The following is a 114,498-nucleotide window of genomic DNA, read 5'->3' as shown; positions in this document are numbered from 1 at the left end:
TTGCTTCTTCTCCCTTCAAAAGTGTGAGCTGGACTCAGTAACCGGTTTCTAACAAATTGAATATGGTGGAGGTGATAGAGTGTGACTTTTGACACTAGGTCATAAAAAGCATTGTGGCTTTCTTCTTGCTCTCTCTTGGATCACTTGCTCTGGGGAAGGTAGCTGTCATGTGAAGACACTTGAATGGCCATAGGAAGAGGTTAGTATGATAAGGAACTGAGGCCTCTTGCCAGTGAGTAACGGAGGCTTCTAGCCAACAGCTGTGTTCAGTGTGCCATTATGGAAGCAGATCTGTCGGCCCCAGTCCAGCCTTCAGATGACTGCAGCCAGCCCTAGCTGACATCTTCATTGCAGCCCTGTGGGAGACTTTGAACCAGAACCACCCAACTAAGCTGCTCCCAGATCCCGATCCTCAGAAATAGTGGGAGATAATGTTGTTTTAGGTTGCTAAGTTTTGGAGTAACTTGTTATGCAGAAATAGATAATCAATACACTTGGTATTGACACTTCTTGTTGATGTATAACTAATACATACAGAAATGTATATAGGTGATTGGATTTTCACAAGTTCAACACTTCCGTGTAACCAGCACCCAGATCAAGAAATGAGATATCACCACCCTTAAGAAGATTCCTCCAAATGCTGCTCCCCCACCCCAAGGGTAGCCACTATCTTGACTTCTAACAATATAAATGTACTTTATATAAATGGAATCATATGTATTTTTTGTGTCTAGTTTCTTTTATTCAATATTTTGTTTGAGATTCATGCATATTTTTGTTCTTACACTTTGTTCATTCTATTTAGTTGTCTAAATATACATTTATCCACTGAATAACAAACTTCCATATGTTGTATTTATCATACGTATTTCTTCCCAACATTGTGCCACGTTTGCTTTATCATTATGTCCATCTGTCCCTCTCTCTCCCTTCCTCCCTCTCTCTACACACACACACACACCATACATTCACATACTCATTTATTTATTTACTTTTCCAAATCATTTGATATACTTTGCAGAGAACATGACCCTTCATCTCTGAAATCTTCAGGATGTATATCCTAAAATAAGGATATCCTCTTATAGAAACAAAGTGAAATTCAGGAAGTTTGATCTTGATACAATCTTTTATGTAATATACAATCCATATTAAAATTTTACCGGTTGTCCCAATAATGACCTTTATAGGAACTTTTTTTCTCCCACCCAGATCCAAGATCATCCCTTGCATTTACTGTCATTTCTCTTTGGTCTCCTTTTCTTTTTTAATATTTTTTTTCTTAAGTTTATTTATTTATGTTTGAGAGAGACAGAGACAGCATGAGCAGTGGAGGAGTAGAGAGAGAGGGAGAGAGAATTCTAAGTAGGTTCCGTACTAGCCAGCACGGAGCCCGATGCAGGGCTTGAACTCACGAAACTCTGAGATTATGGCCTGAGCTGAAACCAAGAGTCAGACACTTAAACGACTGAGCCACCCAGGCACCCCACTTTCGTCTCCTTTTCAATCTTGAATAGTTCCTCAGATTTTCATTATCTTTTATGAAATAGACATTTTGAAGGGGAGTCCACTCACTTTTCATACTTAAAAAGAAAATGAGATTTCTTTTAACCTTATTCCATTTCTGCAGAGTCACATTTTTTTTCAAGCATGCACTAATACATATAACTGGATTTTTGATGAAAATATTTAGCTGAGGGGCGCCTGGGTGGCTCAGTCAGTTGAGCGTCTGACTTCAGCTCAGGTCATTATCTCATGGCTCGTGGGTTCAAGCCCCACATTGGGCTCTGGGCTGACAGCTCAGCGCCTGGAGTCTGCTTCAGATTCTGTGTCTCCCTCTCTCTCTGCCCCTACCCTGCCCTGTGTCTCTCTCCCTCAAATATAAATAAACATTAAAAAAATTTTTTTAAAGATTTTAAAAGGAAAATATTTAGCTGAGTCTAAATAGTTTGGTCAAAACTGTTTTGGAAACATGATACTTTGATACAATCACGAAGATCAAGCTGGTTGGGCACTCTTACTTTAAACTCAGAAAAGCTTTTAGCTCCAAAACCAACAAATACGAAACTCCAAATCTAGATCATTTTCACTGCCTTTAGCCTAGTAGAGGAACAAAGAGCTCACAAGTCTATGTGCGGGTTATGTTAGCTTAGCTACCATCCACTCTAAAACAATAACAAACAAAGGCAAGATATTTACTGTCAATAGGTATGTACCACACAAAAATCTATTTACATTGGCTGCTTCAAAAGTTCAAACACTGGTTTAGTATAGTTTGACATATGTTTACTGAACATCTACTATGTGCCAGGCACTGTGTTAGGCTCTGGGAATATTCAGATGATTAACACATAGTCCCTGCCTTCCAGAATAAGCAGTATAGTGGAGGTTATACATACACACATATACCTGTATCTCCCCCCCCCCCCATATCATACTTGTATAGAGAGAATGAAGATTCCACGTGATACATGGAAAAACAGAAGGACACTGAGGGAACACCAGGAGAGCAGGTCTGACGTGGGGGGCAAGTGATGTGAGACATCAAGGGAGTCTTTGTAGATGGAGAGTGCCCTAAAGTACATGTTCAAAGACAAGTGAAGTGTTTGCCAAACAGAAGGATGGGGTGTGTGTGTGTGTGTGTGTGCAAAGCAAGGGTGGGGGAGGACAAGCTGTGTGGGGTTTGGTGCTGTAGTGTAAAAAGTAAGACAGGGCACTCCCAGTGTTGGCTCACTGAAATAAATTCCCTTCTAGTTTCACCACCAAAAAAAAAAAAAAAAAAGGCAAGACAGGGCAGGGACAGATCTCAGAGGCTTTTAAGCCATATCAGGGAGCTTGAATGAAAGTTTGTAGGAGAGCCTTTGATCAATATTAAATGGCAGAAAGGCTTACCAAACTTGCATTTTAAAATAATCTAGCCATATTTCGGGGCACAAATTTCAGTGGGGGACAGGAGTGTGGGCAGGGAAACTGTCACAGTGTGCCAGATGAGTGATGAGAGAGATGTGGATCAGGGCGGTGATATAAGTGACAGAATCAAGAAGTAATTAGGCCATCAAAATAGCAACTGGTGACTGGGTGTGGGATGAGGCGGATAGTAGGGCTTCATGGTTGGTGATGGCAGCAAGCAGGATGGAAAATATAGAAAAAGCCCATCTATTTAGGGGAGGTGGGGGTGGAGGGCAGAGCGGAAAGAGGGTGTGTTGAGTTGTCAGTATGCTGAGCAGTAAGTACCTAAGAGAGGTTCAGGTGGAGATGCCTCGTTGGAAGTTCTGGGCAAGGAGTCGCGTTAAGATGAAGAAGTCATCAGCACGTGAGTAGAAACTAAATGGGTAAACATGTGAAATTGCGCTGGCAGTGGGAAGAAAGATGAACCAGTGACAGACTTGACGATCACCAACATTTAAGGGAGCAGGAAGGAGTCCCAAGGAAACTTCAGTCAGACGTTAAAAGAAAAGCAACATGGTGGTATATTATTGTCCTTCCACGATGGAATGGACAGTTCTTGATCTGTTAATCCTTGATCTCTGTACTTTTAAAGATCATTTAAATCTACTCCATTTTGCAATATCCTTTGACCAGAAAAACAAATTCTGCCAAGCCCTATTATTGATCAAATTCTTGTCAAAGATTTAATTTCTGCCCTCTGAAGTCCTACAGATAACCCTTCAAAGTTTGAAGGCAGCTAATGTGACTCAGCTCAGCTCTCTCTTTTCTTGGGACAACATTCTCTGTTCCCTCACCGGTTCCCCAGATGACGATTTTCAGCCTTCATCTCTGGTGATCCTCTACTGGGCACACTGCACTGTGTCAGCTTGTCTATGAGCGTAGGAAGCCATCCCCTGTCAGTATTCTAACTTGTGCACAGCACACTACAGGTATTATCTTCCTTCCTTGGGAAACTCTATTTCTAGCAATGCAGCCTAAAATTAAGTTTATGACCAGACACCTTACACTGTCAGCTGTTTGAATGTATAGTTGACTAAACAGCACTGCCCTTCCTCCAACATAAATGTAATTGACTCTTGTTGCCCCAGCCTGTACTACTACTGGTGACTTTTGTTTAGCCTAAATTGTAGGTTTCACATCTCTGCCCGTTTTTCTTTCACTCATAGGAAAAGCTTTCTTCTTGTCCCTTTCATCATGGGCAGGAAATAGCCAGGACACCTGATAATGAAAAAAATTGTAGACAGACATGTAGCAACCATCAGACCAAGGTGAATGTCAAGAATTGACCCTCATGAACTTCAAATCTATGGCGAATGTTTTGATACAAGGCTTTTGGCTCTATCTTCAGACTGTAAGTGTAAGAAGGAAATGGGGGTGTCTGGGTGGCTCAGTCAGTTAAGCATCTGACTCTTAATTTCAGCTCAGATCATGATCCCGGGGTCATGGGACCAAGCCCTGCATCCGGCTCAGCACTGGACACAGTGCCTACTTGAGATTCTCTCTCCCTTTCTCTGCCCCTCCCTCCTCTCAAAATAAGTAAACATAAAATTCAGTTAAAAAAAAAAAATGGATTCAAGGTGACGCATATAGCAGCTATTGTCTTTCTGATCGGTTAATTCTATTTTTCTTGAATCTCCCGTTTGTTGATTAGAACTCTATTTTTTCCCTTCTGAGACCGCCAGATGATTAGAAGTGCATGGTCCTTTGGAGGGAGAGGACAGGGCCTCAATCAACCCTAAAGGATGGTCTCTCAGGAAAAGATGAAATAAGTGGAGGAAAATATTCTCACGTGCTTAGGAGAGACATGGCATGTGAGTCAACCCCCCAAAATCAGGCAGCCTTACAGTACAGTATGCTTCCAGCTGAAGGCAGAGAACGTGAACTCCTCAAAGAGGCCATCTGCTCAATTCAGGGCTTTCTCTAATGTTGTTCTTCCCCCTAAAGAGCAAGGATTCTGGAGTCCACTCTACGAAGCTATTAGATTGGTTCTCTATAGTTCCTACATCCTCCAACACCTCCCCATTTGTGCCCTTTTAATGAACAGGGGCTTCCTATTCCAGGGCGTTCGCTGGAGCCAAACTGCTTAAGTTTGGATCCAGACTCCATCATTTACTAGGACTGTGGTCTTCAGGAAAGTTAGCCCACCTGTAAAATGGAGTTGCTATGTGTCTCAGGATTAGGAGGGGAAACGAGTTAATAAATATAATAAACCGCTTGGAAGAGTGCCAAGCACATATTCTGCTTTTGATTCGTGCTATTTCTTCAGTGTTCCTTGGACTCAAAGCAGTTTTGATACGGGTATAGGTCTTGTTTGGGTCCCCAGTATAAACAAGTCACGGTTGAGTGAGCTAGTTGTGAATATGCGGACGGGACAGGACTTGCGGGGACACTGAGGTTGTAGGCAACATGGCAGAAAACGATCGTTCTGGTCCTCGATTTGTACTGACTAGGAAGACGAGGCAGTTTCCTCCTGCGAACACTTTATTCACACATGCTAAATCTCACTGTACAGATCACTCTGTCAGGGAAGATGACTAAGGGCAAGTTAGGGCTGTTGGGGTAATCCTTGCTTCTGGCCTTGTTTTGCACCAAGGTAAATAAATAGCCAGGAACAAGTCTGAGGGCACAAGGGTGAGGGGTGAGGGGTGAGGAAGGAACAGAGCAGTGTGGGAGGCAGCTCACAGCGAGGCAGGCAGGCAGCAGCAGTTCTAGCCAATCAACACTTTATTTTTCCACTCAACACCTGCACAGATGTTACTGTCCACTTCCTGACCCTAGTAGGGGGTCCCACCACACCGGGACCATTCACGGCCCAGAGAGCGGTCGCCTTATTCCTTCCTAGAGTAAGAGGACCCTTCATCCCAACAAGACGGAGCTCCTGCTCACTAATGCAGTGCTGGTGCACATGCTGTGGGATTCCCGCTCTCCCTCATCACGAAAGGCTGGGATGATCTAGGGCAAGGGCGCGGTGCAGGTTATGTGGGCTATAGTGACGTTAAGTGCATAACCACCGGCCTGACCCACCACCCCAGGTTTAGTCTGTACCACCCAGACAGGAGCCTCCCTAAAGCTTAGCCACCACCTGCTGGGAAGGAGCCGGCAAAGAGCGGGGATGGAGCTGCTAAGGACAGGACACAGGCAGGATATAAAGCAGAGAGGAACACGGGACAGGAAAGACAAATGGTCAAGTGCCCAAACTAAACAACCAGTGGGACACGAGGACAGAGCAGCACAGGTCCCTGAGGATAGGAGGAAAAAGAAAGGGAACGACCACCAGGGCTGGAGGCATAGTGGAATGAGAGTAGAGATGAGGCAGGGAGGCAAGTGCAGGCTGTGGGAAGGACTTCCCTAGCCCTGTTCACATCCACTAACCCAAGTGTAAAATTATTTACAAACTTAAAACCAATCCCAGGCACGGGCACTGTTCCAGGCCTGGGACAGCAGGCAGGCAGGCAGGCAGGCAGGCAGAGGGTGGACTGGCTACCATCTGACAGCCAGCTTCCCCATGTACGACCCCTCCCTAGAGTAGGGAAAAGAGGAAACGGTGACGTCCCTGGCCAGGAAACCCTACTGTGCCTGCAACTCCTTCCCCCGTGGCTCATGGCTCTGCCACGGCCTGAGCCTCTTGGTCTGACTGTACCAGAGAGAGGGTGTCGGGCCCTAGGGATGGAGGGGGTGGAGCATCAGGGAGCTCTGAGGGTGTCTCTGGCCCCAATCCCAGCTCAGCATTCAGCTGTTCCAGCTCCCCCTGATCCAGCAATTCGAAGTCCTCAGTGGTGAGTGCCTCTTCTTCCTCAGGGACAGACAGGGGCTGGGGCAAGTCCTGGGGAGGAGGTGGGAGCACTGAGGGGGAGGGGACCGGGTCACTTTCGGCCAGGCAAAGTAGGGGTGACAGGGTGTTCGGTGGAGTGGGGAGGTCACCACTCACTGCCTCCGGGCTCAGTGTCTCCGCTGGTCCTCCAGGGGAGAGCTTCCCTCCATGTGTGGGAGAGCCTGCCCCGTTGAAGTGCGTGTTCACAAAGTGAAGAGGGGACGAGAGCCGAAGCAAGGTTTCCTTGGCTACCACATCTTCCTCCTCTTCTTCCGAGTCCAGGTCTTGCCTTGAGAGGGCCTGAGGAGGGCCCAGCAGGTCTTCAGGAGGGACTGGCTCCGTCTCCTCTCCCTCCCCCAGCTCCCGGCTCAGGGCTTCCTCTGGCTCACTTGGCAGGCTCTGCTGGTCCAAATCTATGCAGAAAACAAAGAGTCAGGAATGGGTGGATGGGCCTGCTGTTCTGAACTCTCACAAACAGGCAGTCAATTCAAGGATGAGAACTCAGGACATGGAATACTGGACCAGGCCTTAGGCGTTAAGGTCTTTCAGAGCTTGAAGTCGAATTACAGGATCAGTTCCCAGAAAAAACATTTCTGGGGGTGACAGTCAGAGAACATGGCCAGCATCCACAACTGGGAACAGGAAGACTGGGAGGACAAAGGGCTTCTCATACCCTCTGAGACATCAGTTAGCTGTGGAGTTGTGGCCCGGGATACAGAGAAGCCACCACTCTCCAAGATAGAAGCCTCCTCGTCTGACAGCTCTGAGTCTGTTATGGCCAAGGCCAATGCGGTTTTCTTCACATCCACCTGCAGGAGAACCCAGATAACAGAACAGATGAGAAAATAAGAGAACCGATTTTTCAAAAGCACCCCCGCCCACTGCCTCCCACCCTCTTGAGAAGTAGCTGCTCTGAAGCAGATTCTCCTCCAGCCTCTACTTGGCATCCCATCTCCCTTGGACCTCACCACCGGGGAGAAGCCAGCCAGTTCTGCTTCGCTTTCACTCTCTGTCTCCGCCAGTGGCTCATCACCTCCAGGGGGTGCATTCTTCCCCTGCCGCTCTAGAGAAATAACAGCAGGGCAGTGACCAAGCAGAGACGGTGGTGGGGGGACAAACGTGGTCAAGAGACTACAGAGTATCTAAGTTCCAGGGCACTTCATGAGCCATAAACCGATGCCTTCCCCCACATCCCCCTCCTGGGCATGGGAGCCCCTTACTCTTCTTGTCGTGTTTGTGATGCAAGGCATCAGCTTCTGCCTTCATGCTGTAGTCCAGCTGCATGAGCAGGGGCTCGAGGCGAGTATACATCCTCTGGATCAGTTCATGATAAACCACCAGGGGCCACAACAGGATGCTCAGCACTGGAGGTTAGAGAGTCCACTCAGGGCTTCCTATGCCTATTTCCTGAGGGCCCTCATGCAACTGGTCCTTAAACAGAAATTGCTGAAGGCTTTCTGGAGGCTGGACAAACCTTCTCCCTCCACATCTACCACTCTCCTGCCCAGATGACTCTTCCACCATCACTAACACTCCAGCATCCCCTGGAGATCTCCGTAAACAGATCATCAAAAAAAAAAAAAAAAAAAAAAAAAGAGAGTGCACCATCCTCCCTTAGGGCTAGCCAGTCCCTTTGACCCAGTCCAAGGAAAGAGAAGGAACCAGCTTGGGGAAAGGCAGGGGTTAAAGTCTACTCACAGACAATGTAAGAAATCATAATCCCCGGAACGTAGTGTCCCAGCACAGCCAGTACAGCACAGCCAGAACAAACTCGAGCACAGAACTGCAGAGAAGAGAACAGGGTCTGAGAGGTATATGCCCCACTCATCTGGGCAAGAAATTGCTGTTCAGCTGGTGGAAGCAGGGGTATGCCTTTTGGGGATGCAGTGATCTAGTCTAGTCAAGAGAATGCCCAAGACAACCAATTCAGTAAGCTTACAATAGACATCATCAAACGCCTACAGCTCAGACTGATATCCCTTAACAGGAAACAGTGTCAAAACATCACAAACGTACTCTCTGAAATGAGACTACTCCTGTACCAGGCTACTCGCTGCATGTGTTCCCTCAAAAAGGCACCCAACCCTCTTCCTTCAGTGTCCAGCCAGGGATTTCACGTTACTCCTCCCCATTCCCCTACCTCTATTTCCCCACAGTGCGGGAAACTGTTATATGACATGAAAGAGGTTACCTGAGCTGGATTCTGCCTCTTGTACTGCAGCAGCTCCTGCAGGTGAATCTGGAAGGTGAGCCAGCTCTCAGCCAGGTATCTGCACAACTCGGGCACACTCAGCAGGTGCGGCCGGGCGCCTGACCCCGCACCCTCACTGGGGAGACATGACATGACCCCTGGAGGCCTCAGACACCAGCTTCCTAGGCACTCAAATCCCTCTGAGAATGCCAATGAGATCTTCAGTCTAAAAAACTGGACAACCCCACCTCCCAAAGGGAGGCTGTCCTCATCTTGGGAAGCAAAGCCCAGAGTTCCCAACCCTCTGCCCCCAAAGCATCAGGCACCCAAACACCTAAATAGGAACCCAGGACCGAACTTGTTGCCAGTCCATTTGCTATGCTGGGGTCTCTGCAGACCCTGCAGTGTCGCCCTGCACTGTGGGGACACTGGCACCAAAGCAAAACAGGGTTTGGGCATTTGTCTTCAAGAGCTGGCCTGCACTCACCTGTCAGAGTGGGGCTCCTCTGGGGATGATGCTATAGAGAGAGGTGGAGAACAAGTTATTGAGTGGTAGGGCTCTGGGAGACACTTCTCAGGGCAGAAACAGTTGCCCCTCCTCTGCATTCCCAGAGCACCTTCAGACACCAACGTAGGAAAAGTTACATTGTCATAATTGTTGCTATTTACACAACTGTCTCCCTCTTTAATCACTTTCTTTTAAAGATTTCTTTATTATTTCTAAGTAACCTCTACACTCAACCTGAAGCTTGAACTTACAACCCCGATATCAAGAATGCTCTGAGCCAGCCAGGTACCCCACACTTTAATTTTTTTTAATTAATTTATTTATTTTGAGAGAGAGAGAGCACACAAGATGCGTGCATGGGGGAGGGGCAGCAAAAGAGAGGGAGAGAGAGAGTCTCCCGTAGCCTGACTTGGGGCTCCATCTCACTGCCCTCGGGATCATGACCCGAGCAGAAATCAAGAGTCAGACACTTAGCTGACTGAGACCCCCCAGGTGCCCCTAAACTTCACTCTTTTCAAACACACCTTATTCGTGTTTACATCCCAAGCAGCTCACACACAGGTGACATCTAATTGCTCCAAAATACCCATTCAGTAAATACAGGCATAACAACAAAAACAGAACCTAATATTCCCATGATTCCTGTGCTATCTGAACCTCTACCACGAGCACAGAACAGGTATTAATTCATTTAGTCTTCAGTTGCTTACCGACTAAATTCTATCATTCTTGTTTTATAGAAGAGAAAACCGAGGGAAATAGAAATTGAGTGGCTCTTACAAGGTCACACGCACAGCAAACGGCAGAGCAAGCAATGCAACCCAGGCAATGTGGCTGTAGAGTCTGCACTCTTAACTACTACGCTCACAGTAACACTAATTTTAAGGTGGTGCCTGGGACCCGGGGGCCTGCTGTACATTTGCCCTCACCATTCAACCCACCCAGCGGGCTCAGGCACAAAGCAAGTGCACAACGGGGCTTACTGAATGAATACTCACCTGCGATGTCAGGGAAGAAGCGAGGCTGCCAGAGATCCAGCAGAAAATAGGCCAAAAGTGAGACGCTGAGTAGGAAGAAGGGCCGGAGGGACGACGAAGAGAGCAACCTTAGGGAGAGACAGGCACCTCAGCGATGAGTGGGTGAGAGGCCCCCGCACCCATCGCGAAAGGCGGAAAAGCGCCCACCGATAGGGGAACCGGAACCTCCAGGCCTACCATGAGACCCGAGACAGAGGTATGGGACAACCCCGACCGACAACAGACGGGAGAAGGGGGTCACTCCCCCGAGGCAAGTGTCAACCCCAGGAACGGGAAAGGTGCTCCCGGCCCCTCCCGCCCCCGCCCGCCCGCGCAGCCCGGCCCCGCCCCCTCCTTCTCCGTGGCCGTTACCAGAAGAGGCCGTTGAGTGCGGCCGCCGTGACCAGGCTGTGCAGCGGTTTCTCCCACACCAGCAGCCGCTGCGCTGCCGCCAGCACTGCCTCCCAGCCGCGGAGCCGCAGCCACAGCGTCGTGGCCAGGCGTCCCACCGCCTCGGCCGTGGCCGCCTCCTCCTCCGCCTCGCCGGTGGCCTCCCCCATGCCTAGGCTCAGACCTAGGCCCAGGCCGAGGCTCAGGCCTGCCCCCGGGCCCCCACCCGCGCCGGTGTTACCACCGCCGCCGCCGCTCGCCATAGCCCCGTCGCAGCCGCCGCCCGAGCCCGCGAGGAGCCAGGGCTGCGCGGCCGCCGCCGGGGGCGCGTCAGGCGGAAGGGGGCGCACGCCGCGGAGAGCGCAGCCGAGGCCGCCCAGGGGCCGTCACGTGACGGAGGAAAGACGAGCCCGTCACGTGACGCACCCTAACCGCCGGGATAGGGCGGCCCGCGCCTGCGCACAGGCGGCTGTCAGCCCTCCTATGCTGCGCAGGTTCGTATTGTGGTTGCTGGAGTCGTGATCTCGGGTCGTGACTGTGCGCTGTCCGGCTCCACGGGACCGAAGGACTGTGTATCCGTGTCTTCGCACTCCAGCCGTCTTCCTCTGCCTATGTAGGCAGGGCGGCTAGGGAGTCCCGTGCTGGCCCGGTTTTCCCGGTGTGATGCGGGCCGAAGGGGCAGGAAGTGGGCTGCCAAATGCCCAGTGTCCGGAGTAGGATCTGCTTCAGCACGGGAAGGGCGGCGGCTGTCCCATTAGTCAGTCCTTGACTTACTGGTCCTCCCAGTTCCCTCCTCTCGGCGGATAAACAAACACCAGCGCGTGACTCGACTGACTCGAAAACAGCTTCACCTACTCAGTAAAGTTGTTTCCTCCCCAAACGTAAACTTTACTGCCGGCACGTATCGGAGCTTTTTCCATTCCCTTGCTCAAACGGGAGATTGGGGTCGCGGGTTTAAAAATAGAATCCTGCTTAGCTGTTGTTGACTCTTGGGGGGGGGCATTAATTCCATTTACTGAGGCTTACAGCGTACTAGGCGCTTTGTATTTCTTTGTGACCATTTAATTTCTGCAGTGACCCCACAAAATACGTAATTAGGTTTAGAGTTCAAGCTACCGAAAGTAAGGTAAACAGCAAAAAGTAAGTTTCCCTGCCACGTTTCCACAGTGTACCCACTGTTGTTTCTTCTGTGTTTTTTCCGACGCATTTTATACATGTATATTGTTGTATGTGCGTATCTTTTAAAAACATATTTGGGAGCGACTCGTCCTGCATCTTTGTTCTACTCATATTAACATCCACATTGATACGAAAAGGTCAGCCGGGCTTGATCATCTTCAGTGTGGCGTGGTCCCCCGGGAATTGTCCTCATTACCCACCCAGACAAGGGCACGCTGGGGCTTAGTTCTGGGACTCGCCCGGGCTCAGGGCGACCAGGATTGCGAGCTTGGCTCCTCCGTGGCGGTCGGGGCTGGCGGCTGGGCCCCGCGGGCGGCAGGAAGTGCCGCGCGCTGACTCGCCGGCGACACCCCCGCGGCTACTAAACGCGGGACAGAGGCACAACACGCGCTTCGCAGCCGGGTCTCCTCTCCACTGGGTGAGGTGAGCGCCCTGGCCTCCGAGGCCCACACCCGGAGCCCGGATCGCGGAGCCCGGAGCCCCGAGCCCCGCCCGGGGCGGAACAGGAAGAGGCGCCCGCCAACCCGGCCCCGCCTGCTGCCGCCGGCGCGAGGACAGGGGGCTGCGCTGGCGAAGGCGGCCGTCCGCGCGGGGGAGGACGGCGCCCAGGCGAGGGCTCCGCGGCTCCCTTACCATTCGTTCCCTTCCACTTTCTCAGGGCGGCAGGTGGCGGCGCGATGGACTTGGCCGGGCTCCTGCTGGACGAAGAAGGCACCTTCTCCCTCACGGGCTTCCAGGACTTCTCGGTGAGAGCGCGGCCCGCCCCCTCCCTGGCCTTCCTGTGCTTGAGCTCGGGATCCCCGGCGCTCCTCTCGCGGCCCGGGCGGCGCCGCGAACTCGCCTGACGGCTTGGTGCGGAAGCCGGGCGGCAGCTACTCGAGCTTTCACTACTCGAGGCCCCGGCTCCTTGGGCCCTGAGGGAGAGTCGCGGGGACTCTGGTAGGGGACTGGAGGTAGGGGTGGCCGCCGGGGACCTTCTCCGAGAACCTCTGCTGGAGAGTAGTCAGTGGTGGAGGATATCTCCCCGCCTCGCCCCCACGCTCAGTGTAGATAAACTACCATTGGCAAATAATCTAGAGAACGGGGCTGGGTGGGGCATGGGTCCCACCAGCAGTGAGGTGAACCCGCCGCGCCGCACCCCATTCCCAGCCTGGAGCCAGGATCTCCATCGTAGCCTTCCCTGCCTTTCACCCTCCACCACCTGCCATTTCAGTTCCTCCCTGGACACCAGAAGCTCAGCGCTCGGATCCGAAGGAGACTCTACTATGGCTGGGACTGGGAAGCTGACTGCAGCTTGGAGGAACTCTCCAGCCCCGTGGCAGGTTAGTGTTTTGTACCTGGGCAAGTAAGAAGCATGAAAATGGGGTTGTCAGCAGCCACCAAAATAACTCAGTGTACCCCATGAGCTATACCGTCTTTTCATAGCTAACTTATCGATGTCTGGTGTAAGGACTGGGTTTCCATTCCACATTTTTTTAGCCTGAGTGAGTAAAAAAACATTGCTATCTTACAAATCTGTGCCACTCTTTTTTTTTTTAAGTTATTTATTTTGAGAGGGTGTGTTAGAGTGCGTGTGTGTAGGGCGGGGGGTAAGACAGCGACAGAGAGAGAGAAAGAGAGAGAGAGAGAGAGAGAGAATTCCAAGCAGGCTCCTCGCTGTCAGCTCAGAACCTGACAGTGGGCTCGACCTCACTAACTGTGAGATCATGAGCCTGAGCTAAACTCAAGAGTCTGGATGCTTAACTGAGCCACCCAGGCGCCCCCACTGTTGATTTGTATACGAGAAACACATCCTATGTATCCCAAATTCACAAGGCACGTTTATTTTCTCAAATGAGCAAGGTGAAAGACAAATCTAGATAATTTTGGGTGACAGGGAAATAAGCCTTCCTGTTGGAAGGAGCTGAAATCCAAATGTAGAATGGGTTTTTTTTGTCTCAACGTGGGGGAATTTGATACATTTTGTTACTGTGGTTCTGTCCCCAAGGCTTCAGATAATACAGATCTGGGTCTTCTGCTGATAGCACTGGGGATGGGGGTGCGTGGGGGAGTTGGGGGGGGTGGTGGCAAGGGAGGAGTTGTTTGCTTACTCTGCCTTCCCTTTGCCTTCTGCAGACATTGCTGTGGAACTGCTCCAGAAGGCAGCCCCCAGCCCTATTCGCCGGCTCCAGAAGAAATACGTAGCTCATGTGTCCCGGTGAGCTTGGAATTGAGGGGGATAGGGCGGTAGTATTTGGGCCCTAGAGAAAGGGGAAAATGGTTGTCTCTAAAGAGAAGGTATAAAGACACAGGGATGAGCATCATAAGAGTTATAAGTGTTGAAAGACCCTTGTGGTTAATTACTGATCCTTCCTGCCCCCCAGGGAGGCGTGCATCTCCCCGTGTGCTATGATGCTTGCTCTGGTGTACATTGAACGGCTCCGCCATCGAAACCCAGACTACCTACAGCACGTGTCGTCCTCTGACTTGTTCCTGATCTCCATGGTAAGACGCCCCCTCTCCTTCTGGGTCCTGGTGACCCAGGAGCCGGGTGTGAGCGCTTCTGATACCACCTCTGGCTGCCCTGCAGATGGTGGCCAGTAAGTACCTCTATGATGAAGGGGAGGAGGAGGAGGTCTTCAATGATGAATGGGGAGCTGCAGGGGGTGTGGCCGTGCCCACTCTCAATGCCCTGGAGAGGGGCTTCCTGAATGCCATGGTGAGTAGCTGTTCTATTTCTCACTTTGTTTCTTTGACCGCTCCTCATGTTCCCTTCATCCTTTGCTTTTCTCAGTCAGCGTTCTGTAGTTTGTTTCTTTTTGCCTCTTCTCCTTGTGTCTTTCCTTATTAGTGTCTTCCCTTCCCAGCCTTTCTGGACCAACCACAGCCTTTGGAGGTTCCTGGCATGGTGAGGCCAGAAATGGAACCCCCCCCCCCCCCACTCCCGGCCCCACACCATTCCCTAATTCCTTCAGGCCCAACATGTTACACTCTGAGTCAGAGCTTATCTCACTGGGTTCTGATTATTTGCTTCCAGAGTTTCTCTGCCTCATGACTGTGAGCTCCCTATGAGTGTGGACCGTTCTTAGGATTATTTTCTTTCTTTGCCCTTAACTGAGGGTATAATGTGAAACCAGATAATGTGGTATCAAATGAGTTAATATATAAAAGCTCCTGGAACAGTATCTGGCACGTAGTAAGTGCCAAGAAAAGCGTCTGCCGTAGTGGCGGTTGTAGCTGCTGCCGTGGTCTTGGTTGGTTATTAAATGGCTGTGGCTCCTATCTGAACTTGGCCTGGTGCCCTTCTCTTCTTACCCATAGGATTGGCGTCTTTACACTGACCCTCGGGAGATCTTTGAGGTGCTGAGCTGGCTGGAGAGCTGGTAGGTTCTAGGAGTTGGGAAGAGGGGCTTACGGCATTTGGGGGCTTAGATCTAAACCGTTAGGGTTAGGGTGTAACTGGGGGGAGGGAGGAGACAACAAGGCGAATCTCCCAAGGTAATTGTTCCTAAACCTATCTGCCCTCTTTGTAATCTTCTTTGGAAGGGTGGTAGAACCTTATTTAAAACACAGATCTTAGGCTCGCTCTCCATTTCTGGACCAACAGGTAGTTTAGGAACCTGTGTGTATAACAGGTTCCCCAGTGTGGGTCCCCAGGGGAGTGAGGGTGCCACTGGGCCAGCAGCAGGAGTGTTGAAGGTGTCCTCTGTCTCTCTCCCCTTCCAACAGTGTGGCTGAGCAGCAGGGACGGCGGCGGGGCTGGTACACCTACACAGACCTGTGTGTGCTGCTGGAGCAGCCGGCCTGGCAGTTGGCCCTGGGCTCCCTCTGCCAGCGGCTGGCAAAGGTGAGGAGGATTGGGAAAGATAGGGGCCTTAACTGGGCTGGTGTGTAAGGTGGGGTGAGCAAATGCTGAAAGTCTCAGGAAATGGGGTTTGAGAGTAGATGGCGACAGAGAGCTCTGACTTGAGCACAAGTTTCCAGACAAGGGATGGATGTGTTGAAGGCAGTCAGAAGCAGGTTTTGGGGGAAGGGTATTTGGGCACTGACTTTTCTTATCTTCGCTCCCGCAGCTGTCTTGCCTGTTAGCTATGGCATATGTGAGCAGTGTGGCCTTGGCTGTGGCGTCACTGGCTGTAATTCACCAGTCCTTGGGGCTGCCCTGCAGCCCCTCGCCCGGCCCCCCGGACCTTGGACTGGCCTCCAGGTGCCTCTTGGAACCCTGCATACCTTCTCCCGTGCCACAGTGCCTGCCATGTCCTGTTAACGTCTCCAGCTGCCTGGATGGTGACACAGGGCTGCGTTCACTCTGGGGCAGTCTTCTGGCTTCACTGACTCCTCCTCCATTGCCTCCCCCAGACCCTCCTGCCCCTCCCACTCTTTTCCATAACTGTCCCCTTTGCCAGAAGCTCCAGAGAGACTCCCCAAGCTGCCACGCCTGCCACCACTCCAACCATACTGTCTCCACTGGGTCTCCCAGCCCTGGGTACCACTCCCGTGGCCTGGCTCCACCCTGGCTCTGGAGTCCAATGCCCCCCCTGCTCCCCCCGCCCCAGCAGTGTTCCCTTTTCAGTGTCATGGAGCTAGCCCGTCTCAAGTCTTTCATTTTCCCGGGCTAGGCAGGCATTCAACAAATGCATTAAGAGGATTTGGGAATCCCTGAGAACCTAGAGGGCGAAAGCTTGATTTAGATCCTCTCTACCTCTCTGGGTCCTTGGCTGGTCCCCGTCCTCCTAGGTAATGGAGCTTAAGGGGTTGTGGGGTAGAAGGACTGAAGGTCACTCACTCTCCTAGACCTCAGTGGCTGGCTGCTTGGCCAGAGCAGCGATGGTACCAGGGAAAGCTCCAGCTTGGTGACCAGGGCCACATCACAGCCAGACAGAGGAGAAGCCCCTGTCTCTCCACCTCCCTGGGTTCTAGACTTTTGCTTTTGAGTTCCCTATGATGGAAGGGGAAAAGTGGGGTGAGGGAGGGAGGAAATGTTGATTGGGGGCCTGAGTGATGTCCCTGAAGCAGGAGAGCGAGGGACTGATAGGGCCAAGGTGGGATCTGCCGAGGGAAGGCGGGGTCAGGTGGGAAACCCTCTCCACACCCCATCCCTTGGGTGTAGCCTAAAGGAGCCAGGGACTGCTGCCGCCTTCAGCCCTGCCCTTTTGTCTTCCAGCCTCTTCTTAGTACCCTGCTCCTGGGCTTCCCTCTCTTCCAGTTCTTCTCCTGGGTGTTCTCTTCACAGGCCTCTCTGGCCACTGCTTTGTATTTGGGTTTTTCACGCTTTTGTAGAACTGAGGTTTCAATAAACAGTTTCAGTTGCGTGGCTGGGATTCTTTCCTCCGCGGCAGCCCTGGAAGAATTTCCTCCCCGTATCTAGATTCTAAGCTTTTCTACTTCCTGAGTCCGTCATCTTGCAACTCATTTGCTCTGAGCCCCATTTTAGAACTTCCCTGTTGTTTGATGGTTACAGGATTCCATCTCAAACTTACACTCATCCCTGCTCCCAACACTCAGGGGCCTGTAGCACTGCTTTGACTTGGGTGCTCTGGGTCACAGATGGTGACTCTATCATGCCTGAGGTTGGCCCTGTCACAAGTTCTGGGTGGCCTCCATCCTTGTGGATCCTGAGAAGCCAGGGCGAGTGTCCCGAATTCCAGTCTGGTCTGACACATGGTGGTAGTTGGTGTTAAGTCTAAAGCTGGGTTATCACTGGAAGAAAGTAAACTGTTCTGGCACCTGGACTGAGAGTATTTGGGTGGGACTTCTTAAGATGATCCACCACACAGGTAGTACTGTCCCCTAGGGGGCAGTCTGGAAACTTACGGGGCATTTTTTGATTGCAGCGAAAAATTGAAGGGATGATACTGGCATTTAGCTGGTATGGTCCAGATGCTAGGCATCCTGGAATGCTTGAGACCCCTCCCTTATGAAGAGTTCCCAAGATAACTTTCGAATGCCCTGCTGGACATCATGTATACGAAAAGCCTGTTTATCTGAGCATAGAACTATTTTTAACATGTAAACACGAAATCGTTTTTCTACATTTTGGAAAAGACTCAAAGTTTGCCAGGAATGTACCTACGTGTAAATTAAAACTGGACTTTGCTTTGTTCTGCACTTGGCCAAGAACTTGTTCACTACTTTGGAACATCAGGTCACCAATGGCAACACTGCTTGTGATACATGAGTCGCCAGGAAAGCACTAGTATCCGTTGATGTTGTAGTTATCACATCCATGGTTATTCTCTATATGGGGTAGGCAGTGGATGACATTGTCTTCTCCTTTAGTTGGGCCCAAGTTTCACATATGAAATACTTTTTATATTTATTTATTTATTTATTTATTTATTTATTTATTTATTTATTTATGTTTATTCATTTTTGAAAGATCGAGACAGAGCACAAGCAGGGGTGGGACAGAGAGAAAGGGGGACACACAATCTGAAGCAGGCTCCAGGCTCCGAGCTCTCAGCACCAGAGCCTGATGCGGGGCTCAAACTCACGAACCACGAGATCATGACCTGAGCCGAAGTCGGACACTCAGCTGACTGAGCCACCCAGGCACCCCACAAAATACTTTATATTATCACTTACCTTTATTTCTTCTTTCTGTTGTTACAGTGAGAAAATTATATAGAGTTGTGGTCACTTTTGCCATGCATGATGTAGGAACGTTACCCATGCATTTCCTTCCCAGGTAGTCCTGGGGGCTTGACCCTGAAAGGGTTGAGAACTGGTGTAACCATGATCGTTTCAAATGCTGGTGGTGAGGAGGGAACACTAAAACCTCCCCAGGATATTTGATAAGTCTCCTCCCCACCTCTCCTATTCTACTTTCCAAAGCATGAAACAGGGGATCTACATGGGAGATTCTTGCGGGGGAGGGGTCCAGAACGTGGCTCCCCAGTTAATGGGTGATGGAATTTGCACAAGAGCTGGGCAAAGGTGAAAGGGCCTGTCCTGCCCCAAATCCCTCATCCCTTCGCTCCGCTTCACTGATGCCTCCACCCCCTCCCCACTCCAGGCAGCTAACTTCCTCCAAACTCCGACCTCTTACTCTCTCTACTTAACTCTGGCCCAGGGCAGCCAAGACAAGAAGAAAGGCAGTCAGCATGAGCCGATCACACCCCCATCCCGTCCAACTCCAGTCTATGGGCCCCCAGGATGCCCTGGCCACACTGCCGCCACCACCACTCCCACCGCAGCCTGCTGTCCAAAATCCCTCCTCTCACCCTTGGGCCTCTCAGTGTGGGCCTCCTCCCTGGGGCCTCAGCTGTCTTCTGGCTCTGCAGGTAGGAGGCAGAGGTGTAGGAGTTAGTCCTAGCTGAAGGGGTGATGGCGGGGGGCGGGGGGGGGGGTGGGTGGGTGGGGGGGGAGGGGAGAGTAGGCGTGGCATGAGAAACCCTCAGGAAATAGGCATTTCCACCTGTTTCTGCAGACTCTCCTTCCCATTTCTTCTCCTGCAGCATATCTTGGTGCTGGCTTCTCTGCTCTGTGTCTCCCACTTGCTCCTGCTTCAAAATCTCCCCCAAGGAGAGCTCTCATATTCCCCTGCCCAACTCCTGGCCTCCAGCCTCTTTTCGTGTGGTGTGTCTACCACCCTGCAAATTTGGATAGGCAGCAGGTGAGGGGAACTCCCTGGAGAGAATGGGGCGGGTTCCTGCAAGCGTGTGTGTGTGTGTGTGTGTGTGTGTGTGTGTGTGTGTGTGTGTGTGTGTGTGTGTAGGAGTGGCCTGAGGAGTCCTTTTGGCTGCCACTTGTCTCTAGTAGCCAGGGCTGCTATTCCTACAGGCTGCCTCTTGTCCAGGCTCCGTCCTTAGAGTTCCTTGTCCCTGCTCTGGTGCTGACCAGCCAGAAGCTACCTCTGGCCATCCGGACACCTGGAAACTGTGAGCACAGAGCAAGGGCACAGGGTGAGGGGGGAGTGGAGTGCCAGTCTGAGCCTCCAGACCTGGGTGGGCACAGGATTGAGAGTGGGCAGTGGTGGGAACTGCTAGGCTATGGGGTCTTGGAGCTGTGCCCCGGACCAGCAAGGACTGTAGAACAATGGGGCTCTGTCCCACTTACCTCTCTCCTCTCCACGCCCCCAACTTTCCCCAGCCTCCCTTGTGCTGCGCCTGTGTGGGGGGCCTGGCTGCCATGGCCTGGCGCTCCGGAACACTTCTCTCCGAGAGGTGAGTGCCTGGGGATGGCGAGCAGGAGGGCTGAAGGTGGTGCCAGGATGGAGGAGGTTCCTGTTTCCATTTGCTGGGGCCTGAGATGATCTGGGGGAAGGAGTTGGGACAGAGACCCGCCCCCTGGGATTAGTTGAGAAGTCCACGCTGAGGTCAACTTGATGGAGCAGAATGCACCCTCTTTGTCTTTTTCTCGGCTTCTACAGGTGTCCGGGGCTGTGGTGGTATCTGGGGTGCTGCAGGGAACGCTGGGGCTGCTGGGGAGTCCTGGCCATTTGTTCTCCCACTGTGGGCCCCTGGTGCTGGCCCCCAGCCTGGTGGTGGCAGGGTTCTCTGCCCACAGGGAGGTGTCCCTTTTCTGCTCTACTCACTGGGGCCTGGCCTTGCTGTACGTAAGTCCTGAGGGGCATGGGGTGGTGACCAGTGGGCTGTGCGGGACTGGGGGAGGGCAGAGCAGCTGGCCCTACCCGATTCAGCAGCCATCTGAGCAGGGACAATGCTTTGTGGATTTGGAATCCAGGACTTTCGCTGGGTTCATGTGGTCTCCCTGGCTTTCACACCGTGCCCTGCTGCCCCTCCAAGGTGTCCTCCTCCTTCTCTTCTCTGGGATCCCTGTTAGGGAATTCTGCCCCTCCTCTACCTCCCTTACCCCCCTCAGGATGCCTGCTTCCTTTTGCTCCTAAAGCTCTTTCTCTCCCCTAGGCTTATCCTGGTCATGGTGATCTGTTCTCAGCACCTGGGCTCCTGCCAGTTACCTCGGTGCCCCTGGAGGCCAGCTGCAGCCTCCTCGCCTCACACTCACATTCCTGTCTTCCGGCTCTTCTCGGTATGTTGGGGTCTGGGCAGGGCGAGTTGAGGTGAGAAGGGCTGGCATGGAACGCTTGATTGGCCCGCTACCTTTGTGGTTTCTGTCTACCCCTCGAAGGCTGGCTTGGAAGGTTCTGGTCTCAATCTCGCCCCTCAGGTGCTGATACCAGTGGCCTGTGTGTGGATCATCTCTGCCCTTCTGGGGCTGAGCGTCATCCCCCCGGAGCTGTCTGCCTCCCCCAAGGCACCATGGGTTTGGCTGCCTCACCCAGGTAGGTCTGCTCTTCGTCCTTCAGCCTCTTAACTCAAATCAGAGGTCTATTTCTTTGAACTCAAGATTTAGCGAATTTCATTTCTGAGTTAAATCCTGTGCTTTCTCAAAACACCCAGGGGAGAGAAATTGCCAGTCCGAAGGGCAATACCAGCCCCTCACCACAGGTGTTTTATTTAGTGTTAAGAGACATCTGCAAGCCCATCACTCCCTGTTAATAATCCTCATCCGATTTACACACTTATGCTACCTACCCTCACAAGCATTGGAGTTGGTGGCCCTACATATGAAGTTTGCTTTTGAGGCATTGTGTACAAAAGTTGTTCATTCGTCAACTTAATAGAGGTCTGTTGAGTGCTGATTATGTGCTGGGCATGTAGGGGACGTGGTGTTAAATATGACAGACGCAGTACCTATACTCAGGAAGGTTATATCTGCTAGGGAATGCAGATACTAATTAAACAGTCACCCAAGTAAATTGAAAATTACATGTGGTAAGTGTAACAATGGGGAGATGCATTGTGTAATGGCAGCTTATAACGGAGAATCTGACTTTACCAGAGAGATCAGGAAAACTGTTCTTGAGAAAGCGATCTTTGAGCTGAGATGTGAGAAGTGAGGAGGTGCTAACAAGGTGAAGGCAAGGGAGAAGAGCATTCTAGGTGGGGAGAGCAGCATGTGCAAAGGCCCTGTGGTAGCCAGCAACACAGCAAGGACAAGGGCCTGAAACAAGGCCAGTGTTATCTGGAGTGAAGAGAGTAGGGCAGAGTGTGGTGGAAGATGAAGCCTTGTAGACCATGATAAAGGGATGAGTCCTTATCCTGAGTTTGTTGGTTCTGCCAGAAGACATTATCTTCAAAGACAATGGGGTCTCGAGGATTCTTGTGGTGCAGGCCTTTGGAAGCAGGGGGATGCTCCAGACTTGAGTCTGGCCCCAAGGTGGCTTTTTCTCCCTCCCCAGGTGAGTGGGACTGGCCCTTGCTGACACCCAGGGCTGTGGCTGCAGGCATCTCCATGGCTTTGGCAGCCTCCACCAGCTCCCTGGGCTGCTATGCCCTGTGTGGCCGGCTCCTGCAATTGCCTTCCCCACCTCCACATGCCTGCAATCGAGGGCTGAGCCTGGAGGGTCTGGGCAGTGTGCTGGCCGGGCTGTTGGGGAGCCCTCTGGGCACTGCATCCAGCTTCCCCAACGTGGGCACAGTGAGTCTTATCCAGGTATGTGGACAGGGGTGGGGCAGGGGAGTGGAAGTACACGAGAGGGAAGGGAACTCACGCTGACCGGTTGCCATCTGTGTCCAGCATTCTGCCAGGCACGCCTCCTCTATGATCTCATTTAGGGAGGTGCCTAGAAGTGGTAACGGCTAGGACCGTGAGGAAGACACTAAGTCACTACTCAACTCCCATACCTCCGGCACGGTACCCTTGCTGGGGCGTCTGGTGAGATCAAGTCATACAAAGTCCTTGCTCTCTTGGGCACTTCAGAGAGGGAGAGGCAGACAATTAAAAAAAAAAAAGTAAGATAGGTACAGAGCGTTAAGTGCTATCAAGAAAACAAAGCAGGTAAAAATTGAAAATAAACTCTTAAAAAAAAAGAAAAAGAAAATGAAGCAGGGTAGTAGGGGAATAGTGGTTGAGAAAAGGAATGTCCTTTAGGTAGAGTGCTTCTCGGAAGGATCACATTTGAGTTGAGATCCAAATGATGAGAAGGGGCCAGCCAGGCAAAACTCTTGAAGAGGCAATCAAGGAGGTGGCTGTGTTTTCTAGCATCTCTGCTTCGCATAGGCTGGATCTCGGCGAGTGGCCCATCTGGTGGGACTGCTCTGCGTGGGGCTTGGGCTCTCCCCGAGGCTGGCCCAGCTCCTCACCACCATCCCGCTGCCTGTACTTGGTGAGTGGATGTATCAGCAGGACTGGTATTGAACCAGTACCCCCACCCCCACCCCAGGATGACCAACTGGTTGCTTGTGGCTGGCCCCCTCTCTTTCTGAACAGCACCCCTGACCTACGGGGTGTCAGCTGTGGGTCAGCTGCCCTCATTTTCTCAGCCCAACATCTTGGCCTCTTGACTGGGCTTCCGACATAATGGGAAAATGAGCCTTTGGTTGTCTCTCTCCATCACAACCTGCCCCACCCTGCAATACTCTCTCCTTGCCAGCCCTTCCCAACCCCTTTGATTACTTCCCTACGAGACAGGTGGGGTGCTTGGGGTGACCCAGGCCGTGGTTCTGTCTACTGGATTCTCCAGCTTCCACCTGGCTGACATTGACTCTGGGCGGAACGTCTTCATTGTTGGCTTCTCCGTCTTCATGGCCCTGCTGCTTCCGAGATGGCTTCAGGAAGCCCCTGTGCTGAGCACAGGTGGGGGTGGGGATGGGAAGAGGAGTTGGACAGTACTGGGAAAGCAAGGGCTGGAGGCTGGAGGCTCTCTAGACTCCAGGTCCCACACCCTTTTCTGTGATTTGGTGTAAATAGTTCACCCATTCGTTTAGCAAATATTTATTGAGCACCAGGCTAGCCCCTTTGGATATAAAGGGGCCTCCAGATGTTACGGTCTAACAAAAGAGATGACATGTGTAGGAACGTAACAGGAAAGGCTTAGATAAGGAGCTGGCTGGGGTGCTTGGCAGTGAGAAATGGTTTCTGCTTAAGATGATCCAAGTAAGTTTTACAGAACAAGTTAACACTGAGCTGGTTTAAAGGATGGTAAGATTTGAACATATTTAGTGAGAGGAAGGTCATTTCTGGCGGGGGAACCGTCATAAACAAGGACATAGAAATAGGGTCATAGGGTATGTCTGAGGAGTAGCAAATGCATTAGTTAGTGGAGCTTAGCAACTAGCAGTGGTACTCAACTGAGGATGATTTTGCCCCACAGGGAATATTTGACAATATCCAGAGATATTTTTGGCCATTACAAACGGAAGAGGGGATTGTTATTGGCATTTAGTGGATAGAGGGATGATGCTAAATATTCTACAATGCACAGGACAGCCCCCCTCCATCAAAGAATTATCTGGCCCAAAATGTCAGTAGTACTGAGGCTGAGACAACCAGGCTACAGCATAGAATATAGGAAGTGGGAAGTAAGGTTGGGACTTTAATACCAAGCTTTCCAGAGCCTGGAACTACCAAAGCATATTCAGAGGGCGTGTGGATGCTCAGAAGACAGGATGATAGGCAGGGACCTTGTGCGAAGGGCCTGGGTGGGGGAACTAGAGAGTAGGGGTAAAAGGTGGGGGAGATGGGAAAAGATCTGTCCTTAGCCCAAGACTTAGATTTAGGTCTAGAAGTATGACCCATTGGCCTTGCATAGGATCAGAGTTCCCCTCCTGCCTGGCCCCAACTTTCTGTAGGCTGGAGCCCCTTGGATGTATTACTGCGCTCGCTGCTCACAGAGCCCATCTTCCTGGCAGGACTCTTGGGTTTCCTCCTAGAGAACACCATTCCTGGTAAGCTGAGGCCAAGCCCCAGCACTGGGGAGCAGCCCGGATGTTATCACTCCCTGGGTAGGGCAATAGCCTGACCAACCTTTCTTTTGCAGGCACAAGGCTTGAGCGAGGCCTAGGTCAAGGGCTGCCATCTCCTTTCTCTACCCAAGAGGCTCGGGTGCCTCAGAAATCCAGGGAGAAGGCTGCTAAAGAGTACCAACTTCCTTTCCCCACCCCAAATTGGTCTCCCTGTATCCCCCAGCCCCTCCGTTGCCTCTGCCCTCTGCCTGAAGACCCTAGGAATGAGGAAGGAGGGGCCTGTGAGCCAGGAGAGACAGCAGACTTGTTGCTTGGCTTTGGGGAGCAGTGTCCTGAGTCTAGCAGAGAACTTAGGTCCCAGTGATTACCAGGACTCCTACCCCTGTCCTGGTTAGTTTAGCCCTATCTCCCAGCTTGCTGTGTGAGTCAGCTCCCAGGCTCTAATTTCTCCTAGGAAGAAGGTGTGTGTGTGTGTGTGTGTGAGAGAGAGAGAGAGAGAGAGAGAGAGAAATGGACCCACCTAAAGGTCTCACTTCCCAATAGGTGTGTTGCCTTTCCTTCTCTTAATTAGGCCTAACTGTTCCAGGCAGGGGCCATGGTTTAGTGGACCATGAATGAATGAATGAATGAGATTTTGTATGTGAACTATCTATAGTCGAACCCCAGCATGCACTTAACAAATATTTATTGAGGGCCTCCCATGTGCAAGGTCTTGGAACTACAGATATGGAGAACACAGGGTCCCTGCCTTCTTAAGGTACCTACCATTTAAAAAGCCTTCTGTAGGGGCACCTGGGTGGCTCAGTCGGGTAAGTGTCCAACTCTTGACTTTGGCTCAGGCACCGTGTAGGGCTCCGTGCTGAGCGTGGAGCCTGCTTGGGATTCTCTCTCTCTGCCTCTCCCCCTGCTTGTGTGCTCTCTCTAAATAAATAAACATTAAAAAAAAAAGACCTATGTAATTATTAATTAAAATCCAAGCCAGAAGGCAGTCTGTATTAAAGATTAAAACAATGCTATGGGAGCAAAAGAGAAGAAACAGTTAATTCTGATTGTGGATCGTGGCAAAGGCCTTATGGAAGAAGCAGCACTGAGGCTGGCCTTGACGAGAGGACTCTGGTTGTGGAAAGCGGATGGGGAGAATATGTCAGGCTCAGGCATGCAGCTGAAGCAAAACCGTAAACTGTACAAAGTACAAGATGAGTTGAGGGATTTTAAGTTTCTCCGTGGTGATGGAGCAGAAGCATGGGGGTAAAAATGGAAGGAGAAATGAGACAGGAGAGGTAAAGGATGAGGTCAGACCATGGGATTTATGCATGGAAGAATCATCTCTGAAACAACTTGAGCGCTAGTGAGGATCAGAAAATTAGTGAAGTTCAATTTCCTCATTTTATTACAAAAAAAAAGGGGGGGGGCTGGAAAGGTAGGGGAGGGAAGTGACCTGAGTTTATTGAAGGGTCCAAATCCTGGGACCCCTCTCCCGCACCTCATCTGCCACTCTTCCTACTCGGCCAGCGCGATTCCGAGGGGCGCCACTACTACTCCACTTTCCCAGCAGCGGGTCCAGCGGCCCTTTTCCCGCTCTCCCCGAGCGGCGGCCCCCCAGCTCGCTTTCTTCTGCCGCGAGGACCCAGATGCCCCGCCCACGTCGGGCCTCGGCCCCGCCCCTAGGTCCCGAAAGGCCTCTACTCTAGGCCTTTCGGTTTGCGCGGTCTGCTGAGAGGACGGTGGGAGCTCTCGCGGCCCCTCACGGTAGGTGGTGTCGGGTTCCAATCAGGGCCGAGGCCTCAGCTGGAGCCAGGCGGCGAGGGGCCCCCCGGGGTTCCGCCGGCGTGCCGGGAGCCGCGCGCGGCCCGGGTGCTGCGGCAGGCCTCCGTGGGTGGGCGAGGCGCGTGCGCAGCGCGTGCGCAGCCCGCCTTCCGGTGGCGAGGCGGGTTTGTGTGGCTACTGGTTGGCGGGCTCCTCGGAGCTGCAAAGCGACCGGTGGTCGGTTTTGTTACCCCCGAGGGGTCCCGAGCCGCGCCTCGGTGCAGCCACAGCTGTCAAAGTGGAGAGGCAGACGGCGAAGTCCCTCGCGGCGAGGGCGGATGGAAACTACGTCAGGCGACTCCTGGGGTGGGGCTGTGGTAAAGGGAGCCAGGGTTGGTCCCCACGGAGGGACGAGGCGTGGCCCAACCCGGACGGTGGCTGGGGCCTTGCTGCCCTCTGCAGGATGGTGGGGGAGCTGCTCCGAGAGAGGGGCTGGGCCGAGGGGCGGGACTCGGTGCGGACCCGGATTCTCAGACTACCGCATCTGACTGTCGGCGCTCCTAAGCGTCATTCAAGAATAATAAATGGATGAATCTTGTTAACGTGAAGGTTAAAGACGGCCTTGAAGCCGGGGGGGGGGGGGGGGGGGGGAGGGGAGGTGGGGAAAGATAAGATTCAGAGGCCTTGAACTCAATAGGACGCGCGTGGTGGGAGCATTGCCAATCCCAGGTCTGGTGCTGAATGTCTCAGACCTTCCTATGGGGCCTCTTGATCCTGAGCACGTTTTTTTTTTAATTAAAAAAAAATGTTTATTTATTTTTGAGAGAGAGGGAGAAAGTGACAGAGCGCGAGCAGGGGAGGTGCAGAGAGAGAGGGAGACAGAGAATCCGAAGCAGGCTCAGGCTCTGAGCTGAGCTCTCAGCGTAGACCCCAATATGGGGCTGGAACCTATGAACTGTGAGATCCTGACCTGAGCGAAGTCTGTGGCTTTAACCAACTGAGCCACCCGTGTGCCCCATACCCTGAGCGCATTTTAGACTCCTCTCCCACCCCCAAACAAGACAGAAAACAACTATACAGTTTGAGGGTTTTGAGCTTCCAGGCTTTCTGAAGTGTTAGGCGAGGAGAATCAACCCAATTTTGGCACTCTTAGAGGGTGCACTGAAGGGCTTGGCGACTTGTTCACTTGACTTTGTGACCTTTGGCAATGTGGAACTCTGGTCTAGTGAGGGCTAGCTTAATCATTCCAAGATCTCCTCCCTGTGGGAGCAGCAGATGGGAAGTGACTGCAGTCCCATCCTCCAAACACAAGGCTGCTGCAAATAAAAATCACAAAATATATTTACTTTTCACCTAACTATTGACTGTACAAATTAAGTTTTATTACAAGACCCCTCTTCAAAAGCGAGGTTATGGTTTTAAGAATAACGGCTTAGACTGTGATGGAAATGACAGGAGGAATAGAGCCATGTTAATCATGTTAATGAAATCCAAGGAATTTCATTATTTCCTTTATATTCTAAGACGACTCCCTCACTTCACTTTGTATTTATAGACTGAAATAATGAAGGAAATTGTATCACTTTTTTTTTTTTTTTTTTTTTTTTACCCACAGGAAAAATGACCAGACTTCCTGTAAAGTAACCATAGTTACAGAACATCTAAGTTAAGACTACAAATTTAGTTGTTGAACTAGAAAAGTTGGTTTCCAGGAGTTCCAGGATATACAGCAGGCCATGACAGTACCTTGGGTTGGGGATCTGGGGGGATGAGTGAAATGGAAGTTAATGAATTGTCTCTATCTCTGCGAAATGCTGTGCCTTGTGTTTATGACTTCTTAGTCACCCACATTCTTCTCGAAATGGGATTTGGGGCTTTTTTGTTTGCTTCTGGACAAACAAAAGAGTTTATTAGGTCTGTATATGTGTGTCATTGATCCCTTTGAGAATTTGACGTAGCTGTGGACTTCTTCCTCCCAAATGGCTATACGCATGTTTGCATAGATTATGCATATAATTTCAGAGGATTCACAAGCACAGACACTAGATTAAGAATCCCTGTGTTGAGGAATGTTTGTTTGTGTATATAAATGCGTATGTATGTATATGTATATGCTTATATGTATGTATATATGTATTTAGAGAATATAAATATATATTTGAAATTCTGAGAGTTTCTAGAGTTTTATTTCTAGATAATGATCAAATAAGTTGAACTTCCTGCTCATGACACTTATGACTTATGATGTTTTATAAGACAAGAACTACTTCTAGAAGTTCTGGGACAGGGTAGCATTGATGTTTTTATTAGGAATGTGATAAAGATGCAACAAGAGGGGCGCCCGGGTGGCTCATTCGGTTGGGCGTCCGACTTCGGCTCAGGTCACGATCTCACGGTCCGTGAGTTCAAGCCCCGTGTCGGGCTCTGTGCTGACAGCTCAGAGCCTAGAGCCTGCTTCGGATTCTGTGTCTCTCTCCCTCTCTGCCCCTCCCCTGCTCAAGCTCTGTCTCTGTCTCTCTTAAAAATAAATAAACATTAAAAAAAGAAAAAAGATGTAACAAGAATGGTTCAGGTTTCCACATTAAGTTATATTGTTAGCAAGCAGAAATACTCATACCAATATGCCAAGGCTTGAACACTATGGAAGAAAGATATTTTATGCCCTTTAGGAACTTAATTAAAAAAAATTCTAAATAGATCTGTAGTGGCCAGGAGGTAGTAAAGTTGTCCAGCTGGTTACATGTGGGGCAGGGGATGGGAGTGGGGGGTTGTGTGTGTGCGGGGAAGGGGGAGGATTTAAGTCCGTGCCTTCTGTCTTATGAGGGAGGAGTCTTTCACAAGGCTTATTTGATATAGAGCTGTTTGAGTGGTGCCCCCACCCCCAGGCCTGCAGTACCCCGGGGCACTTTCCTAAATTAAGACTTTCCTGCAGATGGAGGAACTGGAGCAAGGTCTGTTGATGCAGCCATGGGCGTGGCTGCCACTCGCCGAGAACTCCCTCTTGGTCAAGGCTTATATCACCAAGCAGGGCTATGCCTTGCTGGTTTCAGATCTGCAACAGGTGTGGCACGAACAGGTGGACGCTAGTGTGGTCAGCCAGAGAGCCAAGGTAAGTGTGACAAGAAGTCTGGCGGTGGGGCGGTTGTGGGTATGATTTCTGTCTCAGTGGAGGTCAGGGTACATTCACACCAACCAGCGTACTGGCCTGTAGGTTGCCAAGGGAGGTCAGATCAGGTTGAGACAGTTCCAATGAGTGTCCTGCACTTCTACCCAAAGCCCTGGGATCTTTCCATTTGGTTGTACGTGTGTTCGTTTCTGCACGGCATGCAGTACACGCACGATTGTGAAGGAGGCCAGTTGCTCTCTCTTTTTGTTTTCTTCTTTCCTGTTCCTGTGTCTTTTTTCCCTCCCTTCTCATGCCCACTGTCTTCATGTTAACGAGCTTTCCTTTGCTGTTACGGAGTGGGGAGTCAGTTTCCTTTTAGTAGTCTCACTCTGTATGACCCCTGCTGTCTTTTTAGGAGCTGAACAAGCGCCTGACTGCCCCTCCTGCAGCTTTTCTCTGTCATTTGGATCATCTGCTTCGCCCATTGTTGAAGGACACTGCTTGCCCTGGCAAAGCTACCTTTTCCTGTGATCGTGTGGACGAGGCAATGATACTACGGGTGCAGAGTGAGCTCTCTGGTCTCCCTTTTTATTGGAATTTCCACTGCATCCTAGCTAACCCTTCCCTGGTGAGTGCAATTCAGATATGGGGTGGGAAAGGGGAATGCCAGCTGCTTTGAAATGAATCTTTAGGTGCTTTTATTTTTTTTGTGGACTGCATTTGAAATTCTTCTCCAGTTGGAAAATTTTCCTTGACTAGACAGAAGGCAAAATGGATTCTTGACTGGTGTATCGTATCCTTTACTTGCAGAGTTTGGGTTTACCTGCTTTATTGTGTGTCTTTATTCATTGCTTTATTCATTCAACCTTTATTATGTGTTTACTATGGGCTAATTGTTGGGTGTTTAGATCTAACACAATATAGCCTATTCCTGGAGTTCATAATCTAGTGAGAAGACAGACGGAAAACGGGATAAAGTATGGCAAATTCTCTGATTGAGGTAAGCTCAGGATGATCAAAGGTCTGAAAAACCTTTTTTGGAGAGATGGTTTCTGAGCTGATTTTGAAGGTGAGCAGGAAGTAATTGGGAGAAGATCAGGAGGTCATTCTAGGCCAGAGTGTATTTTGAGAAACAGGGAGATATAGAAGTGTGGGCAAGTGGGGGAACTTCATGACTGCCAGGAGTTGTGGGAAATGAGGTGGGCAGTGACCAGATTTTGAAGGATTCTAATGAGTTTGGATTTTATCCTAAATGCAACAGGGATACACTGAAAAACTTTAAGCAGGGGTTTAACGTGATCCAATTTGTAATTTATCAAGATCAGCCTGGCAACAGGGCAGAGTATGTAGTGTCATGTACCTTTCTGAACCCTTCTTGTCACTTAATCCTCACCGCTGCCCTGCAAGGTAAGTATTCTTATCCCTGTTTTCAGAGTAGGAAGCTGAGATCGAAGGCAGTCCAGAGTCATCCAGCTTATAAATGAATGAGCTGGAATTTTACTCCCAGGTAGGTCTGATTCAAGAGCCCATTTTCAGCCACTAGGAAGATAATGTTCTTTGCTCACTTGTAGCTTTCTAGGCCCCAAGAGCTTTTATTAGGAATTAGCTTGAGAGTAAACACTAAACTTGTTTGCAGGAATTACTGCCACTGGTCCCTTCTACCCTTTTATATAAACGGCTTGTTTCAGTCAGTAGCATTAGAGGCTTACGTCTTCTAAGGGAGGTCTCAGGGTGTAGGTTTATCAGCAGAAGGACCTGAAGACAAGTGGGCATCATTTCCTATAGCCCCTTTTTAGTTTTCCAGAGATGATGTGATGCTTTGGCATCAACAGAGTGGATGTGAGTGACAAAGTGCTTTTTGAGAAGCTCTTCTCTCATGTGTTTAAAAAAATTTGTTTTAAATGTTTATTTTTGAGAGAGAGAGAGAGAGAGAGAGAGAGAGAGAGAGAGAGAGAACGTGATCAGGGGAGGGGAGAGAGATGGAGACACAGAATCCGAAGCAGGCTCCAGGCTCTGAGCTGACAGCACAGAGCCCAAGACGGAGCTCCAACTCACAAACCGCAAGTAGATCATGACGTGAGCCAAAGTCAGATGCTTAACTGTGTGAGCCACCCAGGCGCCCCATTGATCTAGAATCCAGTAAAGCTGGGCTTGGGTGCTGCGGAGAACTACTTCTCATTCACCTCAGACTTTCTTAAACATTTTTTTATGTTTATTTATTTTTGAGAGAGAGAGACAGAGTGCGAGTCGGGGGAGGGGCAGAGAGAGGGGGAGACACAGAATCTGAAGCAGGTTCCAGGCTCTGAGCTGTCAGCCCAGAGCCCGACGACGGGCTTGAACTCATGAACTGTGAGATCATGACCTGATCTGAAGTCACTCGCTTAACCGACTGAGCCACTCAGGCGCCTCTCATCTCAGACTTTCTAAGGTCCATCAGCAGTGCTTAGCAGATAGCAGTCATTGATATCTGTTGTTTTTAATTGAAATTTTTGATGAAAATTTCCATCCTTCTTTGGACGTCGCTCTTTTGTTCAAAACCCTGTTAACTTTTTCTAAGTAACACCAGGGGGCACTGTTCCCTTGATAATGCCTGTTCCGGGACCAAAACATTAAGGCTGCCTTTGGGAAGCGCCAGCTATAGCTAGTCTCATTTTGCATCACACAGCCCTAGAAATTCAGAATAGTGAGATTTCGGAGGCAGGTCTCCTAGGAGGCTGGTGGGCTCAAATGTTTTTGTTTTTAGTTTTTTCTCCCTGAAAGAATAAAGAGCACTTATATAATGATATTAGAATGGAAAATACTATGTAAAGGGAAAACTAGCTGTTGTAGGCAAATTTCTCTAATTGGGCAGCTGCAATAAGGAAAGAAGCATTAGTGTTTGGAGTGGAATCAGTCCTGACTGGCCACAGGGAGATGTGAGTATGGATCAGTTGGTGAACAATAGTGCTTTAAGGTAAAATAATATATTTATTATTAAAAAAAGAAGAAGCATGCCATCCCAGGGAAACCCCTGAACCTGAGGAGGCTTTACAGGGAAAAAGTTAGAGCCAGTGGACACTGTCAAGGGTGTAGGCAGATACTATTTCAGGCTCGTGTGTGTGTCTGTGAGGTCACACAGTCATAATTTTTGTTTGTTACTCATTGTTGTGATAGTTTTTATTTCATTTTTTTTCAATGAGTAATTCATGCAAAAGACAAACATTTCAAATAGCATTTAAAGGTCTAGTGTGAAAAAATAGGTCTTTCTACTCCTTTTTCTAGTCGCTCCTTTTCCTTCTTTAAAGCAACTACGGATGCCATCTTGTGAATTCTTAAAGCTATACGTAGGTTTGCATATACGTAAGTATGTACATACTCAGTCAAATACGTATCTGGGTGTGCGTGTGTGCATTTTCACAAATGGCAGCGTGCTATCCACATAATCCATCACTTAATTCTAGAACTTAGAAATCATTCATAGCAATATATTGAGAAGATCTGCCTTAATATTCTTTAATGGTAATAGAGTTTTATTTAATGAATATATCAACATGTATTTAATTGATATGCTACTAGTAGACTCTTAAGTTGTTTCCATTCTTTTGTTGTTATGCCTGGTGACTGTCCTTGTATTTACTTTTCCTATGTGTAAATGTATGAGTAAACTAGCAGTGGAATAGCTAAATCGAGGAATATTTGTAATTTTACTCTTGCTCACATAATGCCAAATTGTCTTCCAGAGAGATTACACAGCTTAACTCCTACTAGTCATGCAGGAGAACAGGAGGGTACAACACAGGATGTTCACACTAATGACTTACTAGTTCTCAAGGCTCTGCGGGATATCATGGAATATGTAGAGCTTTGGGTCACCGCTTCCTAGCCCATTTCTGCTTCCAGCCAACTCCCTTTGTCCCTTCTTCCTTCGTTCTTCCTAGTATCTGATGTAACTTTTTAATTTTAATTTTTATTTATTTTGAGAGAGAGACAGAGAGAGCAAGCAGGGGAAGGGCAAAGAGAGAGAGGGGGAGAGGGAGAGAGAATATCTCAAGCAGACTCTGCCCTGACAGAGCCTGCACTCCAACTCATGAACCCTGAGATCACGACCTGAGCTGAAATCAAGAGTCAGACGCTTAATTGACTGGGCCACCCAGTTGCCCCAATAATTGAATTTTTATGAGACTTGGTTTCTTCATCTCTAAAGGGGAGATGCCAGTCACAGCCTTACTATGGAATCGTGAAGAGTAAATCGAGAACATATGTAGTATTACTGAACTTTTAGCATTATAGCGGACCTGTGAGAGCAAATACTCTGACTCTGTAATTTTCCCTTGAAAAAGATAAGGACCTTGAAGGTGCTTGGGATTAAGCCATTTTCACATCTAGGTGCTCTCAGAACCAGAGCTGGAATCTAGATGTCATTCCCAGTCTGTTGCACTCTTCACTATATCCAAACCTGATAGAATTCATCTCGGGATTGATAACTGCCATTCTGCTCTCCTGCCTCTGACTTGTAAATATTTCAATGGGAAATATGAAGACATCAGGGGAAGTTATAAGTAGCTTTTCCTCTGGAAAAGATCGGCAGCTCCTGCCTCTATATCCACCACACTTCCTGACCTGCTTAACTGTTGTGAGCTCTTTGAGGGCAGAAGCCTCAAAGGGTCAGAATATGTATGAGGCACACAGTAGTTATTTGTTGAATTGACTTATTGAACTCCTTCTCTTCATATATTGTTGTCTGTAAATGAAGGGGTGGGGTGTTCCTGACCTCCTGAAGTACTTCAAGATTTTTCCTTGTAGTATCTGTGGATTTGCTCTGAAATCTGTTACTTCAGCCACATGCCTTGTCATATTTATCTATATTAGTGTTCATCTAACTTTGAAATGAGTTATACCCTGATAATCCGGAGTGGTGTAACCCAATCTTATGAAATTGTTGGAGAAATTGAAATTTTTACTGATAAAAAGCTTAATTTTTTTTTTAATTTTTTTTTGCTATGTAGACATTAGAGTCTGATAGATCATTTCAGGTGCTTGGTATGGTATTACCATATTTAATTAGAACATGGCATTGGTTAAAAACAGTTTCTCATTGTGTTTCATGTTGTTATATTTACTACCACTCAAAGAAATTGCTATTAAGGTGGATTCCCAGAGAGAGGCTGGTTACTACGTTAGGAGTTTCTGTTATTTATTTATTTATTTTTTAATTAATTAATTAATTAATTAAAATTTTTTAATTTAATTTTTTTAATGTTTATTTATTTTTGAGAGAGAGAAACAGAGACAGAACATGAGTAGAGGAGGAGCAGAGAGAGAGGGAGACACAGAATCTGAAGCAGGTTCCAGACTCTGAGCTGTCAGCACAGAGCCCGACACGGGACTCAAACCCGGGAACCATGAGATCATGACCTGAGCCGAAGTCAGATACTTAACTGACTGAGCCACCCAGGCACCCCAGGAGTTTCTGTTATTTGAAGGCTGTTACCAGATGGACGGTGACACTGTTTGGTTACCAGTTGTAATTACTTTCACTTCAACCCCTGCAAACATTGACTTACTTTCATACAAGTATTCACCTATTTTTCCTCCTAATCTACCTTGAACAGGACCAAACCTAAGAAAATAATTCTTAGGAAAGAGGGTTGGGTCTAGAGCAGATTAATTTTCCCGAGGCAGAACTTCTGCCACATTTTGAACAGTACTTCCTGGAGGCTTAAGTTTATCCGAAGGACCTGACCTGAGAAACAGGACCAGGTTGGGATGTACTGTGTGATGGAAAGAAGTGACTGGTATTTACAGCTAGACTTGATTTCTGGCTTTCCACTCTGTGTCAGTACCCTGCACTTCTTGGGTCCTGGTGCTGGTACAAAAGCTGCTGCCACTAACCCTTGTTACCTATGCCTCCCCCCCCCCCATCTCTTCTCCTAATTTGTCCTTAGAGAAACGTGGGGGTTGGTGTACTACAGCCAGTGAGCCACCTCTGGCTTGCTGCCTATTTTTCAGAAGTTACATTGGAACCCCAGCACCCTGATGTAGTACACGTTGTCTGTGGGTGCTTTCCTGCTACAATAGCAGAATTGACTATTGTGACAGGGACTGTATGAGCCACAGAGCTGAAAATACTGACTACCTGGCTCATACAGAAAATGTTGCTGACCTCTGATCTAGGGCATTTCTTCTTAGTGCCTCCTTTAGCTCATCTGCTTGGGGGTAGGGAGAGGAACTCTGATAGCATGCACTAGCCACAGAGAGATGATTGATTTTAGCTTTTTTCTTTGGCTATGGCTTTCTCCTTTCTAAAGCTACTGAATACCTTGCGTAGGTGAATTAAATGATTTTCCTATATAGCTGTGTATTATCATGTGAGAATACCATCTTAGCTGCTCGGTGGCGTGGCTATGCTCACGTCCTTCTTATCTCTTGTTAAGAGCAAGGTGTGCTAGTCGGTTTATTCCTTCCCAGGCTGGCCTCTTGGTGACTGGCTGGCTTCTGTTACTATGACCTGAGACTTTGGTGCATTTGTGGGAGCAAATTGAAACTCTGGGCTCATTCTGGGCTATTGGCAGCCCTGAAATGGCTCGTAATCAATGTCTGGGTTTAATTTGAGACTGACCCAAGGCTCTCTACTCTCTGTTGGTTTTTGTCTTCTGTTATACGCCAGCTAGCTCACTCTGTTTAAGCCACACCTACTTTCCTGAAGGTTACTTGGGTTTCCGCTTTTGTCCCTCAGTCTCTGAGGAGAATTGAGGCAACACCTTCCTCTTATCAACTCTGTCACATCCTTCTCTTTATTTTCTTCTTTTTTAAACAAATTTTAAGTTTATTTCTTTATTTTGAGAGAGAGAAAGAGAGAGAGACAAAAAGAGAGAGAGCATGAGTGGGGGAGGGACAGATAGGGAGAGAAAGAGAATCCTAAGCAGGCTCAGTGCTGTAAGCATGGAGCCCAATGTGGGGCTTGAACTCACAAACCATGAGGTCATGAACTAAGCTGAAATCAAGAGATGATGCTTAACTGACTGAGCCACCCAGGCACCCCACGTCCTTCTCTTTAAATTGCCACTCCAGGTTATCTGTCCCTGTGTTCTCCTCTATTCTTCCCATCCTTTTATCCGTGTTGCGAAGAAAACCCTTGAACTTCTTTCACATACCTATTTAATTATTTTATTACTGTATTTGTGTAGATGGATTGCTTGCCTATGAAACTGTAAGTCCCTGTGAAAACATTTATTTTTCAATATTTTTTCTAGTTCCTAATATAGTGTTAGGGAGTACTCTGTAAGTATCTGTTGGCTGATGGACGTCTCTTCTATGAAAGGTCTCCCAGCATTTGATTCGTCCTCTCATGGGCATGAGCCTGGCCTTGCAGTGCCAAGGGAGGGAGCTAGCAACCTTGCTTCGAATGAAAGATCTAGAGATCCAGGACTACCAGGAGAGTGGGGCTGTGCTGAGCCGAGGTGAGAGGGTATTCTTTGGGGGTGTTGCGAGGGGAATGGTTTAGATGGTCAAAGGGCCTCAGAAAAGGGGAGAGTCGTTTGCATTAGAGATGGGTTTCCCTGGGGAGATGCTGACCAGATGCTGGGTGACACTTCTCTCTGCCTTGAGGACTTGGCTGGTGTCCAGTAGCCATAGAAGCTGTAACTGAGTCCAGTCATGGCCTAGGTTATGGCAAGGGGGGACTTTGGAAAAGGGCCAACAGCTCTATACAAAATTGTACGAGGGCGACACAGACTTGGGACCTTAGGAAGTGCTAGAGTTTCAGCTTCAGAATAAAAACTCAGTTTGACCTTTGTCTTCGTGGCAGGAAAAACTCCTAAGAGCACATGCTGCCACCGAACATGTCCTGTGTGGCTAATCACCCTTTCCTCCTGCTGTTTGCTCACACACTCTCATCCCTTCTCCTGCTGGACTCTGGGTGTTGCATGTTTATGCTCGTTCCCAAGAAATCTTGGGCTCTGTTTCTTTTCCTTCTCACAGTCAAGAAGCTCATCCTAAGACTAATATTTCTTTTCTGTATCCCTTCTTATTACAGATCGGCTGAAGACAGAGCCATTTGAAGAAAATTCCTTCTTGGAACAATTTATGGTAGAGGTAGTGTATGCAACAATAAGAACTTTCTTTTTCCTTGCGCAACTTTGCTTTATTTTCTCACGCGTTTTGGGTGTTAGCTCGCTTGCATGGTTGGGAAGTCCTTTCTCTGAAAAAGGTGCCTAGAGAAAATCTGATAAAACTTGAGACGCATATTGGGGAAGATAGGGTGAAATAGGGGGCAAGAATATAAAAGGCGAAAGTGGGCTGGTTAACATTTGTAAAACATCTCTGTTAACGTAGGGATTTCATTTGGAATTCTCTAACCTTGGAAAGTTTGGTTGACCAGTTGATAAATTTTTGCTTGTTGAGATCAGATCGCAGGTCTGGATTATAGGGTGGGGGGCTAGTTATTATTACTTGTCCAGGCCCCTTCAACATCCCGCAGCAGAGGAAGGTGAAAAGCACAGGGCTACCATTTGGGAACTGTCTTGTGGGCACAGTAGGCTGTGGAAAATCACAGTGTTTATACAAGGGGACTGGCAAAGGAATGAATGGGGAGTAGATAATTGTGGCCTGTCAGAAGCTCCTGCCTAGGTTTCCCTTCTAAGGATTGAGCTTGGCCAAAAGAAACATCTATTAAATGCCAAACAGGGGGAGTATTAATAATAGTGACCTTTGATAATAACAGTCAATATTGATCTTCTCCTTCTCTAACTCTTTTGGGACTGGTTAGTTGTACAGTGAGTACCTTAGTATTATTGCCCTGTTTTCTAATTATATGTGTTACCCAAGTTGGTACTTTACTATGTAAGCAAATGATGCTATTATAATATTGCGTTCTGTATAGATTATTCATATTTTTGTCTTGTCATCTAGGCTAATTTGTAAACTCTTTGTGGACAGGGACGGTGACTCATATTTCTTTTGAACATGAAATTAATGTTTTTCACAGGGCTAGGCCTAAAGCAGGTGTTCTTGACTTGGAACCTTCTGTTCTGCCTCTGTGCATTGGCCAAGCCAAGACGCCATGATGCTTGGGGTCTTAACACTAAGAGCAAAAAATGCGAGTTGAGTGCTCAGTCCACCTACTGAAGCAATTTAACTCTGGAGAAGAAGGAAAGCATGTACTGTTGAGTCCTGAAGCAGAGGAGATTTCAAGTCTTTATGGGGAAAGAGAGACCATTACACTTGCCACAGAGAGATTTCCTAGGCCATTTTTCTGCCAGATAGCGTCCTCTGTCCATAAGTGTAGGTATTAAGGAGGTTAACACAGGCCGGGGGTGACATGCTAATTCCCTGCTTCAGCCCCTTAGTTAAACAATACAAAGCTTCGTCTTAGCCCAGCAGAGAGGTCCCTTCCTGATCTAGTGCCCACATACTTACCAACTTGATTTCTTAACATTTTTCTTTATGAACTTTATACTTCAGTGACAGACAATGACTTTGAATTGCCAAAGTGCCTTTCTTCAGCCTTTATGTCTTGGCATACATTGTTCCCTTAAATCTATAATGCCCAACGCCCTGGCCTTATCTACCTTGTAAACTTCTATTAATCTTTGAAGTGTCAGCTTTGGCTTCTTTGGGAGACCTTTCCAGACTCTCCTTGTAAAGATAGTCCTTCTTCCCGCCACCATAGTACCTTGGTTCCTACCTCTGTTTTACCACTTACAGCTTTGTGATATTACCGTTTATATGTCTGCAAGACTATGCCTTTCTCCTCCATTGATCTGTGGACAGTTTGAGGACAAGGACTGTGTTGAATGCTTTTCTGTATCCCCAGCACTGAACAGAGTGCCTAGGAGTCGTAGGTTCTCACTAAGTTTGTGGATGAAGATGTTGGTAAATCCGTGCTAGGGGAATTTCATGAAAAGTGTGGCGGTGTGGCCTGTGCATACAGTGCTGCTTGTGAGACCTATATTTGGGGTATTCAGTTATTCTCTTGGTTTATTTTGCAGCTTCGGATAAATCAGTACTCAGAGCCTCCATTTACTCATTTGTAAAATTGGAAGCTCCTCTCTTCCATGCTTTGGGGTGGGGGCAATCCTGCAGAATCGAATGAGAAAGCATGGAGAGTCCTGGTGCCAACCCAGGAAGAATATTGGTGTTTTGGAACCAATTACTTCAGGAATACTGGTCTTCTAAGTACTGGGTGGATCACACCCAAACCACATAGACTTACGGAATTTTATATATCTGCAAAGGAGCTGAGAGACAAGTGGCTGTAGCTTTCCATTTCATAGATTAAGAAATTGGGCCCCAGAGAGGTTAAATGACTTGCCTAAGGTCATGTAGCTGTAGCTGTATGTTTAGGACTGCCTACATTTCTTATCTGGGATCATCCCTATTTTGTTTTGCCACGCTAACTGGCTGTATACACCAATTAGAGGAGAGTTAAGGGCTAGGACAATGTGGAATTCTTGTGACCTCTGGGATCACTGCAGTGTCCTCTGGGATCACTGAATGTCTTGCATAGCCGCTAGAACCCGTTTCCTAACGGGACTGCAGAATTTCTTAGGGCCACTGTACCTTTTCAGTTACTCTTCTTGCCTGGGGTCCTACAAACAGGACACAGAAGGGTCATGGGGTCACCCAAGACAGCTGAAAGGATGTGCCATCAAAATAAGCAACATAGGAAGATAAACAAACCGGGGACAGAGAGCTCGGGATGAAGGTAGAGGGGGGCCACGGCTGATGTCAGAGGGCCATGCGGTCAGTGCCTAGGGTCTGTTTTTCCTAGTTCTAGGCTAGAGGCCATAGAGATAGAGCACAGAGGGCAGTAGGGCAGGGAAGTTTCTAGGAGACTAAGGCCAGGAAAAATATTTAAGGGTTGAACAGGGGTTACATCTTCATATTTAGTTCTTTTGTTTTTCCTCTCCTGCCAAGAGCCTTCGATTTCGCATTTCCAGGGAGCCCCAGGGGGCCAACCGATGGTGGCCTGATCTGGGGGGAGTACTGGCACTGTTCCTCAAGTTGGCTGGATGGAGTGGCTGCTGGTATGATCTTCATAGAGGGAAGATCCCCATAAAGAGCATTTCCTAGGACTGGGAGATGGTGCTGGGAGGCACCATCAGGAATGGAAGATGAGTCCAGGAATGGGGGACTATTACCACATGGCAGTAGGAACTGTGTTAAAGAAGTTTAGGAGGATGGGGCTGGCATGGCCCTCTCTCACTCTAGTCCACTGGAGGGAGTTCCTTCCCCTGGCCCTGTCCATGCCTCCCTCTCTCCATCTGGTTGCCATCAGGCTGTGCGGCTGCTGGCGGGCTCTTTATTTATTTATCCCAGTGTAATGGGGTGAGGAGGGAGCTGGCCTGAGGCTGGCATTCCGAGGCCGTGCCACTGAGCCACAGGCGGTTTGCATGGGTGTGTGAGTCACTGGGGCTGCATGCTGCTCAAACCAGACGCGGCCAGGCTCAGGGACAGCAGGCAGCCCAAAATAGAGCCCCGCCCTCTGCAGCTGGCAACCCCTGGCGGGGAATCAGCCCTTAACACCAAAACCTGAGCGGTTGCGTGAAGTTGGCTTCCTTAGGGAGGGGGCCTTAATGGATTCTCTCCTTCCCTATCTTCAGAGGAGAGTATTCAGCATAGCCAGTCATTCCCGTTGCTGCAGGCTGCATGCCTTGTAAGATTTAAATTAATCTGTTCGGTATAGTGCCTTCACCAATGTCTATTATGTGGTTATAGTTATGTACCTATAGGTAGCATTGATTTGACTCAGCGTCCTAAATGTAGCCTTGTGTCCTGTCTAGTTTTAAGTTACTGTGTTCATTCTCTGTCTGGTTGCAGCCCGATGCTAGAGCAGATGCTTCAAGTTGTGAAGATACTCACTGCTGCTCTTAGAAAGCTAGAGGTTATATCAGTGATCCCTGGGGAAGATGATCTTTTAACCTGGAATCTGCTGTCCTGTTGAGTTCATTCACAGATAGCCTCTGCTTGGTTTCCTTGGCCAGTGTTCCATTCTTTACCTGCCCCTTAAATGTTAGTGTTACTCAAGATCCTGTCCTTATCCACTCACCCTTCCCTCTCTGGGGCATCTCATCCAGACCCCAGTTTCAACTGTCGCAAGTACACCAGTGAGTGCCAATCTTATGTCTCTACTATGCTGCAGCCCATATTTTTTTCTGCACATTTGACATGTCCACCTGGATGCCCCACATGCAATGCCCTAAACTTGTCCAAAAGAAACCATCTACTCCCCTAAACCCATTTCTCTTCCTATATTCCTTATCTTGGGGAATCGTACCAGTATCCGTTCAGCTTTCTAAGCTAGAAACTTGACAGTTACCCATTTTTGTCTTTGTCCTTACTTTCAAAGCCTAACTTGTCAACTGTCTTTTGAATCTGCTCTTCTCTATTCCGGCGTTCATTGCCTTAGATTAGCACCCCCACCCCCGTCCCCCTTTTATTGGTTTGACCTTCCAGTAGCGTCCTAGCTTGTCACTCAGTCAGTCCTTATTCCCCTCCAGTTGAATTTGCGTTCTGTCAGAGTGGTCTCTTTGAGACAGAAACAGAAAACCAGATTGCTTAGAGTCATTTAGGGGTTCCCGGTTGCCTACAGGATAAAGTTCAAACTCCTTGCATGGCACACAAGGTCATTCACACAAGGTCATGGCATATGATTTGGTCCTCTTGACCTCTGCAGTCTGATCCTCTGTCACTCTCCCACACTGAAGTCTTTATTTTATTTTTTTATTTAGAAAAATTTAAAAATATTTATTTAGTTTTGGAAGAGTGCAAGCAGGGGAGGGGCAGAGAAAGGGGGACAGGATCCAAAGCGGGCTCTGCACTGACAAGCTGACAGCAGCCAGCCCAGTGTGGGGCTTGAACTTACGAACAGTGAGATCATGACCTGAGCCGAAGCCGAAGTCAGACACTCAACGGACGAAGCCACTCAGGGGCCCCTACCACACTGAAGTCTTAATGCCCATACATCTCTTGACCAACTTGCCTGGTATTCTTTTCTGTCTCGTCCTCGTGGCAGATTCCTATTTAGCTTTCCTGACTCTGCACAGACATCATCTCTTTTGTGTTTTCCGTGACAGTTTTTCCTTTCCGCAGTCTGCTCTCCTTTCAGGCACAGGGACACTATCCTGCTATTCCCACAGCCTCTTGTACATATCTCTGCCATGGCATTTGGCATAAGGGAGGATATGGAAATGAAAAAGAAGGATGGGGGGCAGGGAAAATTGAGTTCGCTGATCTTTTCTCATTTAGGCTTTTCCTTTATAATGCTTGTTAATCCTGCGGCACCTGGGTGGCTCAGTTGGTTACGTGTCCAACTTTGGCTCAGGTCATAAATCTCGTGGTTCATGGGGATGAGCCCCACGTCAGGCTCTGTGCTGACAGCTCAGAGCCTGGAGCCTTCGCATTCTGTGTCTCCCTCTCTCTCTGCCCCTCCCCCAATTACGCATTCTTTCTCTCTCTCTCTCTCTCTCTCAAAACTAAATAGACATTAAAAATTTTTAAATATAATGCTGGTTAATTCCTTCTCAAGATTTTCTTCACATGGCTTCCGTAGTATGATACTGTCCTGTCCTTCATCCTACTTCATTGGTTGCTCCATCTCCAAACCGCTTGCTGGTTCTTCTCCCTTATTACCTCTTCATGTTGGAGTGCCCAGCATTCAGTCCTTGGTGCTCTTATATTTTTTCACTCACTCCTTTAGTGATCTCATGTAGTCTGTGGCTTTGACTACCTTGTTGATGAATCCCGAATTTAATTTTTATTCTTAGACTTTCCCCCCAGACTCTGGGCTGCCTGCTCAACATATCCGCGTGGAAGTCCTCCAGAGTGTCAAACTCAATGTGTCCAAAACTGAACTCCTAATCTTACCCTCAAATTTGCTTTTCCAACAGCCTCCTCACATCTTAGTTGATGGAAACATCATTCTTTCACTTGCTAGGGCCATAAACTTTGGAGTCATCCTTGACTTCTTTCTCTCACATCCTGCCTCTAGTCCATCAGGATCTCCTGTTGGCTCTTCCTTCAAAACACATGCGTACTTTCACCTCTGCTGCTACCCTTCTGGTCTGAGCCATGTTTGTCTCTTTCTTGCATTATTGCAGTAACCTCCTTACTGCTATCCCTGCTGCTACCTATGCCTCCTTCTGGCCCATTACCAACAAAGCGATCTTATTAAAACACAGATCACATCATGATACTGCCCTGCTCAAAGTCCTTCATATTGGCTTCACATTACACTTATAGAGCAAAATCCTACATGATCTGGACCTTGTTACCTTTCTTTTTTTTTTTTTTTTAATGTTTATTTATTTTTGAGAGAGAGAGACAGAGCATGAGCAAGGGAGGGGCAGAGAGAGGAGACACAGAATTGGAAGCAGGCTCCAGGCTCTGAGCTGTCAGCACAGAGCCCGACGTGGGGCTCGAACTCACGAACCACAAGATCATGACCTGAGCCGAAGTTGGATGCTTAACCGACTGAGCCACCCAGGTGCCCCATGGACTTTGCTTGTTACCTTTCTGACCTCATCTCCTACCACTTTCTCCTTCTTTTACTCCACTGCATCCACACTGGCCTTGTGCTGTTTTTCTAACTCTCTCTGACTACCACCTGCTTTTAGTCCTCTTTGCAGCCTGTTTCCTCTGCCTGGAATGCTCTTTCTTCAGATATTTGTGTGGCCAACTCCCTCACTTCCTTTTTGTCTATATTAATTATCTACTGGGGCGCCTGGGTGGCCCAGTTGGTTAGGCGACCGACTTCGGCTCAGGTCATGATCTCACGGTTCATGGGTTTGAGCCCTGCGTTGGGCTCTGTGTTGACGGCTCAGAGCCTGGAGCCTGCTTCGGATTCTGTGTCTCCCTTTCTCGCTGCCCCTCCTCCGCTTGTACTCTGTCTCTCTCTGTCTCTCAAAAATAAATAAACGTAAAAAAAAAATTTAGTTATCTACTTCTTTATAACACATTACTCCAAAATGTCATAGTTTAAAACAACAAACAGTGTTGAGGGTCAGGGATTTGGAAGCAGCTTAAGCTGAGTGATTTCTGGCTCAGGGTCTCCCATGAAGTGGCAGTCAAGGTGTTGGCTGGGAATGCCATTATCATAAGGGGCTGGAGATTTCACTTCCAAGCTCTCTCATGTGGCTGTTGGCAGGAGGTGCCATTGCCTTGTCATATGGCCTCTCCATAGGGCTGCTCACATTACATGGTCCTGGCTTCCTCCAGAGCAAGTGATCCAAGAGACAGACTAAGACCAAAATGGAAGCTGCAGTCTTTTTACAACCTAATCTCAGAAGTGACAGCCCATCACTATCTTACTGTAATCCCTTCATTAGAAGTGAGTCACTAAGTTCAGGCCACACTCAATGGGAGGGTAATTAAGTTACACCTCTTAAGGGGAGGTGTCTCAAAAATATAATACATGGTTTTGTTCAAATGTCACCTTCACAATGGAGTTTACCCTGAGTATCCTATTTAAAATTGCAAGCCACATCCTTGCCCCTCTGTACATGGCACTCCCATTTCATTTTTACCAAGCTCTACTTTTAATTTTTTCCATAGCACTCACTTTCAACATATTATAAAATTTCCTTATTTCATTATATTCATCATTTATGGTGTCTTCCCCCTGTTAGAATGTGTAAGCTCAGCAAAGACAAGTATATATGTTTTGTGCACTGGTTTATCCAAAGTGCATAGAACAGTGCCTCTACACACAGTAGGCATGAAATAAATATTTGTTGAATGGATGAATGAATCTTATCTTCCCACTCCTCTTTATTTTCCCTACCTTATGAATAGGCCGTGAAATGATCACCTGTTGGTAGCCCGAGATCTAGATAGCCCTACTATAAATAGATGAGGAGCCTAAGGAAAGAATTGCTGTCTGATTGCCATTCTCTCACCTGCCTGTTTATTGGGAGATAGTCCCAACTTTGGGATGAACTATCAACCTTGAATCTTTTCTTACTGAGTGACCCCAGAACCTCTTTTTTAGACCAGTTAAGAAATTAAATATCACAAAACCCAAAAGAATAAGAACCTACCAAAATCCTGGAAAGAACATTAGTCATACAGCCAAAAGTAAGTTCTTAAGTTTCCTTTTTCCTCAAATTTTCCTCTCTCTGGGCTCTCCCTCCACAGTTAGAAGGGCTGCCCTGCTACCATATGCCTGGTATTCAGTATGTAGAGGAAGGCACAGGACCCAGTATGCCTTCATGGGCATCGTAAAGAAGGATAAGTCTAGATGCAGGCGACTGTCCTCCCTACCAGCATGCATGTCAGTTCTCTGATTGAGAGAACCCTGTGGTTAATTCATTCTCCCAGTATTCTCCGTGATGTATATGCACCATGCCAGGTACTGTGAGCAGACAAGGTATGAGAATATTATCGTCAAAGAGCTTTTGCTCTGCTTAATGAATGGTGATAGGGGCCACGGTAGTGGAGTGATCGAAGAAGCTTCCTGCAAAAGGCAGGACTTGATCTGGACTTCCATGTTTGTTTTCGGTTTCGGTTTTGCTAGGGAACTCAGTGGAAGACATTTTAGCTGGGAAGCACATGGGTGAAGGCTGTAAAATAATGAGTGGGAGAGGATTAGTAGAAAAAAAGGTTAACAAGATAATAACCTCAGGCTAGGTTGTTGGGGGGCCTTAAATGCTGCTCTGGAAGATTGGTACTTCATTCTGAAGGTAAATGTGTTTCAGCTTTTTTTTTTTTTTTTCTGCCGGCATTCCATTTATTTGCCGGTTTGTGTTCAGTTATTAACATCTATCATTACAGGCAGTGATTCTCAAACCGGCACATCTCCTAGGAAGGAGATGAGCACTTCCTTCTTGTAGTTACTCATTTCTGTCGTAGATAGTGGGAAGCTGTGGAAAGTTTTGGCTGGAGAATTGACATAGGAAAGTGATCTTTGGGAAGATTAGTCTGTCCGTGGTATGCCTATGTGAGCTCAAGAATAGTGGTACTGTTGACAGACTAGGAAAATCATGGGTGGGGCTCAATTAAATCTAATCTTGGGCATACAAAGGAATGGTTTTCCTTATTTAAAACACAAATCCACCAGTATTTGAGCTCTGGAATGAAAATCTCCAGAGAGGAAGGAATGGCTGCATATGTTTCTCAGCTACATTTCTTCGGAATTTTGCCTCCTCTGGGGTTTTCCCAATGTGGTTCCTGTAGTCACTCTTGAGCCCTGCTGCCACCGGCCACCCCCTCTTTTCTTCTGGGCCCAAGGATGTATTAAAAGGCCTGTTTCTTTATTTTCCTTTTACAAAGCATTGTACAGGGGTTGATACTTTCCAAAGAAAATTTATCAAAAACCTGAGGGAAAGCAAAAAGGAAATCAACATAACAAATACAAGTGGAATAAAATCACTCATTTCCAAGAGAAGATTTCTGATTGTGGCAATCCTAATAGTGAAGGACTTCATCAGCCTCTAAATTCTCATATCCAAAAGCCTTGAAATCAAGTGTTACTAACTCAGATGACTACAGGGGACCGGTGTGCAACATAAATATGCATATCAGGCTGGATAGAAGACAACAGAGATTTGTAGGGGTCTGTGGAAAACTGAATTGCGCATGCCCCCTGTGTCTAGACCCAGATAAGCTAGCACAGTTGAACAGACACTGCTCTGGGGGATTGTGTATCGTACTTCATTCAGAGGAAGTTACCAACTCTTCTAAAATGAAAACTGTTTTTGTTTGTTTGTTTGTTTAGCTCCACTGAATCCACCATTAGTCTCTTACTTGGTTTCATTCTTATTTCCAGTCTGAGAAATCCACTTAGTTGAGAATTGAGTTGTGAGGCAGTGATGATGGATATCTTATTTCTGGCAAACATCTAGCCTTCTTAGGCCTAAACTCTAAGCTTCTCATACCTCTGGGACATTTGGCAATGATTCACACAGTTGAGTCTCTCTCCTCTTTCCCCAGTAGAGGAAAGGTTTCATCAAAGTCCATTCATTACATTATGGCCATTAAACAGTGCTTTAGTGTATAAAAAATGATGACTTATATATGATCAGAGTTAATGAAAAAATATAAGATGAAAGTCTTTTTCACATACGTGTTGGATTTAAATTGATTGTAGGACCTATAAGTGGTAATGCTCAGGAAAGCACTGACAAAGTGGGTTTGAAGCTTAGGTTGAAAAGACCTATAGAAATAGATCTGGGAGTCTGCTGCAGAGGAGAGATACCTGAAGTCATGAGAGTGGATGCCTGTTTTGCTGGGAAGAGCATGAAGAAAAGAACAAAAGTCCAATGATTGAGATTTGGAGAAGAGTCATAGTTGGAAGGAGTGGTAGGAGCCAGTGAAGGAAGTGCGAGCAGATAGGAGGAGAATCTGAACGCAGTAGTTAATTAACCCAGAAAGGGGAACAGACAGTTATCAAGTACATACGTACATGTGCCAAACACAGTGCCAGGTGGTTTATCTAACTTACAATCCTTAAACAAACCTATGAGGTTGGTGATATTATTTTCATTTGAAAGATAAAGAAGCAGAGGCTCAAGGGCTAAGGAATTTGTTTCAAGTCAACTCACCTGATTTTCTCATATTTGTCTTTACTCAAATCCCGTGCTCTTCTCGTCACCGCAGAGGGTGATCCAGAGCGCCGTCTGCGGGAGAGAGACCAAAGTGAACGAGTGCCTGCCTGCCTGCCTGCCTGCCCGCCAGAGGAAAGTCCATTAGGCAATTTGTGATCTTGGGCAATATCAGCAGATTGCAGGCAGCTAAAGAAGGATCAGTTGATAAGGCAATGGACACAATGGGTATAGAACTCTCATTATTTCATTTCACAATGAAAAGGAATTGAGAGCTGGCTGCTGAGTTAGCTGTGGCTTAGCAGAACCCCTTCTGAAGGTGAGAAGATGCACGTGTGTTTGAAAGCAAAGGAGGAGCCACTGGAACAGCAGCAACGTAAGCTGATAAAGGGAAAATGATAGAGGGAAGCAAGGACCTGTGGAGTTGAGCAGAGTGGGAGAATTAGTCCTTCCTCTGAGATTTGCGGATGGCCTGAAGGTGCAGGTGATGTTTTGAGCAGATGACTTGATCTCGGCCTATTTCCATCCTCTTTCCCCAGGAGATGTTGCCTGTTCATTCAGGAATTTTAAATTCCTTCCCAAGGACTTTTAGCATCAGATGGTTCCATGACTTTTCTGTTAATGACCAAAATAGTGAAACAGACAGCAGTGAAAGTATCAGCTGTATTCTTTCCCTCTTCTGAACTCCTGTGTCACTTTGTGTCTTTTCTGTGTCACTTATCACCGTAGTGCCTTGTATATAGGAGGCACACAGTGATGAGTGGTTATAGCTTAAAGGCCGTGGCATTGGAAGATCCTCTCACGTGGGTAAATGTTGTCTCCGGTTATAGAAATGCGGAGGAAAAACAAAAGAATCAAATGACTTACCTTTAAGCTTTCCTGATGTGTTGGCTTCCTAAGTTTAATTAAAAAAAATTTTTTTTTTGTTTCTGAGAGAGAGAGAGAGAGAGAGAGATAGCACACGAGCAGGGGAGGGGTAGAGAGAGAGGGAGACACAGAATCCGAAGCAGGCTCCAGGCTCTGAGCTGTCACTACACGCTGCTTGGACCCACGAACCATAAGATCGTGACCTGAGCCGAAGTCGGATGCTTAACCGATTGAGCCACCCAGGCACCCTGGCTTCCTACCTTTAGCCTTATGCCTAAAGTGTTCTCTTATTATAGCCTTACTCATGGTGATATTTCTTTTGGATAGTGAGCCACATTGAAAAGTGAGAGACTGAGTCCTGTAGGTTAGCAGTTGAGCAGTCCAGTGTGTAGGGAGCAAGATGTTAGGATTCATGGGTATCCTTGCTTTCTCCCATAAAGGAATTGTCAAGGGAGAGATTGCCATTAAAAATCTCAAGAAACAGTTTTTTCATTTTGTATGGGAAATCTTTAGTCTATTTTTTAAAATTTTATTTGAGAGAGAAAGTGTGTGTGTGAGTGGGGCAGAGGGAAAGAGAGAGAACCTCAAGTAGGCTCCACACTCAGTGCAGAGCCCAGTGAGGGGTTCGATCCCATGACCCCGGGATCATGACCTGAGCTGAAATCAAGAGTCAGACACTCAACCAACTGAGCGACTCAGGTGCCCCTAGTCTATTTGTTTTTATATTTAGAGGTTTAAACTCTATGTAGATGGTACATTTTAAGCACCATTGGAAATATGAAACATTGTGGAATCATGCAGAAAAGTGAAAACGTGGTTTCTGCCCTTGAAAGGTGGACTTTTGAGGGAGATCAGACCACTGGAATTTGCATATATACAAAGGATATTCTAAATACTTAAAATATATGTCACCTCAGAGACAGAAGAAACAGATTCATTTGCATAGCAAACTAGTTTGGAAGAGGTATTTCCGGAGAGGTAAATCTTTTATTTATTTATTTATTTATTTATTTATTTATTTATTTATTTATTTATTTATTTTTCAATATATGAAATTTATTGTGGGGCGCCTGGGTGGCTCAGTCGGTTAAGCGTCCGACTTCAGCTCAGGTCACGATCTCGCGGTCCATGAGTTTGAGCCCCGCGTCGGGCTCTGGGCTGATGGCTCAGAGCCTGGAGCCTGCTTCCAATTCTGTGTCTCCCTCTCTCTCTGCCCCTCCCCCGTTCATGCTCTGTCTCTCTCTGTCTCAAAAATAAATAAAAAACATTAAAAAAAATTTAAAGAGAAAACCTCTTAAAAAAAAAAAAAGAAATTTATTGTCAAATTGGTTTGCATACAACACCCAGTGCTCATCCCAAAAGGTGCCCTCCTCAATACCCCTCACCCACCCTCCCTTCCCTCCCACCCCCCATCAACCCTCAGTTTGTTCTCAGTTTTTAAGTCTCTTATGCTTTGGCTCTCTCCCACTCTAACCTCTTTCGGAGAGGTAAATCTTGAGCTAAGAGAATGTAGGGATTTCGTGCGGTGAATGGCTACTGAAGGAAAGACACAACTAGGTATTTTATTCAGTTACACAATCTGAGAGGCTCTCCCTAGGTGTGGTGGTTTGAGGGAATCCTTCAAAAACACTTTGGCTTCTGTTACTCTTATCCTTGAAGCTTGAGCACCTCTGAAACTGTACACTGTCCTCTTAGGATCTTTTACTCCACAGAACCCCTTCCAATTTGGTGTGAGTGAAGCTAGGAATGGGGAGGATCTTTGAGATATGAAATGGGTGAGATTAGCTATCTACAGAAATGATTTACCCTACTGTTTGTAAATATATTGCCTATGAGACTAGGTTACAAGTCTCAGCAAGGGCGCAGGCTAGTAACTTAACAAAGGAAATCATGGCGTTTCTAGTATGTGCAGAGAAGATTAGAGCCATAGAATTTGGGGGGCTGGAAGGGTCTTTATTGATTTAAGAATATATCAAATCTCTTTGTTTTACTTTTGGGGAAATTAGGGCCTGCAAAGATAAAAGTACTTTATCTTTACCCCTGTAGACCAACAGGGGTAGGTTTTGGCACCAGGATCCATGGCTCTGAACTTCAGGTCCGGTATTATTCCATCATATTCTGTTGCCTTGCCACGTGTTACACAGCGACACTTGGAACTTTATGTGGGCAGTAGGCAGGACTGAGACCCATTTGTGAGCATTATGGAGACCTAGCCTACGTAAGAGATGGGAAAGTGGTCCGTGGCTGGAGTGCTCTGCCTGAGTACTCCTCTCTTCCTCCACATCTTTCTTGTAACCCTTGGTCTTGCACACCTCTGGGCTCTCATAAGCAATTAGAGAAAAACTTACATAATTTATTCATGAGGTCCGAGAAGATGTTCTAGCAGAGGAGCAGAGTTGTATAGAATTTGAAAAAAGAGGAACTAAGGAGTAACAATTTATTAATTTATCTACCACAGTGCCAAAGCAGTGAAATAGAATGGGGACAAATGTCTAGTTTTTTTCCACAGTGTATATGAAGTCTCCCATAAAGTCATTTGCTGTCTTCTGCCTTTTTTTCTGTGTTTGACAAATAGCACTCGGTGTTTATTTGGCTTCCCAGGAAAAATCAGCTGAAGATAGTTCAGTCACTGGAATGGTATAGCTCCCACCTTATAAACTAATACACTGGCATTTTAATTTCTAAAGTAGTGTTCTGTGATTTTAGTTAGCACTTGTCAGTCCTCTGGAATCTAATCATCCCTAAATGAACTAATGAAAACCAAGTTGGGGACTCTGGACTTTTGGTGACCCCTACAAAGTATAGACTTCCCATGGGATGCTGCTTCAACAGCTTCTCAGGGTCTCTCAATCTGTATATCTGGCTGTTTACCTCCCCTGACATTTCTTACTGCAAACGCTGAATCCTGGGGCTCCTCTAACCATCTTAGAGGATCGCGCTGGGTTTAAAAGCACCCAGCTAAGTCCTCAGGTAGTGCTTATTGGACGCTGACCCTGTTGGTCATTGCAGTAGGTGGGCCCGGCCATGCCGCCCCTTTCATCAAACCCAGCGTGTACTTCCAGAAAACGTGCCATCCATTTTGGGGCTTTGCCCAGCTAGAGAAGCCCTTTGGGTGGTGAGTGAAAGTGTGGAAGTTCTGCCTTGGAGGGGGACTCTCTCAGAGCTCTCTAATTGAAACTTTCTCTGACTTCATCTGCCCGTGGTGCAGAGGAAGATTGGCTCTTTTGCTCTCTTTGTTTTCTCACAGCCGTTTTGAGGAAATTTAGTGTCAGAGGACTTCCCAGAGTTTTGTTCCCCGGGTCTAGAGAGCCCTAATTCTTCGCAGTCCAAGGGTTGGTTCTAGTGGCCCTGAACTGGTCAGACCCTCTTGGATCAACCAGCAGTGATATTCAGACCAGTAACCTGTCTCACCTGAAACTGCTTCTCAGGCCTCCAAAGCCTGAATCAAGTGACCATTGTACCAATCTTGTATCGGGGCTCAGAATGTCAGTTTGCCGCTTGTCCTCGTATATAAATATAGGTCTCTCTAGATATAAAAAGTGAGAGAGTCTGTAAGTTGCTTTTTTTTTTTCTATACCCCCTTTCATGGGGCAAGCTAATGAGATGCATATCATTAAAGACCCGATGTTTTGTGGGACGGAGTCTTTTAAACTGGATGTGCCTGGCTTAGTCATGGCAAATATTTACCAAAAAAAAAAAAAAAAAAAAAAAAGAAAAGAAAAAAAAAGGGACATACCATATAAAATTAGAGTTCTGAAAATAGTACTCAGAGAGGGAGAAAGAAAAAAAAAAAAAAAAACCAGGACAGAAAATACAGGCCAGTCTGTTTGGGGAAAAGGGAAAAAGAGATAAAATGAGAGAAACCTCGGCAGTAAAAACAGCATCTTGGTAAACAGACTATAAAAAAAAATTGTGACCTGCTTTCTGGCAGCCCTGGCGGCTGTCGAGCGGGTGAAGGTGGCAGAGCTGGCGTCTGTGTGGACACACGGTGCCCGGGGCGCACGGCTCCCCTGGCCGCGCAGGGCGTTAAATTTAGCCACATAATGATGGGCCTGAGGACAGCCTCTTGTTGACCACACCATAATTACTGCTTCGCTTTATGAATTTTATTTTGCTTATTCTGTTTCCTCCTTCTCTGGCATGAAGGGGGCCTGGAGTGGGGGGAGTCCCGCCCCCACACCCCTCCCCTTTCTGGACAAATGAGTCTTCATAGAAACCTGGGCTCTTGGGCCATTAGGGTAAAGACTAAGCTCTCTTGATTAATCGGAAAGGGAGGAAGGTTTCTGGTCGCGAAGGCTCTTGATTTAACATAGTAAAGTCAGAAGTGGAACTCACTAGCCCTGCTTCTCAGAGCTCTCAGAGAAAATACCCTGAAGTCTTTAGTCTTAGAAGGCACTTTCGTGTGAATCTGAGAGGTTGACACTCTTACTCTGTTTATAAAACCCCAAGAGCTGGCTCCCAAGTGTTGTTGGATTTTTTGGTCTTTGGTCCTAAGCTCCCTAGCTAGCTACTTAGACATTTACTTTTGACAACATTCTGCCTCACAAAGAGGTACATTGTTTTATATATATCTTAGTCTTGGTGATAACTGGGTTCTTGAAGCCAAGGATCTAACATAACTCAACTCTGTTCAGGTAACATATTCTGTTTAGAATGTGTTTAGAATATTCTGTTCAAACCTCAAATATTGTTCTTTTGGGGCACTTGAGTTGATGCTGATCTTCTCAGTTTTGGAGTTAAGACAGCACAGTTCGTTAGAGCACACCCTGGCCTGTGTGAGAACAGTGCCCTTCCTAGCTTTATCTGTTAACTCTAGGGAAGGGGCCAGGAGCCTGTGGTCTCAGACCAAAAGCACCATACTGGGGAGAGAAAGTAAGCTGTGGAAAGAGCATCGGAAGACTTGCATGGCGTAGATACTGGGTCATTGGGGGTGAAGTTCTTGAATGGTGACCTAGGCTGGCAGCTACCTATGGCCCCACAGTGGCCCTCCAACTGAGGAAGTGGTGGAAAAGGAAAAGCAAACAGGGGTTGTGGTCAGGGTACTGGCTTGTCTGTCATTGGCCAGGACTGTCCTGTTTGTGTGTGAGGGGTGGTTGGGCTCCTCCCGAAGCCAGGCAAGAACGTGTCAAGGAGAGGCTTCTTGCGGCTCTTGTTTTCCCCAAACAAAGGAAACTCCTTGCATTGCTGGAAGTCGCGTGCTTGGATGCTGAGTTTGTTATTGCCTGATAACCTGGCCACCAACTCCTGCCCTCCTCTTCACCCCATGCAGCCAGTGGCTTAGTGGGAGCAGCTTCCTGTTCCTCATCCCAGGCAGCAGATTCACTCCCTTTTGTACCCAGAAAGGGTTTGAGAAAAGGAAGAGTTAGCCCTCCTGTCCCCAGACCTGTCCTCTTCTCTTCCCATGGAACCTTCTAGAACAGTGCTTTTCAAAGTGATCTGACCCATGGTCTTACTGTGCGTAGCTAATATGCAGCATGTGTCCCATGTGATAAGTTCAACAGTACTCAAACCATTTTATACCCTGTTCATTGAGATGAGTCCTCTGAACTAGTGTGTGGCTATCATGGCAATGTCAGATGGCTATGAAAATTTTTAAATGCTTATACTTGATTTCCATACTTACCCCATCATGGGCTGGTTACAAGGAGTTCATGGGCCAGCACCAGTTTGCTGATCACACTTTGAATAGCATTGTCCTAAAACTGTAAGACCTAGTGAGTTTGAGCTATTTCCTATTGGTCATAGAGGTCCTACCCTTATGTTCAGTAGGGGTTCAGTAGGGGATGGATAGAAAAAGACATTCTTAAGGAAATTTCAGGCAGTAAGAAGCAATCTGATCTCAGTTGCCGGGTCATGCCAAAGAGTTCTGGTACTGAGCTGGAAGCTTGAACTTAGCTGATTAAAGGTTTCTTTTCCCGGTGCCAAGGTTCTGTGATTCTAATGCTAAATGATAAGGCCAAGAGGTAAAGTTAATGGTCTTGATGAATCTTAAAAGAGTAGCTTTCGATGACTTACCAAAGTAAAGAAAGAAAAGGAGGGGAATGTTTTTCATAGGGTTCATTTACTAGTCTGTCATTTTCATCTAGATATGAGGTCTTTCTTATACAGATCGATCATGTGTTTGGTCAGCATTATCTTTGTCTTCTGTTAGGAGGCCACCAAATTGTTTCCAGAGGTTGAGAGATCTAGGATTGAGGAGAAAAGTAAATATTGGCAGAGTTGGTGGAATTCAAGTAAGAGATAAGAACTGGGCCTTGGATTAGAACTGTGGCTTACTGGCAGGGTTACTTAACATCCCTAGTTGGAGGGTGGGGGTTCACAGCCCAGGTCTGCAGGACGGCTGGGTAGAGGGGACTGGCCACACAGTGAAAGGTTTGTCTTTGCCAGAGAAAGAGGAATAGGGCACTGAGAGAGAAGACTGGAAAGTAAGCCAGGAGTTTAAAGGACTGGAGAGTTCCATGAGGGAGGGAGTGGGAACCTGCTGGGTTCCACCCTTGTTAAGGGAAGAAGGAAGAGAGAAGTCGGCCCAGACTCACCTCTGTGTCTTTTCTCTTTTTAACACCCCACTAACCCTAGGGATCTGCAATCAGGAAGAGAAACCAGATGGAAGCTCCTGATTAAATCTGGTCACATGTCCCTGCTTAAAACTCCTCAGTGTCTCCCTATTGACCTTAGGATAAAGTCCAAACTCCTTAATAAAACCATTAAGGCCCTTTATGATCTGGCCTCTGTTTACCTCCCCAGCTTCTTCTCCCACTCTCCTGCTAGGCCACACTTACACTCCCCACCCACACTTCTACCTTCCATCCCAAATCTACACTTCAGGCACAGTGACCTGCTGTCAGCTCCCAGAGCCCATTATTTTCTCTCTTATCTCTTAGACTTTGGCACGCGTTGTTCTCCCTGGAAAATCCCTGCCACCACAGACCTTTTCACCTGGATAACTCCTGTTCATTGTGTGGATTTCAGTGAAGATGTCACTTCCTTGAGGGAATTTTCCTTGGCCCTCTGAGTTCAGTTTAGTTGCCTTTCTTTAGAAAGCCTGTATCATAGGCCCTATCACACTGCATTGTAATTGCTATTTTTTTCTGGCTCCCTGCCCCCGATGGTAAGTTCCCCAAGGGCAGGGGTATGATCTGCCTTGTTTAACTTGTCTGATCCATTGTAGGTACTCAGAGAAATTTTGCCTTTATTATTTAATTTGATTCACTTATTTTTCTTTTTAAGTCATGTTTTTATTTATCTTTGAGAGAGAAAGTGTGAGTGTGGGAGGGGCAGAGAGAGCAAGGGATAGAGGATCTGAAGCAGGCTCTGCACTGACAGCAGAGAGCCCAATGCGAGGCCTGGACTCACAGACCGTGAGATCATGACCTGAGCCAAAGTTGGAGGCTCAACTGACTGAGCCACCCAGGTGCCCCTAATTTGATTCACTTGTAACTAGCAGGTGAAATGAGCAGGCTTTGCTGAATAAAATTCAACACAAATCTATTGATCACCTACTCACATAAAAAGAAGAAACAAATGCACATACATTTTTTTAACCCCACAAGGGCCACTTCAGGATGAGGAGATACGATGGCTTCATTTGGAGAAATTATGTGGCTCTGAGTCCCACAGGTAATTGCAGTTGAAACCAGAACCTCGTCCTGCAACTTTCTAGCACAGAGCTTCCCACCCCCTGTCCCCTTCTCCCCTGGTTTCTCACCCTGTCTCAGGGGCTCTGTTCTAAGGAAATATATTTGAGAAGGGATACCCAGAGAATAAAAAAAGCGTTCCTGTAACTCTTCTTAAATCTTCCCATTGAAACGTAGGTCTGAAATTCTAGAAAAATGGCCGAGCACCAAATTAGATTATCATCACATAGGAGGTCGAGGAAAAATGTCAACACCATGAGACATGAAAATGAGCTGAGACACACACAGTTGGAGGGGAATCCTCAATCTTGGAGAAGGATCTGAGAAACACTGACCTTTTCGGCTGCCAGCGTGTTTTCTTTGGGGCTGCCCTGAGAACAGGACAGCCAAGTGGGATGAGGACAGAACTGAGGGGCTCGGGGGGACACTTGCTGGCCCTCTTCCATCTCCACCAGTTTCTCAGCCACTGAACAAGTAAAGTAGATGAGCTAGAACGTTTAAGGCTGCCTCTCAGCCCTTTTTATTCTTCAGCTCTTGGGAGCTGGAAGGAATTGGTATCACCCAGATCAATGGAAACCTAGTCTGTAGGCAGAGCTGGCCACAAGGCCAGATTCAAAGTTACTCCTGAGCCCTGGCCTTCGGGCAGGGAAGAGCGTGGCCTGGCTTCTCTCACCAGCAGGGATCAGTAAAATCGAGCCACGCGGGACCCAGACGTTCTTTGTCCGTCAGTGTTTTCCCAGTGTCTCCTGGGGAGTGATTCAGGGCCAAGGTGACAGTGGGTTTGGAGCCCAGATGAAAGGATCGCAGGGACCACAAGACAAGATCCCTTGTGTGGTGGCCGGCTGGAAAGAGGAGGGAGTGAGTGTGTGTGGAGGTCAGTGACGCAACTCCCCTGGCTTGCAGGGATGGAGGAGGAGAAGGCTCGCCGTGTGTCTCCTTATAAAGAGGCCCTTACCACATGAAGCAGGGGGTGAAGGTGATCCCGCAGTGAGTCACCCAGGAAGGGACGCCGTGTGCCCAGAGCCCAGAAGAGAGGACTTGTGGATTTCCCACTCTTTCCTTCTATGATTTTAGGCGTAATACGAGTTGCTTTAGTCACTCAGACTGCCGCGCTGCTTCTCCTTCTGTCTTCTAACCCATTTTTTCTCCTCGATCTTCACTATCCCTGACGTGCATGGATTTTAATCTATCAATTTGTTCTAGATTTCTGTAGTTGGTTTTTTTTTTTTAATCTAAAGCTTGAAATCTTGTGAGTTCAAGAAACTCTAACCGTACTTCTAATTGTATTTGCCTTTGAGAAGATGGCCTGGTGGCTCTTTGCCAAGCATGGTTGTTCTTAGATTGTGTCTGCTTTCTTCTTATCTTCAAGGCAGGTATCATATCCTGGACTGGAATCTGAAGAGATTCTAGGGGGCCCCTGGATCCAGTTGTCCCCTCAGTTTGAACGCAGCTCTAGTCTGGCCTTTATTGAGGTCTGGGACTGCAGAGAGCTCTGGGGAGTGTCCCTGTAATCAGCCAGCCACCAGCCCCACACTGCCTTGTAATAAAGCAGCTCTATATTTGTTCTGTTTATAGTCTCCTCTGTAATAATGCCACAGCCCTCATTGCTCTCTCTCTTTGGGGAGAATTTTCTGGGTAATAGAAAATTTTGAAATGTTAAAGAGGGTTGTAGACTCAGAAAATGTTTTTATCTAGGATGTGTCTGAGGTTGGGAAGATACCCAGGAAATCCAGGCAGCCAGTGAGCGCCCTCGGGGAAGAGCGTGTTGTGGTGAGCGTGTTGTGTGTGTGTGTGTGTGACACTGTGGCTGCAGGGCCCATGCGTGCGGAGGGAAGGTGTGGGAAGCTGCGGGTACGCGCTGTGTGGTCACGTTAGGTGTGGCGTGAACTTCTCTCGTGGTGGTGGCAAGTGGAGAGCATGGTTGGAAGTGGGGTGAAAGGTGTGCGGAAGGGGCTAGCGCAATGATGGAAAACCCTGTTTTGGCAAATTTCAAAACTCTCAGGTATGTAGGATGGTGAGATGGAGAAGTTTAGCCTCAGAATGGAACCTTGTAGCGCTCACGTGCCATTCATTCTTTCAACTGTGTCCCCTTTGCTCTGGTCCCCAGCCTTTCCAGACCTAGGCGCCACACAGTTCTGCCTTCCTTGTCCTGCCTTCTTTTCTCCCCAGCTCTTCATTTCTTTCTTTGTCAAGCGGGAAGAAGTCAGAGACAGACTGTTACGGAGAGGGGGTGAGCAGTCAGCCACCTTGATCTAGGTTGGTGAGCGCGAGCCTGATGTCCCAGGCTGACTGCTTTGAAGTTTACCTGTGTGATAAGTCCTGGGAGTTATCTTCGCCAGGGCTCCTGCTAACAATTCTGATTCCTCCTTTTCCCTCCCGGTCTCTACCTCTGCCTACCCCCACCCCCCGGATTCTATAAATACTTTATTATATGGCACTAGTAAAACTTCAAGTATTTCTTTTTATTAGAGCTACATAATATGGTAATTGTGTGACAGAACACAGCTCCCGTGAGCGGCCCCCACCCTCTTCCTAGGTGTGGCCTCTCACCGCCACGGCTCGGGCTAGGCCCACAGGCCTCTCTGTTCCTCTTGAGTGTATGCAGAGGGGGCTGGGGACAGCTTTTCAGACAGAAGTAAGGGGTCAAGGCCTTTGGGTAGGATTGGGCCAGAGGAGTAAAGAGGTGCTTTTCTAGTTTTCAGCTGTATCTTGGTGTGTGAGTTCAGCAGGGGTCTTATCATTAGCATTGATTCCAGTTGCCGCACGAGGCCGCTCAGCCTGCCTTTCCTTTTATTTATTTATTTATTTATTTATTTATTTATTTATTTATTATTTTTTTTATTAAAACATTTTTTTAAATGTTTATTTTTGAGAGATAGAGACAGAGCATGAGCAGGCAAGGGGCAGAGAGAGAGGGAGACACAGAATCCAAAGCAGGCTCCAGGCTTCAAGCTGTCAGCACAGAGCCCGATGCAGGGCTCGAACTCATGAACCACGAGATCATGACCTGAGCCGAAGTCGGATGCTCAACTGACTGAGCCACCCAGGCGCTCCATCCTTTTATTTTTAATTTAATTTAATTTTTATTACATAGGCTCCATGCCCAGCATGGAGACCAGTGTAGGGTTTGAACCCACAACCCTAAGATCAAGACCTGAGCTGAGATCAAGAGCTGGACACTTAACTGACTGAGCCACCCAGGCACCTCAACTTGCCTTTCCTTTTAATAGTGTTGTCATGTGCCCATCCATAGAAGTAGGTTTTGAACTGAGACTCAGGGCCAAGGGTGCATGGGTTTCTTTGGTCGGCTCTGGTTCACAGTACTTTTTTTTATTTACATTTTTTTTTTAAGTTTATTAGTTTGAGAGAGACAATGCAAGTGGGGGAGGGGCAGAGAGAGAGAGAGAGAGAGAGAGAGAGAGAGAGACAGAGAATCCTAAGCAGGCTCTGAGCTGACAGCTGCAGAGCCTGATGCAGGGCTCCAACCCATAAACTGAGATCATGACCTGAGCTGAAACCAAGAGTTGGATGCTTAAGTGACTGAGCCACCCAGGTGCCCTTATTTACTTTTTTTTTTTTTAATATTTATTTATTTTTGAGAGAGCATGAGAGGGAGACACAGAATCTGAAGCAGGCTCCAGGCTCTGAGCTGTCAGCACAGAGCCCAATACAGGGCTCGAACCCATGACATCACCCATGATGTGAGCCGAAGTCAGACGCTTAACCAACTGAGCCGCCCAGGCGCCCCATATTTACTTTTCATAACACCCATCATTCTTTCTGATGTCTCTTGGTTCCAGAATCTGTAAGTGCTAAAAGAACCTGATCCCTCCCATCTCTTGCTGCTTCAACCTTAGGACACCTCTCCTCTTAAACCCGAGTCACTGGTCTCTGTGTCTGCTAGCCTCATGGGAGGTGTGGGGCTGGAAACGCTACACTCTGTAGTTCTTTCATTACTGTCAACATGTGATCTGTTAACTGTGTATTTTATTGTCTGATTGAGTCTTATTATTTGATTCTGGATTTTGTCCACTGAGAACTGATTTTGAACCTCCCTTAGCCCCCTGTAGGATGTAGTTTCGGCATCCTTTCTTCTGCAAAGCTTGAGAAGTGGGGATTTCTGCCCAGGTAGCAGCTACAAGAGCCCTTGGTGCCAGGGACAGGGGGCACAATGTTTAGTCCTTTCTTCACTGCCTCTGTGCCCAGTGTTTGCCTAGGGGCCAACCCCCAAACTAGGCTCTGCCATGCACTCTTTACTCCCCATGGAGACCTATGGGTATATGCTCTTCCCACATTTTGGGCCTAGCCAAGGTTAATATTAGGCCTTCTAGCCGGGCTGCTGTTCCCGAAAGCCACAGGGTGTTGTTAATATTCATGTGACCGCAGAGGCTCATTAATATTCATGAGGTACCTACAGTCTTCCTTTAGGCCCTTAGCTCGGAGAAAACAGGAATAATTAGAGTTTCTAGAACTTTAAAACTAACCCTATTTCCTGAAGTCTCTTGAGGAGGAGACAAACCTTAAGAGTAAATGTCTGGGCCAAGAGAAAAAGGAGTTTTCATGCCAATATCCTAAACTGGTCTGACAACTTAGTGGAGTTGGGCTGGATGGCTGTTAATGTTATCATCCTTATCCAGTGTTTATTGAATACCACTGGGTTTGGGTTCTTGTATGAGGCACTGTGGGGAGTAGGAAGTTTTCAGTGATACCTGACATGATTCCTGCCCCAAGAAGCATATGGAAGGGAAGGGGACACAGGTGTGTATATACCTCTAATCCCAGGTGAGAATGCCATGCTAAATAGAGATGTACACCAGGTACTTAGGTGGGGACGGATGAGGAAGTCCTTCTCTGTGGGGAAGGCAGTGAAGGATTCCCAGGGAGCTCTTGAAAGAGGGCAAATCTAAGGGAAGTAAAGGAGAATTTTCTGTGACTCTTAATAACCTTCAGTAAGGCACAAAGCTACTTTACATGCCCCTCCGGGGCTTCCTGCTTACCAACCTCGCCTTTGTATCCTTTTATCAGATGCTTTAGCTATTCTGATATCTTATTTAATAGAACTTCTTTCCCATAAAGTATCCTTCTACTTCCTAAATGGACATTTTAACCTTTTTTCTTTTTTTTTTCTTCTGAAAAATGTAACTAGTAAGAGCTCCCAACTGTGATATAGTCTTTGGCAAGTTTGGCTATTTTAAAAGATGAACATAATTCCAGATTGTATAATTAAAAGAAGAGCATGAGAGGCCACATCACCCTCCTGTTGTATTTAGCGGTAGTTGGCTTCTTAGGATTTTTGTGTCATGTTTGAAAGATACATGGGGCCTTGGTGCCATAGGAAAATCAGGACAATAACAAAGGGGGTATAACAGAATTTTTTTAAAAAGTATCCAAGGAAAATGGGATTATTTAATTCAGAAAGTAGGTTGGTAGCTCATTCGTTTAAATATGAATATTGGTACATGTACGATGGTAAAGAACTTTTCCACATTTCATTTAAGATACTGCAAGAAAGGATGAACTTGAATTATAGTGATAAGGATATAGTTGAAGTAGAGAGAGAGAAAAATATATATATATATATTTTTTTTTACTTGACTGGAATGTTACCAGGGAAACTTGGAAACTCCCTTCCTAGAATTCTTTGCGTCTTTCCTTCACAACAGGTGTAGTATATTAACAGTTCTTTTTCAGGGTCCCTGGGTGGCTTGGTCAGTTGAGCATCTGACTATTAATTTCGGCTCAGGGTCGTGATATCGAGCCCCACATTGGGCTTTGTGCTGTCAGTGTGGAGCCCACTTAGGATTCTCTCTCTATCTCTCTTTCTGCCCCTCCCCCATGCGCGCTCTCTCTCTCTCTCTCTCTCTCCCTCTCTCAAATAAATAAAATGAAAAAAATTAAATTAAAAAAACCTGTTATTTTCCACACTCAGTTGTTACTTCCTCTGTACATCTTTCCTCTTCTGTCCTCTTACATTTCTTCCTTCTGTTTCTTTACAAAGCCTGTTCATGTTTTTTTGTCTTGATCATTGCTGTTCACACAGGTATTCTTTAAGATGGGTGAGAAATTGCTAGACTACCTTCACGAATCAGGCAGATGATGCTGGGGTGGAGGCTGTGTGAGAATAGGAACCTTGTCTTATTCACCCTCTACCTCCAATTTGCTCCTGGTTCATGGGAGGTGCTACAGAAATATTTGTTAAATGGATGAACAAATGTTTATATTTGTGAGATGAGCTGACTTCTCAGTGAGCATTTTGCTTATTAGAATGTTTGCCCAGACCATATTAAGGACCACAGGAATGGGAGAGCAGTGTAAAATGTCTAAGTCCTTGCTGTTGGGTGACAGTGTTTTCATTCTACTGCTTGATGACAAAGGATCATGTCATTTTGGTGCAAAATTAGAATTTCTACCTAAAACCAAGAAAAACCAAAACAGGGTGATATAGAAATAATTTTTTTAAGTTTGTTTGTTTGTTTGTTTTTAATATTTATTTTTGAGAGAGAGAGAGAGAGAGACAGCCATAGCAGGGAAGGGGCAGAGTGAGAGGGAGACACAGAATCCAAAGCGGGCTCTAGGCTCTGAGCTGTCAGCACAGAGCCCAATGTGGGGCTTGAACTCATGAGCTGTGAGATCATGACCTGAGCCAAAGTCCGATGGTCAACCAACTGAGCCATGCAGGTACCCCAATATAGAAATAATTTTAAAATATAGGGGGAAAATATAGGGAATCTATTAAATAGATAAGAGCTTTCTTAAGTATTCACGGCTCTCAAGCCAGCAAGATGCTTGGAGAATGAACTTCACAGACTAATGACTGTTAAGACTGGAACCAGAAACCAGGGACAGGGGTTTGGCTAATTGGATTCTCAAGACATCAGTCCCAGGAAGCCTGGGAAGGGTGGAACACTGGATCTGTCCATTGTGCTACATTGGAATAGTCCCTTTGGTGGGAGTTATGGTTTCTCTTCTCTTGGGTTCCATTCCTTTCAGGCTTATGATGAATTAAAGGTAAATTTGAAGTTCATCTGGTTTTAGGATCTATTCTACTCATCTGTCAGGAAAGGACAGCAGGTGGCGCCAAAACATTGTCATACTTGTGCTGGCTTGGGAAAAGACTCCAGGTGGAGAGGATTCTCTTTTGAACTAGGGACAGAGAGGGAGACTGGCTATCTTGGCCCTGTTGCTCAGGTAAGAGATCTTTGTGGGCTCGGTGCCTGCCAGTTCCTTATCATCCAGGATCTGTACCTACAGTGTTCTTCTTTGGCAAGAAGATTGTTTGGGGTGGGGGTGGGGAGGTCCCAGCAGATCAGAGTGGAAGAAGAGCCCGTTGACTTTCTGTCTCTGTCACTGTGTCTCCTTTGGGGCCTGATTCTGCCAGGTGCAATGGTTTCTGAGGCTCTTGCCTCATACTGTCAGCCACTTTTTCCTCTCTGTGAATTTGTTTCTAAATTTTGACAGTTGTCTATCTTGAGATACTTTTCTTGTTTCAGGACACTCTCCTTATGGGTAGATTTCTTTTTCTCACGTCCCCCCCGTCCCAAGTTTCTCTGTGGGGGGTGGTGCTGGAAGTGGGGATCAGGGAGTAGGGAATGGAGAACACTGGCCCCTAGATGAATTTAAACTAGAGGTGCTGGCCGGGAGAGCGGAGGAGGACAGGGCAAGCCAGTCCATTAGAGGCTCTCTGGTTCTGAGAAGGAAGCAGAGCACTGTCCAGACTGCAGGACACCGAAGCAGTGTGTTAAAAGTCATGTCAGGATGGACTAGAACTCAGAGGCTCTTTTGCAGCCGCGCTGGGCAGGCATGGCTCCCTCAACCCTGACTGATTCCCACCACCGCGGAGCCATTAGCTCTCTTCCAGTATTGTCCCTGACGCCCCCAATTTCCCCACTCCCTTCGTAAACCCGCCGGGCTGTCTCCAACCTTCATTCCTTGAGCTTGTTCCTTGGGCCTCCCCCCTTCCCTAGGGCGGGTTTAAGGGCTGGGCGGAGCTGTCCGCCTGAATCCCCTGTGGCCCCTTTGGTTCCTGGTTCTATATATATCCCTGTCCTTCTCTGCACAGGGTTTGATACGGCTTTATGGGCATTTCCATCCGCTTCACAGGCACAGCCATCACAGAGGCGTGTTTCACCCGAGAAACCTCAGCGGAGCCTGGCCTGTGGCGGACTCAGTCTGGCCCCTGAATCAAGGCTCTCTTCTCTTCCTGCCCTCCCCCGTCCCTCCCCCTCCATCTCCCACTAGCTACCCCCAAGTGAATAACAGAGCTCTGGGGAGCACTCAGCCTCGTTGGCAGAGCATTTTGGAACTCCAGAGACTCGTGGAGAATTCTTTAGTGTCCGTTTCTCCACTAAGCTAGGCGGGGAAGGTATGAACCCTGACTTCTGGCTGTCAGAGGGCATGCAGGCATTTCTCAAAAAGAATGGAACCCAGTGGGTGCTGGCAGGTTCTCTTGAGGCAAATGAAGAGAAAGAAGAACCTTTATAAACTGAGGCTGGAGGAGCCAATGGGGGCCTAATGAGGAGGGTCAGGAGCAGAACTGGATTGAATGGTGGAAAGTGGCGAGGGGACAAGTGTACCTAAGACAGTGGGTAGGAAAGAATACTTGCCCCCCTGCCCCCGGGACTCCTTTTGGTTCATTCTCTGGCCAGGAGAGAAAAAGGTGAAATCTGGTCTAGAAAGGGAAAGTTTGCATAGAATAAAGGAGAAACCTGTTAAGTGGGCTAAAATTTGCATAGGGAAGCAATAGACAGCACCCCCCCCCCCACCAATTTGGGGATGTCTAATATCCCAAGTAATCAATAGCAGCAATAACTTTTTAATACCTATTGAGTGCCAGCCCAGGCCCTCCAGCTGTAAATCTTGTTCTTATTGTTCACAACATTTTTAGGAGTTGGTATTTTCCCCTGGGATGGAGAGCAAGCCTGAGATCCAGAGGATGTAAGTTGCCCAGAGTCATGGAGCTAATCAGCAAACGATGAAGCCAGGCTTCAAAGCCATTGAGCTAAACCCACAGCCCCTGCTCTTTCCACGACACCGTGCTACCTCCCTAAAGAGCCCATAAGGAGGTGACAAAGCTGATTCTGACTTAATTTGTGGTCTGAATAATGTTTAGTCTCTTTCCGTTATTTAAAACGTTCACATTTCCACATGGTCTCTAAACCTGACACCTGTGTTTACTTGTGAGTCTCCCTGACGTTTTGGCTGCTTCTTTGAGCCTGGGAATTCCCAGGGCACCGGATGCTTGGCTGTGCCCCATAAAGGACTGGCACATCTGTGCGGCGTGCGTCTCTTTGTTATTACCCAGCGGAGCTCGGGCAAGAAGGCAGCTCCCTGTTGTTGCCTAGACGCCTTCATCCCTGGCTCAGAGACCTCAGTCCGTTTGTGACTCTGCTGTCCAGAGTGGCCTGGCTAGGTATTTTCTTTTCCCTACGATGTTTACTGTTCTTTCGTGGGATTTCAGATTTCCATGATGGCGGAAGGCTTGTAAAATGCAGGGGTGGGGAAGGGTTACTGTGGCAGGAGCCCGGGCCAGGCCAGGTCGAGCCAGCAGCACAGACAGCTTTTATAATGGTATGCAGGGCTAGGAGGCTTGTAAAGGCGATGCAGGCAGATAGGGGGATAAATCATGCAAGCAGTGGGCAGGGTGGTGAGCCGAGGTTAGGAATTAACTTTGTGTTGGATGGAGCCCAGGTTGTGGGATGGGAAAGGAGGCCTCCTCTCTTTTCCTCTCCTCTCAGCTCTCTTCTTTGCCTCTCCTTTCTGTTGGCCCTATTCACTGCAGGCTGTGACATGTTTGCCCTGGCCCTTCCTGTCCCTCCTCCAAGTTGCCTGAACTAAATCAACAAGGGAGAGGGTACCCCAGAGCAAGGGAAGAAAGTCCTTCATGTATCTACCAATCAGACTCCTTTGTTTTATTGCAAATAGGGACTGGAACTAGCTGACCCGTTCCTTCCTCTAGCCAGGTGTAAGGGTGCCCATCCTTAGTGCCTTTCTGCTTGTCCTCAGGGAGTATGGCCTTTACCTGGAAAATGGACCAGAATCCTCTGGGATCATGAAGAAAGCAGAAAAGGCCCTTCCAACTATTCTGAGATTCCCCATCTTGGTGTAGGGTCTCAGTCTATCCACGCCAGGGGGTAGACCTTGACTGGCTTCTTTTGAGGGCTGAGGCAAATCCAGATAGCTTCATTTGGGGATTATTCTTGATGATGGCTCCTTTTTCTCTAGGGCTTCTGTGTGTCCCATATGGAGATGCGGAAGGAGCTGGGAGAAATGCAGAGAGAGGCCACATGGGTGGTCACACTGGACGTTGTATATAAAAAGAAGCCGAGGTTAGATTCTCTCTGAAGATGTGTGCAATGTGTATATAGCAGCTGAGTGTTAAGAGGTGGGTACTTAGTGCAGGGACAGTGTTTATAAGCCTCTTCAGGTCTGTTAGGATCTCTGTTTCTCCTTTCAGCCCTTCACGCAATGCTTTGCACATTGTGGGGGATCAGTAGATGTTTCAGACTCTGCTTTGGCTTGTGACAGGCACGCTGAACCAGCCCTAGGCCCTCTTCTCCTATTCCCTACTCCCCTCCAGCATCTCTCACCATAAATTGTTCCCCTAATCATCACAGCTTTCAAGTGGACGGCTCAGCCCAAACTAAAGTCATTGACTGCATTTCTTCCTCCCCAGATCTGTAATAACAGCACTGCCACTTTCCTTTCTAATTAGGCCCTAATTGAAAACTGGTTGCATTTGGACTTTTCTTCTTCTGTTCTGCTTTTTAGTTCCAGTGGTGGAAAAATATGCAGCTGAGTTTTGGGTTTTTCCTTTCTCCCCCCACCAACCCCTTTCTTTCTCTTCCTCCTCCTCCTCCTCCTCCTCCTCCTCCTCCTCCTCCTTCTTCCTTCTCCTCCTCCTCCCCCTCCTCCTCCCCCTCCTCCTCCTCCTCCTCTTCCTCCTCCTCCTCCTCCCCCTCCTCCTCCCCCTCCTCCCCCTCCTCCTCCTCCTCCTTCCTTCTCCTCCTCCTTCTTCTTCCTCCTCCTCCTCCTCTTCCTCTTCTTCTTCTTCTTCTTCTTCTTCTTCTTCTTCTTCTCTTCCTCCCCTCCTCCTCCTCCTCCTCCTCCTCCTCCTCCTCCCTCTTCTTTTTTTTTTTTTTTAATATGGTGGGATTCTTTTGGAAAAACTGTCCCCAGCCTGTTGGAGCCCCACTCACAAACCCCAGCCTTCTCCTAGAAGACCGGGTCTTTTCAAGTGGTTTGCGTTGAACACGTTGGAGGCCCCCAATGCCTGTGACAGTTTCTGTTAATTATAGAGGCTCTTTCCCCCTCTCACATTAGTCAAAGGAGTTTTGTGTGTTTTAACAGCGTTTTCCCTTGGCTTGAATAAGACTCTGTTCAGACATTTCCTAGGGCTGGTGAGTCGGCAGCAGTCACTGGTACCCAGTAGCAATGTTTCCTTATTGGCTTCTCTCTGGGCTTTAAAGATTACGGTGGAGGGATGCTTCCTTGTGTGCTTGAAGTTTAGTTGTTTCTGGATTATGGACATAGTTCCTACACCATCAAAAGCTTCTGCAGTGTCTGGGCTGCAGATATAAGATAGGCATGCACTTGTGTGTGGAGATGTTCCCCAGGTCTCTCTGCTGCACTCTGTTCCCTGCCTTAGCCAGTCCCCGTGGAAGAGTCCCCTTCTTGTCCTTGCTGTCCTTGTTGGGACATCAGAGCATTTCTGGGGACCCTGGCTTCCATTCACTGTTTCTCAGGCCTTATAAGCATTACCTCTTTTAGGCCTTAGGAGCACTTATGTTGCTGTTGTCCAAAATATTAAGGTGCCCTTTCTGTCTTGAAGCCCCCAGGAATGACATGTCACTTGCTTGGGCCCAGGCATTCTAAACAGAAATGAGCCCTGTCATATGATCTGCTTAGGGACTTCTCTGAGAGACCAATCTACCAGTTAGGCAAAAAGAGAGCAGGAGATTGCTGAAACAAGCAGTATTCCACTAGAAATCCTATGTGGGGCTGCATTTTACTGCATTTTGTTGAACTTAGGCAGCTTGGATTTTGTCTGGGAGGGTATCAGCAGGGTCTCATAGATAGAGCTGTGGGTAGGGGGTCAAGAGAGCCTTCATAGGCAAAGCATCCTTGGAAGCATGACTTCTAATTGCTGGGTGATAATTGCTTGTCCTGCTGTGGGCTTTATTGTTTGGTTTTTGTTTTGTTTTGTTTTGTTTTTCAGAGATCTACTGAACCCTGTGTGTTTTTCCTTAAGAATATTTTGCCTTTTTTTTTTTTAAAGATTTTATTTTTAAGTAATCTCTATACCCAACGTGGGGCCCAAACTCACAACCCCAAGACCAAGAGTTGTGTGCTCTACCAACTGAACCAGCCAGCCACCCCAAGAAAGTTTTGCTTTTGAAGGGGATTGTTTTCAGCTCCTGCGCTATTTTCCTAGCCTAGAAACCTCCCTGTCTGAGGCATTGATTTTATTTGGATAGGAACATGATGGGAGGAAGATCTTGAGGAGTGATTTACTCACTGGTCCTATTCGGGGCTACTCCTGTGAGCTTGGGTGTTTAGAGGGAGAGAATGAACTTTTTTGTTTTTATTTTATTTTATTTATTTTTTTTTCAACGTTTATTTATTTTTGGGACAGAGAGAGACAGAGCATGAACGGGCGAGGGGCAGAGAGAGAGGGAGACACAGAATCGGAAACAGGCTCCAGGCTCTGAGCCATCAGCCCAGAGCCCGATGCGGGGCTCGAACTCACGGACCGTGAGATCGTGACCTGGTTGAAGTCGGACGCTTAACCGACTGCGCCACCCAGGCGCCCCAGAATGAACTTTTTTGGAGTATTAAACGGGTGACAGTCTTAATTATGGTAGTTCTCATTTCCCTTTTTCTAGAAGTATGGAATACTTGAAAATACTATCAGCTCTGGCTACAACTTAACAGGTTTGGCAGGGAATCTTAGGCTCATCCAGGGAAGGTCAGCTAGCTCAGGTTCTCTGTTGTTTAAAAAAGATGGAACTAAGACCTAGGGAGGGGAGTCCCTTGCTCTTGGGGAAGATGGGGGTGGAGTGAGGAGCAGACTGTTATTCATGTTAGAAAAACAAAACCCTCAGGAGCCCTGAGTGGCAGAACCTGGAGGCACGGCACTTCCCTGTAGGAGGACAAAGCCATAGAAAGAGAGTTCTAGAAATTCAATGATTACTTTTTAAAAATAAATTCTTGGATCGGAATTCAAGGAAACTGGTTCCCCACATGGAGTATAATTTCCCCATTTTCTTCCCCTTTTCTTTCCTGTCTGTCTCCCCCTCCCCAATTTGTTTGGAGTCTATGCTTCAGCACATATTTGGTGCACCAAATGCAAAACATCTCCCTGCCTTGTGACCGCAGAGACTGCAGCGTTGGGAATTCTTCCTGAATTGCTGACATGGTTGTGCTGTACGTTGCTTATATTTTATGGCACACGTTTAACAATATAAACTGTAATATATTAAGGTAAAACATTGAACAAGCGAAACAGAGTCAAAAGACACTAGCGACGTGTGTTTGGTTAGCAGTGAGGAGGTAGAGGACTTTAACTTCATCACTGCCTGTTTCTTGTGCTGTAAGTGACGCTGGTCTGTACTTTTAAGGTATAGAGTGTAAGCCATGTATCACGTAAAGGCACAGGAGCTTTCCATGCACCCGGGCGAATCATTTTGGCAAAATCTTTTCATACATTTTTTTTGAAGTGTTTTTATTTGAAATACTTTTAGATTATGATTCCTGGTGGCACAACTACAGAGGTGCCTTTCTATATAGAGACTGGATCCAGATTGTTTTATACTTATTATTATTAATTGTGGAAGTCGTGAGTATAGGGAAAATGCAAAAAGAGAGTGAAGTCATCAGAGGTTTGGAACAGAACTGAGTTGCCCAGCATCTGTGATGTTTGTTCCTAAAAAACATGGGTTGCCAGAGATCAGCTTTCAGGGAAATAGTATTGATGAGTCCCTTCTCTCCCGTGGTATCTGGACCTTTGAAGCTGGCGGTATGGCTTTGGGGGCCTATTTCAGCAAACTAGACTCCCTGTTATCCTTCCGCCAGGGAAGGATTTAGTTGTATGCCTGCAGGAGGCTTTTAGCAAGTTCGGGGGAAGCTCAAGTTCCCCTTCTGACCCCTGGCTTTGCTCTCAGAGAGACTGAAGTTTATTGGCCAGTTTGGAGTGTAAAGGTGTACAGTTAGCTGGGATAGGATTAGTAAAAATAATGATCTGTATCTGTGTGGCGTTTATGGTCGGCAAATCGCTTTTGCTTACATTGTCTCCTTTTGGTTCTGTCTTTGCGAATTCAAGCAGTGTTTTTGTGTCATTGTCCTTATTTTATAAATGAGAAAACTGGGGTCCTGAGTTTCCCAAGGTTACACAGCAAGTAGGCAGCAGAGCCAAGGCTCAAACCAGGTCAGTTTAGACTGTTCCATTAGGTTAAGTTGGTCACCTGGTCTTCTACCTTATGACTCTTGGTTTGACCAAGGGCCAGGGTTCAAAAGGGTAAGCTCCCCAGTGTTCCCTCCATTCTGTTTTAATCTCTGTCGTATTTCTCACTATTTTTAGCAATTCTTTTTCTTTCTGACACTTCCTTTTTCCTCTCTCTCCCTACTTCCCTGAACCCCCGCCCCCCTTTCAGAGACTGCCTTATTTGCTTTCTTAGAAATTCCTCTTGTAAGGCTTTTGGGAACTTTGACCTACCTGTAGTAACTGCATTTCAGAGAGTGTTTAAAATGTCTCCTTCCCCTCTCCTTCATTCCCCCACCCCCAAAGCATGGCCTCGCCCCATCCTGCCATCATGCTGGCCAAGCGCGTGGGGCAGCTGTGGTCAGTCCCATTTATAAAACTGGTAAATATGGGACCGGTTTCTGTCCCCTCCAAAGGTCAATATTTGTGCAGAGTTTAATTTTAACTTAACAAGCAGCTGTTTTCTGCAGCTGCCCTGGTGTGTTGTGTTGTGTGTGCTTTCCTTCCCTCCTTCCCACTGGCTGTGTGCGTCTGTGTGTGTGTGTGTGTGTGTGTGTGTGTGCATCTGGATTCACACTGGAGGCTTGGTTCTGGTCTTCCGAACCTGCAGCCCACTGGCTTGGCCAGCCTCTGTCTCATGGAGGACATTTGGGCTAAAGGGCGTTAGATAAAGGGCAGTGGGCCTGGCATGTGGAAATGGCCCTTTTCCTGGGGTCAGGGGACAGAGAACACTATATGGTCTTCGGGAATCCTAATATCACCACCATATCTGCCTTTACAGGAGAGATTCTAGAATGCAGAATTGGAGAGAAATGGTCCCCTCTTGTATAATCTGCACCGTCCCCCTACCTTGCTTTCTAAGGAGTGTTAGCCCCTTATCCAAGAACCCTGGGCTCTAATTTCGCCAGCTGCTTCTCGAGTAAGGCGAGGGGAGTATATAAGATAATCTCTTTAGTGCCTCCTCCAGGTTTTACTATCCTGTGATTTTATGAAAAAGCATAAAGCATTGGACTGCATGTCAAGAGGAAATTCTATTCCAGCTTCTAGCTTTAAAAACAGTTAAAAACTGGTCCTTGAGTGAGTCGTTTTTATCCTCAAATGAAGAGACTTTAAAAGAAGTCTGAACTGTTTAAAGAAAGAGAAGTACTTTAATACTAAGTTCATCTTACCTACCCGTATCCCCTTGCACCAAGCTATATATGCTTTTTCTGCTTGTGAGCATGTGCCTGGCTTGGACAGTTTAGTCCAGCAGATGATCCGCCTGACTCCTCAGAGCCGTGGGATCTGAAACAGAAGGAGAGTATGTGAGTTCCCGCTGTGGTGGCCACCTCCCAGCTCTTCCATGAACATATTAGATGTGAACCCCACCCTAGGGCCTTCACACTTGCTCGTCCCTTTGCTAAGAATGCTCTTTCCCCAGATATCCACATGGCTCGTTCTTTCTCTTCCTTCAGGAAGTCGAGGACTTCCTGGCTACCCTATCTAAAATTTCATCCCCACCTCCCTCCCCGCCCCCATCAGCACTGTCTGTCCCTTCCCCCTGGACTCTGTTTTTCTCCTTAGCACGTATCATTACCCAGCATGCCACAGATTATACTTTTTTATTATGTTGTTTTTCTCCCCTGCGAAGGCATGGATTCTCAATGAGGGCAGGGAATTTTGTCTGTGTGTTCATTGCTGTCTCCCCGGTGCCCGTAGAACAATGTCTGGCACAGGTAAGCTCTCAAAACGTATTTGTTGAATACATGGAAGGAAGGAAGGGAGGGAAGGAGAAGTAGGCTCCCTAAACTGATGATTCTTCACAGGGGGTACATAGCCCCTAGGGGAGGTGGTCAGAATGATTTGGAGGTCTTTTCAGACTATTCATACCCTTACCAAAAAATTTCTGATATGCACTCCCTCTGCCCCAGGATGGTTAAGAATCACTGCATAATGACCCATAGTTACTGATGAAAATATGTGGTATGCCTCATGTGTGTTGGGTGGAAAAAAAAGTTGAGAACCACTGTCCTCGGCAGCCCAGCAGGCCTGTCCCCTCCTGGCTTGTGACTTGCAGAGAGCTGTGCTGGCTAGGAGGAGATTTGTTCTTTCTCACCCCCTACCCACCTTCCCCTGCCTACTCTATACCCCCAGCCCATGCCTCCCTGCCCCTCCCCTTTCCTTCATTCTCAGCCAGACACCCACCCACCTCCACCTCCTGCTCACAGAGGCGGCGTGGCTGTAGTCAGGACACAGAGAGCCCTTGACGGCAGTAAGCGCTTCTTGTGACATCAACTCTGTGGCTTTAGGGGGAAGGCTGTGGCTCCGGGTCCCCAAGGGAGGGGGCTGTTTTTCTCTTCTTGATCGTTCGTGTTGGTGCCCGTCTGACTTATAAACTTTAATGGCCAGTTTTAAAGGTTACTGCCATGGGGCACCTTTGTTGCCAGTTTTAGTTTTTTAATTTGGAAACTTTTTTTCCCCTTGTGGTCTTGGGAGGAAAGATTTGGGGCCATTTGGGGCTGGGAATTGGTATTTGTGGGTGATGATGAGATAGCACAGCAGCGTTCTGGCTCTGGCTCCAGTAAACCAGAATCCTTGGCATGTTACCCAGTGGCCCAGATGAACCCCAAAACAAGAAGGAGAAGACTGACACTGGCGTGCGTAGTCTTGGGCAGTCGTGGTCAAGGACGTAGGGGCCTATGGGTTTGTTGGACTGTCTGAAAAGAGAGGTAAGCCTAGCTAGGCACTGGGAAAGGAAGAGCGCTTCTCCCTTTTGCCATAACCTGTAACTGTCCCCACACCTCTGGTCCCAGCCCTTTGCTCTGAAGACGAACATCCTTGACAGTGGGCGGGCTTCACCAGGATGGAGACAAGGCTTCAGATATAGAATTAATCATCAAGTATATGGCCTGCTGGGGGTCACCCCAGTGTAGCATAGATACAGAACTGACAGAGAAAGCTTCGCTGGGTCTTTTTGCCAAGCTCCCCACCCCCACCCCCACCCGCCATGCCTTTATGAAAAAAAAAAGCCTTTCTCTACTCAGAATAACTTCACAAAGTCTCATATGTTAAAAAAAAAAAAAAAAAAGTCACTGCCCATCTCAGAGTCGTCTGTACTCTTAGGGGGAAAACAATGTTATAGAATAACATGCAAATAATAGCATCTTGGAATCAGAAGCGATTATTTATAGTGCCCTAATAAAACTATCATATTCAGGGCCTCTATCTGAAACTAAGAATGTGGGGGATTTCAAATGTATTTGGTGGGTGCTAGAAAAGAATTCTGAGAGGTTTAATACTGAGCAAGCCTCCGCCCTGGGTACTTTTCTTGTGGTAGAGTAGTAAAACAAATAAACAGGTAGGTCATCTAGCAAATAGACCCCAAGAAGGGACAAGATACCAATCTATGGGTGCTTAAGCATTTACTCAAAGACGTACGCTCTTGACTAGACCGTTTACTGGTGTCCTTCGTGGCCTAAACCCATACCTCCCCTCTCCAGTATTTGAATGGGTTAGCCTGAAATTAGGATTCAAGTTTGGATGAACTTGAAGAATTCAGGAAAGGATGCTTGCTCTAGAAGGAAGGGATAGTGCAGCTCTCCAGGATTTAGAGTGTGAGGGCAGACCTTTCTGGACAGTTTTGATACGTTCTACAAGATATATAATATAGGGTCTTGGATTCAGATCTCACTCCTGGCTGTTCTTCCTGGGCCAGACAAAACTGGATTTGCTTCTTTTTCCCTGTGTTGCCAAGGCGGGGGAGGAGATGGGGGGATTGGCTCGGGGCTGGGCCACAATTAGTGACCTGGAAGCTGGGCTGGGCACCCAGAGGCTATAAATAGCAGGCATGGAGCAGTCGCTGAGCGGACTCGAAGCCCAGCCAGACTAGCCGCGTTTCAAGTGGTCTGGGTGGGATTTTTTCTTTTTTCTCTGTTAACCATTTGTACATCTGGTTTCCTCCGTGTTGGTGGGGGCAAAGGAGGAGGGTGGGGTTGTGAGCAGAACCAGAAGTTCATATGTGGAGTAGCTTCTTGGTTAGTTTGTATCTTGGAGCTTTGGGGGCCCTTAGGACTAGATGGGATCTGGGAGTAGAAATGGTAGCTGCTAGGAGCTGAGTCTAGGAGCAGGGCGTGTGGTATGGGAAATGCAGAAGTCGTGCAGGGCCCCTGTCACTAAGGTGTGACGGGTGCTCCTGGAGGGGACAAAAGTGCAGTCTCACATGGAACTACTCAGCTCATCTGGCAGTAGACTGGGACTTACCTCTCAGGACCCAATGAAACAGTCCCTCTGTCACGGCCAGCCCATCTGTGGGAACCTTCTTCCTCACAGGCATTTGCCAACTCTTGCTCCTGTTGTCTGCCCTGGATTTGAATTTTGTTTTTAACGTTTATTTCTTTTTGAGAGAGAGAATGTGTGTGTGAGCAAGGGAGAGAGAGGGAGAGACAGAACTCGAAGCAGGTTCCAGGCCTGGCGCCGTCAGCACAGAGCCTGATGTGGGGCTCGAACTCACGAACAGTGAGATCATGACCTGAGCCAAAGTCGGATGCTTAACCGACTGAGCCACCCAGGTGCCCCTGTCTGCCCTGGATTTGAAGACAGAATACTTTGATCTGCATTCCATTTCTTCTGCTTATCTCTTTGTCACTGGACATATTACTTAAGCTCCCTGGGCTTCTGTTTCTTCATCTGTCAACGAGCAATTTTGATGGAATACACCCCAGCGTTCCTTCTAGCTTTTATAAACCCATACATCATTTCAGTCAGTCCATTTCAGTTTTTCTTTTCTTTTTTTTTAAGTTTATTTATTCATTTATTTTGAGAGAGAGAGAGAGAGAGAGAGAGAGAGAAAGAGAGAGAGAGAATCCCAAGTAGGCTACACACTGTTAGCACAGGACCTGATGCAGGGCTGGAACTCACAAACTGTGAGACCATGACCTGAGCCAAAATCAAGAGTCAGACACTTAACTGACTGAGCCCCCCAAGTGCTCCTCAGTTTTTCTTCTTCAGGAAGAAAATTTACCTCTGCCAGGAAGCCTTTCCTGAATTATTGGGTCTGTTTTATCTTCCTCTTACTTCATAGACCATTTGCAGTTATATAGTTTATCCTGTTTTTTCTTGCTTATGTCGCATGTTTCTTTGCAATTATTTCCTTGCGATTCGCATACATTTATATTGTGTCTCTTCAAGTAGATTGCGAATTCTTTGAAGCGGGAAACCTTATCTTCTCTGTTCCTACCACTCAGCACTTAGTATTAACGTTGTAGGCACCATTGACCCCCACTCAAACTTCCTGAGAGCGGGCAGCCCAGCTTGGAGTGGAATGGGAAATAGGAAGAGATGAGTACGTTTTCAGCAAACACCACTTTGAGAGGTGTCTTTGTTAGACTAAAATGGAAAGCAGCAAATGAGGACCCAGAAGGGAGATTTCATGTGTTTTACGGAACCGGGGGATGCCAGTCCCACTGCTGCACTGATTCCTTTCTCTCCCTCCTCTTCTCTTGAAGGTGCTTTCTCTTAACGGTGCAGTCTGAATTAGTGGTGCTTTTGGGCACTGCCTAATAACATTGGAGTGTGGGGCTCTATCTTGCAGAATGGTAAAAGGACTTCGTGTTGCAAGCATAGGCTCTTTGTTTTAGGTTTCAGTTGTTCCCATTTCAATAATCTGTTTGTAGACCTCCTTTATGCCTGAAGATGAGGATAATAACGCTAGTTGATATCTGTGAAAGTGTATGTGACGTTGTTTTCCGAGTCCAAGGAGAGCAGCGTCTCCCCTGGTTGGCTTTCCTGTCACAGGGCTTTGATCACCCATCCCTTGTTTCATCCTTTCTCCTACTTTTAGCTCTTCAGACCAGGCTAAACAATTCCTCCCTGCTTGAGTGTTTACACTCTCCCAGTGTTAGCAGAAGATTATCGTATGTAGTGCCAGACGTCACTTAGGCCATCTGCCTTGCACCCCTCATCGCTCGCTCCCTCCTTTTTCATCCTTCCACCCCCCCCCCCCCCCCCCACCTCACATCAGTTATGGTCCTCTTCCTGGCACTCCCGGAGACTTATCTCTGCAGTTCTGCTGCGGGAGCACCTGATCCTGGGCACGTGAACCAGGCAAGTCTCTCAGAACCAGGGGAAAGAGACCTCTTCTCTATCTTCAATTGGGATTTCGGGCACAGAACTTAGTTTTGTTGGTATCTTTCTTTCAGTTCATTCATATAATAAACATTTATTGAGCACCTATTATATGCTGGCTTTCTATTAGACACCAAGGATGTCCTTCTGTTCTATTAAACTTAGCAGCCATTTAAGTAATTACGCTAGGCATTATGTTAGGCATTATGTTAGAAGGCGGGGGTTCCAGAATAACCGAATCTCTCAAAAACTTTGCCCTCAAGGAGTTTATAACCCATGTCTGAAGGGTCAGACATGCAAAGACTAAATTACAACACGATGCAGAACAAAATGAAAGCAAATATAGGTCCAAGTGATGTGCTTTGGAAGCAAAGAATAAAAAAGGTTTAATTCTGGCTTTTTGAAGAAGGTTGGGTGGTGGGCAGCAGGAATGGATCTCGGGGAAGACCTTAAGAAAGAAAAGAAATTTGAGCTGGACCTTGAAGGATGAGAATTTCTCTAAGTAGAGAATGTGGAAAAGGATATTAGAGTGAATAGCACTCATTCTTTCTTTCCAGAAATATTTTTTTTTTTTTGTCGGGGCGGGGGAGTGGAGAATGGGAAAGGGCATTAAGCAGGACAACATTTATTCTTCCTTTGAGTATTTTTTGAGTGCCTACTATGTGCCAGTCACTAATCTAGATGCAGGGATAGAGCAGTTACCGAAACAAAGTCTTTGCTCTCATAGAAATACAGTCAAGTGAGTTGTCAGAGTGAACGTGGCATTGTTCTTCTGTGCCCCATTATCATTCACCATACTTCTAAATGTACTAAGTCCTTTGAACTAAACCCTCTGGGCATATTGTCATCTCCTAATTTGGTGCCATCTTTCTGGATTCTTTCCTCTTAGCCAGATTTTTGGCAGGTCAGTAACTGAGACCAGATTCTGTACAAACCTTGGGCAGTAGTGAAATTGATACTTTTGATAAACACCCAACGTCACTGGAAGATGATGAGGTGTCTTGTATTTTAGTGTTATTTTTATTTTACAACATACTTGTAAATTCTTTGAAGATTGATAACCTATGTAAGTAACAAATGGTAAACATGAAACTAGAAAATGCGCTTACCCAGAATATCTCCTTCCCCATCAAGCAAGTGATTGGCACTTGCTCTAATCATGTTTACCTTGGCTGTATCTGCTCCGCCTCTTTCGTTTACTGTGCTGATTCTCAGGGCCCATCTTCTGCCCAGCTGATGTGTGTTTCTGTTTTACCCATGGTCTCCTCATGGCTTTAAGCCATTTTAATTTGGTCAAGTTAAGCCTTTCTTCCCAAGTCTGCAATTGCCTTTGCCTCAATTCTAAGAGAGGCTGACAGTAGGAATGAATCCAAAATTCCATTCATTTTCCATTCACCACATCTGGGTTTCTTTTAGCATCATTTTCCCCCTTGAGAACATTTTCAAGGTTCTCCTAATTTTCTAGTGCTTTTTTGGGGGGGGTGGGGGAGGTGCCTTTTGGAAGATTACTCAGAAGTTTCCAGGACTGATTATCTAGTCTTGAGTCTATTTATGTATATCCCCACCTTCTCCGGTTTAGTAAAATCATTTCCCTTTCCTGTCTTCATTTACTGTGTGGGCATCTTATTCTCAAGACCCGAGTTCTGGGTGATACTTTTCTTCTGTTCTCCTTTGTTTCCTGGAGGAACCATGGACTCTCCAGAGTAGTCTTGACACATCTTGCATTCACTTGCACACTCCGGATACAGTAGCGATTCGTTTTTCATGTCTCCTGGTTTCACTTCCGCAACCAGCCTCATTCTGTCAGTTCTGGAGATCTCTAGCTAGATGTTTGCAGTTGCCACACTGTTCTCAGCCACTAGGGGGCACTCTGTTTTCCTTAGCTCTTTTGGCCTAATTGTGGGGGGAAATCTGCCATTTCCTTTAGTCAGTCTGTATCTGGCCCAGGGCCACCACATTCAGCCCTGCAGGCTGGGTACCAAGCGGCTCCAGTGAGCATCATTCACGTCAAGTAGGATGCCTCTGAGTCATGCGATGCAGTGGCCCTGCCTTTAGTCCAGCCAAGGCAATGTCAGTATTTTGTTTTTTTAACCTTAGGCAAAACAGAACCAAAAATACCAAAACCAGAACCAAAAGAAAAAAAAAAGTTTAGATAGGAACAAATTTTTCCCTGTACTATCATTACATTATTCATATAGATGATGTAAGTTCTGTTAAACAAACAAACACCTTGCATATGGGTGCTCTGGAGTTAGGCAGACCTGGCTTTGAATCCTGACGGCACCATCTACTGGCTACAGGACTTTGCTGAGCAAGTTACTTAACTTGTCTAAATGGGTGCTCCAGAGTCTGGTGGTCTGGGTTCAAAACCTGGTTCTACTCAGTTACTAGATGTGTGACTTTGAGAAAGTTACGTAACCTATCTGGCTCCAGTTTCTTTTTGTGGAAGATGGGCATACACATGTTCTCATGGAGTTGTGAGGGCTCAGTATGATACATACTTGAGTGCATTTCATGGTGTGGCACATAATAAACAATCAAAAGTATTGGTTACATGTCTAATTATTGTTATTCTCTTATTTCTTTCCATTTAGGATTCAGTGTATTTAACAAAGACACTTTGTTTTTGGTTCAATGTTGATGTATATAAGCAAATTGGAAAACAGTTCTCATTGTTCTCAAATTGATGTATCATCCCCCACCAAACAGAACAAAATAGAGTTCACGTTAAAACAAGAATGAGATCCTCTTCTATCAGTTGGCAAAAATTGAAATCGATTGTTATATCTTTGGCAAGATTATGGGGAATTGGGCATTCTTCATACAATTTTAGTGGGAATATAGATTGATATATTCTTTTTGGAGGGCAGTCTTTTGGCAGTATCAGATATATCCTTTAAACATTTAAAAAAAATTTTTTTTCAACGTTTTTATTTATTTTTGGGACAGAGAGAGACAGAGCATGAACAGGGGAGGGGCAGAGAGAGAGGGAGACACAGAATCGGAAACAGGCTCCAGGCTCCGAGCCATCAGCCCAGAGCCTGACGCAGGGCTCGAACTCACGGACCGTGAGATCGTGACCTGGCTGAAGCCGGACGCTTAACCGACTGCGCCACCCAGGCGCCCCTAAACATTTTTTTAATGTTTGTTTATTTTTGAGAGAGAGAGAATGTGAGCAGGGGAAGGGCAGAGAGAGAGAGGGGGAGGGACAGAGGATCCAAAGCAGGCTCTGTGCTGACAGCAGCGAGTCTGGTATGGGTTTCAAACTCACGGAACTGTGAGATCATGACCTGAGCTGAAGTCAGACGCTCAACTGACTGAGCCACCCAGATATACCCTTTAATCCAGCAGGTAGGAATGTAATCTGTAGGGGTATTAACTTGTGAACACATGTGCATGAGTATGTTCAAAGCAGCGTTGCTTCTAATGGGGAAAATTGGAAACAGTTTAAATGCCTGTTATGTAAATGTGAAAAAAATTATGGTTTATCGGTAAAACAAAATACAATGAAGCAATTAAAAAGAATGAGGTAGACCTGTATATACCGTGAAAAGATGGCCATCCTATACTAGTAAGTGAAGAAAGCAAAATGCGTACGAATATATACTATGTGGCTCCTTGTGGGGGGAAATCACCTTTGTGTATGTATGTTTATATATAAGAATAGGAAAGAGTCTGGTTAAGGATACACACCAAATTGTTCGCAGTGGTTACCTCTGAGAATGGGTTGGGGATGAAGAGAGGGGGCCTTTTACTTCTATACTTCTGTAGTGTTTAAAATGAAGTGTTAAATGGGGGCACCTGGGTGGCTCAGGCGGTTAAGTGTCCGACTTCGGCTCAGGTCATGATCTCACCGTTTGTGGGTTCAAGCCCCGCATCAGGCTCTGTGCTGACCGCTTGCTCAGAGCCTGGAGCCTGCTTCAGATTCTGTGTCTCCTTCTCTCTCTGCCCCTCCCCCGCTCATGCTTTGTCTCACTCTGTTTCTCAAAAATAAATAAATGTAAAAAAAAAATAAAAATAAAATGAAGTGTTAAATGTATATCTAAGTGTTAAGTCAGTATATCATTTTGTAATTTTTCTTAGAGGAAGAGAAAGTACTGGATGAGTTTACCCAGTACCAGTTCCTTATCCTGATAGCGTTCTTTGCTATTTCTTAATTTGATTTATTTAGCTTCCCCCTAGTCCAGGTTCCTTTTCTCAACCCTGTCTGGTTTAGGGGGCTTCTCGGTTCATCTGGGAATTCACATTCTGCTTCTCTTCCACAGTGTAATCACTAGGTCTGGTCCTGTGGGTTCTTGGCCATATTCCATTGCTTCTTTAGAGCCACTTGCCCCTCTTAGATCACCCTAATTTCTAATCCCCTAGTGAGGAAGGCACTTCCCTAATTGACCCCAAGAATGTCACTTAGGGCTTTAGGCCTGTCTGCACTAATCTTACTCAAGCTTTACCCTTCTTGAAGATTTCCTCAGCTCCTAGACTTTTGAAACCCTTGTTCTCATCTCCCGATAGATGTGTGTCTGTCTGGTTGGCCTTCTTGTATTAAAGCTGGTGCTGCTCCTCAGTGAAGCCTAGAAAATTACCTTCTTATTCTAGACCAGGTCTAGCCTAGGGTTGGTAATTATAGTGTCACTCCTAGTGGCACGTGCCATGTTCCCGGCAGATTCTTACCTTAGGTCCACCTTCTTGCTAAAATAACAGGAAGCTTTTTTCTTCTCTTGTTTTGAAGACCTGTGTCTGCCAAACCACCGCTGCCCTTAGTGGACCTCCCACCGGATTCCACCTTCCAGTTGGAGGAGCGTGTCTTGCACTTCTTCACTCTGTCCTCTTTTCTCAGCCTTCCCCAGTTCCTGAACCCCTTCCACTATGCCTTCTGGAATCAATAGTGCATCATCAGCAAAATGTCCTTCCTCTTCAGTCTCTTCTCTAAGCATTCCTTTCTCCTTGCTCAGAAACATGGCTTTTGCTGAGGATGCTTCTTTATCTGCAGCCCACTCACATGGTGGCTATTTCTTTTCTTACAGTCCTCTTATCACTGAGTATGGTGGTGGGATGTGTATCCTTCATGCTTCTAATTGCTGCTTTCTGACCATTCTCCTTTTCCTTCCCTAAAAAGCCCGGTTTTCACGCTCTCGTCAGTTTATATCATCCAGGGGCGCCTGGGTGGCTGAGTCAGTTAAGTGTCCAACTCTTGATCTCAGCTCTGGTTCTGATCTCAGGGTTGTGAGTTTGAGCCCCACATTGGACTCCACACTGGGCATAGAGCCTACTTAAACAAACAAACAAAAAACCCAAACCAAACCATAACAAACGATTCTATCATCCAGTACTCTTTATTGCTATAGTGCAGTGACTCTGACTCATTCCTATCTGTTTCTTGAGGACTTGAGCTGCTGATTCACTGCCACTTTCTCCAGTCTTCCTGAATTATTTTGACCTCTGCTATATCTCATTCACTGATTTCTGTGGTCCTACTGTAGAGCAGTGCTTCTTAACAAGGAGGGGTTTTGTCCACAGGGAACATTTGGCAGTGTCTGGAGACATGTTTGGTTGCATAACTTGAGAGGCACTACTGGCATCTGGTAGTAGTGGGTAGTATCCAGGACTCTGTTCAATACCCATAGTGCACAGGATGCCCCCACCCCCCACAACAAAGAAGCTGTCCAGGCCATGGTGCTGCTGTTTAGAAACTCTGCCTTAGAGCCTACTCTAGACCTTGTCATGGCTAATAAATGCAGCCCCTCCATAATCTCAATTTTATACATCTCACTTTCTAGCCACTCATTCCTTTTACTCTTCCAGGTCTCTTTCTCTACCTTGACTCAGCTTTCCTTTAATCCTGCAGGGACTTGCAGTCCATTGATCTTACCCTCCTTTTTATTGTCCTGGCTTCTTTGATGTCCTGCTTCCCTTCTTTACTCAGCTCCTGTGGTCAATCATTATAATCACTTCCTTGCATACGTTTTGATTCTATTGCCCATCTCTTGTCTTGTGTACAGTTAAACCCGACTTTTTGACCTCCTCCATACCTGCATATGTAGCCAAACATGGTCAGAAAAACAAAACAAAACAAACAAAACAAAAGACATAACATCTGTGCTGACTAGTTTCAATTTAAATTCTTGGCCATGAACTTCAAATGCACCCTAATACTGCCAGGCAGTCATATTGTGTCTCCCTGACCCATTCACTCTCCCGTCCTTTTACACCTCCTCTTTCCCCAAGCCACCTTCACTCTGCTTCCTATTTTGCTGGGAAAAAAAAAAAAGAAGAGTCATCAGAAGTGAACTTAACAGATTTCCACCACCACTTCTACTCACTGCCAACATATATGCTCTCATACACTGCCTTTCTGCCTTTTTGCATAGGTAAGTTTGCCATCTGCCCGTCTACAGGCAGTTCCTCCATTTGTGCATTAGGTTCCATGTCACGTATCAAGGAAATTGTTCCGGCGATTCTCCTCTCTCTAACCTATTGATTTCTTTAGGTTTATCACATTAGCATACACATGTGCTATTATTTTTCCCATCTGGAAAATCCTCCCCTTGATATCTTACTTTGCCCACCAGTTACTAGTCTGTTTCTTTGCCCACTCTGTTGCAAAACTCTTTACAAGAGCTGTCTATTTACATTGTGTTCAGTCCCTCTCTTCCTGTTCTTTTTAAAACCACTTCATTGGGGTTTTGACTCGTATCACTGTACTGAAATTGTTCTTGAAAAGATCACTGCTGACTTTCTCATTGCAAAATCCAATAGTTAGTTCTTAGTTCTCATCTTACTTGGTTTACAAGCAGCCTTTCATACAATTAGTCAGCCAGTCCTTCTTGATATACTTTCTTCGCTTGACTTCCAGAGCTGTGCACTCTCCTGGCCTTATTTTCTGTTTCTTGGTTACTTCTTCCCAATCTCCTTTGATGATTTCTTTTTTCCTGTACTATCTCCAAGGCTTGGTTCTTGGTCCTCTTCTGATCTCTACATACATTTCACTCTGTTGGTAATTACATTCAACCTCATGGGTTTAAATACCATCTTTATTCCTGTATCTCCAGTCCAGATCTTCCCAGACCCTAGACTTGTGTTTCCAGCTGCTTGTCCAACATTTCCCATTGAAAGTCTGTTGGACAGCTCAAACTCAACACATTAAAATTGAACCCCTGATTTCCCTCTGTCTCCACAGCACGCATATGCCAAACATGGGCCTCCTATAACCTTTCCTTCTCAGTTGATGGCAACTCTGTCCTTCTGCTTGTTCAATTAAAAATCTTGGAATCATGTTTAACTCTTACCTTTTTTCTCTCATCCAGTCCATCAGGAAATTCTGTTGGCTCCTCTTTCAAAATAGATACAGAACTTTCCACTGCTTCTTCCACCTTGATCTGAGCCACCTTCAGTTTTTGCTCAGATGACTATAGTAACCTCCTAATTGGACTCTGTGCTTCCACCTGGCTCTCCTATAGTCTGTTCTCAACTTCGAAGCTGGACTGATCCTTTAACGTTCTAAGTCAGTTGATGCCACTTCTTTGCTCAAAACCCATCTCACTTCAAGTAAAAGCAGTCCTTTGAGTGACTGATAAGGTCCTATATTATCTGACCTCCATAACTACTCTCTGACCTCTCCTACAATCTCTTATTCCCTTACTTCACTCTAGACACATTGACCATATTATTATTCTTTCAATACACTGTACACACTCCCGTCTTAGGCCTTTGCACTAGCTGTTCCTCTGTTTCCAACACTTGTCCTTCAGATATCCATGAGCTAAATCTCTCAGGTTCTTCAAGTTTTTTGCTCAGATATCATCTCCTCAAAGCCCACCCTGACTACCCTATTTATTTATTTTTTTTTAATTTTTTTTTCAACGTTTATTTATTTTTGGGACAGAGAGAGACAGAGCATGAATGGGGGAGGGGCAGAGAGAGAGGGAGACACAGAATCGGAAACAGGCTCCAGGCTCTGAGCCATCAGCCCAGAGCCTGACGCGGGGCTCGAACTCCCGGACCGCGAGATCGTGACCTGGCTGAAGTCGGACGCTTAACCGACTGCGCCACCCAGGCGCCCCCTGACTACCCTATTTAAAACAGCAATCTGGGGTGCCTGGGTGGTTCAGTTGGTTGAGTGTCCAACTCTTGATTTTGGCTCAGGTCATGATCCCAGAGTCATGGCACTGAGCCCCACATTGGGATCTGCGTTGAGCATGGAGCCTGCTTGGGTCTCTCTCTCTCTCTCTCTCTCTCTCTCCTCTCTCTCTCTTTCTCTCTCTCTCTCCCTCTCTCCCTCTGCCCCCCCCCGCTCTCTCTCTCCCTCACATATAAATAAAATTAAATAATAAATAAAATTAAATAATAAATAAAATAAAATAAAATAAGATAAAATAAAATAAAACAGCAATCCACTCCTCCATCCCTACACTCTCAATTCCTTACGCTACTCTCTTTTTTTCCCTATAGAATGCAACATCCGCCAACATACTTACTATTTTATATTACCGGTCTTCTACCACTAAAATATAAGTGCCACAAGGGCTGGAATTGTTTTATGTTTTGTTCATTTTTGTGTCTCACTAACCAAGAACAGTACCTGGAACACAGTGGGTCCCAGTAAATATCTGTTGAATTAATGCCCATCTAGTTTTAGGCATGATCACAGAGCATAGGTGACTGCCCAGTTGAGTCCAATGAGCAGTAATTTTGTGTGTCTCTGCAGCACCTTATATTTACAGAATCTTTCCTGGCTTATTACCAACTCTTCTCCCTCATCAGGTGTTCCCCTCCTGGGGGACTAGTCTTGCAAAATTCTACCAACTTTATGCAATACAAAGTTCAAAGTCATTAAAAAAAAAAAAAAAGACCAAAATAGCAAGAAGTTGGCCCTCTCACTTTCCTCCTGCCCTGAATTATTTAGAAAGAAGGAAATCTTAGAGCTCCATGTTTCCTTCTTCTCCAAGTGTCCCTCTCTCAATATGGTTCTTTGATTTCTGGGCTTTGGGATCCAGTTTTAGGAAGGGTTTCTGGATGAGGCAAAATGCTTTGCACCAGGAGCCCCTCAGTAAGTGAGTCTCCACCTTTCTCCCCCAATCTACGTTTTGGTTTACTGACCCTCTTACTTTTTGTCAGCTTCTCAAAGCTTCTCTTCTTGGGCCCAACCCAGATATAGTCTAACTGACTATACCTCTGGTTTTTTGTCTTCAGCACGCCTTATGACCTCAGTGAAAATGTTTCTTACTTCCTGTCTGCCTTAAAACCTGCCCCTTTGCTCTTTTAACATTATTCTGATGATGCTCCCTCTCCAGCTGCATTTATAATAGTGCCATGCCCCTTCTCTCTGAACTAGATCCCAGGTTATTAAGAATTTGATTGAGAAACTAATTCCTGCTATCAGTGGCACCATTCCTATTCACTCTTGGCTCTTGCTGCTCTGGTAAGGCTCTTCCTGATCAGTCCTGGGCACAAGAAATGGGCACAGACTAAGGGTCTGCATGAACTAAGGTTTTTATTATGTGGGGAAAGAGCTGGGCAGGGGACAGCTGTTAAGTGACCACCAGGTGTAAAGCATTGTACTGATATAGAAACACGTGCTAAGCACTGGTGGTGAGCTCCTTTAACACTTAGGACTCTTGGTGAAAGATAAGCTCCTCAAGACCTGGAGACCTGGCCTCTTGGGCTAGACGTCTACACGCTACATAGTCTCTTTTTATCATGGTTGGCTTTTACTTCCTTTCCCTTCTCTGCTTTATTCTCCCAACAGATCTTCCAAAAGCTACCTTGCTTGTTAGAGATAATACAAATGGGAATGGAGGAAAGATGGCTTGGCCAAGTGTCTCCTTAGCCTTTCTCCCATGTCTACTATCTGCTTTCCCTTTATTAGGAAGGGACCCATACGGTCTCTTGACCCTTGGTCAGTCCTTCCTTTAGATTCTCCCTTAGGTGCCCTTGTGCTCTGGCTAGTTGCTTTTAGGGTGGCATTGGGGTGGGAGCTGTTATTCCCTGGGGTGGGAATCAGAGAGAATAAGATTCCTCTCCCACCCTCTTCCTCTGTTTTGGTGGGTTGGAGGGCCAAAGCCTTGACAGAAAATGTTTTATTGTCAGCAGGTGTTCAAGATGCCCTGTAACCAGAGCCTAGGTTTGGTCCTTCCTTCATCCCCTCACCTGGAGGTGAACCCTGGAGTAGCTCTTCTGTTCCCTAGGGTCAGCCTGGTGTCAGGGCTGCCTGCTCTTGCCTCCTAAGTGAGCCTGGGTTTAGGGGTTTAGCAAACTCACTGGGAATCTTAAACCCACAAGATTATGGCTTCCTGCAAGGAAGTGGGGAGTATATCAGTAGGAAGCACTAAATTAGGTAACCAGGGCATCCTTCCTCCTCAGTGAAACCTAGATCCAAGAGAGCACGAGATGTACTATACCTAGAAATGATCTTAGAGTACCTGGGCTGCAGCCAGGAGAGAGGACAAGGAGTGTAGAAATCCTGGGCTGAGGGACTGAAGTCTCAGAAAGCAGCTTTTAGCCTCAGGCCTGATCACATCCATTTAGGAAAATTTCCTCATCAGACCTGTCTTGACTCCTGTGCAGATTCACGCTTCTCTCTTTCTCCAGCCCTCTTCTCCCACCACCCACCCTCATCATGACCACACTCCTGTTCTGAGTTGAGGTCTAACTTGAAGCATATCTTTTAACCCCCACTTTCGTCTGTCTCTGCTCCATCCTCCTCTGCTATCTCTTTGATGCCTCGTTAGGCCCTGCTCTAACCTAGGTAGGCACTGGATTTTAGAGCATCATTGGACACGTTTAGGTCACATCCCTCCACTGCCACCCCAGCCAGGGGGTTAGCTGGTGCCCTGTTGTGAATGAGTATTTTGAGTTAAACTAGTAGCAGGTAACTGGGGCTTAGCAGTTGACCTTCAAGCACTTCAGCTTCCTAACCTACAACCTGCCAGTCTTCTTGTCTTTCTGGAAAGTGACTTTGTATCCAGAATTTTTATTTCTAGAATCTCAGAATCCTTGGAATCCTTGCCCTTCTTTAAACTCAGAGACCAGAAGGGCCAGGCACTGGCCACAGGTCTGGAGAGCATGTCCCTCAATGGACTTACCACCATGCTTGGACTTTGGTAGTTACTGCAGATATTGTGTTAAATAATTTTCACTTTTTCGTCCGACTTCAGCCAGGTCACGATCTCGCGCTCCGTGAGTTCGAGCCCCGCGTCGGGCTCTGGGCTGATGGCTCAGAGCCTGGAGCCTGTTTCCGATTCTGTGTCTCCCTCTCTCTCTGCCCCTCCCCCGTTCATGCTCTGTCTCTCTCTGTCCCAAAAATAAATAAACGTTGAAAAAAAAAAATTTAAAAAAAAAAAATAATTTTCACTTTTTCATGTTTTTGATGTTTGATTTGATCTGGTTTTCACTGTGTCTTTTACAATATTTTCACTATAGGGCACCTGAGTGGCTCAGATAGTTAGTTGAGCATCCAACTCTTGATTTTGGCTCAGGTCGTGATCCCAGGGTCATGAGATTGAGCCCCACGTTGAGCATGCTGAGTGTGGAGCCTGCTTGAGATTCTCCTTCTCTCTCCCTCTTTCCCTCATCCCTGCTTGTGTGCATGCACTCTCTCAAATTAAAAAAAAAAAATAAGTAAAGTATTTTCACTATAAAATAGTGGTACATATATAAAGGAAAATATATGGTGTACATAAGGCATAAAGGATAATAAAGCAAATACCGTGTACCCACCAGTCACTGCATTTTAAAGCAATTAACAGTAATTTTCAGCCCCATTCCCCTCCATCCCCTGTCCCTCTTTCCTGTTTACCCTCAGTGGGTTGAAAACAGTGGGCAAAGCAGCTGGGGAAGCCTGAGGGTCATTCTGTTCCCTTCTCCACAGAAGTGGCCCCAGACCTACATTCGTCTAATGGGAGTTTAGACATTGACCATAAGTGTTATTTTTGTTAACAGGAAGGCTGATCAGGACACAGTTTATCCCTCTCAGTCCCTCCCTTCCCCCAATAAAATGGAATATCTATTTAAGATGCATTTCCCAAGAAGAACTCTGACAGCTTTGGTTTCTTCTTCTGGCTGTTTATGTCTCCCTCTTGCCCTTGCCCTCCCTAAACCTAAACATCTATAATGATCCAGATAGTTCCAGGACTTCATTGATTTTTCATCCTGCTTCATTTTGTCTGGCTCCTACAAGTGAAATATCTAAACTGCCCAGGTTTGCCTGCCAGGGTTGGTCACATAGACAGAGGACAGGCCGCTCTCCCCCTCCCTTTGAGCCCTTGAGCCACTGGACATTATTAGTGTCTTCTACAGCAGGCTCACAGAAACCAGCAGCTACAGGTTTTACAGAATTAAGATTGTACATAGTCTCAACTATTAAGGAATTCATAATCCAGTGGAATATTAATATACACAAATATACATAGTGTATTATCAACTCTCAGTAAGCTTATTTGTTTTCCTTTTTAAGTTTATTTATTTATAGAGAGAGAGCATGAGCACAAGCAGGGGAGGGACAGAGAGAGAAGGAGAGAGAGAATCCTAAGCAGGCTCCACACTCTCAGCTCAGAGCCTGATGCGGGGCTCAAACTCGCAAGCCACAAGATCATGACCTGAGCCAAAATCAAGAGTCAAATGCTTAACCAACTGAGCCACCCAGGTGCCCCTGTTTGTTTAAATACTATCTCAGCAATTAATTGTCAGGAAGAAAATTTCATCAATTAGCTTAAGTGAAAAGGGAATATACTGAAAAGGCACAGAGAGATCTCTTGGTACCTAATTTCAGGGCACTAACCATGCCTCACAGGGGCTGGAAAGGTGGCTTCTTTCCCAGAGATCTCAAATCACTTTTTATCCCTCATGCCCGCCCCCTGGCCAGTTTGCTTCTGCTCCCACAAACTACTGACTGGCACGTGGCTTTGGTTTGACTTGTTGCTCACTCGGACTAACTCTACGTGGCCGTTCTAACTAAGCATCCACTGTTGTTCAGTGAAAGTCCACAGCAGGGTTTTTTTTTTTACCCAAGGGTCCGTGGTTCCCTTGAAAATCCATGCTTAGAATTCAGGGACTCGTGAATCAAGTGGAGGGGAAAATTGCAACCTTATCTTCATTAACCTGTAATTGAAATTTGGCATTTCTTTCTCTTATAAACACAAACCACTACAGCATTAGCAGTGCCTATAACTTTAGTCACCAATAGATATTACAGATATGTTTATATCATTTTATATATGAAATAATTTATATATGAAATTTTATCAAGAAATATAGTTTATATTCACTGCTGTTTGAAATGACAAGTTATTAGGCCTGCAGCTAGATCTTGTAGTTTAATATATTAATAAAGAAGCATACATATTAATGTATTACTCATTTTAAAAAATATTTTAAAAAACACCATTTTAACTAATTGGTTTTCTTTGTAATCTTATATGTCTTATTTTTTATTTTCTTTAAATGTTTATTTATTTTGAGAGAGAGAGAGAGAGAGAGAGAGAGACTGTGAACAGGGGATGGGTGGAGAGAGTAAGAATCCCAAGCAGGCTCTGCATTGTCGGTACAGAGTCGGATGTGGGGCTGGAACTCACAAACTGGGAGATCATGACCTGAGCTGACACCAAGAGTTGGATGCTTAACCGACTGAGCCATCCAGACACCCCTCTTGTATGTTTTTTTGTACATATTTGGAAGAGTCCTCAGCCTTCACCAGACTTCATAGGAGTCCATGGCACGCACAAAAAAGCAAAGAATGCCTGCTCTATGGCTTTTGGGTCACATATTGGATGGAGAGAATCTGATTGGTCTAAGGATTGAGTTCTCTTGGGTCAGATGTCCACCCTTGGTCTAATTAGCTGGGTTCAGGAGATCTGGGTCACATAGTACAGATTTGACCACCTCATCTTGCCCTTTTATGGGGGTATGTGGGTGAATAGAATACACCTCCAGAGAAGGGAGCTTAAGTGACTTGGCCACCTTAACGTACTTTGTAGTCATTTGTATTTGATATAGAGAACAGTTTTCTTCCTACTTGTATTGTATCATCTATCTAGGAAATGTGTGCTGTTGGAGTACCTGGCTGGCTCCATTGGTGGAGTATGCAACTCTTAATCTCTAGATTGTGAGTTCGAGCCTCCCGTTAGGTGTAGAGATTACTTAAAAATACAATCTTTAAAAAAAAAAAAAAGAAAAGAAAGTATGTAGTGTTGGTTGTCAAAGGAACCAGTAGAATGTGGATAGATCAATATGAATCCAGAAAGAGATCTACTGATCGTCTAAGTAGTAGCATCATGTTAGTATGGCAAGAAAACACAGCTTGTAATTGGAATTAATAGTAAAGTTTTAATACTGAGTGAAAAAAAAAATTCTCTTCTTCCCCCAGCCAGGATCATGGATCCTGGAAGAGCCATTCTTTCCACATGCATTTTCTCCAAATTATAGCTTCCATGTTTAATCTGTCATAGATGTGCTCAGTGTATTCATCTAGGATATGCAGTCTTTATGCCAGGAAAACAACATGATACTTACTATCTGCTCAAAGAGGAGCAAGGGAGGCTAATGCTGAGGACATGCATTCTTCTAACCTGGCGCTGAGTTAGGAATTTGAGTGCAGAGATTTCCAGAGAATCTCATTTTCCTGTGACAATATCACACAGATTTAGCTGCAAAATCTCATTCCCTACATGACACTGTTTTTCCTTGCTAGCCTTCCTTCAGTCATGCCACTAATTCTGATCAATCTGGCAACAGTGATTTGGGCTGGGGGCTATTAGTTCGCTGGTTCCTGTAGATCTCCCCCCTATTTTCAATTCAGTATGCTGTTCTGAATTAACGGACATATATCTACCCCAGCTCCACCCTCCAGGTCTACCCCATAGCATTTCTTCCGTTTGTCTCCAGTGTAGGTTAAGAGCAGAGAGTTTGAGGGCAGAGTTTGGAAATCCCTGACAAGGGTGAAAAATCCTGCCTGCTTCATGCTGTTCTCTCAAGGCAGACTGGGCACAGACCTGTATCATAGAACTGAACATACTTTGCTGAACCCATAATCATTCATTTATTTCTTTGGACCTAGCATAATCTGGCTCACAGAAGGTGCCAAGTAAGTGACTAAATTTATTTGTTTCTGTAGCTTGAGATTCTTTTCCTTGATCCTGCTTTCGGGAATTATCTCCTGCTATTAAGCAAGATTTATTCTGTGTATGTGTGCGTGTGCGCGCACATGCGTGTATACCCTTGTTTATTTAATAAAGAATTTAAAGCAGCTTTTTCAGTAACCCTTTGAATTTTATTATCTCCTGGTCCCCAGACCTGGAAAACAGTGTTCCCTTTACCTATTCCCAGAAAACTTGCAGCAGAATATATTTACTAGAGTCTAATTCAGCATCCCTGGACCTCAGACTGGCCTTAGCAGGAAGCAGACTTTGGGATGAAGTCAGGCTCAGTGATAGAGAAGCTCAGACTGTGGGAAGCTGCCATCAGAAAATCTCAGGGCATTGAATTTGAAAGGTGCTAAGGGCTCAGAACCTCTAGGTCTAGTTATTCCTTCTCCGCAGGACTTAGGGTGACCCTTGCCTCTATTCCCCCCACCTCCCATCCCATCTCCTATCCCAATCAGTACATCCTTTGCCTGATACCAACAGTTTTTGCTCCTAGCAAACTGATATGAATAGCTTTAAAATTGTTTTTTAATGTTTATTTATTTTTGAGAGAGACAGAGACAGAATGCAAGTGGGTTAGGGGCAGAGAGAGAGGGAGACACAGAATCCAAAGCAGGACCCAGGCTCCAGGCTCTGAGCTGTCAGCACAGAGCCCGACGCGGGGCTTGGACCCACAAGCTGTGAGATCATGACCTGAGCCGAAGTCGGACACTCAACCGGCTGAGCCACCCAGGCACCCTGAATAGCTTTTTTAAATAAGAACTTGCAGAAATGGCTCTGAGGTTGTGCCGTGTGCCCTAACTTAAACTCTACTGGGTTATGGGAATCTAGGACTGCAAAAGGAAGAACTAAGAAGTCCCCAGAGTTCCAGCCTCTTGTTTTTTGGACTGAGTGAGAGATTGGCAGTCAAGGGCCTGTATCTAATTGAGCTAGTCAAAAGAAGATCCTCAGCCATGATTGGGGAAAACTTACATCCCAAAGCTCAGTGAATATAGGTTGTAGGCTCCATGAGCGAAGTAGTCATGTCTGTACCCCCAAACTGAATGCCCAGCACATACTTCAGAGCCTGGCACATAGTAGACACTTGGTAAATATTGGCAGAATGAACCTGAATTCTAGGAACTAACAGCTTGGTTGGGGAGGTAGGAAATTAGTAAACAAACAAACAGTCGAAAATTATTGTAATTGTTTGGAGGGAAAAGAACAGAGTTCTATAAGGACAAATACTTTAGATGATATGGTCCAGGGGCCTGAAGAAGTGACATTTAAACAGAGATCTAAAAGATGAGAAGGGACCAGCTTTGAAGCCAGCAGGGGATAGATATATAAGAGATGCTGTTAAACCCTTAGCCAGTTAGAAGTAATGCCGAGGAGGAAGTCTGCATGCCTATTTATCTAGATTCTTGTAGGCTATTTATAGAAAAAAAAAAAGGAGGGTCTACTGTTGATTCATGGTTAGTGTGTTCGCCGCTGCCCCCACCCCACACCGTTCCTTACATATCCAGCTTTGTTTTATAATACCTTAGACCTGGTGTTATTGACTGGGAATCAAAGGCTCTAGTGTGTGGCTGGCCACGAAGAACAATTATTTGTTTATGGGTCTGACTCCTCAACCAAAATATGAGCTTCTTGAAGGCAGTGAACTCCATCTTATCCTTAGGACATGGCACACTGTGTGGCATATTCAACAATTTCGTTGAATGATTGAATTGCTAATAACAGTTAATATAATATTTATTGAGCGCTTTCTGTGTGCCAGGCGGCGTAGCAAGCATTTCACATGCATTATCTCATCTAATCCTCACGATAACTCTGTAACGCAGGTAGTATTATTATTCCTGGGGTTACAGTTGGAGAAACAAAGGTTACTAGCAAGATAAAGTGATGTACTGGGGATCCAAGTGTAAGCATTTCAACTCCAAAGCCCACACTGTTCAGCTGATTGCAGTGCTTCTTCTGGTTGCCTTCAAGGAATACAGATTGCTTGGAACTCTCAAAGGAATGTGATTAATACGTCTCACACATTATCTCATTTAACAATCCTCTCGGAAACCCTCATTGATAGGAATTATTTTTCTCATTTTATGGAGAGAAAATTGAGGCTCAAAGGGATTAAGTCACTTAGCTAAGATCCTAAAATGGATATGTAAATGGGGAGGGGCGTATTTTCAGAGTCGGGCGCGTGTGACTCTGGATCCTGTGTTCTGCCCCTGTTCTGTGCTAACTCCGGTCACTCAGTCACTAGGCAGGAGTCTGCTCCACTGACTGTATTAAAGCCCTTTAAAAGTTGTCCAAGCCTGTTGAGAGCTTAAGCGTCTATTCCTATTTTAGTATAGGTGCTGCCGAAGCGAGCACAAAGCGTCTATTCCTAAAAGAGGAAACAGAATGGAGAATGGCAAGAGGAGAGGGGGAGAGCAGAGACTTTATCTTTTTTAAAAATCCTTTTAAAAATTGAGTGACAATTTGTATACTTTAACATTTACCAGAAGTGTGTGATTCAGTGGTTTTTAGCATGCTCACAGGGTCGTACAGCCATAGCTGCTATTGTGATTCCAGAACCTTTTTATCACCCTAAAAAAAGAAACTCTGTGCTGATCCGCAGTCACTCTTTATTTCCCCCCCCATCCCTCAGCTCCTGGAAATTGCTAAACTACTTTGTCTCTAGGTGGATTCGCCTATTCTGAATATTTTACACAAATGGAATTATACAATATGGGGTATTTTGCATCTGGCTTCTTTCACTTGACTTGATGTTTTCAAGATCCATCTTCTGAAGCAAGTATCAATACTTTGTTCCTTTTTATGGCAGAATAATTTGCCGTTATATGGGTATGGCACATTTTGTTTATCCATTCATCAGTTGGTCGACACTCGTGTTGTTTCCACTTTGGGATTATTATGAATAATGCTGCTATGGACATTCGTGTAAAGTTGTTGCATGAACATATGTTTTCAGTTCTCTTTGGTATAGACCTAGGAGCACAATTGCTGGGGCATATAGTGACTCTCCATTTAACTCTTTGAGCAACTGCCAGATTGCTTTCCATGGTGGTTTATCTTTTATTAATAAACGTTTTAATTGAAGTGTAAGATATATACAGAAAAGTGTCCATATCATAAGCAGATAGCTTGAAGAATCATTACAAAGTGAACATGGCCATATAATCAGTACCCAAATCAGGAACCAGAAACTTTCAGTTCTACTCAGTACATACCATCTCTAAAGGGTTGCCGCTGTCCCGACTTCTAATATGATAGGTTATTTTTGCCTGTTTTGAACTTCATAGACATGGAACTATATACATAATATATACTCTTTTATGCCTGACTTCTTTCACGCAATAAAATTTTTATGAAGTTTACCCGTGTTGTGGAGAGCAGTGCTTTGTTAATTTTCATTTCTGGATAATATTTCACTGTAAGATCATTCCGCAATTTATCCATTTGCACTGGATACATACATAGAATTGGAATGGTCTCTTCGTAGTTACACATATGTTTAGATTTAGTAGATGTTGCCAGTCTTCCAACGTGACTCTCAGTTTGTACTCACACAAGCAGCGTCTGAGAGTTCTGGTTGTGCCACATCCTTGTCAACACATATCATCTGCCCTTTCCCTATTAGCCATTATGGTAAGTATGTAGCGGCACCCTATTGTGGTTTTAACTTCCCTAATAACTAATGGGGTTTTGTACATTTTCATGCAATTATTGGTCATTTAGATTTGACCAAGCCTTTTGTCAATTTTCTCTTGAGTGATTTGTCTTTTTCATATTGATTTTTAAGAGTTTTCCATATATTCTTCATATATTCTAGAAATGGGTCCGTTATTGCTTGTATGTATTGCAGGTATTTCCTCCCATTCTGTAGCTTGCTGTTTTGCTCTTGGTGGTATCTGTTGGTGAACAGAAGTTCCTAATTTTAGTGTAGTCTAGTTTATCAATCTTTTCCTTTGTGATTTGTGTCCTAGTAAATCTTTACCTACCTAAGGTCATGAAGATCAGGCCCCTCTCATGAGTGTGTGTGTGTGTGTGTGTGTGTGTGTGTGTGTGTGTACTTATGTGTATATGGGGAGGCGGTGCATCACCCTCTAGAGTAAGATTCTGCAGGGTAGACAGGATACTGTGTTACCCTACAGGGAGCAGGCAGAAGGCGTGGTGGGGGGGGGGGGAGGGCAGGGAGCTCATGAGGTGACAGCCGCCATGGGCTGTGTTCCCAGCTGTCAGGCGTGTAATCTGGAGTGAAAGAGAATCCCTTTAGTGGTAGAGGTCCTACAGAGAATACTAGCGGGTCCTCTAAATCACCTCTGTGTCCTGTAGACCCAGCTGACTGTCCTCTCTTCTCCACTGGCACAAGAAAGAAAATGAAATCTGCACTTCTGAACAGTTGCTCGTGGCACAGGGCAGGGATCCAGAGCTTTCAGAGCCAGGTGCCTGCCTTATAGCTGTGATTTTTGTTGTTATTAAATATGACGCTTTTTCTTTCTGATTTTTACCACATTGTTTCATCTCCGTTTGGGGAAAGGATGGTGAGGCGGCTGAACTTGAGAGAGGTGCTTGATGGTCATTCAGACTGGTTGTCTCCCCAGCACAGGCTGGCCGGAGTCCCCTCCCTGAGCCAGAGCTGACAGGAGCTGCTTGTTCTTGGAGAAGGAGTGGGAGCTGCTGCTGAAGTTTCTGAGGGGCTCCGAGGATTCCTCCCCCCCAGGAAACCACTTTGGTCCCCCAGCCCCTTTGCCGCTTGTGAGGCGCTCCCCAGACTAGAAAGCCGCGGTTTGTGCTGGGGCTGGGTGGGGCTTTGGGACAGTTTAGGCTTGGCCCTGCAAAGGGGAGGGGTGGCTCTGGAGCGAGCAAAGGGTCACAGCTTAGGCTGTACCATTTGCTTGTCACCTTGAGAAGTTCCACCTTGTCTAGCAAAACCTCCTTTCAGAGGCAGCCACCACAAAGGGCTCTTATGAGAGCGGCGGCCCCCACCCCCCCCTTCACTTCCACTCCCTTTACCATTATTTTTCTTTTGGGGCAGAGCTGAGGGGCCTTCCTGCTATGACTTTGAGGGGCTGTACTTATTTTAAAAGGAGATTTAGAGTCTAGAGCCTCCCTGTACCAGAGACTCCTGTTTCTGATTTTCTAGTACCATCGGAGGACATGCCAGGGCTTGAGTAAGGCTTTCCTTCTCTGGAGAGCCTTCTGTCTTTTCCTTCTGTCAGCCTCTTGGGCTATTTGGGGAGTTAAGAAGTAGGTGAGGGCTAGCTTCTAGTACTGGACCTCAGAATGGGGACCAGCTTCCTTGTGGGGAATGGGTTGCGGGGGCAGAAGGGAGACATGCGTGTCTCATGGGGTGACTCTAAGAGGTATTAGAGCATAGTGGTTCAGGGGTACGTTCTGGAGTCCGGCTTCCCAGGTCTTCTACTTCCCCACCCTACCACTTTCTAGCTGTGGCCTTGGTTAGGTTACTTAACCTCTCTGGGCCCTTGTTTTCTCATATATAAAATGACAATGATTTTAGTGCCTTGCTGATAGGGTTACTGTGGAGATTAATTGAGATAAATGCATTAAAATGCTTAGCCTAGTACCTAGTACATTAAAAGTGTCTCCAAATGTTAATCTTACTAGTATTAGTTAAGCCATCTACTTGGACACCTCTTTTATAGTCTCTCTTCCCCTCTCCCGTCTCTTCTAGCTGTGCAGTTCAGGGAGCTCACTAGGCCTCAAGTGGAACCAGAAAAATCTGAATAATACAAGTAGGACGGGACTTTATCTCAAACTGTTTTGAACTATGCGCGTATCTTATCTCCATTGCATTTCCAGCACCGTGAGAGAGAGAGAGGCAGCAAAATTATCCCATTAGAAGGGCAGGCCACAAAGCGATTTACTGATTTGACTAGACGGCATACCTGCGTGCCTGAATGTAAGAACGCGTGCACACAGCCATTCTCCCACCTCGCGTTAACGTGGGGAGGGGCAAGATGGACTGCACTTGATTTGCAGGGTCCCCAGTGCAAGATTTTTTTTTCCCCCAAACACAAGATTAAGTCCAGACCTGTCTGTGCTCTCTCCTTAGCAGAGCCCAGCGCTGAGTGGGCGGGTGCTCAGGAGCTAGAGGCTGCCGGGAGAGCACGGTGAGGTCAGCAGCGGCGGGCAGAGTGGTCAGGGTAGGCCCGGTGGGGCCCAGACCCAAACAAAGCTAACCCAGACCAAACACAGGAGCGGCCTCAGCCGTCTGGACTTCACATGCCGTCTTCAAGGGCAGCGTGCCTTGTGTGCTCAGGGTACTGTGTTCTCTCCCAAATCAGCAAGATTTGCAATCAGCGAACTGAGAGAACTCACAGGGGTGCTCTGTGAGGGACAAGACAGAGGCTGGACCTTGCTTGAAACTCCAAAACTGCTCATCCAAGTGAGCTGCTGTGGAGTAACTGAAGTGCGGAGGAGGGAGAGCCAGCGGTTGTATTTGCAAAACCTGGATATCAATGCCATCTCTCTCTTTTTTCTGTCCCATTAACGTTTTTTTTTTTTTTCTCTCAGACTCTGAAGAAACAGAGATCAATCCCATCAAAATACATTTGTCTGTCAACTGTGGATGATGTATCTGCAGGTCATGTTTTATGTTTTTCTACTTTCCAAATAGCCTTTGTTGATTGAGCATGTGTTGGTTTAAAATGGAAATGGCGTGGCAGAGCCTTTTGCACCAGGCACACTAGGGAGCAGGAAGGGGTGGTGGGAAAGGGTTCCTGGCTGAAGCATCGTTGGACAAATTGGGCTAGTTGGAATGCTTTTGCTGAAGTTTTTTGGGGAGCAAGCTGCTTGTGCTCTGTGTGCCTCTGGAGAGGGTAGCTTTACTCTCCAGCGTCACACCTGCCCCACCAGAAAAAAAAGAGGGTGAGGAGGATGAAAATCAAGACCTTGACCTCTTGGGTAGGTCCTGAACTTGGGAGATCAAAGAAGATCTTTGAGAAGCAACAGAGCTGTTTGGGGTAGATTGGGAAACATAATATATACCGAGCTGGCAACCTTTACATTATTGCGTGTGACCCTTCTAGCAATCTCATATGAACAGGTGTCACTAGGTATCCTCGCTTTTCTGGTGAGGGAGCAGAGCCAAAAGAGGTTAGGAACATAGACGCTGACTGGCAAAGTGAGGATTTAAAGCCAGGACTTGTTGGTACAGAAGCCTTCTGGCCTTGGTCCTGACCAGAGTCTGAGGAGTGGGCTAGTGTGGCAATGGTGGGCAGTGAACTCCCTGAGGGTTACCAACCAGGGTTTCCATGACAGTGTGTCCCTGCTCTGGGCTTTGACTTGTCACTGAATTGTTGGAAGAGCAGTGGGGAAGGGTTAATAATTGAGTCAGACCTGGTTTCTCTGTCTGCACTAGAGCATCAAGACATTTCTTGAGCCTGCTTGGCACTGGACTTTTCCAGGCAAGAGAAGTCTCAGTGTGCCTTGCAAAGGGAAGGGACAGACATTTCTTGGGTCCTTACTCTACTCTCTCATTTAATCCTTCCATGAACCATGACCATAGTTGTTGTTAGTCACCCCGCTATCCCACCCATCTGTCCATCCCTCCATCTCTCTTTCTCTCTCTCTCTCAAGATCAGACATTGATTAAGTATAATAACTTGCCCTAAGTGTTCCTGCTAGCAAATAGACCTAAGGTACAAATCCAAGTCTTTGGACTCTTGAGCCAGACCTTAAAGCTTGCTTCTGCTTCTCTTTTTTCTTCTAAGAATTTATTTTTCTAATCCCTGGATAATCTTCCTGCTTCCTCTTTGAATGAGAAGCCACTTTGGGCTTTCTCTTTTTATACCGTGATACTTCCCCTGGGCATTGGATTCACCTTTCCTTCTAGTCTCACCCTTTTGCTACCACAGCTGGCTCTGTGTTGCAGACTTAGGGGTCATTTCAGGTTTCCTTTGGTCTGGGGATTTATTTTCGGTTTCTGGGTCATCCCTCAGTGACATCCACCTTCTGTTCTGGAATGGGGTGATCCTTGACTCCTTACGAATGCTACACCCACTCCATCAGCAGATCCTGTTGGCCATACCCTCAGACATACCCAGAATCTGGTCACTTCGTTGCCACCTCCCCTCTACCACCCAGGCCCAGGCTCTCCTGGTCATCCTAGCAGCCTTCTAGAAGATCTGCCTACTTCTTCTCTGGTCCTTCAACACTCAGAGTGATGCTTTCAAAATGTAAATCAGATCATTTCACTCCTTTGTAAACTCTAATGGCTTCCCATCCTCCAGAGCAAAAGCTAATAAACTACATTAACTGCCGATTTCAAAAAAAATACACAAACACACAGGCACATAGCTGCCATGCTCGTCCTCTGGTACAGGGTGACTGTCTAATTTATCGTGCAAACTAGGACTGAATCAGGGAGAAAGGGACCTCTATTAATAAACGGCAACAGGCATAAGTGGGGACTGGACCCAGGCAAACTGGGAATCTAGTCCCTTGACCCAGAGAGCCATGTGGATCATTCTCTCACTTCTGTTTGGGTTGTTAAAAAATATTAACCCTCTCAGTGAGGCGTTCTTTGGCCTCTGATAAAAATTGCAGCACAATCCTGCCCCAATCCCATAACGCCTGTGCTGATTTATTTTTCTCTGTGGTCACCATCTGATAGAGTGTATGTTTTAATTAGCTATATGTTTGTTGTTGATCCCCCTTTCTAGCATGTAGACTTCAGGAGAGCAGGAGATTTTTTTCTTATCTCTTGTGTTCGATCTGTTATATCCCCAGCATCTCAATCATCCTGAATACCGTAGATGGTCAGTAAATATTTGTTGGGTGAATGGATTGAAGGTGGGGAGTTCTGTTTGTTAGAGTCTTTCTTATTAGAGTCATCTTCCTAAACTGTTTTTCTCCTTCTTCGCTATTTTGGTAACCCTTTGGTAATGTGGGACCCTAGAAGAATTTTCCAATGTGCCCTTAACCCTAAGCGGAGCTAATGATGAAAATCACCATAATTTCCTAAACTGGGACTTGCTTTCTCCAGGCGAGGAAGTTTGTGAACATCCCAGCAGAGTTTACCAGGTTGCATGAGGGAGGAGAGGAACTCCTACCCTTAGGAAATCATGCTTTGGGGGCTCTGCCCTGCTGTGTGACAGTACAGTCTGTGGGGGCCTGGGGGCTGGGTGCTGCACAGGCTTCTGGGCCTGGTGCTGGCACCAAAGACCTGCTCAGGGCTGACATTTGGTCTGTTCCCTTTTCTCCTTTGTCCCCTACGCCCAGTCTCCTCGGCTGTGGGCCCCTATTGAGTAGGGTGAGCTACTGTCAGTCAGGGTCCAGCCTTTCTTTACCCAGGACTCTAAAAGTTTCTTTTCTGAAACAGCTTCAGAGGAAAGGAGGGATGGAGTCGGGGCGGGGTGAGGGTGGGTAGGGAGGTGGGGAGTGAGGTTGGGAATCTGACCTTTTATTTCTTTTTTTTTTTTAATGTTTTATTTTTTTTTGAGAGAGAGAGAGAGAGAGAGAGAGAAAGCTGGGGAGGGGTACAAAGAGAGGGAGACACAGAATCCAAAGCAGGCTCCAGGCTCTGAGCTGTTAGCACAGAGCCTGATTTGGGGCTCGAACTCACGAACCTTGAGATCACGACCTGAGCTGAAGTTGGACGCCCAACCAACTGAGCCACCCAGGCACCCCACCCCAGTCCGACGTCTTATTTCTAATGGAAAGAGACAATTGGGATCTCTCCAGCAAATCCTGCTGGGGTCAGAAAGTAAGAGGGAGCCTTGGAATTTCTGGACCCCTGGGAGTGAGTTTGAGGACTCATAGTGATGGGAGCTACAGACACAGCTCCACGACAGAGGGGAGTTTGGGCACTGGGAACTGAAATGAGCTGCAGTAGGGAAAAGAAGGGGAAATAAAATGCCCTAGAGGATCTGTAGCTTTGGTTTTCCTAAAGCTTCTGATATGGCCAGATGGCAGGGGCCAAAGTCCCAGCAAACTGGAGATGGGAGAGAAGTGTCGCTGTGGGACTCCTGAAGAGTCACAGTGTAACGGTTAGTTAGTGAGGAGGTGCTAAATGTTGCCGAAAGCCTGCAGAGGCAAACTTGGAGAATGCTTCTGACCCCTCATGCTTGATTCAGTATTCGTTTGGAGCCAAGCAAGCCTTGGCAAGCACGGGTGTAGTAGAAAAAGCCACTTTGTGAAACAAAAGGAAACTCCCACAGGCATACCCTTAATTCAAAAAACGAAGCCCTTAGCAATCTGGTGGGTATGAACTTCGCCTTCGGGTCCTGTTTCCCATGAGATACATCAACCTTTGTGCCTCACATAGCTCCCCACCTTCACAGTCTAACCTTGCACGGCTAGCCAGGTGTCACCCTCCCCACCCCAGGCTTTTTGGGAGACTCTCAAATTCCTCCTCTTTCTTCTTCTCTGGGTTCTTAATACTCTTTGTTTATAACTGTGATAACACAACACTTGGAAAAAACCCTACACTGCCCGTTCCTTGCACCTGAATATACTCTTTGAGGCAGGGACTCTTATTTTAAATCTTAGACTAGCTCGGTCCTGTTCTGAGGAGGGCAGGGTACACGTCTTTCCCCCTCGCCCCAGTCCTGCAGTGCCGGGCACGTGGGAGAATCTTAATAGCTTTTTGCTGCGTAGCACTGATTCTGGGTTAATCGGATGAACACATTATACAGTAGACTGACCTGTCTCTTCTTCCCCTCCCCACTCTGGGCAGTGACCTGCTTTGTGGCTGGTACACCTTGCTCCTGGCTCCTTTGTACTTATGGCAGGGGGCACTGCTATTTGCTTTTCTTAGTCCTGACCCCAATGTTCTCCCTTTGATCTCTGCCGCCTGCCCTAGCTCGCCCCTGCCATTGTCCTGCCTGGAGCTAATGTTCCTCCTTCCCAAGCCGGGGCCTCTCCACCTCCTTCTCCTTGCATATTGTGAAGATGATGCCTGTGGAGTCAGTGATGATGGGAATGGCTGGAATGGAATTGAGGGATGGCCTCAGCCCCCTGAGGGTTCCAGGTGGGGCCAGCTTTTCAGGTAGAACGTCCATTTTCTCTGCTCATTCCTTCCTTGTTCCCTGAGAGAGTGTGTTCCTGAGCTGGATGGGCGTTTAGGCAAGTGAACTGTGATGTGAGGCAAGAGAGCGTTGTGATCCTGGGAAAGTCTGTGTTGCCCTTTTGACTAAAATTCTGCTGTTTCGGGAGTAAGCAGGGTAGTCATTGTACGCACGGGCCCTAAAGCCCACCTCTCTGGGTTCTAATCCTGCTCCACTGCTTGCCAGTAGGCACCACCTCGGGAAAACGGGGTCATACTAGTGCCTGCCATGTTCATTCCTTCATAAATAGTTATTTTGTTTTTAACGTTTATTGATTTATTTTGAAAGAGAATGCCAGCGTAGGGGTAGGCAGAGAGAGAAGGGGAGAGAGAGAGAATCCGAAGCGGCCTCCATGCTGTCAGTGCAGAGCCCGACACGGGGCTTGATCCCACGACCGTGAGATCATGCCCTGAGCTGAAATCAAGAACCAGAAGCTTAACTGACTGCACGGCTCAGGCGCCCCAACTCACAAGTCGTTATTGTTGTTCTAGGTACCAGGGAAACAGCAGTGAACAAGGCAAATGGGTTAATACATTGACAGTATCTAGCACATAGTAAATATGCAGCAAATGTACCCATATTCTCTTTGTAGTACTTTTCAGGGAATACTCAGGTGGGGTGACTTTTGACAACAGCTGCCGAGACCAGATGTCCCTGAGACAGGGAAGGATGGAAGAGGTTTAAGATACAGATTCTGTATTTGAACTTAGGTTCAGGACAGCACTGGCTTTAGTGGCCTTTCATTTTGACACTAAATGCAGGAGCTGGCTAAAAATCACCCTAGAAAATTTATGAGTCTCCTTAGTTCCATAGAAAGGGCAGGAGGGGGTGACATGGGACTGCCTAGATTCTGCCTAGCCCATTTGTACAGGCAGCACCGTGCCTAACAAGCTGTGTGTGGAGGACCCTTAAGAGAGGCCATCTTTCTTTTCTTTTTTTAAAGATTTATTTAGAGAGAGAGAGAGAGCACGTGTACACATGTGAGCAGGTGAGGGACAGAGAGAGAGGGAAAGAGAGAATTCCAAGCGTGGGAGCCTGAGACTGGGCTCGATCCCACAAACCTTGAGATCATGACCTGAGCCAAAATCAAGAGTCAGACGCTTAACTGACTGAGCCACCCAGGTGCCCTGAGAGCCCCCATTTCTTGAGCAGTCTGGAAACATGAGACATAAGGAAGGAGAACAGCTGTTGACCTCTCCACTGTCAGGGCTCTCTGGCTGTAGAGTAGAGGATGTTCTGCTGGAGGAGGTGGCTTGGGGAAGCTGACACTAAGAAGGAGAGTGAGGCGAGGTAGAGGTGTGTGGCCTGATAGTTTGCCTTCCCTGTTTCAGTTTGTTCCTCAGGGCTGTTTTACTCCTGGGGTGATTATTGGCTAGAAGCAAAGTTTCAACTTAAGGCTCCTGATTCATTATCTGTGGTTTCCAGTGGAAGTCCAAGCCTGATATAGTCCTTAGGGAAATGGGATTGGAGTATAAATGTGTGTTACATTTCCTGGGCATCAACAAGTTTTCCAGCCACCACCCTACTCAGGGAAAGATAATCCTGACTGTGGTTCAGCAACTACTTCACTGCTTCTCCCACTTTCTTTCTTCCAGCCTTCTCCCATGGTGGGTTTTCAGAAACGAATGCCCTTATAGCACAGAGCAAGTGCCCTTGACACGAGATGTGGGTCGATCCAGGATGCTTGGATTGGTGCCCATGTGAGCTGCTGGCACAGCTTCCCTCAGAGACCTGCTAGCTTGGCTGGGACCATGACTATTTGCACGCACAGGGACAGGGGAAGTTACTCTGGGTCCTTTCCAAGATTCCGGAGTGCAGCCAGGCTTGGGACCACGGGATACCATGCTCCTTCATCTCGTTTTTATTGCCTTTCTTCCATCTTCAGCCATTACTTCAACTCAGTTAAGCCAAGTGTATGAAACTTGAACTAGGCAAAGCATTTTCCTGTAGATGTAAATCCATGGTTCATTCACAAGGAAGGAAACAGAGTGTGATGATAGTGGTATTTCTCAACTTTTTTCTCATTATCACCTTGCTAAGGAACCTTTTTTAAATGTTTGTTTATTTACTTTTAAGGTGAGGACAGGGCTGGAGGGGCAGGGAGAGTGGGAGAGAAAGAATCCCAAGCAGGCTCCTCGAGTTCAGCACAGAGCCCCATGGGGGGCTCGATCCCAAGAACCGTTAGATCATGACCTGAGCTGAATTCAAGAGTTAGACACTCAACTGACTGAGCCACCCAGGCACCCCATAAGGAGCCTTTTAAGACACTTTTTTCTAATCACTTCCTCTCAAGAAATTTTAATCCACAGACATACCAAAATTCTGTTTATATATGGTATGTGTTATCTTTCATACTTTAAAATTTTTTTAATGTTTATTTATTTATTTTGAGAGAAAGAGTGTGCACACACATGAGCAGGGGAGGGGCAGGAAGAGAGAGAGAGAGAGAGAGAGAGAGAGAGAGAGAGAGAGAATCACAAGCAGGCTCCATGCTGTCAACATAGAGCCCAACGTGAAGCTAGATCCCAACGAACAGTGAGATCACTACCTGAGCTGAAATTGAGAGTTGGACACGTAATGAACCGAGCCACCTAGGTGCCCTGATCTTTCATACTTGAAAAGAGTAAGATGTTTTTATGCCTCAAGAATCAATTTTCAGGGCACCTGGGTGGCTCAGTCGGTTAAGCATCTGACTTCCACTCAGGTCATGATCTCACATTTCGTGAGTTCAAGGCCCGCATCAGGCTCTGTGCTGACAGCTCAGAGCCTGGAGCCTGCTTTGGATTCTGTGTCTCCCTCTTTCTCTGCCTCTCTTTCTTTCTCTCTCTCTCTCAAAAATAAATAAACATTAAAAAAATTTTTTTTAAAGAATCAATTTTTCTCCCCTCCTGGGGGAACCCCATTTGTCGGTTCAGGGATTACAGTAAAGCACCATGGGATTGCAGTAAGGAATGTAAAATGGCAGGGAAGCCTCCAAAGCTTTGCAAAATTTAGTTCTCCCATCTCCTCTAACTGAACTTCACAGCTCCATAATTTATAGTCTTATCTCTCAGTCTGTCATTCCCATTCTGCTCTTTCTCCCCTTCCCTGGATTTCATCTTTTTTTCTCTCTCTAGTGTGGAATTGTAGGAGTGAATTTAAGTAAAACAGTCATCTGTACAGCTCAGAGACAATGTAGGGAAGATGATTTCCTAAAACCATCCTTTAAGAGGTCATCCCTTTGGGAGAAAGACCCCAGAGACCCATGGGTACCCCAGGGGTATTCATGGGAAAACATAATAGACTTTAAGTATCGGGGGAATTAAAGATATACATTTGGAGTTGCCTTTCCGAGGAGAGGAGCTCACAAGAGGTCTTATATTGTTCCCAACAATATATGGATATGGATGTCCTATACTGGATCTAACTTCCCTACATAAATTCTTTTGGGTTTGATGCCGTTTCTGCCAGTGGAGATATCAAACTCCTTTTCTCTGGCAATAGAGTACAACCAATGACAACATCTTCTCTCCCCTCTAGAAACTACCAGAGGCATGCCATGTAGGTGACGGAAGACCCTTTGTCATGCATTTACAGAATCTGTATGTGGCAGTCACCAGACAAGAGATCCAAGTGAGACAGGAGCATCAAGGCACTGGTGAGTAGCTCCGTAGCTGTGGAGGTTCTTGGTCTCCCTGGGGTTAGAGTTAAGGTATAGGTCTGTGCTGTCCAATATGGTAGTCATGATTTAAATTTAAATTAAAAATGAATAAATGAAATAAAATGAAAAATACATCTCCTCCTTTGGTGTAGCCACATTTCAGATGCTCAATAGCTACGTGTGGCCACATGTGGCCAGCAGCTACCAAGCCAGACAGTGAAGATGCAGACATTTCCATCACTGCAGAAACTTCTATTGGAACTGGTCTAGGTATTTGGAGAATTAGTGAGAGGACCAGGAGGAAGATTAATCTGAGACATGGTAGGAAATGTCTATTGAAGAGCAGTTGGCTGTTTTGAGTCAAAGAAGCTCTTGTCCTACCTAGTTAAAGTGGGCCTGGGGAATCTTCAGAGTAGACACAGAGCTTTCCAAAAGTCAGCTGGAAGTTGGATTTGTGGCTACTTCTGTCTGTTTATATCTTAGTACTAAACCCTGGCCTTTATCAGAATGCTTGGTAAATGCTAATGCCTTCCTGGTAAGAAGAAGACATTTATCACTGTCTTCTCTTAATCTTTCTGATTTCAGGAGATCCTCAGCCCTCAAGCAGTACCTCCCCACAAGGAACTGAAAACCAACTTCTGAGCCAGCCAGAAGAGCCGGTCTCCTCAGCACCATCCCTCCCAGTGACTGAGAAAGACCCCACAGTGAGTCATGAACCTGTAGCCCCTGAGCCAGAGGCCCCGCAGCTGTCACCTAGTTGATGCTGCCTTAACAAATACTGGAGGGTATTTGTGACCAGGCCTCTAGATTATGGATTTCTATATGGAGAATCATGGTCTTGTGCATCTTACTTTGGTATTTCCTCTCTGCAATTCCTGTACTGACTGAGGGACCTTGACTCCTTCTCTCCCTTACCCCACTTCCAGTGATAGTCTATGAGGTTGTTCCCTGCGGGAGAAGGGATGTACACATTGCATAGGGTCTTGTGTCACATTCACGGCCCAGCACAGACTTCAGACCACCTGTGCCAGCCACTCATCCCACCCAGAGTCAGGGGAGCAACCTAACCTAAGTGGAACTGTTCGAAACCTCTATTAACTTGGATTCCTTTTCTTTCTAGGGTCCTTCAGGCCCTGTGAAGAGACCTCAGTTGTCAAAGGTCAAGAGGAAGAAGCTAAGGGGGCTCTTCAGTTAACCTGTCACTGTCTCAACTGCTGAGGATGGACCTGGAGAATAGTGCCCTAATGTCAGCCTAAAAGGCACTCCCATGGCAGGAGTATCTCTGACACAGAGTTATATAGTCTGAGGCCCCACTGTAGGGGCAAGATAACTGAAGTCCATGTTGAAAGGCATGGGTACTGTTGACCAAGGGAATCTTGGCTCTAGCCTGTTGGCCATTGGCCTTCCCTATCCGAGTGGAAGCCAGCTTCTGAGAATCCCATACCTTCCTCTCTTTTGTTAGAGGTTCTCCAGACCCAGGGTCCTACCATGGACTTTAGATACATAGGGCAAGCCAGCAAAAAGGCACAACATGCTCAGGAAGCCTATCTACCTTTCTTAAGAGTCTCTAGCCAGTCCCAGGTGCTCCTCAGAGACCTACTTCTCTCTTAAGCATGGAATAAAAAGCACTCACACCCCCCTGCTTTCGAGATTGCTTATTCTATGTAACACAACCAACCTATTTCACTTTACTGGGCCCCACCCATTGTTGTCTCTAGATGAAGTTTAGGCCCTCAATCTGCTCCTTCAGATTCTTCTCATGCTTCTCTCCTGTGGCCTACGCTAAGCCTCCATTTGGGAACTTTGATCTTGAGAACTCTTTCCGTGGTGGGCACAAGACAGAACAGATTGCTGCTGTTCTCCTTTGCCCAACTTCATATGGGGTGTTGTTTTGTTTTTCGTCTTTGTTTTTTTTTTTTTTTTGGTCTGTTTCCAAGGCATAGACAACAGACTAAACCACAATATGGGATTGAAATTATAAAGAGCTTCGAGCACAAGGGCCGAGGTAGTTTCCCACTGTAGTGGGAGAGAAAGGAATTTTATTCTCCCGTCCTTCATGCCACTTCAAATAACATGGTAACTAGAAGAACTCGAGAAGATAGGACAGCACGGAACAGGAATGGCCACAGAGTTCTCTGGGACAACTGAATTGGCCTAGGGAATGAATAGTGCTTAGCAGGAAAAAAGGCAAAATTTGTATGAGATAGGAAGAATCTTAGTTAAAAAGTTCACTCTTTGGACAGATCTGGAAAGATTTAGCAGACCAGGATTGGCAAAGTCCCATGGCCTTTTCTGCTAGGTTTTCCTCTATGGGTAAGACCATCTGAAACATTATTTAGGAGAGACAGGAAGGAAAGTAGAACTCCGATGTTTACTGGGAGCTGTTAGGTAGAGGAAGGAATGGGGGCAAAACCCACAGGGGCCTTTTCGGGCTTATTTACTTATGATGGTCAAATGCCTCCTCATCCCCACGTCTTCTCTGTCTGGGATGGGTATTTCTATCCTTATGTCAAGTCATGGGGAAGAGGACAATCCAAGCAATGATAAAGTAATAATAATTATAATAAGAACAGCAATAATAATAGGCAGCTAAAAGTTACTGAGCAGTTAATATATACTAAGTACTCTAATAACTACCTGGCATTGAATCCTCATAGCATCGTATGATGAAGATACTGTTAATCCATTAAGAAATACAGTCTTGAAGTGATTAAGTGACTTATCAAAGGTCATTCAGCTAATAAGTAACAGCCAGCATTTGAACCCAGACTTCTGAGTTCTTCACTGCATCCGTATGTACATTACAGAAAACGTTTTCCAGGAAGGGTGTTAGGCCTTTTCTATCTTCCACTGTAACTGCCCTTCTCCTATGACCCTGCTTCCTTTCAATAGGATCTTGTAGTTCCCATCACCTCTTCACAGCCGGAGCCTTTCAGGACTCCAGGACTTCAGGAACCCCATGCTTTTACTGACTAGCCCAGTCTGAGAGCTCCACCGGGGCTCATTCCCAGTCACCGTTGATAACTCTTCACCTCCAGATCACAGTGTCCCACTGTCGTGACTATCACTGATGCAAATTGGGGACTATGTAAAAACAATCCATCAGATGGCTCACTTTGTTCTTTAGGGATTTTTTTGGCATAATTTAGATAGCCATATTTCAGCATCTGTAAGGTATGAGACCACATGGAAAATGGGAAGACTTGCCCCAGCAAGCTGGGAGAAAATAAGGGTTCTTCACCCTGGATAATCCCTCTGCCCTAAGACCATGGTCTCAAGAGCTTGTACTTTTAATCAGAGGGGAATCAGGGGTTTGTGAACCCCCTAAAATTGTAAGAAAAATTCTAAGAGCATAACTTTTCCATGTTCTCAAAAGAATGCATGACTTTTTTAAAAGGTTAAGTAAGAGTATGCCTAATGATCTCCCTGCCACTGCCCCCCTCTACCCCAAAGGTGGCAGCCTCCATGGGGATATTGCCTGAACACATCCTTAGAGAAACATTGCTCCCAGAGGGTCTGCTTCAGGTATTCTTGCCCCGAAGCTCTTGCCCCCCAGAACGAGGGGTGGTGTTTGAGAATCCCTGGGCAATACCAGGGAAATCCCTGCCTGGACAAATTGGCCTAGCCAGGCTGTATTCCAGCCCTGCCCCCTGGCTTGGGCCCCTCCCCGAGGCCCCCAGCCCGGCCCAACCCCCACCCCACATGCACATAAAAGGGTCGAATTCTCGTGGCTGCTCCATAAATTTTATTCCGTAAATATTAGTTTTCCCTGTGTTTAATAAAGCAGTGGCCCACCTCCCCGCCTACCCGCCCGCTCCCCGGGGCCGGGGCTGGGGCCAGGGCTGGCTGGTGGGAGAAGGGACTCTTTCAATTGCTTTGGAGTATTTTTAGAAAAAAAAATAATATAAGGTGGTTTACATGAGCAAGCCAGCAAACCAGGAGCGGGACTAGGGACCTCGAGGAAGTTCCTGCAGCAACTTGACCTAAAAATAGGGAAATAGCGCCACCTAGGCTGCAAGGCCTACTTGGCCAGGCTGGCTGGCTCCCCTCCCCCCACAGTCAGCTGGGACAGGCAAGCTCTTTGCTAGAAGGGAAATCATCCCTCAGCACTCCAGCTGGGCAGCATCTCCTTTAGTTAGCCCTTACTGAGGGCTTTCCCAGCAGCCTCTAAGGCAAAGTCCCAGCCGCCTCCTAGAAAAATCCCATGGGGATCATGCTCTCTTCTGCTATGGGTCAGCCAGTCTCCCAGATCAAGGAGTGCTTCCAAAAACTAGCAAAGTGATTGATAAGGAAGGAGGGAAGGAGCTTCTGGTCTCCATGTTCCTACTGAACCCCGAGGAGCTTGCCCTGGAATTCCTAGGGTGTAAGGTAGCAAAGAGAGAGTCTTGTGTTCCTACACTCCGGCCCAGGAAAGAATCTGTCCCCGTCAGACCAGGGTCCTTCCACAGGTCTGATGCAGTGCACCTACAGGGAACACTTGGGGGAAGGAATGAGGGTCAACTCTCCTGAATACTCAGTGCTACTGCTTCTTAATCTTATCGGGTGGTACATTTCTTGCCTTCCTATTTCTTGCCTCCTTTTCTTGCCTTCCTATTCATTGAAAACTCCCATTTTCCCAGGCCCTTACCTCCCCTCGCCCTGGTCTGCTGGGAGATGAGCAGGAGTCTCGTGTGTCATTCTCTGGGGTTTCCAGAGAATGGGTTTCCAGCTGTACCCAACTGAGATGGCAGGAGGAAGGGGAACAGAAAAGGCAACAACTTAGTCTCGTTCTTGATATTGTCACTAGGGGCATCTCCTTCTCTCTAATCATTCTGTCCTTCATTGTCTTCTACTTACAAAACGGAAGATTTGCTCCAAAGAATATAGGGGAAACCTAAGATCCTCTTGATAACCCTTCCTCATGACGTGATAAAGTCATGTTATCAGTTCTGCCTACTCCCTCACTATTTGTGCTATTAATACTATCTGTGTTGTATACACATTTCCTATGTGCTTTTTGTTTTCTCATCCTTTCATTAGATTATACTCTTTGAGAACAGGGTCAGTTTTTAATCCTAACTCAGAAAATATCACCGTGGTGGTATTATATTACCAAAGGGTGCAACTTGATGTTAACTGGGTTTTGATAGGATCAGGATGTTTCCTTGCCTTGCCTTGCCTTGCCTTCCTTTCCCTTCCCTCTTTTCTTTTTTCAAGTAAATTTCTACACCCAATGTGGAGCTCGAACTCACAACTCCAAGATGAAGAGTTGCATTCTCTATGGACTGAACCAGCCAGGAGCCCCAGGATGTATGCTTTTCTAAGCTCTGTCCTGAAGTATTTTCTCTATTCTAGTTTCCCTGATGCAGAAACTGTTCAAAAGGAGAGGTGACCTTACTATGGGAGGCCTCCAGATTCAGAGCCCACGACCCTGGGTTCCTAGTCCTTGTTATCAACTTCAGCAAATGCGTGGGCTCACCGAATTGCAATGGGTTATGCTGGGCACTCAGTTACAGAGAGGAATGCCAGAAGGGAAGGGAGCCCCACTTTGAAGGGAGAGCTTTCCCTAACTGCCATGACCTTCTGGAAACTGCTACCAGTTATTCTTGCTGTGTGTTCCTTATTGCTCTATTTTTCCCCCCTGTTCTGTCGGACAGGGCCCCAGAAGATCCCATCCTGTGGGGAAACCTCCAGACAGGGAGAGTATGAGGTAGCTTGTGTGTGTGTGTGTGTGTGTGTGTGTGTGTGTGTGTGTGTGTGTGAGGAGACCTGGGAATCCTTCACTACTTGACCTAGAAGCCCATCTATCCTCCGTCTTTCATCCCAGACCCTTGGAGGAATACTTTTCCATCTCCTGAGACTTTGTTTTATGGTGGTCCCTTATGCTTCTCCTCAATTCTGGGGTCACGTTACTTTGCCCTGGCACAAGGGGAAGTCATCAGGTGGCACCAAAGCATTCCAGCAAAGGCTTGATCATTCTTCCAAGCTGTTAACTCCTACCTGCCCTCAGTTTCTCTATCCTGAAACCCAGCAGCTTCTGCTGTGCTTTCTACACTCCTGGACCCTTTGAATGGCTGTTAGCCTCTCAGCACCTAACTCTCATGGGTTCCTGAGAGTCTGGGCCAGCTTAGGGGAACCCGGAAGAGGCACTGGAAGGACTCCAGGGTGTGGGGAGCACACAGCCATTGACTCACCTGGGAAGATTGTGCCAGGATTACTTGTCCTGCTGGGCCAAGGGCCAGGAGTTAAAGGAGCATACAGCACCACACTCTTCCTCCCCTTACTTGGGGGCCCAAAACAGAAGCAGGGTTAGAATTGGGGAGTAGGGCTTGGGGGCTTCTGTGAGTCCCTTCTGAAATCTGGGTGTTATATTTACTTTTTCATATTGGCAGCTGGAAGGGGAAGCCCATCCCAGCTCGGCATTGTTGTCTAACATGGTTAATCAGATCCTATAATCCTGCTGTGGAAATATTGGGCCTCACTCAAAACAATAGAGACCAAGAATATTGTGGTTAAACTTCAACCAACTGCCTCCCTGGCCTGTTTGCCTAACCCCTACCCCCCTCTCCCAGGCCAGAGTCCTCCTCGCTTTATGGACCCCTGATAGGATCGACAGCCGGTCAGAAATCGGTGACAGGAGAAGAGAGAATGGAGTAGGAGAAGGGTAATCCTCCTGACTAGCCCTCCATCCTGTTCTTCCCCTCCCACCCAGGCCTTGAAGGGTGAGCAGGGTGGTGAGCAGAGTTGGAGCTAGGGTAGGGGGGAAGCCCTGCAGGGTCTGGGTCTAGGGTCAGGGGTCAAGAGCAGTACTGTTGGGGGTCCTGGGAGGGGGTAAAGAGATCCCATATTCAAGACAAAAAGACGGCTGCCACATGAGGAGGAAAGACTGCCAGTTTCATTTATGACTGCTGCCTGGCACTACCAGAACACAGAGCAAAACCAGTGGGTCCTTGTCGTGTATGGAAGGATCAGGGAGGCCCCGGGTGGGGGAAGAAGAATTGGTAACAAGTATGTCTGTTTCACTAGTAACTTGATATAACAGCAATGTAAATAGTAATAGTCTGATGATGTATGGAGGTGACACTGATACCCCAACTTGAGTGGTTTTCTGCCACTCAGAAACGTTGCCCTTCACGTTGCTGTCTTTAATAAGTACCAGTTCAGTGTGGCAGGATAATTTACACGATTAGAAGAGTAGAACAGAGGGAACAGGTAACCCGTACAATGGCATTTGGAATCAAAAAGAAGACGGAGTGTCTGGATTGTGCTAAAGGGAAAACTAGCAGAGTGATACATTCAGCAAAAGGCAGAGGACGTTCCTCTTGCAGACACTAGAGCACCTGGCTGGAGAAACGGCCAACTGCGAGTTCGTACTTGGCCGTCATGCACCCAGGGTGCACTGGGCACGAGTCACAGCCACCCTGGTTACAGAGGTGTCACCAGGGAGGTGAAGTACAGGGAGGCCCCAGCTCCAGCACCTTGGACTATTGAACGGTCAAAGTGTAT

General features: G+C 46.7%; 4 protein-coding genes and 1 long non-coding RNA gene across 17 annotated transcripts; 3 read left to right on the top strand and 2 right to left on the bottom strand.

Moving 5' to 3' along the window:
- Nucleotides 1-5,415: 5,415 nt before the first annotated feature.
- On the bottom strand, nucleotides 5,416-11,271 carry RETREG2 (reticulophagy regulator family member 2). Of its 2 annotated transcripts, none has more exons than XM_086719682.1 (9): nucleotides 10,851-11,271; nucleotides 10,461-10,567; nucleotides 9,442-9,472; nucleotides 8,955-9,090; nucleotides 8,462-8,546; nucleotides 7,984-8,127; nucleotides 7,732-7,826; nucleotides 7,437-7,572; nucleotides 5,416-7,176 (listed from the first exon to the last, which is right to left on the bottom strand). In XM_086719682.1, exons 1-9 carry the CDS (start codon nucleotides 11,129-11,131, stop codon nucleotides 6,551-6,553), a joined length of 1,641 nt encoding a protein of 546 aa, XP_086575808.1. In that variant the 5' UTR covers nucleotides 11,132-11,271; the 3' UTR covers nucleotides 5,416-6,550. The 2 variants fall into 2 exon arrangements, with proteins under 2 accessions (XP_086575808.1, XP_086575809.1); XM_086719683.1 differs by having other exon boundaries at nucleotides 7,735-7,826.
- A 72-nt stretch (nucleotides 11,272-11,343) lies between these two features.
- On the top strand, nucleotides 11,344-17,338 carry CNPPD1 (cyclin Pas1/PHO80 domain containing 1). 5 transcript variants are annotated; one of them, XM_086719684.1, is made up of 9 exons: nucleotides 11,344-11,362; nucleotides 12,706-12,793; nucleotides 13,261-13,369; nucleotides 14,163-14,244; nucleotides 14,411-14,531; nucleotides 14,617-14,745; nucleotides 15,348-15,409; nucleotides 15,756-15,873; nucleotides 16,100-17,338. In XM_086719684.1, the coding sequence occupies exons 1-9, from the start codon at nucleotides 11,352-11,354 to the stop codon at nucleotides 16,643-16,645; spliced, it is 1,266 nt and encodes a 421-aa protein (XP_086575810.1). In that variant the 5' UTR covers nucleotides 11,344-11,351; the 3' UTR covers nucleotides 16,646-17,338. The 5 variants fall into 5 exon arrangements, with proteins under 5 accessions (XP_086575810.1, XP_086575814.1, XP_086575812.1 ...); XM_086719688.1 differs by lacking the exon at nucleotides 11,344-11,362 and adding an exon at nucleotides 11,484-11,726; XM_086719686.1 differs by lacking the exon at nucleotides 11,344-11,362 and adding an exon at nucleotides 11,484-11,765.
- Nucleotides 17,339-18,654: 1,316 nt separating this feature from the next.
- SLC23A3 (solute carrier family 23 member 3) lies at nucleotides 18,655-25,684 on the top strand. 4 transcript variants are annotated; one of them, XM_086719674.1, is made up of 12 exons: nucleotides 18,724-19,309; nucleotides 19,484-19,641; nucleotides 19,809-19,906; nucleotides 20,118-20,191; nucleotides 20,398-20,579; nucleotides 20,894-21,017; nucleotides 21,156-21,270; nucleotides 22,231-22,484; nucleotides 23,052-23,157; nucleotides 23,463-23,627; nucleotides 24,623-24,718; nucleotides 24,811-25,684. In XM_086719674.1, exons 1-12 carry the CDS (start codon nucleotides 19,130-19,132, stop codon nucleotides 25,098-25,100), a joined length of 1,842 nt encoding a protein of 613 aa, XP_086575800.1. In that variant the 5' UTR covers nucleotides 18,724-19,129; the 3' UTR covers nucleotides 25,101-25,684. The 4 variants fall into 4 exon arrangements, with proteins under 4 accessions (XP_086575802.1, XP_086575800.1, XP_086575801.1 ...); XM_086719676.1 differs by lacking the exon at nucleotides 20,118-20,191 and having other exon boundaries at nucleotides 18,655-19,309; nucleotides 20,535-20,583; XM_086719675.1 differs by lacking the exon at nucleotides 23,463-23,627.
- A 677-nt stretch (nucleotides 25,685-26,361) lies between these two features.
- NHEJ1 (non-homologous end joining factor 1) lies at nucleotides 26,362-108,655 on the top strand. 5 transcript variants are annotated; one of them, XR_015255570.1, is made up of 9 exons: nucleotides 26,978-27,091; nucleotides 29,415-29,591; nucleotides 30,004-30,216; nucleotides 36,889-37,027; nucleotides 37,603-37,661; nucleotides 98,839-98,908; nucleotides 106,950-107,010; nucleotides 107,599-107,717; nucleotides 108,134-108,655. XR_015255570.1 is itself a non-coding variant. In XM_086719679.1 (8 exons), exons 2-8 carry the CDS (start codon nucleotides 29,415-29,417, stop codon nucleotides 108,206-108,208), a joined length of 900 nt encoding a protein of 299 aa, XP_086575805.1. In that variant the 5' UTR covers nucleotides 26,362-26,485; the 3' UTR covers nucleotides 108,209-108,655. The 5 variants fall into 5 exon arrangements, 4 of the variants coding, with proteins under 4 accessions (XP_086575805.1, XP_086575806.1, XP_086575807.1 ...); XM_086719679.1 differs by lacking the exons at nucleotides 26,978-27,091; nucleotides 98,839-98,908 and adding an exon at nucleotides 26,362-26,485 and having other exon boundaries at nucleotides 106,893-107,010; XM_086719680.1 differs by lacking the exons at nucleotides 26,978-27,091; nucleotides 98,839-98,908 and adding an exon at nucleotides 26,637-26,848 and having other exon boundaries at nucleotides 106,893-107,010.
- On the bottom strand, nucleotides 45,945-48,277 carry LOC147578684 (uncharacterized). Its single transcript, XR_015255569.1, has 2 exons — nucleotides 48,107-48,277; nucleotides 45,945-46,126 (listed from the first exon to the last, which is right to left on the bottom strand). It is a non-coding gene; the product is annotated as an uncharacterized LOC147578684 (long non-coding RNA).
- Nucleotides 108,656-114,498: the final 5,843 nt, after the last annotated feature.

The sequence above is a fragment of the Puma concolor genome, chromosome C1 (assembly GCF_028749965.1).
Source record: "Puma concolor isolate L17-30 chromosome C1, mPumCon1.1.hap2, whole genome shotgun sequence".
NCBI classification, from domain to species: domain Eukaryota; kingdom Metazoa; phylum Chordata; class Mammalia; order Carnivora; family Felidae; genus Puma; species Puma concolor.
Note: the sequence above shows the minus strand (reverse complement) of the source record. Positions and strands in the feature narration are given on the sequence as shown.

Coding starts and splice junctions, on each gene's coding strand:
- NHEJ1 (XM_086719678.1), top strand. CDS start 27,071: ATGAATCTTGTTAACGTGAAG. Junction 30,217..36,888: donor TCCTAGCTAACCCTTCCCTG/GTGAGTGCAATT, acceptor CTTCTATGAAAG/GTCTCCCAGCATTTGATTCG. Junction 107,718..108,133: donor TGACTGAGAAAGACCCCACA/GTGAGTCATGAA, acceptor TTTTCTTTCTAG/GGTCCTTCAGGCCCTGTGAA.
- SLC23A3 (XM_086719674.1), top strand. CDS start 19,130: ATGAGCCGATCACACCCCCATCCCGTCCAACTCCAGTCTATGGGCCCC. Junction 20,580..20,893: donor CACTGGGGCCTGGCCTTGCT/GTACGTAAGTCC, acceptor TCTCTCCCCTAG/GCTTATCCTGGTCATGGTGA. Junction 24,719..24,810: donor CCTAGAGAACACCATTCCTG/GTAAGCTGAGGC, acceptor TTTCTTTTGCAG/GCACAAGGCTTGAGCGAGGC.
- CNPPD1 (XM_086719684.1), top strand. Junction 14,245..14,410: donor TACGTAGCTCATGTGTCCCG/GTGAGCTTGGAA, acceptor CCTGCCCCCCAG/GGAGGCGTGCATCTCCCCGT. Junction 15,410..15,755: donor CTGAGCTGGCTGGAGAGCTG/GTAGGTTCTAGG, acceptor CCCTTCCAACAG/TGTGGCTGAGCAGCAGGGAC.
- RETREG2 (XM_086719682.1), bottom strand. CDS start 11,131: ATGGCGAGCGGCGGCGGCGGTGGTAACACCGGCGCGGGTGGGGGCCCG. Junction 9,473..10,460: donor CTTCTTCCCTGACATCGCAG/GTGAGTATTCAT, acceptor CTCTCTCTATAG/CATCATCCCCAGAGGAGCCC. Junction 9,091..9,441: donor GAGGAGCCCCACTCTGACAG/GTGAGTGCAGGC, acceptor ATGTCTCCCCAG/TGAGGGTGCGGGGTCAGGCG.